The 144,179-nt window shown below is 43.3% G+C and overlaps 2 long non-coding RNA genes across 3 annotated transcripts; both read right to left on the bottom strand.

Moving 5' to 3' along the window:
- Nucleotides 1–23,379: 23,379 nt before the first annotated feature.
- On the bottom strand, nt 23,380–68,741 carry LOC136624567 (uncharacterized). 2 transcript variants are annotated; one of them, XR_010792351.1, is made up of 2 exons: nt 68,587–68,741; nt 23,380–23,518 (listed from the first exon to the last, which is right to left on the bottom strand). It is a non-coding gene; the product is annotated as an uncharacterized lncRNA (long non-coding RNA). The 2 variants fall into 2 exon arrangements; XR_010792352.1 differs by lacking the exon at nt 68,587–68,741 and adding an exon at nt 34,930–35,102.
- A 9,443-nt stretch (nt 68,742–78,184) lies between these two features.
- LOC136625139 (uncharacterized) lies at nt 78,185–85,063 on the bottom strand. Its single transcript, XR_010792510.1, has 2 exons — nt 81,299–85,063; nt 78,185–80,539 (listed from the first exon to the last, which is right to left on the bottom strand). It is a non-coding gene; the product is annotated as an uncharacterized lncRNA (long non-coding RNA).
- Nucleotides 85,064–144,179: the final 59,116 nt, after the last annotated feature.

Consider the following 144,179-nt stretch of genomic DNA (forward strand, 5'->3'; position numbering starts at 1 on the left):
AGTATATATATATTTTTTATTTTTATTTTTACACATTTCTGGATGAATTGCAGGGAAGGGCTTATATATTTAAGCCCTTCCCGACAATTCATCCTGCGATCGCCGGCAGCCCATTGCTTTCAATGGAGCCGGCTGTATTGCCGGCTCCATTGAATTCAATGGGCTAACATCGTTCTGCCGGGACAAGGTGAGTATATATATATACTGTATATATATATTTTTTTTTACACATTTCTGGATGAATTGCAGGGAAGGGCTTATATATTTAAGCCCTTCCCGACAATTCATCCCGCGATCGCCGGCAGCCCATTGCTTTCTATGGAGCCGGCTGTATTGCTGGCTCCATTGAATTCAATGGGCTAACACTGTTCTTCTCTGCCACAGCTGTTACAGCTGTGGCAGAGGAGAACGATCTTTACGCTGACAGTGCGGGGGGGGGGGGGGGGTGTCACTCTTGCCACTATTGTGGCTTAATAGTGGGACCTGGGAACTTGAGATGCAGCCCAACATGTAGCCCCTCGCTTGCCCTATCCGTTTCTGTGTCGTTCCCATCACTGTCTTAAATTTCCCAGGTTTTCACAAATAAAAACCTTAGCGAGCATCGGCGATATACAAAAATGCTCGAGTCGCCCATTGACTTCAATGGGGTTCGTTACTCGAAACGAACTCTCGAGCATCACTGAAAGTTCGACTCGAGTAACGAGCACTCGAGCATTTTGGTGCTCGCTCATTTCTAGTGATCATCTCTTCATACCTTATAGAAGCTAAGTAGCTACTATACTGTTATGCAGCCAGGGCGGGACACAGCCACTAATAGAACAATACAGCTGTTTTGCATAAGCAAACAGCTGTATTGTTCTGCACACTTACAGCCCATGCCCTGCTGTGAATTCACAGCATGACACTGGCACAGAGAATCTTATCAGCGCAACCAGCTGTGATAACAGCCAGCTGCGCTGATAATAGCTGATCTCTCAATTCAAGAAAACTTGAAGTGAGCGATCAACAACTCATGCACGAAAACTGCACGATGTCAGTGCATTTAGTGCAACGAGAATCGCTCAAAAGACGACTTTGAGCGATTCTCATTGTGTCTAAAGTCTTCCCATTTTACAGAGATCTAAGGGCCACAGTGTCTCCCTATTCGCTCAATTAAGGTCCAAGTAACTCCTCGGAATAATGCGTATGTGGAAGCACACAGCAAGTAGAAGTTGTTCATCCGGCATCTACATAAAAACACAAAAAAATCAAGCACTTGTTATACATTATACTTTCAGACAAGTAGAAAATAATGAATAGCTGGATATAATTCATTTTTCTCCTTCTTGCCGTCATACGAACAGACTTGTAAACATATCATAATAATTAATGAGTCGCAGACATGTCCAAAAATAGACAAACATGAATGATGCGTGGAAACAAGAGGGAAACGGGGAACTTTTTGATCAATATGCCTTCAGCGTGGGATTTGGTGCTGCCATTGACTGTGCTTTATGTATATGAATAATTTACCCAGACAGTAACATTTTATGGGCTGACGCCGTACGGTGCTCTTGGGGGCTTAGTTTTCAGTAATTGATGAAACGTTGACTGTGAACTTTCGATGAAGTTGAATTGAATTTGTAGCAACTTGGAGAAACTTTACAAGACAAAATGCAGGGAAAGGTGAAAGGAATTGAGTCAGTTGAATAGCGCTAGGAAGTGTGACAAGGTTGTCTGGAAGATTGTTGCAGAGTTTACGCCTTGTACTTAAGAACAATGTTCTGTTTGACAACTCCTAATTTACTTAATGCGGAAACTCTTGAAAACCTCTTGTTCTTCATTATTTGTCGAAGTTCTACCTTGAATACACAAGGCTGATTTATTAAAAACCTCACACTGTTAAATGTCAGGCAGGAGCGTTTCATTGCTCATTAGAATATAAAGTGAGAAATTATTAAAGTCTACCTGAGTTTTCCACAAGTTTTCTAAAATGCACCAGGTCCTCCTTACCATCATTTGCTGTTCTGTAAGTTCTGATTTTCAGGTGGTCTTTTATGCTGTCCTGCTGTTTGCAATCCACTTTTTGGGGTGTGTGTAGCAAGCCTAGCATTTTGCCAGTAGTTTACTGTCCTGACTTCCTTGCCCTTACTTCCCAGGCTGCGTTGCTCTGTCTCTAGTCCAATCAGCAGGAAGGAAGTATCTGAATTTTCCTAGGACGATCAGGCAGTTAGAGACATTCTGGCCATATGGTTAGTAAACACACTATAATGTGGGTAATGTGTGCATACATGCAGATGGGTCAGAAGCGGTGTCGTTTCTCCTTAAGGAGAGCACCCAAAATGTGTGTGGAGACAACTAGGGGGTGAGTGTGTTGGCGGATGGCATTGTCTCTTCCCAAGGATAGCACCCAGAAGGGAATACTGCCATCCAGTAGATGGCGCTGTAGAGGTATTTTTCCATCTTTCTTATTCACACACGCACAGACACACACCCACTCACTGTAACAGCAGGAGAGGCAGAGACTGTGGAGATCATTATCATAGTGTCTACAGATCTGTCAGCCTGCAGCCTGGGAGTGCAGTGGAGCTGCTTGTGAAGATACCCCCAGACCAAGAAGCGGTATCTGAGGGTGTGAACAAAAACGAAACTAGGAGACATAGCTGAAGTCAGGGCAGGCAACAAAGACTTCAGTACGGGAATAAGGTGACAGGTCAGGGCTGCAATACAATAAACAGGTAGCTGGCAGAGAGAGTGGTCCAATAAACATAGCCGAGGTCAAGGATAGAGAAGTCAGAATAGTCAGGAGCAAGGAAGAGTCAGAAATCTAGGAGAGTGCACAAAGTACTGATCAGGTGGAACAAAGTTGTTTAGGCATTCACTCTAGGAAGAGGATGGTTAATATACGTAGGACTGTCAGGGGGATAGGTTGGAGATGCACTAGACCTTTAAGTATAGGGTAGAGCATGCGCAAATCTGTATAGAGAGAGCAATGCCCGCTCTCCCGTCTAAATGAGCAGAACAGCCGCTATAACAAGTAGCTGGTCTGGCTACTGGGCACTTACCACTTGCCAATAACAATTTTCTGTAGTTGGCAGGATGGCACTAGCAGTGGCAAGTAGACTGCAAAAGCGAAATCCCTGTGAACTATATCCGTTTAATGCCAAGTTGCCAGAGGACTGGCCACATTAAAGCAAGTGGCTATATAGAGGGGCAGTGATGCTCCTCTCTCCGCTATTGCTGAGTGGCATACCCACTGTGACAAGCGGTTAGTCTGCCCACCAGGCACCTACTGCCCGCACGTAGAATGAGGGACTAAGAACTGGGAAGGATCCGTCACATGAACCAAATTGCTTGGGCATCCACCTTAAAGGAGATGTCTCGAGGAAGCAGTTAATTTTTTTTTTTGCCCAGTCCCCCCCATTAAACATACATTACAAAGCCCCCCTGTAAATGACATTTCTAGCTGGTTCGTACTTACCGTTCCAGCGTTTCAGCAACTTATAAAAGTTTCCTCAAGATGGCCGCCGGCTCTTTCCCCGTCGCTCGCTGCAGCCCGACGTGCGCGCTCCCGAGACGCCGCCAGCTGTGTCTCCATGGCAACCGGACGCATCGCAGCCGCCGACCAGACGCCCCGCAGCCGCCGACCAGACAGCAGGTAACCGGCGCTAGCCCCCGGCTCCCCAGCGCTAGACCCTCAGCCCAGGTGAAGGCCCCGGAGCCCAGCGCTAGGTTCCGGAGCCCAGCGCTAGTTCCCCCGGCCTAGCGGCAGCCCCCCCGGTGCAGCGACAGCCCCCCCGGCGCAGCGACAGCCCCCCCGGCGCAGCCCGGCGCAGCGGCAGCCCCCCCCCCCCCCGACCCATCACTTACCTGGGAGGCTTCTCGGGGCTGCTGGGCTGGGCTGGGCTTCTCCGCTGGGCAGCTCCAGTTTCTGCACCTTCCTCTAACAGAGGATGGTGCAGAATGGCCGCTTCAGCGCGCTCCCGAGCAGTGACAGCTCGTCTGCGCATGCGCAGAAGAGCTGTAGCGGGGAGCACACTGAAGCGGCTCGTGCTGAATGGAGAAGACCGGACTGCGCAAGCGCGTCTAAAAAAGCAAGCTGCCAGCGAATTTAGACGGAACCATGGAGACGAGGACGCCAGCAACGGAGCAGGTAAGTGAATAACTTCTGTATGGCTCATATTTAATGCACGATGTATATTACAAAGTGCATTAATATGGCCATACGGAAGTGTATAACCCCACTTGGTTTCGCGAGACAACCCCTTTAATGGGAGCATGTCTGATATAGCCAAGTCTGTGTGGAGATAGACTGGAGAAAAATTAGCATGGCACACATTGGCCTTTTACGCATGGGGGTGCATTCACGTGCCTTACTGGTTAGAGACTGGGTGCTGGAAAGGATGTGGTGTCTGCCGCATGAAGAAGTAATGTGAATGGCAACCAACTGTGGCAGCAGCGTGAGGAACAGGAGAGACAAGATGATGGCCACAACAGTGACCCATAACATAGTCATAAATGTGTTGCAAGGCATGCATGCCATATCACATAGCTGCTTCCTATCAGGTGCGTTTTTATTAAATTTTATACTTTGCTGTCTTCAAATTATTATATCATTTTTTTTAATCTGCTTTGATTCAAAATGTAAAAATTCCGCCACCTTTGATGAATATTCCTGGAAAATGTCTGACTTGAGGAATTAGACGTCTTTAATGGGGGCCGTAATTCCTCACACAATTCATGTGTGCTTTATGCCTTTTACATCCGACTGCAGACGAGAGAGCAAATGAAATGAGAGGTTTAAAATCAACTAAAATGAATTCCCCTTATTTACCGAGAAGCTCATAAAAATATCAGGGACTCGCATTGCAAATCTTGTCATTGCGGCTTGTACAGATGTAGGATCACAAAGTAGCATCGTAAGACTTTGACGGGGATATTTACAACCCATCTGCTGTAGACATAAACACAATGTAATAAACTTGGCCCGTTTAGCATTTGGTCATATTTTAGTCTTCAGAAACTGTTAAACTGAGATCAGATTCCGTCTTCTGAGTGGTTTCATATCATGAGTGCGGACTTAGAGCCAAGTCTTTAATACGTACATAACAGAGCTGGATGCTAACTGTTGGCATTACTTCTCAATGTGCAGTAGTTTATACACTGAATAGATATTTTATTAGTCTAGTAGCGCATTTGCTTTGGCCTTCAGAATTGTTGTGTCGTAGATTCCACTAGGTAATGATATTGCTCATAGAATCATAGACTGGTAGAGTTGGAAGGGACCTCCAGGGTCATCGGGTCCAACCCCCTGCTCAGTGCAGGATTCACAAAATCATCCCAGGTTCTGCAGGAATATCGGCCCTTGCGGACAGGAAGTTTCTTATAGTTGGAGGTGCTGATATGTTCTGACCAGCTGACAGGAAGGATTCATCATCTCATGCTGCTTGCACCAAATTCTGACCTCCCAGCAGCACGGTGCAACAGATATCTGGATCCATCTGACCAGGTGATGTTACTCCGCTGCTCAGGAATACAATTTTTGCACTCTTTCACTTGTTGGATTCTCGCCTTACTGTTTCTCACACAACGGTGGTGAAGCTCGTTGTCTGCTGTTATAGCCCATCTATTCTAATGGATGCTGAGTTGCGCATTTAAACACATTAGTTGGAACACCAGTAATTAGAGATGAGCGAACGTGCTCGTTTAGGACAATTACTCGATCGAGCACCGCTTTTTCCGAGTAACTGCCTACTCGGGCGAAAAGATTCGGGGGCGCCGGGGTGGAGCGGGGGGTAGCAGGGGGGAACAGGGGGGATTTCTCTCTCTTTCCCCCCCTCACTCCCCACCGCAACCCCCCCGCTCACCCCCGGAGCCCCCCGAATCTTTTCGCCTGATTAGGCAGTTACTCGAAAAAAATGATGCTCAATCGAGTAATTGCTCTAAACGAGCACGTTCGCTCATCTCTACCAGTAATGTACTTAACTGCTCTTGACAGTGCAGCACCTGTTGGTTAGAACTAGTGAAGGGCAAACTTTTTAAAAGTTTGGTTCGGTCGGCTCGCCGGACTTTGGGAAAGAGTACCATTTGACCCAAACCTAAAGTTCACCAATACCCCCTAAAACTGGTGGATAAGGGTCCTTTTGACAAAAATGCTTGCTCCTGTGAAACGTATTTGCGCAGTGAAGGAGTGTTTTGTGCGTGCGTGCCTGCGCTACTTCACATGGGTGGAGGAATCGCCCCCGCCCTGAATTAAACAGTTATTAAAGGAGATGTCCCGAGGCAGCAAGTGGGGTTATACACTTCTGTATGGCCATAATAATGCACTTTGTAATGTACATTGTGCATTAATTATGAGCCATACAGAAGTTATAAAAAGTTTTTTACTTACCTGCTCCGTTGCTAGCGTCCTGGTCTCCATGGTGCCGACTAATTTTTGGCCTCCGATGGCCAAATTAGCCGCGCTTGCGCAGTCCGGGTCTTCTGCTGTTCTCTATGGGGCTCCGTGTAGCTCCGTGTAGCTCCGCCCCGTCACGTGCCGATTCCAGCCAATCAGGAGGCTGGAATCGGCAGTGGACCGCACAGAAGAGCTGCGGTCCACGGAGGAAGAGGCCATCTTCAGCGGTGAGTAGAGAAGTCACCGGAGCGCCGGGATTCAGGTAAGCGCTGTGCGGGTGGTTTTTTTAACCCCTGCATCGGGGTTGTCTCGCGCCGAACGGGGGGGGGGTTTAAAAAAAAAAAAACCCGTTTCGGCGCGGGACATCTCCTTTAAGCCAAATGAGATTCCATTTTTTGCAGCTATGTGCAGTGTTTGGGACATCTGATGTGAATCCACACTGAAACTGATCCTTGGGAAACTTGTCATGGTTACTGCATAAATGCACCAGCGCTCCATTCACTTACACTATATTAACCAAGATAACCAAGCGTCATTCGCACAGGTATTTGCATTAGCCCCATTGAGATGAACGGAGTGCTGACTGTGCATGCTCAGCCTGTACTCAATTCAGAGTTACATCACTGCGCAGAGAGAAGCGACCCCTTTTGTTACGTCTAGTTCACACATAAACTGGCGAACTACAGCGGAACTCGGAAACAGAGTCTCACAGACAGACACAACACAGTGACTGACAAATCCCCAAAACACAGTGAAACATACCTGCACACATAGCCAGATGGAATAACTATAAAATGTACAAGGCACTAGTTGGTTTTTTGGCCAAGATTCTCAAGCCCGTGAGCCCACTTCAAGGGTCCTCATTGTCTTGTGGGTCCCTACTTTAAACCTGCCCACATGCGGGGAGCGACTGTCCTGATAGGGATGGCCCTGCATGGGATCTTAGGGACCAATCTTGCCCTAGATGGTAAACGATACACAGCAGGACAGGACGCTGTTCACACCTAAACACACTAAACATGCCAGTTCATACCACATGTCCGGCCATCTGCACAGACACGCAAAATATGACACTATTCACCTCTATACCCACTGACCAAACATGCGTGCAAGCAAAACCCTAGGGTGAGGGGACACCAGCAGCCTCTAACAGAGGAGCTGGTATATATGAGCAGCATATCAAGTGGATTGGCTCACTAGAGAACACAACCTAACAAGTGGGACAGGGGAGTAACTTTCTCGAGATCGGCCGGGGCTCAGTGGTGAAACTCCAACCGATCAGCAAGTTATCCTGTGGATATCCCACAATTAACTTGAAATTCTGGTATCACCACTTTTAGCCCTTTTAACTTTTTTTTAAGTCCTGGAAAACCCCTTTAAACAGCAGTTGTAAAATAAAAGCTGAGATCCGGTTGCTATGGACAACAAAGACAATTGTACTATTTGACAATTTTGATAAATCTGCTCCTTATTTTTTTCATCTCATCCCGTCGAGATATTTGACTATTTTGTTCAGTATGGCAAACTAAAATCCTCTATCAAGTATACGGCCATCTAAAAGTGGCAAGATGTGCGGCGTCTCACAAGAACTTGTTATTTCTTCTAGACACATTACACTTCCATTCTAAGAATCCTGCACTGTCCTCTTTGAATTAATGGTTATGGCTGGAGGGATCTGTACCAGCAAATTTTCTGCTCCAACAGCTGTTAAAAAGCTGCAAGCAACGTTCACGGCGGGGTCAGCGGGCCGTGTGTCATCGGCGGCACGTGTCATTTATGAGACACACTTCTAGGTTTTTTGCTTTCTGGTTATTTTCTTAGAAACCTGTTTGGCAAATGCTTTAATGAATGTCTTGAGGAAGCGGACACGACATGTGAACCCTGACACAGTGAAACTGTCTCTTTCAGCATATCCTCAGTCTTGGGTAGAAACGAAGCAAGGCTTCATCTCATATATTTTCCTATGGAAGGTTGCTGACTATGATGTTTTACCAAAGGAATGGACTAAACTAGGAGATAAAAAAAGACTTTCTATAGCTACTTAGTCACTGGTACAATTTTATTACGCCGATCCTGTAATCCTCAGCAGACATCAATCAGCATATAGCAAAAAAAAAAAAAGTACTATGTGGGCAGAATAAATGTACTGATTTATGCCAGTCTTCTGGCGGTAAATAAAGTTTGCAAAAATTGCAACTTTTTGGTGCTACATACAACAGCTATAAATGAGCCGGCCTTAGCAAAGAGGGAGTGGGTTCCCACAGCCATGGTGGGAATATACCCCAGCTCATAGCTCCGGGGCACTTTAGATTAAGGGCGGATTCACATGAACGTATTTGCAGAAAAAAAAAACGCAGCATGCTCTGTTTTTGCACGGATTCCGCACAGATGGCTTCCATTGAAGTCAATGGAAGCCTTCTGACCTGCGGCTCTTCTGCAATTGACCTTGCCGAAAGGTTGCGGTAATGCGGAAAAAGCAGGGATTAAAAAAAGAAAAAAAAGATCTGTACTGCGCATGTCCGACGGCGAGCCATGTAGACCATCTGCAGTACAGATTTTACAGGTATGCACAGACGCCGGCCGGGCACATGGTTGGATTATGCTGCAGGCTCCCACAGGCGGGATCCGACCCGTTCGGCCTAAAACATATTGTTATTGGACGAGCTGATATATAGAAGGTACAATCAGTATGTTTCCCTTGAGGAGGCTGTGTTAAATAGCAAAACATGTTTGGGGGGAGTTTGCAAGAACTATTCTGGGTGTGCAGTAGTGCTATGTAACCGGCTCCGGTCCACTGGCCATAGAGACATGGATGGGGAGGGAGCCCACAGCACCCAATTAGCTCTGATCCACTGGCCATAGAGACATGGATGGGGAGGGAGCCCACAGCACCCAATAAGCTCTGATCCACTGGCCATAGAGACATGGATGGGGAGGGAGCCCACAGCACCCAATAAGCCCCGCTCCCTTGCCAGAAAGCTCAGTGGTAGGGAGTGGGACAATGTAGAAAATGTAGAGAGACTATATGGCACCATTTTGCTGAAGCCTGTTGACTTCAAGAGCAGAGTTCTGCCCCTTTGATGGCACATCACCACCTGGAAGATCCAACCCCAGATAAGGAATAGCGAGGACTGAAGCTTGACCCTCCATTCCTAAGCCGAGGAAGCTTTGATGCCACAGGGCGCCCACTATAAATAAAAAGGAGCTGCGTCACAAGAGAGATCTGTGATCATCATGGCAGAGCGTAGAGACCGCAACGTGATGGGGGGCTTAGAGAAACAACCTGATGCAACGTGGCGGCGGCCATTGCAAAGGGGCTACGTGGTGAGTAGTATCCACATGCTGGAGAACCACCCAAAAGGAGAGAGATCGAAGGGCCCTGACATCCCAAGTGGCAGAAGAATGAAAGACCGATCAAACTCTTGCATGTGGGAGGAGAGGTAGTCTCCCTCTTCCTGCATTACCACCAGCCCATTACACATATATATATAAAGTAAATTAAACAGTTAAAAGTATTAGGATGGGCCTAAAGACAAAACCGCGCAGGATGGATTTCCATCTAAAGGAGCGTTACTGCTAATTGCTATGACATTGAGATGATCTAGAACTTCACGGAGCAATGCAGAGAACGGTTCCACAATTAACACGCGGGTAATATATTCAACACAGCAAAATCCTGGACAACTTTTCCCTCATTTAACGTGACCTCAACACCATGTAAAGTCCTTGAACGGATGTTAAAGGGCAGATTAATTAAGGACAAAGAAGGGGAAAAAAAGCTCTTTGGACGACACGCTGCAAAGTTTAGCTGAAGGGAGTTCATGTCAAAATGAATCTGTTATCTCCTGTGACAAGATAACTTATCTCTCACAGAATTGAAAGCCGTTGATGGAGCCCGTCTACTGTCTGGCGAATCCCAAGATGCCGCACAATAAATTATTGGCTTAAATTAAAAATGTATGGAAGGCGACCAATATTTTAAATGAGAATTTTCAACAAATGGCTATTTGTGCAAATGTTATAATGTAAATGGTCACATGCCACATGGATCCGTAAAAATCCTGGCATATGGCAAAGAGCGTATTAATAAAAGTTACAAATGACATCCAATTAGGCAGTTTGGCAAATCATGAAGGTGGCAGATACATTACACAGGAAGATTTAAACAGCCTACATACATTACGGAGAATAAATGGAAGAGAATTCAGCCGTGCCAAATGGAAGGTCGCGGCCTTGGGAGAGAATAACAAGAGTTTTAAATGCAAGTGAAGGAATCAACAATTAAAACAACAAGGGGATAAAATGTGATGGGAGAAAAGTCTACTGCACATAGGATATTAAAGGGACAGGAAGCAGAATATAGGACGGAGCGTTATAATGTAGAAACATCTGTCACTTATCAGAATCATGACTAGGGGTGACTGATATGACCGGTGAAAGTTGTGTCTCACTATTTTGTTGCCTATTTGTGCTTTGAGAATTACATTTTCAAGGAATGAAAAAAGCTTAAAAAAATGACCCAACTGCCCATTGGGATCACGGGCAGGAAAAATGAGGAAACAGGGTGTTAGGCAGTAGGTGTGGACTCACTTTGCCATTGACAGATTTGGCTTTGGGCTACTACTGAGAGTAGAACTTTTTCTACTCATCAACCTCTTTCTAAGGGATCTTGTCTTAGCTGCAGGTTCCTCCCAGGCTGTTACCTCAAAATTACCCTTGGTGAAGTTGCAGGTGACACAGACTGGACAGAGGCACCATAGCATGGTAAAAAGGGACAAGCAGAAGCACAGTTGTTGTCAAAGGCTGAGGTCAGGATAGGCAGAGTTCTTGCATAAACCAAGAGATGGGCAGAGAGTCAGGACAGGTGGCAGATAAATTGGGGCTAAGGTACAAGTCAAGGTTGAGAAATCTGGGTGAATCAGACAAGGACAAAACCTGAAGTCAAGCAAGAAACAACAGTACCTTTTCAAAACTATGGAAGTGTCCAGATTGGTTAAGAATGGAATACCTGGGTGCAAGTGTTGGCCCTTTAAGAGGCAGATCAAAAGCTTAATATACTAATATGCCAACTTTATTAATAATCAACATGGTATCAACTATAACTTGAAAATGGTGGCAAGTATTGAAAAAAATATGGATGAAATTCTAATCTTAACCCATTAAGGAACAAGCACCGGGCTTTAATCCCAGCCGATAGTAAAAATACAGCTGGGGGAGATTAAAGCCCCTGCTTCTGCAATCAATCAGAAGCAGGACAGGTTGTCAGCTGTTAGTCACAGCTGAGAATCCAAAGGAGAAGGCAAGAGTGGTGTTTAACCTCTTCTCCTTCCTCTAGTACACAGCTTCTCAATGAGAGCTTTGAAAGTAAAAGTATAACTTCCACTACACGAGCCGGCAGTCACATGACCACCGGTATCCCCAGGCACAGCAGAGCTACAGGGTCCTAGCAGACCCTGATCAGCTCTGCCAGTGACTATTGTTACTACACAAGATATTTTCCCTGTAACTGGGGTTCCCATGGATCTCCCAGCTACAGTGGAAAGAGGGTCAAATAAAAATAAAAAAAACAACATGTGAGGTCTTATATGTCGTCATGGGGAACATAGATAGTAAAAAACATGATTACATAAATAAGTAAAACAAAATTACAGAATAAGATAAAAATAGATACATGAAAAAGAAAATAACTCAAAGCCGACGCCAACCAAAACCATCGCTGTGTAATGCGCCCTGTAATCCAAAGCCATACATATTATATATCAAAACGTCCGAAACAAAATGAGGAACCCATTCCCATATTTTATTTTAGAGTAAATATTAGAGATGAGCGAGCACCAAAATGCTCGGGTGCTCGTTACTCGAGTCAAACTTTCAGTGATGCTCGAGAGTTCGTTTCGAGTAACGAACCCCATTGAAGTCAATGGGTGACTCGAGCATTTTTGTATATCGCCGATGCTCGCTAAGGTTTTCATTTGTGAAAATCTGCAAAACACAAGAAAGTGATGGAAACGACACAGAAACGAATAGGGCAGGCGAGGAGCTACATTTTGGGCTGCATCTCAAGTTCCCAGGTCCCACTATTAAGCCACAATAGCGGCAAGAGTGAGACCCCCCCCCTGTCAGCGTAAAGATCGTTCTCCTCTGCCACAGCTGTAACAGCTGTGGCAGAGAAGAACGATGTTAGCCCATTGAATTCAATGGAGCCGGCAATGGCTCTATTGAAAGCAATGGGTTGCCGTCGTACGCGGGATGAATTGTCGGGAAGGGCTTAAATATATAAGCCCTTCCCTACAATTCATCCAGAAATGTGTAAAAATAAAAAATATATATATACTTACCTGGTCCCGGCAGAACGATGTTAGCCCATTGAATTCAATGGAGCCGGCAATACAGCAGGTTCCACTGAAAGCAATGGGCTGCCGGCGATCGCGGGATGAATTGTCGGGAAGGGGTTAAATATATAAGCCCTTCCCTGCAATTCATCCAGAAATGTGTAAAAATAAAAAATATATAATGAATTCATGAATGGGCGTGAGTGAGGGATGCCTCTGATTGGTCAGGCTGTGACCAATCAGAGGCATCTCATTCAGCAGGCGGGGATTTTAAATCCCCGGCTGCTGAATACTACTCACAGCTGTTTAGAGCAGTTCAGGAGAACTGCAGCCTGCCGCGCTGAACTCCGTCTGCCGGGACCAGGTAAGTATATATATATTTTTTATTTTTACACATTTCTGGATGAATTGCAGGGAAGGGCTTATATATTTAACCCCTTCCCGACAATTCATCCCGCGATCGCTGGCAGCCCATTGCTTTCAATGGAGTTGGCTGTATTGCCGGCTCCATTGAATTCAATGGGCTAACATCGTTCTGCCGGGACCAGGTGAGTATATATATATTTTTTATTTTTACACATTTCTAGATGAATTGCAGGGAAGGGCTTATATATTTAAGCCCTTCCCGACAATTCATCCCGCGATCGCCGGCAGCCCATTGCTTTCAATGGAGTCGGCTGTATTGCCGGCTCCATTGAATTCAATGGGCTAACATCGTTCTTCTCTGCCACAGCTGTTACAGCTGTAGCAGAGGAGAACGATCTTTACGCTGACAGTGGGGGGGGGGGGGGGTCTCACTCTTGCCGCTATTGTGGCTTAATAGTGGGACCTGGGAACTTGAGATGCAGCCCAAAATGTAGCTCCTCGCCTGCCCTATTCGTTTCTGTGTCGTTTCCATCACTTTCTTGTGTTTTGCAGATTTTCACAAATGAAAACCTTAGCGAGCATCGGCGATATACAAAAATGCTCGAGTCACCCATTGACTTCAATGGGGTTCGTTACTCGAAACGAACTCTCGAGCATCACTGAAAGTTCGACTCGAGTAACGAGCACTCGAGCATTTTGGTGCTCGCTCATCTCTAGTAAATATACTAATTTAAAAAAAAATATACATAAATATAAAAAAAATAATTTTTTAGCGTTTTACCCCCAATGAAACTAAAAAAGGGGAATAAAAATCTGTGAAAACAATATTAAAAAAAAAACAAAAAAACAATATGTCACAGAAAAAAGCGTAGTAAAAATAATTTTGGTAGCTGAAGGAAAAAAAATAGGGCAGTTAAACCACCACCTGGGTAAAATCCCTAAAAAGTGTCTGGTCCTTAAGGTACAAAACAGCCTGGTCCTTAAGGCCTTAGTCACACGGGCGTTTTTTCACGCGATTTGCGCATCGCATGACGGATGCGCATGCGCAAATCGCGTGACCGGCGCCGAACAATCGGCCCAAAAATCGCCCGAAAATCTGCTCCTAGCCGCGTTTCATTAGAAACGGGCCGGAGCTGTCCAGCGCATTCCATTCAATGGAGCCGGCAATACAGCCGGCTCCATTGAATGCAAGCGCTGCGGGCGTGTGGGATGAATTGTCGGGAAGGGGTTAAATATATAACCCCTTCCCTGCAATGCATCCTTAAATGTGAAAAAGTAAAAAAAATGTATGTACTCACCTGCTCCCGGCAGCTGGAGATCCCGGCGGCCGGCCTGCAGTGGGTGTGAAGGAGGTGTGACTCAGACTTGCCCCTGATTGGCTCAGCGCTGAGCCAATCAGAGGCAAGTCTCAGTCACACCCATTCAAGAATTCATGGATGGGTGTGACTGAGATCTGCCTCTGATTGGCTCAGGCTGAGCCAATCAGGGGCCAGTCTGAGTCACACCCCTTCACACCTACTGCAGGCTGGCCGCCGGGATCTCCAGCTGCCGGGAGCAGGTGAGTACATACATTTTTTTTATTTTTTCACATTTAAGGATGCATTGCAGGGAAGGGGTTATATATTTAACCCCTTCCCAACAATTCATCCCGCGCACGCCGGCAGCCCATTGCTTTCAATGGAGTCGGCTGTATTGCCGACTCCATTGAATTCAATGGGCAAACATCGTTCTTCTCTGCCACAGCTGTTCCAGCTGGGGCAGAGAAGAATGATTTGTCTTCTGTATGTTCTCAATGGGGTCGGCGCTGCTGCCGCCGGCCCCGTTGAGCGCATATAGAGAAGAGATCAGGAATCGCAGATCGCAGATAGGTGCGATCTGCGATTTCTGTTCCATAATTTATCGGACGAGCGCATAAAAAGCGCTCATGTGTCCGATACCATTGCAAAGCAATGGTTTTAAAAAATCGCCGGACACATGCGCATGCGCAAATCGCGGCAGTAAACGCCCGTGTGACTAAGGCCTAAGGCGTTAAATCATGCATGCCAGGCCCCTCTTTCCATTGACGTTTCTTGGATTGAAGATGGCTGATGAGCACTACCATAGTGCCAAAAGGTTTTTACCCACCAACAAAGTTTCCTACTTGCATCTATTTTCCTTCCAGGTGGACCTGATGTTTGATTTACCCTGTAGTACAGCAGAGACAGGTACAGATCTGGCAAAGTTTAACTTGACACTTAACGTGTTTAAAATAATGAGGCACATAACTTTTTCTTGCCTTTTCAACAGCTTTTCAATGACTTTTGCTGTGTGAAGATAAGATAACTTTTGCAGCAAGTAGTGTTAAATTAAATATTGCTACATCTGTAGTCCCCAGCATCAGATGGTTACAGACTATACAACTGTTGCAGGCGGCCAAAGGTTGATACACTGTGCAGTAAGTGAGTGACAGTATCATGAAATTGCAGAGTAGTCCATTTTGCTCTCTCTAATTGCCCGGCATTGTATAATTCTTACTTTAACCCCAGATCACGCTCCATTTACCGATTAGCCGGGTTTCATCATCCTTTTTTCTTCGAACTTTATCATTCTCATTCAAAAATAAAATTGTTTCCCATTATTGAAAAGTGCAGAATTATTCCATTCGGTGGGAGTTCATCATTTCCATTGCTTGTTCAGAGTCTAGCTCATTGGTGGAATCATAAAATTTGGAAGCTTGGGTGATATCTGTATAACAGTGAAGTAGAACCAAAGTAAGAAATAGCTATTATCAAGCTGTAGTTACTGAGAATGGCTCCCATAAAAATGCATAGAAAAGCAAAGAAACTGCAGAGCAGATATAAAAAGGAAGAGAATTGAGGTCGGGAAATTTCACAGTCATTGTTCTACAATAAAAACCTCTCATGAATGGAATTGCGACTGTTCAGCCTTTAGATTTAGCGCTGACTATTGTCCCCAAAAGTGAACGATTGTGCAAAAAATTATAACCGCCTCTGTAAGAAAGGAGCTAATTGGTGCAATCAGCACCTTGTAAATGTGCTTATCCCCTGTAGTTCTCCTCGCTGGATAAAAGGATTACGGCTGCGGACTGACTCCCAGGTTAATGTAGGAATTGTCTGGGTCAGCGACGATCTGCAGATCTTAGTATTGAGTAGGAAAGTTGCTAAGGAATCGGACATTGGTAATACAAGCAGAACGATCTCATTGTTACATAGCTGAACCGGATGGTAATGGCAGGGATGAACTTGGTAATGTGTTGGACTGGACTGGCCCTTCTCTAGCACTGGGGGTCAGTAGCATACAGATAGCACTCACGTTATTTAGACCCTGTGATATCCAAGAGGAAGACAGAACAAGAAATTGGACAGTGCTCAAAAAAACATGGGGTTTGTTGAAATGATAACCACATCAGAGGTATAAGAGGCCATCCACGCGGTCTTCTGAACTATCTATTTAATGTATGGTGTTTGGAAGTGTGTCTGGACCTGAACTCAGAGCATCATAAGCACGTATGCACAGATAGATAGATAGATAGATAGATAGATAGATAGATATGAGATGGATAGATAGATAGATAGATAGATAGATAGATATGAGATGGATAGATAGATAGATAGATAGATAGATAGATAGATAGATAGATAGATAGATATGAGATAGATAGATAGATAGATAGATAGATAGATAGATATGAGATAGATACGAAATAGATAGATAGATATGAGATAGATAGGTAGATAGATAGGTAGATAGATAGATAGATAGATAGATATGAGATAGATAGAAAGATAGATATGAGATGGATAGATAGATAGATAGATAGATAGATAGATATGAGATAGATAGATAGATATGAGATAGATAGATTGATATTAGATAGATAGATATGAGATAGACATATATGAGATAGATAGATAGATAGATAGATAGATAGATAGATAGATAGATAGTTAGATAGATAGATGGATATGATATAGAGAGAGACCTTGTCAAATGAATGTAATATCCATCAGCACAACTGGAAAGCTCAAAGAATGCTCTCTCGCTGTCTGGAACAGGACTTCAAGGGATCCACTGCCAATCCTAGAAATAGATGTGGTACAAGCAGGCCTCAGGAATCTTCTTGATATAAAATCACATCCTCAGATGTATCTTTATTGATTCCATATACAAAACAACATTTCGACCACCATGTGTGGTCTTTCTCAAGCTCAGTTACATACTGCATAAACAAGCAATATCCAATCAGTGTCAAACAGAACCCCCCCCCCCCCACCACCACCACCACCTCCACCCCCATACCATATACGTGATAGGTCATCCAGGAGGGATGTATAGATCATGTTGCCTTCAATGTTGATAACTAATTGTACCTGTATAAACATTGGAGACAACATGAGCTACACACCTGTGGTCCCTCCTGGATGACCTATCACGTATACGATATGGGGGGGTTGGGGGTTTTAACATTGATTGGATATCTGTTACTATTTATTGATCTGAGAATGTGATTTTATATCAAGAAGATTCCTGAGTCCTGCTTGTACCACATCTATTTCTAAAATAGATAGATAGATAGATAGGAGATAGATAGATATGAGATAGATGGATAGATAGATAGATAGATAGATAGATAGATATAGATAGATAGATAGATAGATATGAGATAGATATATAGATAGATAGATAGATATGAGATAGATATATAGATAGATAGATAGATATGAGATAGATAGATAGATATACGATAGATATGAGATAGATATACGATAGATAGATAGATAGATAGATAGATAGATAGATAGATAGATAGATAGATATGAGATAGATAGATAGATAGATAGATAGATAGGAGATAGATAGATATGAGATAGATAGATAGATAGATAGATATGAGATAGATATATAGATAGATAGATATGAGATAGATAGATAGATAGATAGATAGATAGATAGATAGATAGATATGAGATAGAGAGATAGATAGATATGAGACAGATAGATAGATATGAGATATGATAGATATGAGATAGATAGATATGAGATAGATAGATAGATAGATATGAGATAGATAGATAGATAGATAGATAGATATGAGATAGATAGATAGATAGATAGATAGATAGATAGATAGATAGATAGATAGATAGGAGATAGATATATAGATAGATAGATAGATAGATAGATAGATAGATAGATAGATAGATAGGAGATAGATAGATAGATAGATATGAGATAGATACATAGATAGATAGATATGAGATAGATAGATAGATAGATAGATACAGGATGGACAGATGTATATATATATATATATATATATATATATATATATATATATATATATATAGATATAGATATATAGATATGAGATAGATAGATAGATAGATAGATTTGAGATAATTTCTCTAGATAATTTTTCTTGTAGCTACATTTAATCCATTCAGAGTAAAGCTAACTTCCTTCTCAATCTGATGCTTGAAGGAAGGATTTTACTGGTCTATCAGCTAACCCTCCATTACTGACCAATTATTAGCTACACAAAGGATACATTTCTTACACCCTCAACAACATGAGAAACCGACTCACATTGTATGTGTTCACTGCCTGGCTATAAGAACATAATGACGGTGCTCCAGGTGTGAGCGCATTGTATGTTAATGCCATTTCATAGGGATGTCTTTCAGAAGTAATAGTGATTGACAAAGACGACTAATTGTATTTGTACTGCTGCCGCCAAGTTGACATAATACATTATCCATTATATTAAAAAATGAAAGCGCAGTTTAGGAGAACCGAGTCTACCTGCGCCGTGGACCTGCGCCATTCCGTCACAATACATGTTTGTTTGCATTGGTAATAATTGGCTTTTACCAATGTCACCTTCCTCTAGCGGAGAATTGGTATTTCAGGAAGACGTGAATTCATTAGCGGAGACAGAACACAACAACTGCAGCAAGTTTATCACGAGAGATATCCAAGTCAAATAATAAAATGTCAGACGACAACAATCAGAACCTTCCCATATGAATATTCATTGGCAACTGTTCAGGACAGATTTATGAATGTATTCACCTGTTGTGGGAGAGGAAAAGCAAAAAAACCCGCACCGAAACAATGCACAGCCAATACCACAAGATAAAGAAAATCTAATAGAACACAGATGGGGGATGAGCCTGGAGAATTAGGGAATGTGTCATGAGAAAACTCTGTTAGTCTGGAACAAAAATGAGAATATGCATCATCTATCTATCTATCTATCTATCTATCTATCTATCTATCTATCTGTCTACTTTATATTTATCTATCTATCTCAAAACTATCTCATATCTACAGTATCTATCTCATTATCTATGTATCTATTTCATATCTATCTATCTATCTCATATCTATCTATCTATCTATCTATCTATCTATCTATCTCTCTATCTCCTATCTATCTATCTCTCTATCTCCTATCTATCTATCTCTCTATCTCCTATCTATCTATCTATCTCATATCTACAGTATCTATCTATCTCATTATCTATGTATCTATTTCATATCTATCTATCTCATATCATATCTATCTATTTATGTATCTCATATCTATCTATCTATCTCATATCTATCTATCTATCTATCTCATATCTATCTATCTATCTATCTATCTCATATCTATCTATCTATCTATCTATCTATCTATCTATCTATCTATCTATCTATCTATCTATCTATCTATCTCCTATCTATCTCCTATCTATCTATCTATCTATCTATCTATCTCATATCTATCTATCTATCTATCTATCTATCTATCTATCTATCTATCTCATATCTATCTATCTATCTATCTATCTCATATCTATCTATCTATCTATCTATCTATCTCATATCTATCCATCTATCTATCTCATATCTATCTATCTATCTATCTTTCTATCTCATATCTATCTATCTATCTATCTATCTACCCTGTTTCCCTGAAAATAAGACGTAGCATGATTTTCCAGAATTTCTGAGAATGCAAAAGGATTTTTCAGGCTTTTTGAGGATGCTTGAAATATAAGCCCTACTCCAAAATTAAGCCCTGCTAACAGTTAATTAAAAAAGTCAATTTAAATAGTGTCCAGGCAGCTATACATGTAAAAAAGTTAAACCTTTTTGAACAAAAATTAATATAAGACACTGTCTTATTTTCAGGGAAACACTCTATCTATCTATCTATCTATCTATCTATCTATCTATCTATCTATCTATCTATCTATCTATCTCATATCTATCTATCTATCTATCTATCTCATATCTATCTATCTAATATTTATCCGTGTATCTGTCTATCTATCCATCCATCCATCCATCCCTCTAATATCTATTTATCCTGGCCTTATTCGTATTAATGACCTGGTAGAAGGCTTTTACAGTAAAACATCAATATTTGTAGATGATACAAAACTATGCTAATTAATTAACAAATTACTTTGTATCATTACTTTGTGTAGTAATTAACAAATCAGCAAGAGAGGACAGAATGTGGTTGCAAGATGATCTGGATAATTGGGGCAGAAAAGTGGCAAATGAGGTTTAACACTGATAAATGTAAGGTTCTGCACAAGGGCAGAGGAAATACATGTCACCATCACACACTAAATGGGAAACCACTGGGGTACACGGACATGGAGAAGGACTTGGGGATTTTAGTTAACTGTAAGCTTAACTGGAGCAAAAAGTGTCAGGCAGCTGCTGCCAACGTAGCAGGATCATGGGGGCATCAGAAGAGGTCTAGGGTCACATGACGAGAACATCGTTCTTCCTCTTTAGAAGTCACTAGTCAGACCACACATGGAATATTGTGGACAGTTTGGGGCGCCAGTACTCAAGAAGAATATATCAGAGCTTGAGGGGGGGCAAAGGTGGCAACTAAAGTAATAAATAGAATGTGTGGACTACAACACCCAGAGAGGCTATCAGAACTGGGGTTATTTAGTTTAGAAAAAAGGATGACTGAGTGGCGACCTAATAACTACGTATAGATATATCAAAGGGACAATACAGAGATCTCTCCCATGACCTATTTATACCCAGGACTGGGGCAGTAACAAGGGGGAGCCCTCTACATCTAAAGGAAAGAAGGATTCTACATGACACAGAAGGGGGTTCTTTACTGTAAGAGCAGTGAGACTGTGGAACTCTCTGCCTGAGGACGTGGTGATGGCAAATTCAATAAAAGAGTAGAAGAGGGACCTGGACGCCTTTCTTGAGCGTTACAATATTACATGTTATAATCATTAAACCTTCAGAAGGGTCGGTGATCCGGGGATTCTTATGATTGCCAGATTAGAGTCAGGAAGAAATTTGTTTCTCACTTCAGTGGGGAAAATTGGCTTCTACCTCACAGTTTTTTTTTTGGCCATTCTCTGGATCAACATTGGGGGTAATAGACTGAACTGGATGGACATATGTCTTTTTTCGGCCATTCTATCTACTTATCTATCTATCTATCTATCTATCTATCTATCTATCTATCTATCTATTTATCTATCTATCTATCTATTTATCTATCTCATATCTATCTATCTATCTATCTATCTCATATCTATCTATCTATCTATCTGTCTATCTCATATCTATCTATCTATCTATCTATCTATCTATCTAATATCTATCTTTCTATCCATCTAATATCTATCTTTCTATCCATCTATCTATCTATCTATCTATTTATCTATCTAATGGACTGTAAGTGATGAGGCTCCCTAATACTAGGCGCCCAACCTAGCTTCCAAATTTGCAACATTCATATGCCATATTAATAAATAAAGTAAAATATATACAATGCATATGCCCCATTATTTATAATTTAGATAGATATATTGATATATAGGTATGAGATAGATGATGTAGACACTAGAGACGAGCGAGCATACTCGTCGGAGCTTGATGCTCGTTCGAGTATTAGGGTGCTCTAGATGCTCGTTACTCGAGACGAGCACCACGCGGTACTCGTCTCGATTAAACGAGCACTGACCATTGAATTCAATGGAGCCGGCAATACAGCCGGCTCTATTGAAAGCAATGGGCTGCCGGCGTACACGGGATGAATTGTCGGGAAGAGCTTAAATATATAAGCCCTTCCCTGCAATTCATCTAGAAATGTGTAAAAATAAAAAATATATATATACTCACCTGGTCCCGCAGAATGATGTTAGCCCATTGAATTCAATGGAGCCCGCAATACAGCCGACTCCATTGAAAGCAATGGGCTGCCAGCGATCGCGGGATGAATTGTCGGGAAGGGGTTAAATATATAAGCCCTTGCCTGTAATTCATCCAGAAATGTGTAAAAATAAAAAATATATATATACTTACCTGGTCCCGGCAGACGGAGTTCAGCGCGGCAGGCTGCAGTTCTCCTGAACTGCTCTAAACAGCTGTGAGTAGTATTCAGCAGCCGGGGATTTAAAATCCCCGCCTGCTGAATGAGATGCCTCTGATTGGTCACAGCCTGACCAATCAGAGGCATCCCTCACTCACACCCATTCATGAATTCATGAATGGGTGAGTGAGGGCTGCCTCTGATTGGCTCAGCTCTCAGCTGTCCCTGCGCTGAGCCAATCAGAGGCAGCCCTCACTCACCCATTCATGAATTCATGAACGGGTGTGAGTGAGGGATGCCTCTGATTGGTCAGGCTGGAATAAGGAAATAGTGACTGGCAGCATTCAGCAATGTAGAAAAATACAAGATTTATTTCCCCATTACAAAAATTACGGCAACGTTTCGGTCGTAATAGACCTTCCTCAAGCCAATACATATCATACAAAGTGCACCATATATATAGGAAATGTGAACACCATTAACCAATGACATACAAACATGCACAGGAGTGTCTCATCACTGATTACCTCTCTCCACACGTCTCAGCTGTTATCTGGCGCATCGTTTATGATGTCATATGAGCCTCGTGTGGTGCAGAGTGTAAGCTCTCGCCTACGACCTGGAGGTTGCAAGTTCGATTCCCACATGAATCAGGCTCAAGGCCGACTCAGCCCTCCATCCTATCACAGGGAGAATATATCTATCCAATATAATATAGATGACCTTTTATCATTACTGTGATGTTCTATATCTAATAAAAAAGGGGTATATCAACAACCTACTGGTATTATCAAGTAATGTCCCCATATTCATCTAGAAAGTCATCCCTTCCAGGTCTATTCACGTTGACAAAGGCTATCTTATCTAATAATATACATTCTCACCCATAGAGTATGAATAGTCCAATGTTAACCCATTGTATAAACCAATAAAAAAGAGCAGAACACCAACTGTTAACTGCCTAGTCAAATTGTGATTTTATTGATACTATACATCACTATGCATGAATCAATATTTTTTCTTCAAGATGATGAAATAATGGACCGTCATATCTCAGACGTGTGGCGAGGGAACCAGCGAGAGACCAACAACCTGTGTAAACAAAACAAAAAGAATACAATTACACATATACCCATAAAAAATTCATTAATAAAACATATGTACAATTCATATACTGATGTGTGTAACAAGATTTACAAGAACGGCTGAAAAATGTACTCCTGATTAAGCCCTTTTGGGTGCATGGTGTCCAACTCGTATATCCATTTTAACTCACGCTTTTTTAATAAAAATTCTCTATCACCCCCCCGTGGAAGTACGGGGACATGATCAATGACCCTAAATTTGAACTGGCTGATGTTGTGTTTAGCCTCCAAAAAATGTCGCGATACAGGTAATTGTAGATTTTCCGTCCGAATTGTACTCTTGTGCTTCACCATACGTGATCTCACCTCCATAGTGGTTTCACCCACATACCCAAGACCACATGGGCAGGTGATGAGGTAGATCACGTATGGTGAAGCACAAGTATATCTCCCCTGTATCTTGTACCTATTGCCCCTGAGAGGATGCCGAAATTCGTCACCCCTCACCAAATTGTTACAACAACTACAGGCAAGGCATGGGAAGTTCCCCTTTCTAGGGGGTTTAAAGAAACTCTGGACGGCTGTTTTGTGTGGAGCAAAGTGTGAGTGGACCAGTTGGTTGCCTATGTTTCTACCTCTTCTATATGCATTTATAGGCTTATTTTTAAATTCAGGTATTACAGCCCCATCTAATGTCAGCAGTGGCCAATGTTTTTTGATAATGTTACCAACGGTTCCACTAAGACTATTAAAGGTACTGACAAACGGAATCCTGTCCATTGTCTGTTTCTTTAATTTAGGTGTCAAAAGATCTTGTTGTGGTATTGCCCTAGCTCGTATGGCAGCTTTTGTGATGATTGGTGCAGGGTATCCCCTATCTAGGAACCTCCTACACATCTCATCCAATCTTAAATCAATGGTTTGATCGTGTGCTATTCTTCGCACTCGTAAAAGTTGACTCCATGGTAGTGAGTCCTTCATGGCGACCGGATGGTTGCTACTATAGAGCAATAAACTGTTCCGATCTGTCTTTTTTGTGTAAAGATCCGTTACCAATCCCATTCCTTGTCTTTTAATCAAAACGTCAAGGAATTGGATTTCCACAATGGAGTAAGACATAGTGAACTGAAGTTCTGGGTAAATAGCGTTTAAAAAGGTATGGAATTCCTGTAATGTTTGGAGCGAACCCTTCCATAAAGCAAACACGTCGTCGATGTACCGACCCCAGTACACCAACGACGCCGCATATATGGAGGTATAAATATACTTCTCCTCAAATTGGCGCACAAAAATGTTGGCGTATGTTGGCGCCACATTAGAGCCCATAGCAGTGCCCTGTCGCTGTCTGTAGTACACCCCCCCAAACAAAAAATAATTGTTGTGGAGGATGTACTCCAGCAGCGACAGGGCAAACTCCAGATTGGCTGAAGGCACGTGTCTTCCTGGAGGCAGGGATTTAAAGCCTTTCATAGAGAAAGCTTGTCTGCCGTGGATTAGGAGGGAGTGACAGCCTGCAGGAGCGCCGCAGATCATCTAAAAACGTAAGTAATGATTTTTATTCTTTGCTCCACTGTATTACCGGCGTATAAGGTGACAGTTGGGGGGTCGTCTTATACGCCCCGTCGCCTTATACGCCGGTATATATTTTTATTGTAACACATTTCTGGATGAATTGCAGGGAAGGGCTTATATATTTAACCCCTTTCCGACCATTCATCCTGCGATCGCCGGCAGCCCATTGCATTCAGTGGAACATGCTGTATTGCCGCTCCATTGAATTCAATGGGCAAACATCGTTCTTCTCTGCTACAGCTGTTACAGCTGTGCCAGAGAAGAAGGATTTGTCTTCTATATGTTCTCAATGGGGTCAGCGCTGCTGCCGCTGGCCCCATTGAGCGCATATAGAATGCATCCATAGCGAGCAGCGGGAGGGGCAGATTTCAATACTCGGGTGACACCTTATCTCCCCAGCCACTCACAGCAGGGGGGTGGTATAGGGCTTAAACGTTGCAGGGGGAAGTTGTAATGCCTTCCCTGTCTTTATATTGGCCAAAAAAAAGCGCTAACGTCTCAGGGAAGAAAGTTTAATTTACCAGAACACCGCATGGTGTTCGTTACGAATAACGAACATCCCGAACACCCTAATATTCGCACGAATATCAAGCTCGGACGAACGCGTTCGCTCATCTCTAATATATATATTTTTTATTTTTACACATTTCTGGATGAATTGCAGGGAAGGGCTTATATATTTAACCCCTTCCCGACAATTCATCCCGCGATCGCCGGCAGCCCATTGCTTTCAATGGAGTCGGCTGTATTGCCGGCTCCATTGAATTCAATGGGCTAACATCGTTCTGCCGGGACCAGGTAAGTATATATATATTTTTTATTTTTACACGTTTCTGGATGAATTGTAGGGAAGGGCTTATATATTTAAGCCCTTCCCGACAATTCATCCCGCGTATGCCGGCAACCCATTGCTTTCAATAGAGCCGGCTGTATTGCCGGCTCCATTGAATTCAATGGGCTAACATCGTTCTTCTCTGCCACAGCTGTTACAGCTGTGGCAGAGGAGAACGATCTTTACGCTGACAGTGGGGGGGGGGGGGGGTCTCACTCTTGCCGCTATTGTGGCTTAATAGTGGGACCCGGGAACTTGAGATGCAGCCCAAAATGTAGCTCCTCGCCTGCCCTATTCGTTTCTGTGTCGTTTCCATCACTTTCTTGTGTTTTGCAGATTTTCACAAACGAAAACCTTAGCGAGCATCGGCGATATACAAAAATGCTCGAGTCACCCATTGACTTCAATGGGGTTCGTTACTCGAAACGAACTCTCGAGCATCACTGAAAGTTCGACTCAAGTAACGAGCACCCGAGCATTTTGGTGCTCGCTCATCTCTAGTAGACACCCACCATCACCTCTGTTAGCAGTGGTGTCGTGAGCAATGAAGCTAGATTGCTGTGGAGTGGAACCAGCTTGTCTTCAGCAACGAATCCAGGTTTAGCTGGGGTACTGACGACGGACATGTTCATGTCTCGAGACCTCGGGGTGAGCACCACAATCCTGCCTTTGCTATGGAGCGGCACACTGCCCCCTGCTGGTGTAATGGTCTGGGGGGCCATTGCATACAACAGTTGGTCAAAGTTGGTCATGAAGAGCCGAATGAATGACTAAATGCAACTCCAATTTGCCATACTGTTGGTTGAATTCTCATGAACCTGCTGCTCTCACTAACTGCTCCGACGTTCCACAGTCTATACGGCTTACAATCATAGATCATTAATTGTTCTGTTTATAGTGTTTAGACTTGCTATCATCAATATTTGGAACAGAGGGTTAAACCAAAGCTCTTAGGCTTCAATGATATAAGTCGGTCCCTAACTATGAGGTGTCTTTTATAGTATAGGTCCCTTTATATGGTGCATAGGGACCTTTTGGCCCCCTCAGGCTCTTCGCCCAGGCACACCTACAACCTCTGCACACCACAGCTATACCCCTGACTAGATCAATACTATCCATGAATGAGGAAGTATGTAAAGTGCCGCATTAAATAGAGACATTTGTATTCTCTATCAGACATTAATATAAAAACACGGTGGAAGGAAATTACATTTCCGGTTTACACCACATCATTCTGCATTATTATATTATTATGCTAATTTGAGCAGTGTTCAAGGTACGGCGTTCACCAATTATTCCATTATTCTACAAGGAGGCCGCAGATTAACAAATTGTCAACTTTCTGTCACTTTTTTGTGGCCAATTAATAAAATGTTTTTCAAAATATGCAAGAGTTTTGCTAATGAAATGTCAGTCCGAATAAAGCAGACAAATAATGGATTACATGTGACATGTCTGAAATAGAGAGCAGCAAGAAATAATTGTTCTTTTGGCTGATGCTGTTTGCATCACTCTTGGAAGTTACTGTATTTTATGTAGTCAATGGACAAAAAGAGAATTCAGGTAAGAAGGTTTCAAGGGCACTTGGGGAAAACATTCTTGAAAAGAGTATCAAGTGTAACTACTCTGACTGTAAACCGAGGGCTCATTTCCAAAGTTCATCTGCAAACTCCTCTTGCCTCATGGTGGGTAGTGGGTTTCAATTGACTACATTGTTGTAAAGAATCATACTGTCATGGGACCGGCTGATGAAACAGTTATAATTTAGAATGAATTATACATTGTAGACAGAGACAATGGCATTTTCTAAAACCTTTACATAAAACTTAACACTGGTGGCTCGGCCTGAGATTGACTTAACTGTGACTTTCTACAAGGCCTGGTCATTGATGCAAGGCTAGTCGGGGCCAGTTTTTCAAAAACTGTCAATCTTGTGGAGTTTTCTTGTGCCGTTTTGGGGAGAGTATAAAGAGAATGGTATGATTGAGAAAAACCATCAAGTGAAAAGAAACTCTATGGCTGTAGGCAACTTGTTGATAAAAAGGGGTCAGAGGAGGATGTCAGGAATCGTTTTGATGAGCTGTCAAGAAAATTACTACTGAATATAATGCTGCCACCCCCACCAATATGTCCGAGCACACAACATGCTGTTTCGTAACACAGATGAGCCATTACTGCAGATGTCAGTTCCAATGCATTGTACCGAGTCAGAAAGGCAAAACTCCAGGGGCAAGAGAGCAGGAAATTTGGATCACTGAGCAATGGAAAAAGATCCCCTGGTCAAATGAATCCAGCTTTCTGTTGCCCTGTGCTGGTTGGAGGCTAGAATTTGGCACAAGCAGCACGAATCGATGACCCCTTCCTGTCAGATTTGGAAGGCGGAGTAATGTGTAGGGAAAGTTTTCTGGCACATCCTGGGTCCTCTGGTATCTGTGGATGAACGCTATGATTAGTGATGAGCGAGCATACTCGCTAAGGGCAATTGCTCGAGCGAACATTGCCCTTAGCGTGTACCTGCCCGCTCGAGAGAAGCTGCCAGCAGCGGGCAGGGCGGGCAGGGAGCGGCGGAGGAGAGCGGGGAGGAACGGAGGGGAGATCTCTCCCCCCCCCCCCCCCCCGCTCCCTCCTGCTCACTGCCGCAACTCACCTGTCACCCGCGCCGGCACCTGAACCTTCTCTGCCGAGCGGGGAGATACTCGTTAAGGACAATGCTCGATCGAGTAATTGTCCTTAGCGAGTATGCTCGCTCATCTCTAGCTATGATGAATTGCTACTGTTCTGAAGGCCAAAAGAGGTCCAATGTGCTACCAGATTGGGGTCTCTAATAAAGTGACCATTGATTGTATATTTAGAGATCACATAGGACAAAAAAACTTCTTTAAAGTACCATATTAGGGCATCACGATGTAATCTTCTTAACTAAAAAGGTGACATTTTCCTTCGGGCATCGGGGTCCAAAAATCTCCACGTGGTGAAAAAGGTGAAAACTATAACAAAAGCTGCTCTCTGTGTACTGTCTCTTTAAGCAGCAAATAACTCTCCAAGTTTATTACATACAAATCTAAGAAAAAAGGGCTTATTTCTGTGGCAGCAGCAGCTCTGTCCCATGTGCTGTGGATTTGTACGGCTGCGGTGATCTTTCACATTCCCATTGGAGGGACTATAATTTTCCCTTCAATTGGGAACTACTTTAATTGGACTGAAATGGAATTGCCGCTCAGGAACCCAAATCGATTTTAATTCCTAAGCTGACTCATGAAAATAGGGGACTTCCAGGAGAATTTGCAATCCAATCTCCCAGACTGTAGAGCAGACAAACCAAAGGAACAATCTACCCAACACAATTACAGTGTAAAAGTTCAGAAATGTTTTCTGGTGACATTGAGAACGAAAATGCAGCCATAAAACCTCAATAAGAAACTCAGTCACCAAAAGCAATTTTACAAATGGTGTGTGAAGAATAGATCTTCAAAACATCCAATCTGATTGTATTTCACCCTCTAGGATATATTTGGTCATTCTATTATTTTACATCATGGAACCTGCTACTTTGTAATTTATGAACTTTGTTACCTTGAGAAGAGCATTTTGTACACCACATTTGTCTTCCCGTATCTGTTTGTGTTGGTGCTTTTGGCTTCAGACCCAGCATTAATTAGAAATGACTAATGGCTGGATTAACTCTTCTGCTGCCACATCACTATTTAGCTTTTCTATGCCAAAGGGAATTTTATATCAGTTTCTGTACTGGATAAATTAAAATATCTAATCTATCTATCTATCTATCTATCTATCTATCTATCTATCTATCTATCTATCTCATATCTATCTTCTATCTATCTCATATCTATCTATCTATCTATCTATCTATCTCATATCTATCTTCTATCTATCTCATATCTATCTATCTATCTATCTATCTATCTATCTATCTATCTATCTATCTATCTATCTATCTATCTATCTATCTATCTATCATGTTTCCCCCCAAAAATAAGACACTGTCTTATATTAAATTTTGCCACAAAAGAGGCACAGTGTCTTATTTTCAGGGAGGGGGGAATATACTCACCTAGTCCGCGGCGTCCGAGTCCTCGCGCTGGTCTCCGACGATGCGGCAGGTTGCCGTGTAAGCCTGACCGAGGATTCTCTTCTTTCTGGTAACTGAGTTTTGAGTAACCCCGCCTCCTGCAAGCGAGTGCTGTGATTGGATCAAGTGCCATCGAATCATAGCTGGCATTCGTTCAAACCAATCACAGCCATTCAGTAATGTCCTGCACACAGCGCAGAGAGAAGACGCCGGGAAGCCGGTGAGCCGCAGGCCTCTGCAGGGGCATGGATCTGCATCCTGTTGCGAGAATTCTCGCAGCGGGATCCAACCCGGCCGTCTGCAGGCGGCCATAAACAGATGATAAAATCGACTGTATCTGTCAATTACTCTGTCTTTTCATCTATAGTGACCTACTGTTTGTATATACACAGACATAGATAGCGTTGAAGAGATGGACAGATAGGTAGATATGAGATAGATAGATAGATAGATAGATAGATAGATGATAGATAGGAGATAGATAGATATGAGATAGATAGATAGATAGATAGATAGATAGATAGGAGATAGATAGATAGATAGATAGATAGATAGATAGATAGATAGATAGATAGATAGATAGATAGATAGATAGATAGATAGATAGATATGAGATAGATATGAGATAGATAGATAGATAGATAGATAGATAGATAGATAGATAGATAGATAGATAGATAGGAGATAGATAGATAGATAGATATGAGATTGATAGATATGAGACAGATAGATAGATAGATAGATAGATAGATAGATAGATAGATAGATAGATAGATAGATAGATAGATGGATAGATAGATAGACATTACTCACTGATATCTCCTATCTCCCCCATGGCCACTATCAGGGTTCAAGGTAGAACAATCTCATGGACATTAGGGCATCCATTTTCCGCAGTTTTAATTTTATTGAAAGGGTTAAAAGTAATAGTTCCATGGATTGCAGACAGCGCCGCTCCCACATTGTTATTTTGTGTTTTAAGCTCTTGGCTTTCCTTCTGTTGTATCTGATTTAAAATCTGAAAAGAATTGTCCAACTATAAAATTATCTGTGAGCGGCGGCGGCTTCTGATGGCCATAGGGAGTGTAAAACTACCAGAAGTAATGACAGGCTGCAGCCTAGCAGTCAACCACAACACTTATCGGAAATGAAGCCCACGCTTTATATCTGTATTGGCAAAATTGTTGCATCTGGGGATTTGTCATGAATGTCAAAAATGTAAATCAATATATCACGGGATAAGATTTTCTCCTTTCCAGCTGAAGTGAAGCCTTTTTGGCGCTAGTGATCCATGTAATGCATCTCAGTAATATCAGGACGGCTCTGTGTGTTCTTAAAAGTTTAGGAATTCAAGCGTTGAATAAACCTGAATATGACTCTAACTTTTGCTAGTGCCATCATTTTGCGGTTGACTGTGGAGGAACTCAAAATGGATTTTAGGGCAGGGGTAGCGATGGAGAATGGAGATTTATTTAGGGCTATACGGATATAGCAAAGTTTAATGTTAAGGAAAAGTCCTGTGCCACAGTTTATTTGTCCTTGTTGTAAACTGTTGAGGGGACAATACAAGGATCTCTTCCATGATCTGTTTATACCCAGGACTGCGACGGTAACAAGAGGGCATCCGCTACGTCTAGAAAAAAGCAGGTTCCATCACCAACACAGAAAGGGGTTCTTTACTGTTAGAGCAGTTAGACTGTGGAACTCTCTGCCTGAGGAGGTGGTGATGGCAAAATCCATAGAGGAGTTTAAAAGGGGACTTGATGTCTTTCTAGAGAGGAAGGATATTATAGGTTATAAACCTTGGTTAATTGTTAATCTGGGTATACAGGCAGGTAGGAACTATTAGGGGTTGATCCAGGGAACAGTCTGATTGCCATTAGGGAGCCGGGAAGGAATTTTTTCCCCCAAAAGGGCTAATTGGCTTTTGCTCTTGCTTTTTTTTTGCCTTCCTCTGGATCAACAAGACAGGAGGATAAACAGACTGAACTAGATGGACATTGACTTCATTTGGCCTTACAAACTATGTTACCATATGTCTGTCTGCAGAATAGGCCATCAAGAGTAGATCAGCAAGGATATATATTGCACAGGATCCCTGCTGATCAGCTGTTTGCCAGGCTGTTGTGGTTTGCATTGAGCTGATTTCTGCAAGAAGCAGAGAGCTCTGTTCCCACTGCAGTGGCCAGGCTGGTATTGCAGAATTGTATTGGTTCTTTGCTTGTAATACCAAGCCTGGCCACTGCAATGGGAATGGAGCTGTCTGCTTCCTGCATAAATTAGCTCAGTGCAAAAGCACATTGGCAGTGCAAAAGCACATTGGACTAGCAAACAGCTGATCAGTGGGGGTCCATCATCAGAGACCCCTGCTGATCTACAATTGATGGACTATCTTAAGATAAACAGAGCTATGTGCAGAGAATCATCTGCCTTTGAAGATGCAGCTGTGCAATTATCAAGAAAACAACCACTCCGGCAGGCTTCCGTGCAGACCTCAATACCGACAGAGCATCTCTTGTTGGTGACGGGGCTTGAATGCCCTGCCTCCAGCAAGTAATTTTTCTGATTGATTCAAGAATACTGCCTGTGCTCAATTAACCAATCACAGTCATTCATTGAATGATATCATTGAACCAATCACAAACCCCCCTCCCCCCTCCCCCCCCCCCCGAAAATTAGACTCCGAGCCTCTTTTGGTCCCAAAATTAATATAAAACAGGGTCTACAACGTATTTTCGGGGAAACACGGTATGCTTTACAGCAATATGGGCTATAGACACAAGGGACAAAAGCTGACCCATCAACTTCTATGGTAGAGTGTGTGGGCATGCTCTGTTACCTGTGCATGGAGGGGGAGGAGGTCAGTCATGACCATTATCTATTGACTTCTATGGAATAGTGCTTTGCGTGTACTCTGTGACCTGTTCAGGGAGGGAGAGGAGGTGAGCCGTGACATCACATATTGTCAAGGGTGGACCATGTGTTATCTATATATAGGTGTCTCCTCTCATTATAATCCCATCTGTGATCCAGATAATGGCTGAGAAGTTTTCTGTACAGAACAGGAAGCATTAGACTGTTATGAGGCTGCAGGATTTTAGGACTTTTTTAAACATAGATTGTGACAACAAAAATAAAAAAAAATCAACAAACATTCTTACAAAACGGGCTTAAAAAAAAAAAAAAATTTATACAGTAGATCAGTGGTCCCCAACCTTTTTGGCACCAGGAACCGGCTTCAAGCAAGACCATTTTTACAAGGCCCGGCAGGGTGGGGCGGGACATGGGCGGGGCCTTGGTTATATGGGGCGGGTTATTAAGGGGGTTGGAGTTTAGTGCATACTTATTTAATTATGACATTTAGAATGTCCTGGCAGCACACACATAGGGCAGTGGGCAGTATATAATCTATCCTCCCCCCCAGCACACAAATAGGGCAGCATATAATTTATCTCCCCCCTCCTCCCCGGCAGGATTAACTTGAAAACTGACCTAGGTCCTAACAGGTATACAGGCGTGGCGGCTACTGCTTGCACAGAGGCGGCTCTTCCTCCTACTCGCGGGACGCTCTCTTGTTTGGCGCCACAGTCCTCAGCGCTTCAAGAAGGCGCCTTGTGATTGGCTGCGGCGCGCTGCTTCCGCACCAGCAAGGACCATAGCTGGCATAGCAGGTTAGTGTGAGAGTGCAGAGTGCTGCTGAAGGGCCCATGGAATTGTTCCTTTTAGAACAAAAGTTCCCGGCAGTGCCGCGGACCGGCAGTAAACACCACGAACCGGTGGTTGGGGATCCCTGCAATAGATCATTTTCTGATGAGACGTTCCCTGTAAAGAGTAACTGCTCTTTTTACAAAACTTTTACATGTCAAAAGTTTTGATTAACTTAAAATGAAGAAAAATTCTCATCTATCCCAGCGACTCCCCATCCGATGCCCGCCGCCGATAGCACAGAAGTAGCGTCAGACGTTCACGTGCCGTTTATTGTGCTCAGCCACTCGCAGGCTTCAGCTGTGATTCTTCTATGGCCACTGAAGCCCATGAGTGGCTGAGTACAATGTACTGCAGCTGACTGCCCACCACTTCTTCCGGGTTACATGCAGCGGGCACCATGGGCAGGAAACTGCTGGCATAGGTGAGTATTTCATTTTTCTTCATTTTAAACGCATTTAACCCTTTCCAATACAATTTGTATCCTGGTTTTCCTAGGGGGCTTACTCTTCTTCTGCTGTAATACAATGGCGCTATCTGCTGGCTAAAGCCAGTACTGCACAAGGTGACACGTTGGATAGGCTCCGGCAGCAGAGAGGCTGGCAATATACAGTAAGAGAACCCAGATGGACGTCTTCCAACATCGGAGCTGTACAGCCTTAAATTGTAATGTCTTCAGACGTCAGACAGTGGATTGAAAAGGGTTAATTATTTTTTTTATGTCCCGGAAACCCCTTTAATAGGTGTCCCACTGCTGAGACCACAAATGATCGCTGAAATGAGAGGCTGCAGCACTCGACAGAGCGCCATGCCCCTTCAGATCTCTTCTGTAGACCTCTATGTGTTCGTCTTCAGCTGCTGAGAGGAGCCAGCAAACAACGAAGCCAGCTGAAGGGGCGCAGCGTTTGGCTCAGTGCTGCAGCTTCCCTCTTTCAGCGATCATTGGTGGTCTCGCAGCACGACCCCCAAACTCAAACTTTTGACATGTCAAAAGTTTGTACAAAAGTGCATCTACTCTTTAGGGTCCATTTCCTTCTTCACATGGCGATTTCATCGATGAGATGAGATTGGCCCCCGCTGAGTCCTAAATAGCCAGTGGTCCATAACTGCCCCTTGGACTATGAAATCTTTACATTCACACTGGATAGACGTAATAAAGGCGAGTCTGTGTGGGATTGGTGATTTCACTGTCATTGCTGTATGAGTATTATCCTCTTACAATGATGAAGCGTACTGCCGTATTCCTGCACTCGGTTTGAGTCTATTAACACTTTCCCATATGTGATGCGGAGTTTTACGATCTCTCGCGGAGTTGAGCGCAGCCTTAAACATTCGCCTTTTTGGCTGCTCCAGTATCAGCGACACCTCTTCAGCACAGACCACCACCCTGGAGTTTAGGACCTCATTTATGCCTATAATGTTAATGCGCTGGACACTTTTATGTTGTTTTACATGGAATTTACGGACTGTTCTTCCAAATAAAGATTATATGTTGAGTTTTCAGTGTCGTTTTCATGTGTTTCTGAAAGTAACAAAAAGGATAAATAAGAAACTTGTAAAACCCCAAATATTTATGATCTTTTTATGGACGAGCTGATGATGTACGATACTTTTCATTCTGGCTATAACCTTCCCTGTCTGACTTAAAATAGACTAGCAAGCAAGGCCATACATAAGACTTGTGGGGCCCCATCGCAAAACTCAGTATTTAACTCATGCAGACCCTTTTTTTCCATTTTCGTTTTTTCTTCCCCCCTTTAAAAAAATCGTAACTCCTTTATTTAAACATAGTTCAGTGAGGGCTCATTTTTTGCGGGATGTCCTGTAGTTTCCGATAGTACCAATTCGGAATACATGCGACTTTTTGCTAGCTTTTAATTGCGTTTTTTCTGGGAGACAGGGTGAGTGAAAAACTGCATTTCTGGCATTCTTTATTTTTTTTTTTCGCACGAAGTTCACCGTGCGGGGTAAATAATGTGCTGCTTTGATAGATCGGACTTTTATGGACGCGGCGATACCAAATATGTATTTTTATTTTATAATTTAGATTTTTTAATAATAGATATGGCAAAAGGGGGGTGATAGTAGTAAACAGCTGACGCCCACGGTGTATGCAGAGAGGCCGCAGGGCGACCTCTCTGCATATATACCCCAACGCTCCAGGATGTAAATGTACGTTAAATGCAGCGATGCCAAAACTATTTTTTTTTTGCCAAAGAAGGAGTTTTATTCTGCAAAGTAGAAAAACCTAAAAGAAAATGTATAACTTTATCATAACTTTACCAACCCGGAGAAAAAAGTTACTATGTCATTTATACCACATAGAGGACGCTGAAAAAAAGCCTTTCCCCCCAAAAAAGTATAATGAAATGTATTTTTTGTACCCCTACTCACCCTGCAACAAACAAATCATTTTATGGCTACAGTACAGTATATCGACGGAGAAATTAAAAAGTTTTGGCTTTTGAAAAGTGGAGATTAGAAAGCCCCCCCAAAATTGCCTCCGTAAAGGCATTGTTATTGTAAGTTAGCCCTTATCCATATGATAGGGATAACATTATGATCAGTCGGGGTCTCACAGCTGAGACACCCACCAATCCTGAAAACAGGAGTCTAATGACCCCTCTCCCATCACTATGGGATGCTTCTTCCACCAGCAGTGATGTCAGATTGAATGGAGCGCAGACTGAGCATGTGCAGACGGCACTCCATTCATTTCAGTGGTGCTGATGGAAAGATCCAAGCGCTTGCTGCTCGGTCGTCTCTGTCAGTTCCACTGAAAATAAATGGAGGGGCAATGCGCTTGTGCGGCTGCTGCTCCATTCAATTTCCTCCTTAGTAGGTCCGCAGTGAGGAGGACAAGGGGTACCGGACCTCCGTTCATTGGTGTGAGATCCCCACTAATTAGCAAATTATTCCCTATCCCATGGAAAAGGGGTAACTTGTAATCCTGGTACAACCCCTTTAAGTACCAAACGCGTCCTTAAGGGGTAACTAAACTTTTTAAAAACTTGTGACATGTCGGGAGTTTTGATCTGTGGGGCTCTTAGTTCTGAGATGCCCACCAAATGCTAAAATGAATAGGCAGGAACACTATGTGCCCATTTGGCAGTAGCGGCACCTGCTCAGAGCAGTGTACGAGCTCCATAGAAAGTCTACGTCAACGAATGACAGCCAAAAGGGCACATCTAAGTGCTTATGTCCATTTGTTTTAACAATCGGTGGGGTCTCAACATCCAGAGCTCCAATGATCAAAACTTCTGGCGTGTCACTATGACATATCAAAACTTTTTAAAAAGTTTAGTTATACTTTAAGGGGTTAAAAATGTGAAAATCTTTGTGATAGCTCTATAGGAGAAGAAATGGTCACCGTAATTTGTCGTAACCGAACTTATCCAGAAACAGACGTAACTAAGAAACAGCCGAGTCTTGTTTTCAGCAACCGAGGATCATAACTTAAAGGCTTATCACTTCTGATGATATTTTTATCTTTGTATTAATTTAACTTAAAGGGGTTGTCCCGCGCCGAAACGTTTTTGTTTTTTTTCAATAGCCCCCCCGTTCGGCGCGAGACAAACCCGATGCAGGGGTTTAAAAAAAAAAACGGATAGTACTTACCCGAATCCCTGCGCTCCGGTGACTTCTTACTTACCTTGCGAAGATGGCCGCTGGGATCTTCACCCACGGTGGACCGCAGGTCTTCTCCCATGGTGCACCGTGGGCTCTGTGCGTTCCATTGCCGATTCCAGCCTCCTGATTGGCTGGAATCGGCACACGTGACGGGGCGGAGCTACGAGGAGCAGCTCTCCAGCACGAGCGGCCCCATTCAGAAGGGAGAAGGCCGGACTGCGCAAGCGCGTCTAATCGGGAGATTAGACGCTGAAATTAGACGGCACCATGGAGACGAGGACGCCAGCAACGGAACAGGTAAGTGAATAACTTCTGTATGGCTCATAATTAATGCACGATGTACATTACAAAGTGCATTAATATGGCCATACAGAAGTGTATACCCCCACTTGCTTTCGCGGGACAACCCCTTTAAAACGAGAATTTTTTTCCAAAATAAAAAAATCAGTTGAACAAAAAATGTCCCTAACAGGAAGTAGAACTGAGTTTATGTGTATCATCTGATAGCCGATCAAACACTTCACATCGGCAATGAGCGGAGGGAGATGGAAGCTTGTGGAGATAATTGATCTCTATGGACAGACATTGCATACACTGATAGAACCTGCTCTTTTGCCCTATGATAGATTTCCAAACGGCTTTGCACTGCGCAGCATCTTTCCATAGAGATCAATAGTCTATATGTGAGTCGTGTCACATCGCTGTAGGAGGCAGGGATTTAGTCGTATGCTGGGATGTATTTAACTCGTGTGAATTTATGTGGTTTTTACATCCAGATGGAAATGTAATCGATGGGAGAAATATGCAGAATATCATTGATGAGGACAGAGATGTAACCAAGTTTCACTTGACACTCAACGTGTTAAATGCAAAGGAGCAGAAAACTTTCAATTGACAACACTAGAGATGAGCGAGCACCAAAATGCTCTGGTGCTCGTTACTCGAGTCGAAATTCCCGCGATGCTGGAGGGTTCGTTTTGAGTAACGAACCCCATTGAAGTCAATGGGCGACCCGAGCATTTTTGTATATCGCCGATGCTCGCTAAGGTTTTCATTTGTGAAAATCTGGGAAATTCAAGAAAGTGATGGGAACGACACAGCAACGGATAGGGCAGGTGAGGGGCTACATGTTGGGCTGCATCTCAAGTTCCCAGGTCCCACTATTAAGCCACAATAGCGGCAAGAGTGCCCCCCCCCCCTCCCAACAATTTTTACTTCTGAAAAGCCCTCATTAGCAATGCATACCTTAGCTAAGCACCACACTACCTCCAACAAAGCACAATCACTGCCTGCATGACACTCTGCTGCCACTTCTCCTGGGTTACATGCTGCCCAACCCCCCCGCACGGCCCAGTGTCCACAGCGCACACCAAAGTGTCCCTGCGCAGCCTTCAGATGCCCTCATGCCACACGCTGGCCTCATAGCCACACCACCCTCATGTCTATTTATAAGTGCATCTGCCATGAGGAGGAACCGGAGGCACACACTGCAGAGGGTTGGCAGGGCCAGGCAGCGACCCTCTTTAAAAGGGGCGGGGCAATAGGCCACAATGCCGTAGAGAAGCAATGAGAACTCCAATCCTGTACCACCTCCGTCAGGAGCTGCAAACGTGGGCATAGCAATGGGAAATCCATGTGCCACACAGTATTCTTTCTGTCAAGGTGTCGCATAGCTCAATCCACACTGCAAGGGGAAAGCCGTCAGCACTCTGCCCTCTACCCAAGTCAGTCAGTGCCTTTGTGCCAGACAGGTCAAACACCGCGATGGGAACTAAGTTTGCACCAACCGCATAGGTGGGTCCTAGGAAACCCAAGACATGAACAAAAAATTGATCTGAGCGGCCAAACATGGCAGACTTGCACCGCGCCCACGACATAGGCTTCGGCCCACAGATTCAGCAACCCTAGGCTGGAAGCGGACTTTCACTGCACCCAGGACATAGACCTCTGCACAAACCCTCAGCAATCGCGTGCCTACAGCAGACTCCAATGCTAGCGTAGCTGTGGTATTCCACTATAGCTCTACGCTGCTCATAGAGCCTGGCCAACATGTGGAGCGTAGCGTTCCACCGTGTGGGCACGTCGCACAGCAGTCGGTGCACTGGCAGCTTAAAGTGATGTTGCAGGGTCCGCAGGGTGGCAGCGTCCGTGTTGGACTTGCGGAAATGTGCGCTGAGCCGGCGCACCTTTCCGAGCAGGTCTGACAAGCGTGGGTAGCTTTTCAGAAACCGCTGAACCACCAAATTAAAGACGTGGGCCAGGCATGGCACGTGCGTGAGGCTGCCGAGCTGCAGAGCCGCCACCAGGTTACGGCCGTTGTCACACACGACCATGCCCGATTGGAGGCTCAGCGGCGAAAGCCAGCGGTCGGTCTGCTCTGTCAGACCCTGCAGCAGTTCGTGGGCCGTGTGCCTCTTCTCTCCTAAGCTGAGTAGTTTCAGCACGGCCTGCTGACGCTTGCCCACCGCTGTGCTGCCACGCCGCGTGACACCGACTGCTGGCGACGTGCTGCTGCTGACACATCTTGATTGCGAGACAGAGGTTGCGTAGGAGGAGGAGGAGGAGGAGGGTGGTGGTTTAGTGGAGGAAGCATACACTGCTGCAGATACCACCACCGAGTTGGGGCCCGCAATTCTGGGGGTGGGTAGGACGTGAGCGGTCCCAAGCTCTGACTCGGTCCCAGCCTCCACTAAATTCACCCAATGTGCCGTCAGGGAGATACAGTGGCCCTGCCCACCTGTGCTTGTCCACGTGTCCGTTGTTAAGTGGACCTTGGCAGTAACCACGTTGGTGAGGGCGCGTACAATGTTGCGGGAGACGTGGTCGTGCAGGGCTGGGACAGCACATCGGGAAAAGTAGTGGCGACTGGGAACCGAGTAGCGCGGGGCTGCCGCCATCATGCTTTTGAAAGCCTCCGTTTCCACAAGCCTATACGGCAGCATCTCCAGGCTGATCAATTTGGCTATGTGCACGTTTAACGCTTGAGCGTGCGGGTGCGTGGCGGCGTACTTGCGCTTACGCTCAAACAGTTGCGCTAGCGACGGCTGGACGCTGCGCTGAGAGACATTGCTGGATGGGGCCGAGGACAGCGGAGGTGAGGGTCTGGGTGCAGGCCAGGAGACGGTAGTGCCTGTGTCCTCAGAGGGGGGTTGGATCTCAGTGGCAGGTTGGGGCACAGGGGGAGAGGCAGTGGTGCAAACCGGAGGCGGTGAACGGCCTTCGTCCCACCTTGTGGGGTGCTTGGCCATCATATGCCTGCGCATGCTGGTGGTATTACGAGTAGAGCAGAAACAGAACGCTGTAATTAAATGTTCCACTTATTGGCCTGTGGTTGGAGGCTGACTTCGCTTACGGACACGCAGCAGAGCCAGGAAACAATTATGCACAAGCCTGTAGTCAGACCTAGGTGCGTATTACTGAGCTACTGGAATTCACAGGGCAGAACCAGTCAAGTGGCCAAAGGCCAGTGGTAGGCCTTACGTATTTTGCTTCAATTTTTTAAAATGGTGAGGTGAAAAACCAGACAGACACCGTATGCAGCGTATATATGTATACTCTTTCCCTCTGGCGGGATGACGGCGATCATGTAACGGACACAGCAGAGCCAGGAAACAATTATGCGCAGGGCTGGGTATTAATCAGCAACTACTACCCCCAGCACACATGCCGTAAACTAAAGACAGTCACAGGCAGGCCAAATATAGTATTTTTTTCCACTTTTTGGGAAAAAGCCCACTGCCTATATAGCCAGTATACCTCTTTCCCTGCCTCACCAGTACTGCCCCTATACTCTGTAAAATGATTGCAGACTGAGGACCCTATGGTCTGCACGCCCGATATACAAAAAAAAACCAAACAATTGTGCAACACTGCTAAAAGCAGCCTTAACAGTATTGCACACGGTCAGATGTGGCCCTAAGAAGGACCGTTGGGGCTCTTGAAGACTAAAATAACACCTAACGCTCTCCCTATAGCAGCTCCGGCACCAACAGCACTTTCCCTGATCTCTGTCAGAATGCATCTGTGGCGAGCCGCGGGAGGGGCAGATTTAAATACTCGGGTGACACCTGATCTCCCCAGCCACTCACTGCAGGGGGGTGGTATAGGGCTGGAATGTCACAGGAGGAAGTTGTAATGCCTTCCCTGTCTTTCTATTGGCCAGAAAAGCGCGCTAACGTCTCAGAGATGAAAGTGAAAGTAACTCGAACACCGCGTGGTACTCGTCTCGAGTAACGAGCATCTCGAACACCCTAATACTCGAACGAGTATCAAGCTCGGACGAGTACGCTCGCTCATCTCTAGACAACGCAAGAAAAGTCATTGAAGAAGTCAATTTAAACTTTTTTTCTTTTTTACACAGGTGTATATATTCAAGGATTGCAATACATGAAGGTGAGCGTTAGGTAGACCGTCATAGAAAGCTCATTTCATAATATAGGAAGATGAGAAACAGTAAATTCCCAAATCAAACTCTGAATTCAGCTCCTCCGTGGGATATTCGCAGTTATGTATGCACAAAAACCAATGGTGTTTCAAGGTAGAATAAAGTGTCATTTGAAAATTGAATAGTAATTGGGGAAGGTCTGGAAATGGTCCCTTCCTAAATCAATTTAGAACTGTCTTGGCAGATCTTGGAGTAAAAGTGAAATGAAATGTTCCCTCCATCGCAGTGGAATTGTGTATTTGGACTAGAGCAGATTTTTTCCGCATTTGTAAACCAAATACCTCCAAGATGTTTACACCAAGTACCCCCAAGATGTTTACACCAAGTACCCCCGAAGCTACACGTAAGCTGAGGATGAGATAGGCAAGGTGCCGGCTGTGCTCCTACATATGGCTGGAGCCGGCCTTTTTATTGCACATGTCTTAAAGGGTTTATCCCATAGAAGACATTTACTCCTATTCACAGGATAGCAGATAACAGTCTGATCGCTGGGTTGTAACCAATGGGTCCCCAAGCCCCAGACCAGCACACCTGAGACCGCACTCACGCAAACGGATTTGAATTGGGGATTCTGCGATCGCCGTCCTCGCGTAAGATCCATGGTAAAACACAGGCATTGAAAGGCATGTATTTTCGTTCACACTCGAATTGCATATTCCATGAGCGGGAAAAAAATGGGGCATGCTCTATTTTAGCGCAGATTCCGCACCGATGACCCCCATTCCAGCCAATGTATGCAAGTGTTCTGTCGCCAGTAGAAACGCACGCAACTTCATAGGAAAATAGATAGAAAAGCTGGATTGCTGGGAGAAAGATTTTCTTCCGTGTGGATGATATGCTGTGCATACGCGTACGTCCGCATGGAAAATTGGTCACATCCACGATCTTCCATGACCATTTGCAATCACTTTCCGCGAAAGATCTCAGGTCTTCCGCTGCGGAAATTCGCATGCGGAGTCCGACCAGTTTGTGTGAGCCCGGCCTTGATGCCGCGTATATTGTATTTCAGCCCCAGTTCAATACTATTCACCATTCTGGAATTCTGAAACAGACAACCCAAACAACCAATCAGGTTGCTGGAATTGTGAATCAGAACCAATCAGGTTGCTGGAATTGCTCACTGCTACTGAACTGGGGCTGAAATACAATATATGCCTTGATGCCCTATTTAAACATAGCACCAGTTTGCATGCGTGACCTTCTTTCCATTCACTTCTATAGGATGGTGAGAGACAACAGAGCAAAATGATTTCCACCTGTCCCATAGAAGTGAATGCAGTGGCAGTCGAATATGCGCACCACCACTCCATTCACATGGTGCAGGGCAGTAAACAGGGGTTAATGCCTATCTTCAACTTTTGGAAATTTGATAAAGGGACATATATATGTGAAAGGCTTTTTAAAACCTGCAGTCATGTATTGATCCGTTTATCCCCTTTTTAATAACGAAGGCCTCTTTCACATGGGTGTAACTTGCGCCGCACCCATATCTCTTGTGTGCACGCATGGTGTATGTACTTGCTGCATTGCTACAATACCAATACACTATCTTGGCGTGCATGGGCACATAATACGCACCAAGAAGGTGCTTGCCGCAATTTTTTTTGCGCGTGCACTTTTCGCGCTGTATGTGAGAAGCACAGCTAAAGTTTAGGGGAGAATTGTACTGCGTATTAGGGCTTATTCAGATGAGCGCATGCACAACTATGCTTGCTGGCCAGAGCGTAGTTGTGCCTGAACAAGGGGAATCCCTTCCCCTTTGCCGGATTTTCAAACTCTGCACCAGAGTGCAGGAGATTGAAAACTACCGCGGGAAGATAGGTGCTGCCGATCTTTCCCGCACGCAGTGAATACTACAAGCAGGTTCTATCTTTTCTCGCCCGTACAATTAATGAGCGAGAATCCTGATAGTGAATACATTTGTACATTGGGTAAATGAGCAAGAAGTACATTACAGATGAATGGGAGCCTGACTGTAGGATCAGACTACGCAGAGTTTGCTTGTGGTCTGTTACTGTGGAAACACATAAATTGGTATAGAAACTGTAAACAGTAAGATACTGTTAATAGACTACGATATTTGCGGTTACTTTTTGTTTTAGACAAATTAGAACAATGAAAAACCATTATGAAAGTTGGCAGGATAGGTCATCAATTGTTGATCTTTAGGGGTCTGCTGCCCAGGATGTCTGTCGATCACCAGTTCGCCGAGCAATGAGTGCACTGGTGTACAGAACCATGTTGGTGGAATAGAGTTTGCAACTCCAACCCAGGCGGCTGCAAAGTCATAGAATCATAGAATGGTGGAGTTGGAAGGGACCTCCAGAGCATATGGTCTAACCCCCTGCTCAGTGCAGGATCGCTAAATCATCCCAGACAGATATTTGTCCAGCCTTTGTTTGAACACTTCCATTGAAGAAGAACTAACCACCTCCCATAGTAACCTGTTCCACTCATTTATCACCCTCACTGTCAGAAAGTTTTTTCTAAAATCGAATCTGTCTACTCTTTTTCAGTTTCATCCCATTGCTTCTAGACTTGCCTTGTGCAGATGAGAATAGGGCTGATCCCTCTGCACTGTGACAGCCCATTAGATATTTGTAGACAGCTATTAAGTCTCCTCTCAGCCTTCTCTTCTGCAAGCTAAACATTCCCAGATCCTTTATCCGTTCCTCATAGGACATGATTTGCAGACCGCTCACCATCTTGGTAACTCTTCTCTGAACCTGCTCTAGTTTGTCAATGTCATTTTTAAAGTGGGGTGCCCAGAACTGGACACAGTATTCCAGATGAGGTCTGACTAAGGAAGAGTAGAGGGGGATAATGACCTCACGTGATCTAGACTCTATGCTTCCCTTAATACATCCCAGAATTGTGTTTGCCTTGTTGGCTGCTGCATCACACTGTTGACTCATGTTCAGTCTATGATCTATTAGTATACCCAAGTCTTTTTCACATGTGCTGCTGCTTAGCCAAATTCCTCCCATTCTGTATGTGCTTTTTTCATTTTTCCTGCCCAGATGTAGGACTTTGCATTTCTCCTTCTTAAATACCATTCTGTTGATCGCTGCCCACTGTTCGAGCTTTTCTAGATCTTTTTGAATACTCTCTCTTCCCTAGTGTTAGCTAAGTGTACGTGCTGCTCACGTGTCTGATTACCAATGCAGTGTGTGTGAAGTAGTGACAGGTGTGCGGCAGCCATGTTGGACATAAGAAGAGGGGTCCCCGAAATAGGCGGATCGTGGTGGAATCGGGAAGAGGATGGCACCACATAATATATTCCCCTTCCAGTTTCTGGATCACAGGGTTGCTTTAAATTATATAATGCCGTAGATACTCTGTACAAAAGTGGAGTCTACTTGTAATCACCATGATATAGACTTTGCATGACTTCCCTCGGGGAGATAAAATGCTTCTTCATGGAGCTGACAGCCGGGAGATTGTATGATGAAGTTTGTTTGACTTTTGTCTGCTTTTATCTCTAGTACAAGTTGACAAGTTTGTAGGCAGCTAAACAGCATTAAATGCATTAGTATAAATGAGTTGTGATAATAATGAAGAACACAAAAGCCTCACATAGGAATTTGGTCTTAAAGCAAAAGCAATCTATGGAAATGTTGCGGGCGGTGGGATGCTGCACAGAGTACAGAAGACTATGGAGATGACGAAGTTAAAAAATACGCCACTTTTATTTTAGACAAATAACTAAAAGGAAACATTGTCATGCAGTATAGGGACAGTTCAGGAAACAAGTAACTGTCACGGTAGCATACGTAATCCTGGCTACAAATAACAAAAGCCCCATTTACATGCAACGATTATCGCTCAAAATCTGTTCAAACGATGGTATATGAGCGATAATCATTGCGTGTAAATGCTGCAATCGTTTACTCTTCATCTTAAAATCCATCGATCAGCGGGAGAGAGATAACAGGGACCGCACACTGTGTTCTGCACAGGAGGCAGAGATTACATTGTATTTTGCCGACAGCCAATGCGAGTACAATGGAGCTGTGTGCAGAGCTCAGACTACCTGCTGTGCTCTGCAAACAACTCCCAGAGGCCCCTTTACATGCAAATAAAGCTGATGTGTTAATGGACATTAGTGTCTATTAACACTTTATGCAAAACGATCACTAAAACTGTGAGTGGAATCAGTGAAAGTATATGGATTTTCATTGATCCATTCAGACTTGCGTATATATATATATATATATATTTATATATATATATATATATATATATATATATATATATATATATATATATATATATATATATATATATATATATAGTGTATAATAGATGCATGAAAAAGAACGTAGCATGTTCTATTTTACCAGAGCCCTTTTCTTCTTTATGGGTTCTGTGTTTTCCCCTTGTCACTACTAATGCATGAGGTGCTACCTGCAGCCCAATCAGGTTGTGCAGGCAGTCCTGCTCCTCCAGGATGGCTTATCCACATGTGCTATTGCAAGAAGATTTGCTGTGTCTTCCAGCACAAGAGCATGGAGCAACTACCAGGACACGGGGTGTTACACGAGGAGAGATGGACAGGGCAGCAGAAGGGCATCAACCAAGCATCAGGACTGGAGGAAAAGGAGGAACGCTGATAGAGACCTCCAGTGGGCTACTGATCAAACTGTCACTTCATGAGGGTGGCATAAGGTCCCAATGTTCTGTAGTGGGACCTGTGCAGCTTGATTGGTATATGCCAAAGAACACTAGAGTTGGCATGCAGCGGCAGCAAATTGCAACCAAACATGGCGCTGTTACTATGGAAGATGCGTTATCATGGGAACCTCGTTACGGAGCAGGAAGTTTGCGATGGCCCGGTGCAGGCCTTTCTGGGGAGACAGTGAGGAATAAGCTGGTTATGTCACTAGTGGCTCTGCTGCTCCTCTACGAAGGTTGGGTGTGGCCTGGCTTGGCTATTTGCAGTGGTAATAATAATAACTCGTGACGCCAGTGCCCCGGGATAAGTGACGTATCACCTAGCCAGAATAAAGAGTAGTCCACTGTATGGCTTCTCTAACACATTCACCCTTGTGGCTGGTGTTAGGTAAATGCTTACTAGTCTCGCTGTAGTTGCGGTTCTGTGGGGCGGCCTGCGCGTCTTGCACTCTCTCACACCCAAGCTTGCTCTGTATCTTGCATTCCATTCTCAGAAGGGAACGGGACTCTTACAAGCGGAGGCTCCACCATGGCTGACCTCCGGCAGGAGCAGCCAATTTCTCCTCCATCTCCATCCTCTCCCCTCTCTTCCTCCTTCTTCTTCCAACTCCTCACTCCAACTACCAACTACTGTCTCACTAAACTCCTCCTCCTAACACCTGACTAATTACAATCACATGCACACCAAAGGTTATGACATATAATACACAAAACTAGACTAAACAGATAAATTTTCCAGACATTAACTCCAGACAATGCCCTGTTGTGTTAATACAGATAATACTGTTCCATTCAACACTACATACAGTGACATGAGACATACACAAAACATACAGTGCAGGAGGGACCCCAAACTCTGGGCCGCTACAGTTGTAATAGAAGCGCAGCGCTCCCATTAATTTCATTGAGAGTGACGCCAGTGCTTTTAATTCCTCCCCTGTCCACTGATGGTGATGTCCGCCCCCCGCGGCACTGACAGCAGACTAGACGATAGGCTTCCCAAGCGGCTGATCCCGGTCAATCAACTACTGATGACCTATCCAAAGAATGGACAATAAGTTGAAAAAAAAAAAAGGCAGGAATACCCCTTCAAACGTGTGTATAGAAACGTGAAGGGAAAAAAAAAAATGTCGCTCGTCTGACCGGGCCCTTTAATACGCTCATCTGACCTTAATCGTCTCTTAATCGCATCTCTCTATACAATGATAGATGTGACATCCGCAAAACCCCGCAGGAGATACAATATGGCAGACCAGCGTGTGTCACCTGCCTTTACATGATCTCTTCTATGGCATCGCTACACTTGGTAATATTATTCAGAGGAGGCAGCGAGCAATTAAACCCGAGTAACGAAGGCCGGCGCTAATATATTCTATGAGAAAAATGAAAAGGCCTTATAGGAAGGCGACGATGTTTTGGTTGCGCCATTAAAATCCACTCTGAGCGAAGGGAAAAATCATTCTTGTAGAAACTCCAGTCTATGAATTATGTATTCGCACAAGTGCGGCCGCGAAACATGGCCGCTTCCCGCTGAGGTACGATTTTAAATTTGCCTTAACATGGCTTTGTATTTTAATGAATATATTATTCCTTTATTATCGTGGAGGTTTAACCCTTCGTATGATCCGTGCCTCTGCTCTAGTTTCCTGCACACCAAGGGTACCATAGAAGTCTATGGGAGGTGCGCAAATGTGCGCTCAATAGCTGCGTAGTTCCATGGGAAAAAGAACGCATCCGGACCTCATTAATAATAATTCACTTTATTCGTATAGCGCTAACTTATTCCGCACGGCGGGGGTGGTGTTACGCAGTGAACTGCCCCTACATGCGCAAAAAAGTACATTACTATGATATATGCGCAAATCCACCTCAGCAAGCCTCATTCACAGCACAAATATGCTGTGCAGAAGCGTGTACAATCGCGCGTACGGTCATCTAAAACCACCCTTCCACCCTCTTTGGAGTGAGCCCACTTCACACGGGCTGCTACGATATTGCGCTTGCCAACATGTGCTTTCCCCACAGATGCGAGGCGCTTTCATACCAAAACCGCCTTGCATCACTTCAGGAGTAGCGATCCCCCGTCGCCGCTGGCAGCCGCTGCGGAGGGTTGCTGAGTTTCTCTCATTGATACCTTGCAGCGCACTGCGCGCAGCTAGCATGTGGTGTAATGCTGCCGCCAGCCACATTGCAAACAGTGGGTGACGCGAAGCAAGGGCACGCCCAAAGATGGGACGCGCGGCGATTTGTTCCCCGCATCGCATCATGTTGTGAGGGAAAAAAAAAATCGGAATTTGTGCATCTCGCTAGACTCAAATCTTGCACGATTTTCTTGGCCGCGTGAAAACAGTCCTAGGGTGGGTTCCAACCGGCCTTTAGGCTTTCAGTCATAGTTCCATCTCTCTGTTCCCCTTTTGGCGCGGAAAAACGTAATTAAATTGAAAAAAAAAAGTTTTTATATTTTCCCCCAATGGGTTCTCAAAAATAAAAGAAAACACAAACAGGGAAGCAGCGGGCAGCTTCAGTTCACTTCCGGTCTGTTAGGTTTCTGTTTTTTAACCGCTCTATTTGTTCCTGTAAGAAGAAAAAAAAACGAAAACCTAACAGAACGGAAGCGAAGCTTTCTATTTTTTTTTTTTTAAACCCATTTAGACATATGTGAAAAAAACGGAACGTTCATTTTTGTGTTAATTCCATTTTCATGCATTGAATTAATGGCTATTTAAGGCCTCGTGCACACTTGCACTTTTTTTTACGCGTTATCGCTGGCTTTTTTTCACGCGATTGTCAACGGGACTTGTTAAAAGCGCGCCAACTTGCAAAGTGTTTTTAACATTGGAAAGCCCCATTGACAATCGCGTGAAAAAAAGCAGCGATATTGCGTGAAAAAAGGCAGTTATAACCCGTGAAAAAAACGCAAGTGTGCAGGAGCCCTAGGCGTGAGGAGGTCCAGCTCTTTTCATCTCCTGTGTTTTGCGCAGCGGCACGCCTTCCTCTGACATATTCGCTCATTTCACAAAGCCTTCTATGGCAGTTTCACTATGCAAAATGCAGAAAAATAGAGCAGAGCTCTAAATCATCGGGTTCTGCTCTCCGTGTTTAGGGCGCACAGATTTTGCGTTCGCAAATACCTGCGCAAACATGGCCCGTGACACTGTCGTTAAGCTATCTTCAATACCCCTAGCAACCAATCAGAGTTCAGCTTTCACCTTCTGAAAGTGCTGCAGTGAAATAAAAGCAGCCCTGTGATTGGTTGTTAGGGGCAACAAACTGCTGAGGTAAAATAAAAGCAGCCCTGTGATTGGTTATTAGAGCTATCAAACTGCTGAGGTAAAATAGAAGCAGCCCTGTGATTGGTTATTAGAGCTATCAAACTGCTGAGGTAAAATGAAAGCTGCAATGTGATTGGTTGTTAGGGGCAACAAACTGCTGAGGTAAAATGGAAGCAGCCCTTTGATTGGTTGTTAGGGGCAACAAACTGCTGAGGTGAAATGAAAGCAGCTCTGTGTTTGGATGTTAGGGGCAACAAACTGCTGAGGTAATATAAAAGCAGCCCTGTGATTGGTTATTAGAGATATGAGACTGCTGAGGTAAAATGAAAGCTGCAATGTGATTGGTTGTTAGGGGCAACAAACTGCTGAGGTAAAATGAAAGCAGCCCTGTGATTGGTTGCTGGGGGCAACAAGGACAGACCTGCAATTTAGACAAGTGTCATATGAGGCCTACTGCGTTAAATGACAAAGCCCGTCTGCTGCAGCTGTGAAGGTCAGCTCTGCTACATCTGTATTATACCTGATATGTAAAGAAGAAATCCCCTCTTAACCCCAATCATGTAAAGAGGCCGAATGGTGGGCGGCAGAACGGCTCCAAGACACGGCTGACATCCTTAAACAGTTTACTAAGAGCCTTTGAACTGAGCGGCGGCTCCTTTGTTCTATTGTGTCCTCCTTGCCTGCAAGCGACTGTTTTCTGAAGTAATTTTCCATCTTCTTAATCTGGCCGAGTCCATCTTGAAGTGTAAGTACATTATTTAGGATCCCGGTAGCAAACTGCCCCTAACCATGTTGTGAGAGTCATTGCGAGGCGCGGAGCGGTCCTAATGACCTGTAGAGGGGCTGCAGACGCCGGTGGGACAGTTTATACATTAGCATACATTACTGCATCATTACCGCCGCGGCAGCATGGGGGCCACTTCAAACACGCTTTGTTCTTCTTTGTCTGATATGGCGCTTCAATGCGGGACTCACATTCGCCTTTTTTTACTTTCTGTGGATCGGGCACATTTTTGGGGTGATTATCATCATGTTGAGTCTGACTCGTTCAGATGCAGAGCTTCCGTGTACAATATGCGGTATTATACGGCTTGTTTTTGCGTACATATTCCGTAGCTGAGCGCAGTTTTTATAAATGTTCCGTAAGGCAACGCGTCATCTGCCGACTATAAGAGCATCGCAGGGGAATGTAAAGGGATATAGGTGCTCGGAAAATGACCTCTTGGGGGAGGCCACATTCACACGGGCGTATTTGCGCGCGTAATATTTGTGTGTGTAATACGCAGGGAATACAGCCCAATGATTTCAATGGGTTAGTTCACTTGCACATATTTTTCTTCTGCATTTTAGGGCTCTTTCACACGAGCGTACAACGGCCGACGTTTTCACGGCCGGCCGATATACGCTCTGATGAGTAAAAACTGGGCGCACAAACGTTAGTTTGTGCGCCTGTTCAGACAGCATGGGCCCGGAGCATATATGCCGAGGCCGCAATGCTGTTGCCCCTTCCCTCCCCTCGCTGGCTCACCTCCTCTCTCCTCCCCTCTGGCTGTTTACAATGGGATGGGGCGGAGCTAAGCTCCCACCCTTTCTCCGCAGCCAGCAATGGGAGAAGACGGGACAGGGCGGTGCTTAGCTCCGCCCCCGCCCCACCTCCTCCTATTGCAAACAGCCAGACGGGAGGAGAGAGAAGAGAAAGCGAGTTTAGCAGTCACGCTGCTAAACTCCCTCCCACCTCCCTTCTCCGGCCGCTGTCATAGGCTCCCATAGGAGCCCATGCAGCGGCTGATATATTCCAGGCCGAAAGATAGTTACAGGACTATCTTTTCGGCCCAACATAAAAGCGCCCGGCACTATATTTGCCGGCCTGGCGCTTTTACATCGCGGGAATTCGGCCATGTGATCTGATGCATTAGAATCCAATGCATCAGTTCGGAGCGTATATCAGCCGGCCGTATATATCACCTCCTTCCACTTCCTGCACACTGACTACTAAGCCTAATAATAGTCTGTAGAGAAAAGTTCTCAGCCATCATCTCATGATCATCACAGGCAGGATTACACTGAGAGGTGACACCTATGTATAGATAACACAGGATCCACTATTCACAGTAGGTGATGTCACAGCTCACCTCCTCCCCCTCCTTGCACAGGTCGCAGAACATGCTCACAACACGCTCTTAGAAAAGTCAATAGGTCCACTCCTACCCATTGTGTCTATGGCCCATGAGATTGCTTTAAAGCAAATCTCTAGATGCTGCTAACAGCAGCTCTGGCAAGATGGCCGCCCCTATAGTCATGTACAGACAGCAAAATAAAAAAAAAATTACAATCAGAAAATAAAGACAAATAGAAAAAAAGAATATTAGTATCCGGTTTTAATTAGCAAAAACAATCGATATGGTCCATTCCCTTTTATGTCTTACTTTAACACCTTAAGAGCCAAGCATGAATCAGAAGCTTGGGCCGGATATCCCAAATCTTGTATCTTTCTTTTATTTGTCTGTTACGGTACTAGTAGTGTGCACAGGTACGCACGGCATGGATATGTTACAATACTGGTAGTGTGCACAGGGACTCCCTGACTCTAACCCACACCAATGTCCCTTCCTGGAGGTAGCCCCAAAGGTGGACAGGTCCAGGCCGCCAACACTGAACCTAAACTGCCTAGTGGCAACACAGAAAGGAACTGCCGTACCTATGCAGGAAACAACCTACTGGAACTGACAGGCTAGGCTGAAAGGATGGACCAATATGACAGGAAAAACCCCTTAAACCCACAGCAGCAACAATCAGCAGTCGCAGAACACCTGGGGCCAACTTGGAACAGGTCAAGTACCAGAGCCAGAACTCAGCAGGTCTGAACAGCAGGACTGCTCAGGGATCACTGGAGAATAATCGGCAACTCCCAGGCAGCAAGAGCTGGATCTTATAGGGAGGTGGGGGAAGCTGGCTGGTTGCCAGACAAGTCAATCACCAGCCACACCTCTCAGACACTAGCAGGATAATTAACCTATACTAGAAGGCACAGGAGCTGTTAACCCTGGCAGGCCTGTATGCCCTTATACTACTGTGTAATAACCTTTTTGTAAATCCTCTGTATTAATATATATATATATATATATATATATATATATATATATATATATATATATATATATATATATATATTTGCACTGCTAGTCTTTTTTTAGAATAAATCTGCAATTTATTAGTCAAGCCTTGTCCGTTTTAAAACAAACCATAACTCCGAAGAGATTGTGCTAATAATTCATAAGACTGGGTTACAGCTTACTTTTAAAAGTTGGTGGTGGTGGAGTGTGTGGAGTGCGTTAGACTGGATCAGGGGGTGATTTGTGCTTCCGGGCTGCATGTGGCAGGACCCTGTGAAAGCTGGTTACAAATCCCCTGTAGTCTGGTGACTCCGCAATTGCAATCTTGCAAGTGCAGTCGGACTCTGCCGTGACAAATTGGACGTAACGGTTGGCGCGATCGTCTCTCCCCTCCCTATCCGTGACAATATCATACTTGATTATGAAACAGAGGATGTTACAGTAGCATCGCACTGTGTAACACAGTTTTTATAACAAATAAGCAGATAGGTGGCTTATAGTAACTTTAGTGCGCTGAAATCAAATATGAAGCCTTTTTTTTTCTGCCACGTAAGCTTTTCCAGTTTTGCCTGCCCATTCACTGCAATGGCTTATTGCCGTGTGTAATACGCCCCAACAAGGTTTTTCACGCAGTTGTACATTGTCTGAAAAAATCCGCTCATGTGAACGAACCTATTGAAATCAATGAGTTCTATTTAGAGACAAGCGAACATACTCGCTAAGGGCAATTACTCGAGCGAGTATTGTCCTTAGGGAGTACCTGCCCGCTCAGAAGAAAAAATTCGGGTGCCGGCGCGGGTGAGCGGTGAGTTGCGGTAGTGAGCAGGGGGAGTGGTGGGAGAGAGGGAGAGAGAGATCTCCCCTCCGTTCCCCCCCGCTCTCCCCCGCCGCTCCCCGCCCCCCGCCGTCACCCGAATCTTTTCTTCTGAGCGGGCAGGTACTGGCTAAGAACAATGCTCGCTCGAGTAATTGCCCTTGGTGAGTATACTCGCTCATCTCTAGTTCTATTAACTGTGTATAACACACAGAAGAGCACTTAGTCATTGAAGACCGCTACAAAGGGAAGTACAATCCGAATATGATGGGCGATTCTTCCTGCTTCTTACAGAGGAAAAGTAATGTTTCTTAAAGGTGGAAGTCAAGATCCAAGCGTCATTTCCCACCAAAAACAGTCGAATAGTAATATTATGGCACGTCCAAACTGTTATCATCTTAACCCCTTAGTGACCAAGTTTTTTCCGTTTTTCCATTTTCGTTCCCCCTTTTAAAAAATTCGAACTCCTTTATTTATCATTCGACATCGCTGTATGAGGGCTTGTTTTTTGCGGGACGAGTTGTATTTTTTTTAAATGGTGCTATTTAATGTACCATATAATGTATTGAAAAACTTTAAAAAATTCTAAGTGGAGAGAAATGGAAAGAAAATGAAATCCCGCCATCTTTTCTCGCATCTTGTTTCTACGGCGCACAAACTGCAACAAAAATGATGTAATACCTTTATTCTATGGGTCAGTGCGACTGCTACGATACCAAATATATAGTTTTTTTTTTTGCTGTACTACTTTAATAAGGTTGTAATACGGCAATTTGCTAAAATGCATAGGAAATAAAATGAGCATAAAAAAACATATATGGGGGCTTTTGGAGTTTACAGAAAATATGCAAAACCAAGTTATGTCCAATAACAGGACTTTATGAAGCGGTGGACGCCAAATGGCTGTACGTAAAATAGGAAATTAATAAAATAGGGGGAAAAAAGGATCACACATGGTAGACAGATGGCTGCAGTTAGTATTTTTCTTCGAACTCATTATCAATTTACAAACTCCCAATTCCTCATCTTTTAGCCGACCCGTATGCCACAACGCGACCGTGCCCTGCACCAGCACTCCATGTGCCATGTGGGTAGCTCCATAGACAGACTGTGCCCTGCACCAGCACTCCATGAGCCATGTGGGTAGCTCCATAGACAGACTGTGCCCTGCACCAGCACTCCATGAGCCATGTGGGTAGCTCCATAGACAGACCGTGCCCTGCACCAGCACTCCATGTGCCATGTGGGTAGCTCCATAGACAGACCGTGCCCTGCACCAGCACTCCATGTGCCATGTGGGTAGCTCCATAGACAGACTGTGCCCTGCACCAGCACTCCATGTGCCATGTGGGTAGCTCCATAGACAGACCGCGCTCCATACTAGACGGCGAAGTCAACACAACAAGGTCATTAATGTTTAATACCCATCAGACAGGATTTGCTTTAACATGTGAGCGGCGGCTGTGATACGATGCTGCGAGGAATGCTAATTATGTAAATAATTATACCCGCCACGTGTCAAATGTCAGCATAAACACGAGGGTTATCCCTCCAGGCTATGTATAACGATAGACGCAGAAGAACATCATATTAATAATTCACCACGGGACACTTTGGGATCATCCATGCTTTTTCTCATCTCTACATACATAATGACATATACCGGAGGACACGGATTCCTGCAACGCCTCTTCCACCATAACGCACGGTATCAGATTCATTATCATCCGTGCCGTATACAGCAGCGGAGAATTCATTACACTTTAGGTATCATTTACATAAATGTTCATTTGTCAGGATAATGGAAGGTTACTCTTGTGTATAAAGTGTAATCATCTGCTGCACGAGCAAATGAATGATGGCGGTAAATAGATTATATTCTAGTACTGCTAATAGTATAATTAGGAATAGAATCCCCATATGTGTCTGTGATATGTGCAGAAATATCACACTCTAATTGTATACAGATAAGCGGCACCAACAAGAAGGGGTCTTCAGTTCATGCTGCTTGCTCCAAATTCTGACCTCTAACAGAAATCTGGATCATCTGACCAGGTGATGTTTCTCTGCTGCTCAGTGATACAATTGTTGCGCTTTTTTGCCCCCTGAAGTCTCGCCTTTCTGTTCCTCTTAGGCAACAATGACGCCTAAACTGGGCATCTACACTTTTAGTCTATGACGGCATTCCCGTCACTTATAAAGTTGTGTTGTATTGTTTCCTATATTGGTAATGTCACCTTATCCCCTTCCTGCCCCATTACATATATGATCATGATGGGCGGGAAGGGGTTTCTATGGAATGATGTATATTTACATTATATGAAGCCAATTGTGACTGACAGCCAGTCTCCTGCCACAGCGGTGGGTATCGGCAAAAACAACGTTGATTGCGGCATGTATAGAGATGACAGAGGGAAGGAGCTTCCTATATAATGATTTTGGCCCTCTGCCATTAAATAACAGAGGGCCAATGGGCTGCCATGGCAACTGGAGGCCTAACAGTGGCCTCTGCATCTGCCATAGCAAGTACTGGCAGGGAAATCACATAATACACTGCAGTACATAAGTACTGCAGTGTAATATCTGAGCAGTCATATGATCAGAGGCTCAGGTCCCCCTAAAGAGATACTTAAAAAATTGAGTGAAAAAATTCTAAATAGAAAATCAGGTAAAAAAGAAAACTTTTTGTGATTTTTGCCTTTACTTATTTTTTTTTTTTTTTTTTTTAAGCCATATGTTTGGTATCACTTGAAAACACAAAATGCTTTTTTTTATTTTACCACCCAAAGAAAACCCAATAAAAGTTATCAAAAAATTCATATGCTACCCAAAATGGTGCCAATAAAAAAATGGCAGCTCAGTACGCAAAACACAAGCGCTCATACGGCTCCATTAATGGAAAAATAAAAATAAAAGAAGTTTTGGGTCTTTGATTGCATTTTAAAAGGAAGGTTTTTTTGTAAAGTTGTGGAAAAACCTGGAAAAAATAATATTATCTCGGTATTGTCGTAATTGTACCGACCTCAGAAACAAGTTACCATATCATGTCATTTTTTGCACAAAGCCCCCCCCCACTCTCAAAAATAAAAAACAATTGCAAAAATATGTTAGACAGTACATTATATGTAGCCCTAACAACAAAGAAGCCCTCGCATGGCTGGGATAATGAAAAAGTAAAAATAAATATGGCTTTTGAAAAGTAAAGATGAAAATCCCAAAGGGTTAAATTGGCAGCCAAGTTGTGTAATGGTGGTGATGCGTGCCTCACGGGAACACAACATTTGTAATTAATGCCAAAGAAGTGGCTTCAAATGTGCGTATGAGACTCTATGTAGGAGTGAAAGTGTATAATGTGAGGCAGCAAGTGAGAGAGGGAGGAACCTCACATCGAGACCCAGAGAGAGAAAGAAACTGCAAAGAGAGAAAGGGAGAGAGTTGTCAGAGTTGTTTGCCACAGCCTATTGTCAACATCTTAGAGTGACTTCACACGAGCGTGTGCTTGTGCGTACATATGTGCACACCCCTGTACGTGCAAAAAACAAGCGTGTATGCAGTTGCGGGCATTGCCTTCAATGGAGCTGCGGCTGTTGCTGGTGGCTCCATTGTGGGCAATGGTCTGCCACTACCTCTAAAGTGATTTTATTTAAGAATAAGCTCTTCCCTGAAAACATCCCTTTTAGTGTTTAAATATATATATATATACATACTTACCTGTCTGCTGCTGCCATGTCGCCCGCAGGGATGAAGAACACATCTGCCACATGAGGCAGATGCTTTCTTCATCCCCGCTGGGAATAAAGAATTCCCTAGCGCAGCTGTCACAGATGACAGCTGCGCTAGAGGATCCAGCTGCCGACATCCTGTAATTGTTTTTCAGGGAAGGAATTTAAATATAAGTTCTTCCCTGAAAAACAAGCCAAAGTAGTGTAATAAAAAAAAAAAAAAAACACATACTCACCTTTTTTCAGCTGCCGGGGCTTAGCCGGGTTCTATCTGCACTGTCCCCTGCTCTGCAATGAAGTTCTTTCAGTAGACAGGGAATTAAAATCCCCGGCTGCTGAAAGAGCTGCTTCTGATTGGCTAAGGCAGCTCTCGCTGAATAAAGGACAGGCGAGAATGACAGTGTGGATTCACACTGAAACTGATCCACGGAAAACTTGTCATGTGATTTTATGCTGCACCCCGGGGTTACGGGGAGAATTCCCATACAAAGAAGCGCCAATCGTGAGAAGGCTGGGGCTCTAATAAAGTGTCCATTCAGTGTATATTACAGCTGTGCAGTAGGAGAAGGGGGCACATACTTTTCTCACAGAACTGTAGATGCACAGCTATAAATATTCTGTCTACAGGGTGCAATATGAGTTACACTTTTTGCTTCTGAAAAGTTCCTCCAGTGATTTATGGCGTACGTATTTTTAGTGTCAATCACATATATGTTAATTGGACTTTCATCTGAATTCTCCCTGCAATATGTTATCACTTTTACATTACTCTATATTGACAAGGAACCATTAAACTCCATAATTATAGCCCCCCGTAGTACATTTTGATGAGCCAAAACCTGCCTGCACTTCTCAATGACATCATCAGCTTTACACTTTATAAATCACCATCTGGAAACCCTTCCCGCTAGATCCGTCTTTCATTATGCCCGGAGATATTGGTAGTTAATTTCAATCAGTGGCCGGAGTTTGTTGATGAATTTGTATGAGACGGAGGTCGTGTCATTCCACCTTCACTTACATCTCTGAAACCAACTTGGAGCAGAAAAAACATTTTGGCATTTTTATATGATTTTGTAATGATTTTATATTTTGCCTTATGTCTATCTATCTCATATCTATCTATCTATCTATCTATCTATCTATCTATCTATCTATCTATCTATCTATCTATCTATCTCATATCTATCTATCTATCCATCTATCTCCTGTCTATCTATCTATCTATCTATCTATCTATCTATCTATCTATCTATCTATCTATCCATCTATCTATCTCCTATCTATCTATCTATCTATCTATCTATCTATCTATCTATCTATCTATCTATCTATCTATCTATCTCATATCTATCTATCTATCTCATATCTATCTATCTCATATCTATCTATCCATCTATCTATCTATCTATCTATCTCCTATCTATCTATCTATCTATCTATCTCATTTCTATCTATCTCATATCTATCTATCTAATATATATCCATCTATCTATCTCCTATCTATCTATCTATCTATCTATTTCATGTCTAATAGATATGAAATATATGGATAGATAGATAGATAGATAGATAGATAGATAGATAGATAGATAGGAGATAGATAGATGGATAGATATGAGATAGATAGAAATGAGATAGATAGATAGATAGATAGATAGATAGGAGATAGATAGATACGAGATAGATAGATGGATAGATAGATGTGAGATAGATAGATATTATCTATCTATCTATCTATCTCACATCTATCTATCCATCTATCTATCTCATATCTATCTATCTCATATCTATCTATCTATCTCATATGTATCTATCTATCCCATATCTATCTATTTATCTATCTATCTATCTATCTCATATCTATCTATCTCATATGTATCTATCTATCCCATATCTATCTATCTATCTATCTATCTATCTATCTATCTATCTATCTATCGTATATCTATCTCATATCCATCTATCGATCGATCTCATATCTATCTATCTATCTCATATTTATCTATCGATCGATCTTATATCTATCTATCGATCGATCTCATATCTATCTATATCATATCCATCTATCTATCTCATATCTATCTATCCATCTATCTATCTCATATCTATCTATCTATCTATCTCATATCTATCTATCTATCTATCTATCGATCTCATATCTATCCATCTATCCCATACCTATCTATCTCCTATCTATCTATATTCTTTATCTATTCATCTCATATCTATCTATCTATCTATCTATCTATCTATCTATCTATCTATCTATCTATCTATCTATCATATTGCATTTTGAAGCAGCTCATTTATAGATAGAGTTGCCAAGTCTTCTTGCATATGAACTAAGGGTCAAGTAGAAGAAGGTGTTTCTCTCCCATATGACAGTAATGAGTAGGACAATCGATCACTTCAACATAATTGGAAATACCAATTATTCTAATGTAACAACTTTGCCTCGACTTCCATTAAAACCATCTCAGCTCCTCAGGGAGAGATGGCAGTCTTAAAAGGGAACCTGTCATCAAGTATAAGCACCATAAACTAAGTTATGTTTAGTTGACAAGGAGTCCAAGGAGCTTCTTTTTATACTCACTTGGTTCCCCATTCCTACCGTGTCCCCCGGCGAAGTCAGTGACTCTTTCCAGAAGGGAATGCATGTATTCCCATTGATCTCTATGGGTGTGTGTACACAACCCTGGAAAGAGCCAAGCTGCTGTGTGTGCACTGACTTTTGCCAAGGGACAACACAGGTACAGGTGACTCCACATCACCTGAACTATAAGCACTATTACTTAGTTTAAAGGGCCACTCCAGCATGAACTCAGGACAGGTATGTGCTGTACATTGCGGGTCCTCTGGGCTCAGCCCACCTTGATCACCTAGATTGATAGTTCTCTCCTGTTTCATGTCTAGAACGGGCTCTACAAGAGCAGCTGTGCTCTGTGAGACTTGAGTCATCCATTGCTCACTTACACAGCCTGTACAAGTTCAAGTGCTCATTAGTGCCATTGAACTTATGAATGACTTCATGACTGACCATCGCTCCATTCATCCTGGGCTCTTCTCTACCTCCACTCTCGTGATTGGTTTGGATCCCAGCTGATCACCAATGATCTGATACTTATCTCTTATCCTGTGCATAGGGAATAAGTCTGTTTTGTGAGACAACCTCTTTAATCCTTTAGTGACCACAAATACGCCTTTTTAAGGAGATCACTAAGGGACGTTCTTTTGATGCATTAGCCTTTTTATGGTACATCAGGATGAGGCCAGTATGGCTGCCCCATGCCGGATGGAGCGAGGGGGTACTCTTTTTGACAGCCGGGCTCCAGATCTAACAGCCAGGATCACAGTTAACTCTGATTTCGACCATTTAATCCCTTAAATGCCCGTGGTCAGTGCGACTGCGGCATCTAAAATCGGTCATCAACATCAGATCAGTAGGAAAGAGAGATGAGCGAGCATACTCGGTCAGGCGATTTACTCGAGAGAGCATCGCCTTTTTCAAGTAACTGCTGGCTCGTCCCTGAAGATTTGGGGGGGGCGTGGGGGTGAGCGGAGGGTTGTGGAGGGGATCGGGAGGGAGAGAGAGAGAGATCTCTCACTCTCCCCCCGCTGCCGCCCCACGCCCCCCCCCCCCAATCTTCAGGGACGAGCCAGCAGTTACTCAAAAAAGGTGATGCTCTCTCGAGTAAATCGCCTTACCAAGTATGCTCGCTCATCTCTATTAGGGAACCATTGCCCCCGACACCCACTGATCAGATCATTGAAGAGGCCGTCACGCTTGGGTAACAGCTGCTGTTATTTCACTTTATACCAGGCACAGCGCTGTACATTGTATAGTGGCTGTGTCTGGCATTGCAGTTTAGTCCCATTTACATGAATGAGACTGAGCAGCTCTCAGGCCACATTATTGATGAACGTGACTTCATACACCTGAGCGCCCACTAGAGCCCCACAGGCTGTTTAATCAGCTGATCGGTCAGGGTCACAGAGCGGCGGACCCCCACAGATCTGATATTCATGAACTGTCCTGAAGATAGCTCATCAATACTTTAGTCTGGATAAAAACCCTGTAAGCAATGTATCTGTGTTACAAAGTTACATCCTTACTCAGGTAGGTATCACAGGCTGAAATATCTATTTTAACTGCACTTTATGGTCTAAGAATAGGATAAATATGAAAAAAAAAATGTATAATTTCAGGAATTCCAGTGATATTAAAATAATGGAACCAACTTTGATTTCTGAAGCTGAACACAAACAGCAGCCGCTTTCTTAATGAGAACGTTCTGTGAATTAACTCTCCGATATCATCAGAAGACATCAAATCACTGGAGTCAGAGCTGCATATGTTATAATAACATTTGTAAAATTACATTTGGTTTAATGATAACATATAAACTGTATTATCATGATAACGAGCACAAGATACAAGCGTTCTGGACGTGATCTATTCTCATGGAGCAGAGGCATATTACATTAGAGAAGAATATACTGTAAATCTCCGACTGGCTCCCGCCGATCTGGGCGCCTTGGTTCTGGAGGATAGGCGCGATATATATAGAGGAGACAGTGAATGGTGTCCAATATGTAATATTAAATTACACTATTTCCATTATATAATGCATCATTACAGCTTATTATTTACGACCCCAATTCTACAAAAGTTGGGGGGAAAAAAGAATGCAATGATTTGGAAATCTCATATAAACATATTTTATTCACAGCAGAACATAGAACATATTAGAAGGGGAAAGAGAGACATTTTTCCATTTCACTTAAAAAAATTGAAATTGATGGCAGCAACACAACAAAAACTTGGGACAGGATTAACAAAAAGCTGGAAAAGGGGGAGGACTTATTATTTTGTATAGCGCCAACTTATTCCGTAGCGGTTTCAGGTAATTTATTTATTACCGCCCAGCAAGCTGGGTACTGGTTTTACCGACCTCGGAAGGATGGAAGGCTGAGTCAACCTTGATTCGGCTACCTGAACCATGCAGGAATTTAACCTGCAACCTTCAAGTCATGAGCGAGAGCTTAGGACTGCATTCTGCTGCCTTAACACTCTGTGCCACACAAGGGTACTCATGAAAAAAATAGCTGGAAGGCCAATTTTCTAAGTCCCACAAATGTATAAGAAGAGCATGTTCGAGAGGCAGAGTCTCTCAGAAACAAAGATGGTCAGATGTTCACCAATCTGTGAAAAAATGCATCAGAAAATTGTGGAACAATTTCAGAAAAATGTTCCGCAACGTAAAATTGTGAAGACTTTGAGTATCCCACCATCTACAGTACATAATATCATCAATGGATTCAGAGAATCTGGGAAAATTCATGTGAAAAAAATGCAGCGATATCGCATGAAAAAAACGCGCAAGAAAAACGCAAGTGTGCAGGAGCCCTTACTGTGCAAAAAAATTGCGACAATTAGAACCATTGGTTTCCTCTGAAGTGATCATATGCCCATTTTTTAAAGGCGGAAAATACTTGCACCTGCATAGGATAGGACATGCGTACCTATAATGCACGCAGGTAAGGTCCATGCTACGCGTAAAGACATTGTGTGCTGTTACAGAGGTGACAGGGAATGAGGGGACTCCCGGAGGGTTCTGTTGATCCCCGCGGGGAGTCCCTTCATCAATGTCACAGTGTTAAGTGATGAGGGGTCTGCAGCGGGGACAAAAGAATTCCCTGCAACAGTTATCACAGAGGACTGCGATGCCATCCCACTGTTTGCAATGCAATGGGATGCAGGCAGCCCCTGCAGCAATGATTTTCAGAGGGCATTAAATTCGAAATATAAACCCTACCCCGAAAATCATCCCTAGCTGTTGAAAAAAAGAAAGACTTAACTCACCTAGATGCGCTGTCTGGCACTTCCCCCCATCATTGAATGACAGCTGAGCGTTTGCTGCCTCTGATTGGTCACAGCGCTCAGCCAATCAGAGGCAGTGCTTTCTGGAGGTGGGGATTTTTTCAATCCCCGACCACCAGAATACAAATGAAGACAGATGGGGATGAGAGCCGGACAGCGCTTATAGGTGAGTTAATGTTTTTTTTTTCTTTTTTTTCCTACCATAACTCCCAGACAGCACACCTGCTGTCTTGGGGTCATATTTGATTCTGATCTCTCTTTTACCCCCTATATCCAATCTCTGTCCCGAACATGTCAGCTGCACCTTAAGAAAATCGCAAGAATCCGCCCTTTCCTCACTGTGGACACGCTAAAAACACTCACTGTTACCCTCATCCACTCTTGGCTTGATTATTGCAACTCGCTGCTGATCGGCCTCCCCTGCTCCACACTCTCCCCTCTCCAATCCATCCTGAATGCAACAGCCAGGCTCATCTTCCTGTCCAGCCGCTACGCGGACACCTCTGCCCTGCGCCAGTCACTGCACTGGCTGCCCGTTAAATACAGAATACAATTTAAACTCACTACCTTCATCCACAAAGCGCTCCACATCACCGCCCCGCCCTACATTGCCTCCCTCATCTCAATTCCCCACCCAGCCCGGGCCCTCTGCTCTGCTAACAAAAGTGCCTCTTTAATTGGAACCTCTCATTCACACCTCCAAGACTTCTCCAGAGCAGCACCAGTCCTCTGGAACGCGCTACCAAAAGCTATCTGGGCAATCACTGACACACTAAACTTCCAGCGTGCCCTAAAAACGCCCCTCTTCAGGGAGGCATACCATATCCCCTAAACCAAACCCTCAGTACTCCACCTGATAACATGCTCCCTGTCCCACAGACTGTAATCCCTGCTAGCCGTAATCAAACGGCATCTATGGTCATACCGACTCCGCCACTATACGGCCTGACCATTGTCTATGTGTGTATAGCATCCCACCCTCTCCCCCTCTCCCTACCGTGCACATCTCCAGCCCCTTTACCTTCTGGATCACCCGATTATTTGTAGTATGTAAGCTCATTGGAGCAGGACCCTCACCCCTACTGTCTCCAGCAATTGATTACTACATGTAACCGCGGTCTTGTTTTTATTCCCCGTCTTGTAAGCGCTGCGGAACATGTTGGAGCTATATAAATAAAGATTACTATTATAACTTGAATGGGTGATTTTTGGTCAGAAAATTGGGCAGAAATAGGACACGTTGCATTTTTTTCCCCAGACTGTCCATCCAAGTACAGAACGCCCCCGTGTGAATATCTCCCCCCCAATCCATGGGTTCTATTTCCATGTGAATTCGATCTGATTTATTTCAGTATGAAAATTGCACAGAAAAATCAGGGGAATTCTGTCCATTTTGCTTGTGATTTTTGGAAGCTTTTGTGATGTTTTTCTGCATGTTTTCCATCTGTTTTGCATGCATTTGTCATGCCTGTATAAAACTAAAAGCCCCCCAATTCTCTTTTTTCTTTATGGTCACCATGGCTGCATGTATTAACAATGGATAAGACTCGCATCATATAAATGCAGCCATAGAATCGAATGGGGGATTTTTGATGAAAGCCATAATAGGACTTGCTGCAATTTTTTTTTTACTCAAACCGTAAAAACAAGTCCACATTATTATACCCACTCTAATGAATTGGTTCTATTTCCATGTGATTTCAGATAGGTTTTTTTCTTTGGTATTCACGTGGAAAAATCGCCTGTGTGAATTTACCATAACCGAGGATAAAAGACCCATAATAACAGGAGGATATTATTGCATCATTATTTACTTTTACTCATCAGAAGCAACTTTGGGCTGGATTCAGACGAACGTATAACCGCTCGGTTTTCACGCCGAGCCGATATACGGTGTCCTCATCTGCAGGGGGGGAGGATGGAAGAGCCAGGAGCAGGAACTGAGCTCCGGCCCCCTCTCTGCCTCCTCTCCACCCCCTCTCCGCCCCTCTGCACTATTTGCAATGAAAGTAGGTGGGGCGGGGCTAAATTTCGAGAATTAGCCCCACCCCGCCCCGCCTCTCCTCATTGCAAATAGTGCAGAGGGGCGGAGAGGAGGCAGAGAGGGGGCGGGAGCTCAGAGCACTGCTCCTGGCTCTTCCAGCCTCCCCCCCTGCAGAGAGAGATGACGTATATCGGCTGGGCGTGAAAACCGAGCCGATATACGTTCGTCTGAATCCAGCCTTTAACCCCTTGAGTGGCACGCCCGGAAAAGTTCCGTGACGAGCTCCACTGCTCATAGTGACATAGCCTGGAAGATTTCCGGGCTATGTATCACTATGGGAGCTGCAGAGCACAATGCCACAAGCTGTGACAGTGTGCTCTGCCTGCACAGACCCACAGAGAACACAGCAAGGGCTTTGAAAAACCAGCAGAAGATATTGCCGACATGTCGGCAATGTCCTGCTTTGTTTACAGGTTGCCATAGAGACCATCGGCTTGTCAGAAGCAAACCGATGGTCTCTGTGGCAGGGAGAGCTGGTTGTTAGCTGTCAGAGGACAGCTAGGTACCTGCTCTTACAGCAGAGATCAGAGAAAACCTCCGATCTCTGCTGTGTTAACCCTTTACATGCTGCAGTCTATGTGACTGCAGCATGTAAAGGGCTGTCACTGCAGCATGTAAAGGGCTGTCACCATCGGACCCCTGGAATGTGATCAGGGGTCCTGATGGGTCCCTGTGGAAGTCCCCTAAAGAGACAAAAAAAAATAAAAAATTTTTAAAAAATTAAAAAAAAAAAAAGTAAAAAAATTATTAAAAAAATAAAAAAAACACTTGTCTCCCTTTACTTTGTAAAAAATAAAAAATACAATCACACATGTGGTATCCGTGTGCGTCGTAATGACCCAGAGAAGGAAGTTAATACATTATTTAACCCCTTAATGACATGGCCCCTTTTTTCTTTTTTCCCCATTTCTTTTTTTCCTCCCCCATTTAAAAAATCACAACTTGTCCCGCAAAAAACAAGCCCTCATATGGCCATGTCAATGGAAAAATGAAAAAGTTATGGCTCTTGAGACGCAACTGCAAAACTAGTTGAAATTCAATGATTAGACCATTTTAAAAAACCTGCCCTGGTGGGCACGACAGGGTGGTAGGAAACCTGCCACTCAAGGGGTTAAAGGGGTTTTCTGGGACATGAAAAAAAGCATTACTGACTTAAAATAAAGGAAAATTGAATACTCACTTATCCCGATGGCTCCCCGTCCAGCGCTGCAGTCCTGGTGGCGAGAAAAAGCGGTGGGCGGTCACATGCCGTACATTGTGCACCTGACCACTCAGCCACTCACAGGCTTTGGCTTTATTCAAACCAGCGTATATCGGCTGCGCTTTCAAGCCTGGCCGATATACGCTGCCCATCTGATGCATTGGTTTACAATGCATCAGTTTAGATGGGTGAATTCCTGTGGCGTAAAAGCGCCTGGCCGACCAAGATAGCGCATAGAAACGCATTTCAGCTTGGCGCTTTTACATCAGCCAGGAAAGATAATTCAGGAACTATCTTCCTGGCCGGAATATGGTGGCGGCTCCCATTGCTGCCCCTTGCTGGTTGTTTGCAATGGGAGGAGGCAGAATGGCGTGGGAACTAGTTGCTAAGCTCCTGCCCCATCCCACTTTTTCCCATTGCTGGCAGCCGACAAGGGGCGGAGAGGATGCGGAAGCTTAGCACACTAGTTCCATCCTGCCCCCTTCCCTTGCCGACAGTCGGTGAGGGGGCAATCCGGGATCGGCGTATATGTGCCTGATCCGGACCGTCTGAACTGGGGCAGAAATGGCAAATTTGTGCGCCTCTTCACACGATTTTGGACGCGCCATAGCCGTGACACAGCTGACCAAAAATCGCTATGCTTGTGTGAATGAGCCCTTCAGCTGTGATTCTTTCATGGCCACTGATGCCTGTGAATATCCAATTTTTCTTTATCTAAGCTCATATAACTTTTTCTTCATGTCCTGGAAACCCCTTTAATTTTATTTGGAGTAAACTTTTACATTGTTGCAAACTTTCTTCCCTTCCGTAGTGTTACTGTGCTCTTGTGCCCCCTGTTTACTCCTCTAGGGGTACTGGCTTACAACTTTATTCCCTTCCGTACTGTTATGCTCTTCTGCCTCCAGTTTACTCTTCTAGGGGTTCTGGCTTACAACTTTTTTCCCTTCCGTACTGTTAATGTGCTCTTGTGCCCCCTGTTTACTCTTCTAGGGGTACTGGCTTACAACTTTATTCCCTTCCGTACTGTTAATGTGCTCTTGTGCCCCCTGTTTACTCTTCTAGGGGTTCTGGCTTACAACTTTATTCCCTTCCGTACTGTTAATGTGCTCTTGTGCCCCCTGTTTACTCTTCTAGGGGTTCTGGCTTACAACTTTATTCCCTTCCGTACTATTAATGTGCTCTTCTGCCCCCTGTTTACTCTTCTAGGGGTACTGGCTTACAACTTACTTCCCTTCTGCAGTGTTCCTGTGCTCTTCTGCCCCCTCTTTACTCTTCTAGGGGTACTGGCTTACAACTTTCTTCCCTTCCATAGTGTTACTGTGCTCTTGTGCCCCCTGTTTACTCCTCTAGGGGTACTGGCTTAAAACTTTGTTCCCTTCCGTAGTGTTCCTGTGCTCTTCTGCCCCCTGTTTACTCTTGTAGGGGTACTGACTTATAACTTACTCCCCTTCCGCAATGTTACTGTGCTTTTGTGCCCCCTGTTAACTCTTCTAGGGGTACTGGCTTACAACTTTCTTTGGACTTCAGAATCCACCCAACCAAAAACTTGTTTCTCGGCTCCCGCAATGCAGTGCAATTGGAAATGCTCACATTTGATTTATAGCAGCCATTTCACCAGCTTCTGTAATAACAGTCAATTTGTCAAGATTCTTGTAGACAATTACTATGTCATCTATACTGTGTGTACGAACGGACTCCATACTGTGTACCGCTAACCCTTCCATAAATTAATGCACGCAGAATAAATGTGCTTTGGATCGTCATATCCCCCGGCATGATCTGCTTATTGCTCTTACACGGCAGCTGTGCTTTGTCCTATTCTAGAGCCAGGATCCAGAGGAAAGCCGCCTGCTAGAACCAGCCATAAACCGCGTCGTAGTCATCCATCATGTTATGTTATTGCATTACAGCAGCCAAATCAAAGTTATCATAGACTTGACCTGCATCAACACCTGTTCCACACAATCAGATTTGTGCTGATGAAAGGTCGCACAACATCATTTTGCTTGTGGACATTATAGATGGGATTTAGGTTTCAGAGACTGAAATAGCGACTCTAAATGGACTTATTTACTTACTGGTCGCACTTTACCCAAAAGTTCACAGGCAATACAAAAGTGGATGAAACTGGGATCAGGGTGCAGGTTAATAATAGTTGTGGCCCGCTGAGAACATCTGATATCGGCTTTCCAAGTACATCTTCTGTGCGCCTTTAGAAACCAGGTTAGAAGATGTAGTTTTGCGCTGTAAATAGAATTTTATATCCGCAGCTGTTAAATCTTACTATAAGAATAGGAACCATATTCTATTTCCTGTCAGTAAATGATTTATCTCTATATAACATGCCAGAAGAGCCCTGTACAGCTGCCATCAGAAGCATTCAATCCACACTGGAAATTAGGTTTATAGGTCAAATTTAAAGGGAACCTGTCATCACATATGGGGCTCAGACATAGTGGAATGGGAGTTCATACTATTCGGGTCCCCGTCCCAGCACTATGTCCCCGTGAAGTTGCTGTGTGCACACAACGTGACTCTTTTCAGCCGGCTCAGTGCGTATGCTCTCTCATTCATCTCTATGGCAGAGTACAGCCAGCGTGCATGCGCATGGCAACTTCATGGGGACACAGCGCTGGAGCGGAGGACCTGGTGAGTATCAAGCACAGCTCCCCGGACTCCCCATACCATCACTTTTGAGCCGTAGTTCATGAGGCTCAAGCATGATAACAGGTTCCCTTTAAGAGCTGTCAACTGGTTAGAAAAAAAGTATCAAGGAAGAACAATTCAAACAACTCAACATAACTAATATAACAAGTGGCTTCTCCAAATTCACCACAAAATGTCACTTTTAATGGTATTCTCAAAATTATTCAGCCTCCTGAATAGAATCCTTCATAAGGGTATATTCACACGGACGATTTTTCCGTCTGACTTTGAGTGTGTAAACGGATGGAAACAGAATTCAGTCATTTTAATATAAATATCACAGGTGAACAGTAAAAAAATACAGCGTCATCTATTCTCAAGCGTGTTAAAAAACTGGACTGCACTTGCCAGTGTGGTTTATTCAAACACATGTAACCGTAGGGGCCATAAAAAAACATTAAAAAAATGGAAACAAGAGAACCGGGAAATGCGGAGCCTGTACTTTTATGCATTTTTGTTTTACAGGCCTGAAAAACGCATGCAAATCATGTACAAAAATCACAAAATCACAAGAAAAGTTGAACTGATATTGTCAGGACTGAGAAAGATCTCTCATGTGTATACAGACATAGCGCCCTTTCACACAGGCGTCGGCGTTTTTACATGTACTGGCCGGCGCCATAAAAACGTGTGAACAGACGAACAAAGGCACCGTTCAGACGGCCCGCACCTGGCGCATATATGCCAAACCTGGATTGCAGTCAGGCAGGAGGAGACGGTTTATCTCTGCTAAACTATCCCCCCCGAAAATCCCGGCAAAAGAGCACTACAAAGTCGCGTGACTTTGTAGCAACACGATATTGCACAGGACACAGATGCAATATCGCTGCGATTTTGCATTCCCCTTGTGGAAGCGGCCTAACTCACAGGAGATATTCAGATATTCACTCTGTACACTAGGTCGTCAGACCCCTAGCAATCAGACATTTAATGGGAAAAGTTATTTAATAGAGATGAGCGAGTAGTGCCTTAGCCGAGTATCTCCCCGCTCGTCTGTAAAGGTTCGGCTGCCGGCACGGTTGACAGGTGAGTTGCGGCGGTGAGCAGGGGGGAGAGAAGGAGAGAGAGATCTCCCCTCCGTTCCTCCCCGCTCTCCCCCGCCACTCCCCGCCCGCCGCCGGCCCCCGAATCTTTAGAGACGAGCGGGAGGATACTCGGCTACGGCACTACTCGCTCGAGTAATGTGCCTTAGCGAGTATACTCGCTCATCTCTATTATTTAACTTATGCATATGGTAGGTAGTCACTGGATTAGGGTTTGGCTAGTCCATGTAAAGCAGGTCAGTGCATGCACTGATTCGTCTGCACTGCCATGTTGCTGAGCTCCTATCCTCCTTCACCTCTACCTGCTCATGTGATGCTTCCAATGCAGAGAGCAGGTGGAGAAAGTGCTGTGGAGGGCGCAGCATTTGAAAACCGCTTCAGAAGCAATCGGCTAAGCTGGCGCCCCCCGACCTTCGATTATGACCGCACCCAGGGCACATGCCCCACTTGCCCCACCCCCAGCTATGCTCCTGAGTGCATGTGTTCTGGTGGGTGATTTTTCCTGCAGTCTACTTCTCTGCTAATGATGCAACAACATACCAATATGTTATCTTCACCCTATATTACCGGGTACTTTGAGATTCATGTTTACATTAAGATAGGGAATTGCATTTTACTGAATGTGCGGACTACGCTTGATGTATACAGATCTGTTCAGTGCCACCATGACTAGTGCGGGGAGCTATGCTGTTATCTGCCACCATGACTAGTGCGGTGAGCTATGCTGTTATCTGCCACCATGACTAGTGCGGTGAGCTATGCTGTTATCTGCCACCATGACTAGTGGGGTGAGCTATGCTGTTATCTGCCACCCTGACTAGTGGGGTGAGCTATGCTGTTATCTGCCACCATGACTAGTGCGGTGAGCTATGCTGTTATCTGCCACCATGACTAGTGCGGTGAGCTATGCTGTTATCTGCCACCATGACTAGTGGGGTGAGCTATGCTGTTATCTGCCACCCTGACTAGTGGGGTGAGCTATGCTGTTATCTGCCACCATGACTAGTGCGGTGAGCTATGCTGTTATCTGCCACCATGACTAGTGCGGTGAGCTATGCTGTTATCGTCGTCTACCCACATTATTTGTGTAGCCAAGAGGTCAGTAGGGCTACACAAGGGGCTAAACAAACACTATGAGGCGCTGGTGTTGGCATTGTAAACGTTTGATTTAGAAAGTGTACAATCTATTCAGTACCAACAAGATTGGCGCGCTGTGCCGTTATTTTAACATGCCTTCGCTATTAGCACGCTTGCGAGTCAATAGATTGCGATAGGCAGATAGCATGAGGCGCCGAGCAAACGTTTGGCGCAACTAGCATAAATGTTGGGTGCGCCGAATGTTTGTTTGAGAGAGAATACATATACATGGAAACGTAAAGCTGTACGCTTCCATACTTTTAACGTATACGGTTTTGTTCATAAATGGCTACAAAAAAAAGTGTTCAAAACTCTATTTAAAAGCCTTTAGGGTGCATTCACATGAGCGAGTGTGATATCGGTCTGAGAAACTCACAATGATATTTCACTTGCAACCCCGCGATTCCAGCTGCGAGTGCGATGCGCTTTTCGAAAAAAAAATGCATTGCGTCTCTGCAACGTGGGATATTAACATCCATGAAAATCACAGATTGCAGTATAAAAATAGAACTGCAAACATACTAAATAGAGATGAGTAACCGTACTCGTTTAGGATGATTTAGCAATCGAGCACCGCTTTTCTCGAGTAACTGACTACTCGGGCGAAAAGATTCGGAGGGCGCTGGAGGGCGGCGTGGTGGAGCGGGGGGTAGCAGTGGGCAACAGGGGGGAACTCTCTCTCTCCCCCCCCACTCCCCTCTGCAACCCCCCACTCACCCCTGGCGCCCCCTGAATCTTTTCGCCCGAGTAGTCAGTTACTCGAAAAAAGCGGCGCTCGATTGCTAAATCATCCTAAACGAGTACGTTCGCTCATCTCTAATACTAAACTGATCAGTATATGGCTGGATTCACATGGGCGTATATCGACCGGGTTTTCACGCCCAGCTAATATATGCTGCCTCTCTGATGCATGGTTTACAATGCATCAGCGCACATGGGCGTATTTCCGCGGCGTAAAAGCGCCCGGACGGCCAAGTTAGTGCATTTCGGCCATGTGCTTTTATAGAGAAGGGAGGTGGGAGGGAGTTTAGCAGCGTAACTGCTAAACTCCCACCCCCTTTCCTGCTCCTCTCCACCCCTTGCCGGCTGTTTGCAATGGGAGGGGGCGGGGCTAGGCTCCATCCTTGTCCTGGATCCTCCCATTGCTGGTTGCGACAAGGGGCGGAGAGGGTGCGGGAGCTTAGCACACTAGCACCCGCCCCGTCCCACCTCCTCCCCTTGCCAAGAGTCGGCGAGGGGGAGGGAAGGGAGAGACAGTTAAGCTGAGCTAAACTGTCTCCCTCCACCCAACGGCATTGCGACCTTGGCGTATATGCACCGGGCCAGGGCCATCTTAATGGGTGCACAAACATTACACTTGTAAGTCGCTGGCGGGCAAACATAAAAATGCTGATACCTGTATGAATCCAGCCTAAGGGTGGTGGCACACAAGCGAATGAACAAAAACGCTCGCCGCAGCGCAGTATTTTTGTACATGTACGAGACTTAAAAAGGAACGTAATCAGGGTATTGTATATGTGCAATTACGCATGCAAGACCAGTTGGTACACGTGCGTGTCACACCCTTTCCATGGAATTAAATGGCAATTTCAGCCTAATAAGGTCCAGCTGTCTCTTTGCGCAGGGTCACACCCTTCATCTTGTATATTTTCACACCTGCCCTAGAGACCTATGGCACTTTTGCTGCACAAAACGCAGGAAAATAGAGCAAGACCTATTTTTTTGTGCATGCACAAAATCAATGGCTTCTATTCTCTGTGTTTAGCGTGTGCAAATACCAGCACAAACATGGCCGTGTGCGGCCACCCTACGGCTCTCGCACATTTTAGAGTATTTTAGGCCATGTGCTATCTGTACTAATCCATGGACAGCACTCAGCCCTAATATAGGCTATGAGGACATGCAGTAAGGCTTTTTCACATGGACTGATAGCCCGCATGATAACATTCATAGCATGTCTTATTCCTGTCCATTACTAATGACAAATAGGACATGACAATGGAAGTCAATGTACTTACTGCCTCCGCGTAAACCGAACAGCACATGAACTTGTGCCCCTGTGCTCTCCTATGCAAGCTACGCTAAAGCCTCTCGGGCTCAACTCCAACACACAGCTAGTGCGCACCTAGCCTAGTGGCAGACCGCTGGAATCAGTTTTCCAAAAGTACTCTAAACAATGTCAACATCTGCAAAAGTATTCATTTATAGGGGATAACTTGCTAATCAGTGAGACTCCCCCGATCTCAAGAACGGGGGTACCACGACCCCCATCCTCCTCACTGCGGGGTTACTGCACTCCCTGCAGTGAAGAGGGGACTGAATGAAGCGCACAGTAGACGGGGCATAAACGCTGGGGTGCATTTACTCAGACCATATGTTGGTCTAAACAAACTAGAAGGTGAGAGAGGAGACTTATAAGACCGTCCATGCTCCTCTGGGACATAAGCCAAGCCAGAAACCTGCTGCTCACTGATGAGGGGCAATCACTCCGAAACAGCTGTCTGTGTATGGTCTCTGGCTTTGGCTCACAATTCTCAGTCATTGTTACAACACTTGTCGAAGGAGTCTGACATGGACTTGCAGGAATGCTGTCTTCCAGTAGGTGGCGCTGCAGAGGCATTGTTCCATGTTGGTTTACTTAGCAGAATAATCTATAGTTTTTAACCGTACCATTTGGTGATTCATACAACTCTGTGATTGCATTTTATTATTGTGTCTTTTTGTGAGACTCCAAATTTCCAATTTTCTCCATTATTTTGTATATTTTGTTTCACGATTTTCCTCATGGGGGTTAAAGAAAATGAGAACTTTTTTATTCGGGTCTTTATGAATAGAGCAATTTTTTTTACTATATAACCCATAATAGACCCCATATAGTTCATCAAATAAACACGATTAGTCTCCGTATTTGTCTTTGCTGATTTTCTTGTCATTTTTTGCTACCGTTCCTGCGGTAGATCAGATAAGCCGCACAACCGCCTCACCACCACGGAATATTCAAGGAAGAAATCAATTAGGAGATAGATGCTCATTATTTCTAGAACACCTGCCTAAATATATTAACATTTCCTTTGATACGCGTTACAGTATATCCCCCCCCCCCCATTGTACCGCCAATAGCAGCACGTAAAAACCACCTCCGTAGACCGCGCACCGTCTTTCTATAGAAAACAGGGTTTTCTTAATAGTTAGGAGTGTTTGATAAATGGTTTTGCGGCGTCCATTAACATGGCTGCCATCTGTATTCAGCAGATGTTTGGGAGTGTGAGGGTTATCAGGCGAGATTTACGTAGTAACACTTTCCAGCACAAATCAGATTTCCAGCGAAGGAAAGTCCTTTCACTTTCCTCCCGTTCTTACCTTGAAGCCCAGCGGTACCCTTTATGTTTACTGACCTGAAAACCTTTCATAGATGTAGGTGATAACACTCATACAGTGAGAAAAGTAGAAGAATCCCAACCTGCCGCAGTGAGCGGCCGCGGAGGCGCAGTGACGGTACGGAGATGGGAAGTAAATGCAGCAAGCAGATATAGAACAGCTTACAGAGACACGAGTACACAATGTATCATTTATGGCTTTTTATACAATGTATTGTTCCAAATGACACATAATAATGTTCTGTAGCACTTTACACATCAGAGATCACACAGACAGACATTACATACAGTATTACACCAATTATAGGGGTGAGGGTCCTACTCACAAGAGCTTACAGTCTATGAGGAAATAGGGGGCACAAGAGCTTACAGTCTATGAGGGAATAGGGGGCACAAGAGCTTTCAGTCTATGGGGAAATAGGGGGACACAAGAGCTTACAGTCTATGAGGAAATAGGGGGACACAAGAGCTTACAGTCTATAAGGAAATAGGGGGACACAAGAGCTTACAGTCTATGAGGAGATAGGGGGACACAAGAGCTTTCAGTCTATAAGGAAATAGGGAGACACACGAGCTTACAGTCTATGAGGGAATAGGGGGACACAAGAGCTTACAGTCTATGAGGGAATAGGGGGACACAAGAGCTTACAGTCTATGAGGAAATAGGGGGACACAAGAGCTTACAGTCTATGAGGAGATAGGGGGACACAAGAGCTTTCAGTCTATGAGGAAATAGGGAGCACAATAGCTTACAGTCTATAAGGAAATAGGGGGACACAAGAGCTTACAGTCTATGAGGGAATAGGGGGACACAAGAGCTTACAGTCTATAAGGAAATAGGGGGACACAAGAGCTTACAGTCTATGAGGAGATAGGGGGACACAAGAGCTTTCAGTCTATGAGGAAATAGGGAGCACAAGAGCTTACAGTCTATAAGGAAATAGGGGGACACAAGAGCTTACAGTCTATGAGGGAATAGAGGGACACAAGAGCTTACAGTCTATGAGGAAATAGAGGGACACAAGAGCTTACAGTCTATGAGGAAATAGGGGGACACAAGAGCTTACAGTCTATGAGGGAATAGGGGGACACAAGAGCTTACAGTCTATGAGGAAATAGAGGGACACAAGAGCTTACAGTCTATGAGGGAATAGGGGGGACACAAGAGCTTACAGTCTATGAGGAAATAGGGTAACACAAGAGCTTACAGTCTATGAGGAAATAGAGGGACACAAGAGCTTACAGTCTATGAGAAAATAGGGTGACACAAGAGCTTACAGTCTATGAGGAAATAGAGGGACACAAGAGCTTACAGTCTATGAGGAAATAGGGTGACACAAGAGCTTACAGTCTATGAGGAAATAGGGGAGCACAAGAGCTTACAGACTATGAGGAAATAGGGGGACACAAGAGCTTACAGTCTATGAGGAAATAGGGGGACACAAGAGCTTACAGTCTATGAGGAAATAGGGGGACACAAGAGCTTACAGTCTATGAGGAAATAGAGGGACACAAGAGCTTACATTCTATGAGGAAATAGGGGGACACAAGAGCTTACAGTCTATAAGGAGATAGTGGGACACAAGAGCTTACAGTCTATGAGGAAATAGGGGGACATAAGAGCTTACAGTCTATGAGAAAATAGCAGGGACAAGAGCTTACAGTCTATGAGGGAATAGGGGGCACAAGAGCTTACAGTCTATGAGGAAATAGGGGGACACAAGAGCTTACAGTCTATAAGGAAATAGGGGGACACAAGAGCTTACAGTCTATGAGGGAATAGGGGGACACAAGAGCTTACAGTCTATAAGGAAATAGGGGGACACAAGAGCTTACAGTCTATGAGGGAATAGGGGGACACAAGAGCTTACAGTCTATGAAGAAATAGGGGGACACAAGAGCTTACAATCTATGAGGAAATAGGGTGACACAAGAGCTTACAGTCTATGAGGAAATAGGGGAGCACAAGAGCTTACAGACTATGAGGAAATAGGGGGACACAAGAGCTTACAGTCTATGAGGAAATAGGGGGACACAAGAGCTTACAGTCTATGAGGAAATAGGGGGACACAAGAGCTTACAGTCTATGAGGAAATAGAGGGACACAAGAGCTTACATTCTATGAGGAAATAGGGGGACACAAGAGCTTACAGTCTATAAGGAGATAGTGGGACACAAGAGCTTACAGTCTATGAGGAAATAGGGGGACATAAGAGCTTACAGTCTATGAGAAAATAGCAGGGACAAGAGCTTACAGTCTATGAGGAAATAGGGGGACACAAGAGCTTACAGTCTATAAGGAAATAGGGGGACACAAGAGCTTACAGTCTATGAGGGAATAGTGGGACACAAGAGCTTACAGTCTATAAGGAAATAGGGGGACACAAGAGCTTACAGTCTATGAGGGAATAGGGGGACACAAGAGCTTACAGTCTATGAAGAAATAGGGGGACACAAGAGCTTACAATCTATGAGGAAATAGGGTGACACAAGAGCTTACAGTCTATGAGGAAATAGGGGAGCACAAGAGCTTACAGTCTATGAGGAAATAGGGGGACACAAGAGCTTACAATCTATGAGGAAATAGGGTGACACAAGAGCTTACAGTCTATGAGGAAATAGGGGAGCACAAGAGCTTACAGTCTATGAGGAAATAGGGGGACACAAGAGCTTACAATCTATGAGGAAATAGGGGGCACAAGAGCTTACAGTCTATGAGGAAATAGGGGAGCACAAGAGCTTACAGTCTATGAGGAAATAGAGGGACACAAGAGCTTACAGTCTTTGAGGAAATAGGGGACACAAGAGCTTACAGTCTATGTGGAAATAGGGTGGCACAAGAGCTTACAGTCTGTGAGGAAATAGGGGAGCACAAGAGCTTACAGACTATGAGGGAATAGGGGGAACACAAGAGTTTACAGTCTATGAGGAAATAGGGGGGCACAAGAGCTTACAGTCTATGAGGAAATAGGGGAGCACAAGAGCTTACAGACTATGAGGGAATAGGGGGAACACAAGAGCTTACAGTCTATGAGGGAATAGGGGGGGACACAAGAGCTTACAATCTATGAGGAAATAGAGGGGCACAAGAGCTTACATTCTATGAGGAAATAGGGGGACACAAGAGCTTACAGTCTATAAGGAGATAGTGGGACACAAGAGCTTTCAGTCTATGAGGAAATAGGGGGACACAAGAGCTTACAGTTGTCGCGACAAAAATATATGGCCGTCTAGGGGAAGCGGAGTGTACCTTGTGAATGACGTCATATGACCCATGCTACGGCGGTAGCCTGATGAGGGACAGCAGAGTGTACCCTGCGACTGAAGTCCAGGTGACCCGTGCAGTAGGGCTGCTCACACCTAGAGTTCAGTACGTCATATGACGGAGGAATTAAATGACAGAGCCCACACAGTTATGGATTCATCAAAGAATTCCCAACAAATCGATGTCGGGCATCTTTATTTATAGCCCCCTTACAATGGGGTGTCGCAGCATCATTGGACAATTAACTATGCAGTTTATTGGTTAGTTTCCAATCCAACATTTGTCATAGGTCAACTTAACCCTTCATTTGCATACCTTCCAGAATCTTCCAAGTCAGCAGTGAATAACCTCTTGATGGAGTGCTGAGGGGCCCAAGTAGCTCGAAGTTCTTATCTTATCAACACCATATGTGTTCCTTGTACTTTAGCTAAGCATGTGGTCGGCCATTTTGTGTAGTCCTTTTCATGACTCTGTGGCGTAATATTAAATATTACTTATATACCCACATTTACATACATATAGGCACACATACATACATGTGCACCTTCATATATACATACACATACATATGCACATATATATATATATATATATACATATATCCATATATATACACATCCACATATTTCTAGTTTATGAACATTATTCTCTAGTCTTAGTGTGAGGCGTCAACCCCTCCCTTAGTATCTTGTTATTCCTAGGGCCCCTTCAGCTAACATGTGGAAGCTTCTTGATATTCTTATCTCATCTAGACATATGTCCCTAGTTTGTGAAGTAACTTCTCCTGGTATATTTCAATGGCGTCTCTAATTGCGCAGTTTTAATTCATATAACAATTATAATACCTTAATTTCCATTACATCTCCTCCTCTTATATGATTTGAAACTGGGCAATGCAATCTTCCTGCGGTGGCTTCTTAACGTCCTCCTCTTCACAGTTAGTAAAATATATATATTCACAGAACACATTATATTCTATGTTGCTATTATCTTATGCTTTTGTCAAGGATGACTCCTGTGATAACAGGTGTCTCATTACCAGTTCCTGGTCTCGTAGGTAGTTATAGTGCTTTAATCACTTTTTAACATACCAGAGAGCATTACCTGGACCTTGGTTACTTGCTCCTTAAGAGAACAGCGACATACATGATTTATTCTTACATCATGTATATACTCACCCAATATGCTACTTGATATGTCAACTCCTAAAGCTTCACACACTATACTCTAACTCCTAGAGTTTAAATTTCTAAGAAACACAACACTTTATTATCTTCCCGATCAGCCCTATTACTGCTACTCTTAATATTTCAATATATGTTAACTCAAAAACACATATACAATTTTATTATCATGACACAAATGTGTATTCTTCATTGTTTCCACTGTTTTGAGATCACCTCTGCTGTCCTACTATGTTATACCACGCAAATATCTCACTCTCCTTCCCGATCCCAAACTAAACTATCCTACAGGGGCAGGTTGCCTTACCTAACACTGGGAGAAGGGCATAAACGCCTTGGGCTCTCTTCAGGAGTCCACACCCTTTACCCATACAAGGTAACACCCCGTAGGGCATCCCCTCGCTGGAACCTATGGCAGCTATGCTATCCCTGGGTAGGAGAAGGAGCGTGCGTGTGTCTTCATGAGACAAGCAGAAGCGGAACACAATATTGTAAAGAGGTGTTTAGGAAACATATTTCAAAGTACAGTCCATCTTTGTTCAGCTGTCCATAACTCATGCAGAATGCAGTCTTTGTAAGCGAACAGTACTTGCTGCTTTGCTCTATGGCTCAATAGCTTCATAGATTAGGTCAACCAGTATGATAGACATCATGGAGATTTCTCCTTAGAGGTGATACTGGAGGGACAACAATTCCACAATGTTAGAACACATATAAATATTAGACTTTTTAAAGTTTATATTTGTCTGTTTCCCAGTCTCAATCTGTGAATTATAATTTGTGTTTTTCATCAATCTGATATTTCTTCAAAAATGCTCATTATTGGTCATTAAGTTAGACTGAGCATATTTATACATCTCTCAACCTACATTCTATACTTTAACACTCTAATTAGGCTGAGCAGCTAAGCTGGCATTTTAAAATTCTTAAGACATTTTATCACAATCCAAACATTAAACACTGAGGAGAATAAATGGATGGCATCCACTGGGCCGTAGGTTTACTTGCCTGAGCCTCATTTGCTCTGGCCTGAGATCATATCAGTAAAGTTCAGTACTCCCACTGCAATACCTATTGCTCCCAGTAGGGTGTCATACCATTACCCCTTCCCCATTATTATTATGAGGATAAGTATTACATTTATTTTACATAGGATACAATGATATATGATTACTCTCCTGCCATGGTCACTCTCTGGCAGCGACCAGCGTGAACCCAGTTTGTTTTCCCTTCAGGCTTCACTGAAGTGGCTGTTATCATCAGAACATGTTTCCAATATCCTGGCTCCAGAACATGTGTTGTATACACGGAGTCAGGATCTGGAAGGGAAGCAAACACTTATTTATGCATCAAATATAAATGTTTCTACAGGGCCTGGACATATCCAGAGAAAGTACCATACTGTATGAAAGCCGTTATTTCTATTGTCTCTGGAATCCCATACCCACAGAATTACCTCGTTCAACAATTTGGTTGCTACCTCTGTAGTGGCAAAACGATACCTGATTGGACAGGCCTTAACGTATACAGATAAGCTGTCAACACAGATATGGCATAATATACAAATTTGCAACCTTTAGAAGTGGGTAGAGCGGCCCAGGTGTGTGCCTCTGTACTGCCTTCACTACTCTCCCTATGTATGTAAAGCACAGGTCATATGCTCCTGGGTATACCTGGCAGCGACCGTGCTGAATCCAGGGACAATCCAATGTTGAGACACAAGGTTTCACATCAGTCTTTGACTGGTGTGTTTCTCTGTGTGCACAATGGGCCATCATCGAGTAGAGGGCATGAGAGAGACATAGTCAGTGGTCTCTTCACACAGACCGGCGTCCGTCTGGCTTGCCCCTGCATTCGTCCAACAGCTCAGTTATTAAGCTCACTGGAGGGGCCGGGGTTACAGGTTTGGACGTTGACCTAACCCTCTTACCCTAGGTCTTGCTACAGCTGCCTTGGCAGCAGTGCCCACACGTGCGTTTCCTTTTGCTTCTATTCAGTCCTCCTCTATTATCCCTAGCTATATGAGCAACATAAGAGCCTGCATGTTAGGCAGTAATCTGTGTATATGTCTGCCTTACCCTCTGCCGCTCTACATGCTTCTGTCAGGGCCTTCACTTCCGCCTCCTGTGCTGACAGATGAGGTGGAAATGGTTCTGCTTGTTACCTCATTCTGTGTGACTGCTACATACCGCTGTACCTGCCATGTTCCTGGTATCCTCAGCCATCTACAAAACAAGACTTAAAATCTGAGTTAGCCATCAGTTCATCATTTTACATATTCAAACCCCTCAGTTTCTTGTGACATGAAGGTAATGCGGTCAGGTGACAGGAGTGCATCCTATTACTCTAACTAAAAAAAGCTAAAATATTCTCAGTCTTTCTCCCCCCCTTCTAAATCCAGCGGAAGACCGAAGTGCGGTATAGCGCCCAACCCAGCCACATGGCTTCTGCCGGATTTAGAAGTACACCACAAAACAAAATATGGGGGTAGAAGGAACTGTACACATGTTATAAGTAAATACCACAATACTGCCCTGATACATATACTGGGCATGTCCTTGACATAAAAATGTGTTAATCCTATATTTTTAATTATCTCTCCGCCAATTAGGAATGCCAGACAAAACCAAGAGTCTGACTGTAATATACCTGTGAGGACTGTATAGCACTTGAAATAAGCAGAACTAATACATATATTCTCAATATATATCATACACAGCCTGAGCTGTACATTTTCTATGTATGTTATAATTATTTAGTACTCATGTTCACAATTTCTCTAGCACAGGTGAAATACTAATTTACCAAGGGCAGTTACAAGCATCAGCTAAAACTAAGTGTCTATATTGTAATGCTGACATTGTGTTCTTACCAAAACCGTCACTGTCCAGCAGTGGCCACCTACTGGTTGTGAGAGGCAGAAAACAAAATACATATAAACCATGTACAAATACTATAGAGATATGCAGTTATTAAATGTAAAGGGAAATTCTATCAACAGCTCAGATAACAACAAAACATATAATACTGCATTCTGAACACATTATGTGTGGGGGCAGCGGTTGGTGGTCTCCGTATGCAGATGTCTCACCAGTACAGCAGGGTAACAAATCAGTAATATTAACCTTTTATGCTGGACCCTAAGCTGTCTATACAGCGTCCCATACCTCCGCCCAATCTCTCTCAGCTGTGTTATAGTCTTTCTCTTTTCCTGGATGTCTAGTGTCTGAGCATAAAGTTGCTTGCGGAGATTGTCATTGTCAGTGTTACCTTGTATAAACTCTGTACACTGTCCCAGTCCAGTAACTGTGTGCGTATGCGAAGATGTTCCGTCATCTGTCACTACTGTGTCTGTATAGTCTAAGTTATGGACACTAATATAAGTCAATCTATTGCAATCAGCGCATCTGACAGGGGTGCTTATTGTCTCGTGGATTATCTGCCTAGTGGGCGTTTGAACACATACTTCCCCTTCCCCCTCATTTCCCAGTGAGCCTTCCATGATCCAACTGGTTATTACTAAGCCTCAGGTGTAACCTGCAAAACCATGTACAAATGTCATCACATAGGTGGATGCTCCCCCCCCCTTTGTCTATGCACAGCCGTCTGGGGCTGATACCACCCCAGTGCCGTCACGACGGGTCACTAGGCGAAAAAATCCACCTCCGTCTTGTACCCTATGGGGTTGATACCACCCCAAAGTGACCAAGATGGGTGATGATATAAAGCTTAATATAATGGCTCACTTCATCGTCCTACCCAGGTTGCGCATACCCAGGTCACGGTAGTGAATAAGCTGAATTTCACCTACCTCAGGACAAAAAGAACTTATCACTCAGAGAAACAACAACATTTTAGCCGGCCGGCATCTATACATTGGCATCCATGCCATACATGTATATAGTTATGGGAAATGGGGGCAACTCAACTGCTACTGCTGTTCATACATCAGTGACTTAAGGGCAATACAGTACATTGAGTCATTGTCCAATTCACCTCTCTGACAGTGAAATTGGATTACACATATACACTTATAATGCTGGGGAATTATCAGCTGCTGAAGACCTACAGGCACCTCACAGCAATCTATCAAACGTGTTGTTAACAAAAATCATAAAAACTCCACTAGGAATGCAATTAATTTAATTTAATTAATTAATTAATTAAGTAATAATGTAAAATATATATATACAATTCTCCCCAAGTTGCGGTGACAGCAATAAACTCTTATCTATACATATTCAGTCTCTAAGAAGTCAATTGGCAGTCTACCAAAATTAGTGTAATCTGCTACAGACGGGTTGCGGTAAGTTAACTCATTGCATCTGACAAGAACGCGCTCATCAACAGTAAGTTATTTGAATAACAGCGTCTTTAAACTAATTTAACTGCACTGTATCGTAAGTTCTGTCACATATAACGGTTAAGTCAGTCTTGTCATCTGGGTCATTATATAGCGTGCACGTGACATGTACATATATATCTGCAGGCTGTTCCCTTCTGTATTGTCAGTCTATGAAATGCTTAAAAGGTCTTATTCCCTCAGTCAAAGGGAGTCTCTGTACACACAAAACTTTGTCATCACATATAGAATAGTCATTAACACATTTAGACATACCATAAAAGTGTCAGTCTAAGACCTTGCAGCCAGCGACAGTCAATACAGGAAAAGTTACACAAAGAAATCTGACAGACTCAGGAGGAGCACAGAGGAGGGAACAGATAAGCACATTTAAAGCAGCAACATTCACTAGTACACTAAACAGCGCATCACGTCACACACCAAACCACAGAACAGGGAGCAGAGCTCAGGAGACAGGCAGTAACACAATGGGTTACTTACCGCGGTCTCTCTGTGTCCTGGTCTCCACCTCCGGAGCGTCCGTGGCTAGGGGTGCTGTTGTGAGGCCCGCTTCATTCTCCACCAAAAATGTCGCGACAAAAATATATGGCCGTCTAGGGGAAGCGGAGTGTACCTTGTGAATGACGTCATATGACCCATGCTACGGCGGTAGCCTGATGAGGGACAGCAGAGTGTACCCTGCGACTGAAGTCCAGGTGACCCGTGCAGTAGGGCTGCCACACCTAGAGTTCAGTACGTCATATGACGGAGGAATTAAATGACAGAGCCCACACAGTTATGGATTCATCAAAGAATTCCCAACAAATCGATGTCGGGCATCTTTATTTATAGCCCCCTTACAATGGGGTGTCGCAGCATCATTGGACAATTAACTATGCAGTTTATTGGTTAGTTTCCAATCCAACATTTGTCATAGGTCAACTTAACCCTTCATTTGCATACCTTCCAGAATCTTCCAAGTCAGCAGTGAATAACCTCTTGATGGAGTGCTGAGGGGCCCAAGTAGCTCGAAGTTCTTATCTTATCAACACCATATGTGTTCCTTGTACTTTAGCTAAGCATGTGGTCGGCCATTTTGTGTAGTCCTTTTCATGACTCTGTGGCGTAATATTAAATATTACTTATATACCCACATTTACATACATATAGGCACACATACATACATGTGCACCTTCATATATACATACACATACATATGCACATATATATATATATATATACATATATCCATATATATACACATCCACATATTTCTAGTTTATGAACATTATTCTCTAGTCTTAGTGTGAGGCGTCAACCCCTCCCTTAGTATCTTGTTATTCCTAGGGCCCCTTCAGCTAACATGTGGAAGCTTCTTGATATTCTTATCTCATCTAGACATATGTCCCTAGTTTGTGAAGTAACTTCTCCTGGTATATTTCAATGGCGTCTCTAATTGCGCAGTTTTAATTCATATAACAATTATAATACCTTAATTTCCATTACACAGTCTATGAGGAAATAGAGGGGCACAAGAGCTTACAGTCTATGAGGAAATAGAGGGGCACAAGAGCTTACAGTCTATGAGGAAATAGGGGGACACAAGAGCTTACAGTCTATGAGGAAATAGGGGGACACAAGAGCTTACAGTCTATGAGGAAATAGGGGGACATAAGAGCTTACAATCTATGAGGAAATAGGGGGCACAAGAGATTACAATCTATGAGGACATAGGGGGACACAAGAGCTTACAGTCTATGAGGAAATAGGGGGACACAAGAGCTTACAGTCTATGAGGAAATAGAGGGACACAAGAGCTTACAATCTATGAGGAAATAGAGGGACATAAGAGCTTACAGTCTATGAGGAAATAGGGAGACACAAGAGCTTACAATCTATGAGGAAATAGAGGGACACAAGAGCTTACAGTCTATGAGAGACTAGGGGTATTCTATAATGGTCGGGCAACAAGTGTCTATCAGGGACTGGTACAGGGTGGAGGCATCGATGTAGTGACTGGCAAAGGGAGGAGGCGATGGTGCAGTGATTAGTACAGGGTGGTGACATCGTTGTAGGACATAAGGATAATCCTGGATTAAAGATGGTTTGGAGAGGGAAGAGCTTAGTGAGGGGAAGCCCAATCAGTAGCGAGTTGCAGTAATCAAGATGAGAATGGACCACCAACTTAAAGACCTAAGAGTCTTTGCTGTATCCACAGTAAGAAAAGGGCGGGTTCTGGAGATGTTTTTGAGGTGCAGGTGACATGAGCGAACAAATGATTAAATATAGACATATATATAGTTAAAAGAAATGCTTAGTAGAAAGTCTATGAGTTCATATACCCTTCAAGAATCACAATCTAAGGGTCTGAGTGTATTTGTCCCTTCAATTTAGGGATTGCCCTAAAGCTTTGATTGGTGGGGATGAGCCCTTAGCATCTACATCCCCACCAATCAAAGCTTCTGACACGTCAAACGTTTATTGAAGCTTTTATTATGCTTTAACTGTGGGAATCCTGTTCTGTATTGTTCTTCCACATACATTCCTGCAGCTCATCACAAGAGCGGAGCTATAGGGGTGCAGGCGCAGCACTCAGACCTCATGCTACATATCAAGACATCCGTATCATAATTAGCACTTGGTCTGTGGGGGTTGGGAGGCTGTGACAAAGATTAATTAAAATCAGATGATGAAACATTTTCTAATCTGCTTTTAGTTTCTAATTGTAGATTTTTATTGTATTGTCTGTACATGACTATCGGGCGGCCATCTTTACTGAACTGCAGTTAACAGCAGTAGAGATATGCTTTACAGCAGCCTCATGTATCTTAGACACAATGAATAGCTGACACTCATTGACTTCTATGGGAGAGTGTTGTGGGCATGCACTGTGACCTGTGCTGGGAGGGGGAGGAGGTCAGCTGTGACTATTACCTATTGTGAATAGTGGATGCTGTCTTATCTATATATAGGTGTCACCTCTCAGAGTAATCCTATCAGTGATGATAATGAGATGACAGCTGAGAAGTTTTCTCTACAGAACATAAAGTGACAGACTATTACTAGCCTTAGTGGTCAGTGTGCAGGGAGGAGAGGAGGTGAGCTGTAACATTACCTATTGGGAATGATGGATCCTGTGTTCTCTCTTTATATATATGTATCACCTCTCATTGTAATCCTATCTGTGATGATAATGAGATGACTGCTACAAAGTTTTCTCTACAGAACAAGAAGTGTCAGACTATTATTACTCATAGCGGTCAGTGAGAGAACTGCAAGAATTTAGGATTTTTTAAAAATCTGGATCGTGTCATCAAAAATTAAAGAAAAACGCCAATCATTCTTTAAAAAATATTTAAAAGTGGGATTCGGTCACCAAGTTCATGAAGTTTGACCTTGAGCTGATGTCCGAGTCACAGAGGTGGGCTATGTCGGCTTCTCCCCACCAGCATCATGCAGACTGGCAGCTCTTCCCCCTTTTGTGTATAGGAAGAGAGCTGCCACTCTGCATGCTGCCAGGGGGGAGAGGCTGGCATGGCCCACCTCCGTGACTCGGAGCTCAGCTCAAGGTCAAACGTCATGAACTTGGTGACAGAATTACTTTAATACAAAAATCGCATGTATGAGAAGCCAATGCTTTCCTACGGGTTACTTCACACATGCGATATTTTGTAGCATGCAACAACCCGACACAAAAACCTCGCAGGTCCGGCTATATGCCCGCGACACGCGAGGTTTTGTAGCCCATGTTTCTCTATGGAGCCTTCCTCTTTGTTGCATCGCATCGCACGAAAACGTGATTTTCGTTTGGTGCGATGCAACTTTAACAGTAGGAAATCCTACTGTCATAGGAATAACTAAAGCCCTAACTGCTAATTGGCTCAATCACAGCCATTCATCGAGCGCTGGCTGTGATTGGCTAAGCGTTAGCCAATCACAGCCAGCGCTTCCAGGAGGCGGGGATCTTTGAATTCCCGGCCAGAGGAGAAGAAGATGATTAGTGTCGGGGACCCGGGGAGAAGATGGGGCCGGGCTGACAGCGTGGGAGAGGTGATGTATGTGTATTTTTTTTTTCTTCTTTAGCTACGGCTTATTTTCGGGGAAGGGCTTATATTTCAAGCCTCCCCCGAAAATCTTCGCATTAGTGCTACAAAATCGCGGTATTACCACGAGAAGATGCAGCAAAATCGCATTTTCTCGCAGCAATGCCATGTCGCCCATGTGAAGGAGGCCTTAAAAGTAAATACCTACAAATCCCATAAAGACTTGAGCTTCAATTACAACCTTTTGTTCATTCGACTTTGAGATTGTGCGGCAGTTTATTCCGTTCACTTACAAGGACAGTAATGTGCTACAAATTCCCAAACACTGAAGATGAGGAGAAAATGTACAAATAATGCAGCTGTGGTTGTCACCGCTCCTATAAAATGATGTCCCGAATGTTGCAGATGAAAACGCCGGAGCCTTTAATCATGGCAGAGTTAGCATTTTTAGAGGATCGTAAATTTGTCACTAAGCAGAAGGAAAACTAATCGACTGCTTCCAGGTCTATTCCCAAATGCTTAAGTCCGAAAGGGGCTGAACTTAAAGAATAAGAGCAGATGGATATGGAAATCAGATGATGAATATTTGCATATCCATCCCTCATAGTAACCACACAGGATATCAATATATATTTTAGGAAAATAGTGGAATGTATATATGAACATTCACTGAAGAATCATGAGGACGGCGATAGCTACAGATGCCGAGCAATATATAGAACTGCCTATTTCGAGCCTAGTTATTGGCAGACGGCTATCACACAAAATGTATAAAAAGCCATGGAATAATAAACCTATTGGGATGTATTGTATCGTCTTACGCCAGTCTCCTCCCGTGCTGCACCGACTATATGCAATTGTCCTGAAACGATGAAAAAAATAGAGTCAACTACAGTAGGTCTGACATCAAGTAACTCCATAAATTATAACTGCAGCTATTCCCTCCTTTCACTAGTAGTCACAGCAGAGCTTTCCCCTCTCCTCTCAGTAATCACAGCAGTGCTGCGACCTTCCCAATCACTACTTCTGTTTCTCCATTAGTTAGAGCAACGCCATCCTTCCTAGTTACAGCAGTCCCTGCTCCTTTCCCCAATTCTCCTATCACCTTAGCATCTTCTTACTTGGGTCCAGGGGCGTAACTATAGAGGGTGCAGGGGATGCGGTTGCACCCGGGCCCAGGAGCCTTAGGGGGCCCATAAGGCCTCTCTTCTCCATATAGGGAGCCCAGTACTATGAATAAAGCATTATAGTTGGGGCCCTGTTACAGGTTTTGCATTGGGGCCCAGAAGCCTCAAGTTATGTCTCTGTGCAGCATGGTTTAGGTATGGGTACGGGTACAGAGACAAATAGAAGGGGGGGGGGGGCAGCTCACATTTTGCATCAGGGCCCCTGAGCCTTTGTTACGCCCTGCTTGGGTCTTATCCTGTGATTCTCTAATCACATCCAATCATATGCAATTATTCTGGACCAATGGAAAAATATGATAAGGAAAGTCAACTACAGTAGTTCTTTCATCACCCTTTCCCATAAGTGATGATTCTAGCTGTTCCCTCCTTTCACTAGTAGTCACAGTAGTCTAGCTGTTCTCTTCTTTCACCATTAGGCCCCCTGTCCACAGTGCTTCTGTTTCTTCCCAGTGACAGCAGTCCGATCAATTTCCCACCTAATTCAAAAATGATCGTATCTTGTAACTCAGGCCTTCTCCCGTGCTGCAACAATTATATGCAGTTGCCCTGGGAGAATGTATTTTAGGGCAAAATCCCTTCATTGGTTCAGCTGGTTGAAATATACAGACAGTTGGAGATCTAAGGATGTTGAGGAACCAAATGTCAAAAGGAATCCCAGTACCCCTACTCTGCACAGGTTTGTCGGGATTCCCCTTGACATTTGGTAGCTGAACATCCTTAGGTCTCCAACTATCTGTATATTCCAACCAGCGGAACTGATGAAGGGGTTGTGCCCCGAAACGTGTTTTCTCATGCTGGCTGCACATGTTATTTAATAAAGAAGAAGTTTCACACGGTGTCTTCTTTAATATTTCTTTCATATTTAGAGTATTGCGCCAAATCACCGGTTCTTTTAGTCTTATCCTCCTTCCACCAGTAGTCACAGCAGTGCATTTCCCTCTCCCCATTACTAACCCTGCTGCCACCTTCCACATCAATGCTTCTATTTCACCATCATCACAGCAGTGCGATTCTCTGCAGTTACTGCAGTCTCTGCTCTCCCCCCCAGTACTCCTACCATCTTAGCATCTTCTTACTGGCTGGCAGGATAGTTCAGTGGCTGTCTCTATAGATAGTGCTTATCAAGCCTAATGGGAAGTGCAGCCCTGATAGAGAAGAAGCCCTTTCTCACTGCTAAGATTGCCATAGATGATATGTTCATTAATTTATGATCTGACCAAGAGGATTCATTCTATTCTTGTGTCTCATGCAATGGATTAGATGGCTGCACACACAGGCAAGCATTCTGTATGCATTCTCAGAAGCCCTTGTGAGGATGTTGTGTCACAAACTGGTGTTCACACAACTTCTGTCACATTCAGAGCACATTTTCTTTGCTACATTAGTCTGGGTCAAGCAGGATTTGTGCTCCATTTATCATTCCGGATGCCTCCTGGTCATTTTTTATGCTGTAAATCATGTTTTGTTTATAAGGAATGATGCTGCACATCACTGCCATTACTTTTCCTATACACTTTTAATTACTAGAGAAAACGGCATTATATTTGTTAGTTAACACTTTCAAGCCCTTCACACAAATGTTTATGCACCGTTAGGGCTCAGGCGTTTGTGCGTGCGTATGACTACTGCGTTTGCAATCTGCATCTATATAGACCCAATGTTTTGCAATGGGAGCGGTCACATGTACAAATTTTTCATGCGCACAAACGCATGCGTCGACAATGATAGGACACAACGATTCGGAGAACGCATGTAACTGCGCTCTGCGCCAAATCTGTGTTCTGTGTATGTGCGCTCAACGGGGCCGGCGGCAGCAGCACTGACCCCATTAAGAACATATACTGAAGATCGTGATCCTCTGCCACAGCTGTCACAGGGGAGCTTGATGTTCTCCCATTGAATTTAATAGAGACGGAAATACAGCCGGCTCCATTAAAAGCAATGGGCTGCCCGCCAGCGCTGTAGTAATTTTCGGGGAAGGGCTTCAAATATAAGCCCTTCCCTGAAAACCATCCTAAAAAAGTTAAAAAAAAAAAAAATCTATACTCACCTCTCTGCAGCTGCCGGGGCTCAGCCGCGTCCAGCCAGCTCTTCTCTTGCACTGCTCTCAGTAGTATGCAGCAGGCAGGGATTTAAAATCCCCACCTGCTGAATAGGCTGCCTCTGATTGGCTGAGCACTGTAACTAATCAGAGGCAGCTCTCAGCTGTTGAATAACAGCCGAAGGTTGCCTCTGATTGGTCCCTGCTCTCAGCCATGAATTCATGAATGGCGCGAGTTATGGAGCTGCTTTTCTGCTGCAGAAATCTCGCAGTATTCCTGTACAGTCATTCCACCAAATATCCGCGGATTTCGGTCTCATGTGACCGCGGCTTTAGAGTGTGTTCATGTTTTTGTTGTACTTTAGAACCACAATTAAGAAAAACACATAAAAAGACTGCGTACGTTATTAAGAAGCTGCAAACACAATTAATAACCGCATGTGTTTCGGATGCATTTTTTAATTGTGTGTAAAGAGTGAAATATATACAGTAAATCCAGGGAGATATATAACTTATACCAGAAAGAGATAGATAGGTAGATAGATATGAGGTAGATAGATATGAGATAGATAGAAATATAGATAGATATGAGATAGATAGATATGAGATAGATAGATACATGGATAGATAGATAGATAGATAGATAGATAGATAGATAGATAGATAGATAGATAGATAGATATGAGATAGATAGATAGATAGATAGATAGATAGATAGATAGATAGATAGATAGATAGATAGATATGAGATAGATAGATATGAGATATATACGAAATAGTAGATAGTAAAATAGATAGTGGGATAAATATAGATACAGGTAAATACGAGAGAGATATGAAATAGATAGATAGATAGATAGAAAGAAAGATAGATAGATAGGCAGGAGAGAGAGAGAGATATGAGAAATATATATATATATATATATATATATATACAGTATATATATACACACAGTATATACACACATAATATATACACACTATACATACACAGTATATACACACACTATATTCACAGTATATACACACACTATATACATAGTATGTACACACAGTATATACACACACTATATATACACACACACATTATATATACATAGTATATACACACACTATATACACAGTATATACACACACTATATACACATATGTAGATTCAAAATGCAGAAAAACTCACTTAATGCGCTCCATCCAACTATATCAACAAATGGAAATCTTACTTGGTGTGGGGTGCCTGGACTCCTGGCACCCCAATATCCAAAGAAGCAGGGAAATTCCAACGGTGCAGGGGTTTTCTTCATAAAACAATTTATTACACATACAAGGCAAATGAATAAATGTCACAACGCGTTTCGGCTTTTTGTAAGCCTTTTTCAAGCATTTGACATCATCAGTCCCTATTGGCCCATGTGACTGCCTCCCTCCTCCTCCTCCCTGCTCTTCCCTAGTTCTTTTCGGGCTGGCCGCACTGCCTGCCCCGTGATCGCTGTGGTGCTGCAGGTGGAGCGGGCAGCTAGTAATGCACTAAATGTGCATATGTGTATGGGGAAGGGCGGCCACAGGGCCCCCTGAGCGCAAGGGCCCGGTCGCCACCGCAACCCCAGCGGCCTCTAATGGTACGCCTATGCCTGCAGAGGTCTGGTTTAGGGAGGTACATGGAGGACTGAAACAGTTGACATATGTGTGAGACATGGACCTCATGGGTAAACTTGCTTGAGAGCGCCATTAGAATTTTTTTTATGGCTGGCCACATACTTGGCATGTGGGCGGGTTGCACCCAACAGGTTCAGACACAACTCACATCAGACACTACACGAACACCTATCCATGTACTTCCCTATCCATGGACTGCCCTATCCATGGACTTCCCTATCCATGGACTGCCCATGCATTGACTTGTCCTAATTCTGATCCATACTGCGGGTAAGAATAGGAAATACAATGAGTTCTTTCACATGGACCACCAGTCCGTGAGAAAAAACAGCAGTATGCATGGGCGCAGAGGCTGTAAAGGGTCCGTGTTCTGTCTATGAATGAACACGGACAGCAGACGCCCTCAAATACACCATTGGGCACCCAGCCTTAGGATGTATGGCACCATCTAAATATTAGTCCAGGATATGATCGCAGTGTATTATGTACTTTGGTTTGACGCTCATGTCATTTTCTGTAATATCTGACATTTTGGAACCCCTTGGGTGAAGCATAAGAATTTGTTGCGTGTTTATTCTTGACAATGAAGACATCTGTTCTCCATACTGATTAATAATAAGCTTCTTATTGATTTACTGACCATGTTTTTTGCACTAAGAAACAAAAAAAAATGTTCTCCCGCCTGCCAAGTGGTGCGAGCCACCTGAGAAATCAACGTCCCTAAACATAAAACCAATGTCAGATTTAATGGTGGTGATAAAGTGCGAGAAAACAATCATAAATCTAACCTGCTACTTTGCATTTATGTTGATGGACTCTATCCTTACTTGCCTTGTAGAAATAGGGATATATCGCACCTCACGTCCTCTTGTTCAAACAAACTGCAGACTCGGCAGAGCTCCTCATTGTGCATTCATTAAGGGGTTCTCCGCCACTTAAACCTCGAGAGTAGACCATTAGTGTTAAAGTCCGGATAAACCCCAGAGTTTGTGATCTGACTCAACCTAACATTAGGAAGGTGCTGCTCCCCCTTTATATGAACCCCAAACACATCTACGTTTATACATCAAATTTATTTTATTTCAGGTTTTTTCCTGACATTTCTGAGATCTGATGCAAAACTGTGTAAGGTAGACAGTATATGGTTCATAAATGGATCTGGTTAAGTTAGAGGCAGTCTACAACCACCAGCTCAGAGAGATACACATAGGAGAGCAGGATCTCTTTTCTATCTCTGAGCTGGTGGGTGTAGACTGTTGCTATGATGTCTCCATACACTGCACACATAGGAGAGCAGGATCTCTTCTCTATCTCTGAGCTGGTGGGTGTAGACTGCTGCTATGATGTCTCCGCACACTGTGCACATAGGAGAGCAGGATCTCTTCTCTATCTCTGAGCTGGTGGGTGTAGACTGCTGCTGTGATGTCTCCATATACTGCACACATAGGAGAGCAGGATCTCTTCTCTATCTCTGAGCTGGTGGGTGTAGACTGCTGCTATGATGTCTCCATACACTGCACACATAGGAGAGCAGGATCTCTTCTCTATCTCTGAGCTGGTGGGTGTAGACTGCTGCTATGATGTCTCCGCACACTGTGCACATAGGAGAGCAGGATCTCTTCTCTATCTCTGAGCTGGTGGGTGTAGACTGCTGCTATGATGTCTCCGCACACTGTGCACATACAAGAACAGCATCTATTCTTCTCTATCTTTAAGCTAGTGAGTGCAGAGTGTTGCTATGATTTCTCCATAAACTGTATTCACAGGAGAGCAGGATCTCATCCTCTTTATCTCTGAGCTGGTGGGTGTAGACTGCTGCTCTCATGTCTCCATACACTGTACACATAGGAGAGCAGGATCAACTCTCCATCTCTGAACTGGTGGGTGCAAACTAGCTGCTATGAAGTCTCCAATACATTGTACACATGTCTATCTCTCTGAGCTGCTGTGTCTAGACTGCTGCTATATTATGATGGCTCCATACATTGCACACATAGGCAAGCAGGGTCTCTTTTCTTTCTCTCCCAGCTGGTGGGTGTAGACTGCACATATAGAGAAGAAATCCTGATTTCCTATCTCTGAGCTTGTGGGTGTAGACTGTTGCTATGATGTCTCCATACAGTGCACACATAGGAGAGCAGGATCTCTTCTCTATCTCTGAGCTGGTGGGTGAAGACTGTTGCTATGATGTCTCCATACACTGCACACATAGGAGAGCAGGATCTCTTCTCTATCTCTGAGCTGGTGGGTGTAGACTGCTGCTATGATGTCTCCATACACTGCACATATAGGAGCAGGATCTCTTCTCTAACTCTCTGAGCAAGTAGGTGTAGACAAGATGCTATATGTTGTTTCCAAGCACTGCACACATAGAACATAATCTTTTCTCTATTTGTCTGAGCTGGTGGGTGTAGACTGTTGGTATGATGTCTCGATACACTGCATGCACAGGAGAGCAGGATCCTATCTTCTCTATCTCTGAGCTGGTGGGTGTAGACCGCTTCTATTATGTCTCCATACACTGCACACATAGGAGAGCACTACTTAGCAGTCTCTGGCAATGGGCTCTCCATCAGACTGTTCCAGCTTCATTTACATATAGAGTGTGATGGTATCAAAGGCTGATTTGGGGATTGTTGAGGTAGACTGAGCAGCGGAGAGGTAGATGTAGCTTGTTACTTATAGTACATCAGCGCCCCTGCTATACTACTGGTTTAGCAGATGCAAGTGTGTTAGTGGATGTAAGGAGTGAGTAGGGGAAATAAGCCAGCAAGTTACACTACACTTTACTATCTGACTTGAACTTTAAGAGGGGATGTTCAGGATTAGATTAACATGGCTGCTTTTTTCCCCCCAAAACAGCGCCACACTTGTCCATGGGTTGTGCATGGTATTGCAGCTTCATTGATGTGAATATAACTGAGCTGCAATACCACACACAACCAATGTACTGGTGTGGCGCTGTTTTAAAAAGAAAAGCAAAAATGTTTTTTTATACCTGGACAATCCCTTTGAAGAAACTTTATCTGTGTGCATTAGGCCATTGTGCTTTATGGACTCATAGCTATCTGTGTAAATACTGGGCTTTATAAACCAAGAGTTTGGGGGTAGCAAGAGGTTATACGGTGACCCACATACTCCTACGGCCAGCACTGTCTGAAAGCTGGTTTGGAACATGAAAAATACGTAATTTAATAAAATCAATAAATCAAATGCTGATTTTGCTTTATCCTGCATTCTGCAGGTCCAGGGTTTAATGTCCAGGACTGCATCGTACAGTTTTATGTATTTTAAGGAATTAATATGCGTACATTTCCCTCATTTCCAAGTCATGATCTGCAGTATAAAAGCACACTGTTGTCGGAATTCTTGCCCTTGAGTGTAATGACTTTGGTCGCTATCAGCACTTATGTCTATTTTTCTCTCTGCCTTTATCAAAATGCCATTTTCATATTGTAATGACTCTATTAAATGAAAAATATGTAAATTTTTTATAGGTGTGCATTAGTAATGCAACAGAGCCACACCATAAAACATTAGGATAATTGCATTGAGGTGACTATCTGATTGACTTTATCATTTATATCTTACTTGGAGAGCTTCAATTAAGATAGATGTGCTATAGTGATAGGGATTCGAAAAATTCATTTCGTGTGGATTGAAATTAGTGATTATTCTAAAATCCCATAATCCTTTGTGTGGTGCCATTTTATTAATATAGATAGACATACTTGAGATAGATAGATAGATAGATAGATAGATAGATAGATAGATAGATAGGAGATAAATAGATAGATATGAGATAGATAGATAGATAGATAGATAGATAAAAGATAGATAAAAGATAGATAGATAGATATGAGACAGATAGATAGATAGATAGATAGATATGTGATTGATTGATAGATAGATAGATAGATAGATAAAAGATAGATAGATAGATAGATAGATAGATAGATAGATAGATAGATATGAGATAGATAGATAGATAGATAGATAGATAGATAGATATGAGACAGATAGATAGATAGATAGATAGATAGATAGGATAGATAGATAGATAGATTTGATAGATATGAGATAGAGAGATAGATAGATATGAGATAGATAGATAGATAAAAGATAGATAGATATGAGATAGATAGATAGATAGATAGATAGATAGATAGGAGACAGATAGATAGATAGATAGATAGATAGATAGATAGATAGATTTGATAGATATGAGATAGAGAGATAGATAGATATGAGATAGATAGATAGATATGAGATAGATAGATATGAGATAGATAGATATGAGATAGAGAGATAGATAGATATGAGATAGATAGATAGATATGAGATAGAGAGATAGATAGATATGAGATAGATGGATAGATAGATATGAGATAGATAGATAGATATGAGATAGATAGATATGATATAGATGGATAGATAGATATGAGATAGATAGATATGGGATAGAGAGATAGATAAATAGATATGAGATAGATAGATAGATAGATAGATAGATAGATAGATAGATAGATAGATATGAGATAGATAGATATGAGATAGAGAGATAGATAGATATGAGATAGATAGATAGATATGAGATAGAGAGATAGATATGAGATAGATACATATGAGATAGAGAGATAGATAGATATGAGATAGAGAGATAGATAGATATGAGATAGATAGATAGATAGATAGATAGGAGATAGATAGATAAATAGATAGATATGAGATAGATAGATAGATATGAGATAGATAGATGGATAGATAGATAGATAGATATGAGATAGATAGATAGATAGATAGATATGAGATAGATAGATAGATATGAGATAGATAGATATTAGAGAGATAGATATGAGATCGATAGATATGAGATAGATAGATAGATAGATAGATAGATTGATATGAGATAGATGGATGGATAGATAGATATGAGATACAACCCCAATTCCAAAAACGTTGGGGACCCTGCATTTATTTGGGAATCTTATATAAACATATTTTATTCCCAATAGAACACGTATTAGAAGGGGAAAGGGAAATATTTTTCCATTCCATTAAAAAAATTTAGAAATTGATGGCAGCAACACATTTAAAAAAAATTGTGATAAGATTAAGAAAAGGCTGTAAAAGTAAGGTGTACTGATGAAAAACAGTTGTAGAGTCAATGTTCTACTAAGTTATATGACTGCGTATAAAAAAGCATGTTATACAGAGGCAGAGTCTCGGGGTCAACATCTTCTCTGGGCCAAAGCTCATTTAAAATGGTCTACAGCAAAATGGAAAACTGTCCTGTGCTCAGATGAATCAAAATTTGCAATTATTTTTGGAAACCACGGACGCCGTGTCCTGCGGACTCAAGAGGAGACGGACCATCCAGCTTGTTATCAGCACACAGTTCAAACGCCTCCATCTCTGATAGTATGGGGTTGCATTAGTGCCTTTGGCATGGGCAGCTTACAGATCTGGAAAGGCACTATCAATGCTGAGGAGTTTATAGAGGTGTTAGAACAACATATGCTCCATCCAAACAACATCTTATTCAGGGAAGGCCCTGCATATTTCAGTAAGACAATGCTAAACCACATACTGCATCCATCACTACAGCATGGCTTCCTAGAAGAAGAGTCCGGGTGCTGAACGGGCAGCGTGCAGTCCAGACCATTCACCAATAGAAAACATTGACACATTATGAAGCGAAAACTCCCTTCCCCTCTTTTCTCCTCTCTGCACCTTGACACTGTTTGCAATGGGATTGTTTGGGAGGGGGCGGAGCTTCCCTCTCATTGGAAACAGCGTTAAGGGGCAGAGAGAGTCGGAAGCTCAGCACACTAGCTCCCGCCCCGTCCTGCCTCCTCCCCTTGGAGAAAGCTGGTGAAGGGGAGGTAAGGGCTGTCTTGCCCCACCCAACGGCGTATACGCCGCCCCGTGCATCACACAGTAGCGTATCTTGGCCAGCCATTTTCACGGCCCGCCTATATATGCTCATGTGAATAAGCCCTTATACTGAGAATACTATATACAATGGTCACTAGTCAGCAGAGTACTGTTACATCGGACACTATTGTATACTGAGTGCGATATAGAATACATGCTATATTTTTCTATGATTGTGTTTATTTTACCTCCATTTTGTTTGGTTTTTTTCATTCAACATGTCCCACATCTCTGTGCAAACTAGTTAAAGGGGTTTTCCAGGGAGATCTATCATCAGGATAGGTCATTAATAGTTGATCAGCTGGGATCCGTCGCTCGGGACCCCGACCGATCAACTGTATGCTGTCAGCGCCGCAAATACACAGAGGTCAGAGCGGAGGCAGCAGAGGTCAGAGCGCCAATCTCTGTGTAGTGGCCAGCGCTTGTAACTGCGCTTGATAAAGACCTGTTTACATAGGTCCAAACATCACCAGCTATTTTATAATAGAGGAACGAGGAGTAACTTTTTAATACATGTATTTTTGCTGGATGTGCTGTGGGTCTTGATCCTGACCGGTTCCGGCTTTTGCATTTCCCTCCTCGCCTAAAGAAGGTTCTTAGAGCACCAGAGGACAATTTTTGCCTTCATTTGCTGCTGTGTATCTACTGTAACTGCAAGTACGGCTCGCGTTAATTTCAGTGAGAGCCATGCCTGTAGTTACAAGCGCCGGCCACTACACAGAGGTCGGCGCGGATACTTCCGCTGCTTCCGCTCTGACCTCTGTGTATTTTCGGCGCTGACAGCATGCGCCCGCTCAGCTGATCGGTCGGGGTCCCGAGTGACGTACCCTAGCCAATTAATTATTGATGACCTATCCTGAGGATAGGTCATCAGTAGTATTCTCCCTGGAAAACCCCTTTAAGGTGATGCTGTGATACTTAGAGATTTTGGATATTGGTCTTTATATCTTTATTGGTCATTTGGAGCATCATATTAGTAGTTTTGCTGGTTATTATTTGCTTTTACCTGTTTGCGCACTGATTTGATGTTTTAGAAGATCTACTTACATGGCAAATACGTAGGTGGAAGCCATCAATCAGTTGCTGCACCAGGTTTCTATGTGCATATACATACTGTATGCATATATTTCTGTCTAACGTGGTGCAGATACCTATTATCTATTTTAATCCAATAGATTGTGTTGAGTGAACCGAAATAGGCAAAACCTGTTTTAGCTCAGGCAGTTCATCTCAGCCCAACTAACTAAAATGGCGTTTGTCACATGGCAAAAAGGGGAAGAAGGAAGATCACAGGACCTGCAAACAGCTCTTCTTCTTCCTCCTCTGCTTCTCCCTCGTCGTGTTCTTCCTATTTTTCTTTCTATACGTCTTTCTCCTCTTCTTCTTCTTTTACTTTACCTTAAAAACAGCTCAGAAGTACGTAGATACACTCCCAGGTGACCTAAGAGTGTTTTGCACCAGTTTTAGGGGTATTGGTGAAGGTTCAGTTCAAAGTAGAAAAAGTATTTGGTACAAACAGACATGTCTGCTGAAATGTGGCAAACTGGCTGAAGCAAACTTTTCAAAAGATTGCATAATATAACAGTAGGAGGAACTGCAATTTTTTATTATGACCCTCATCTAGGGTCCCTCTGCAGCTGTATATCCGTTCATTGCTAGATGGATAAAAACATAGATATGAGATAGACAGATAGATAGATAGATAGATAGATAGATAGATAGATAGATAGATAGATAGAAAGATCCCTATAGCTCAATGACTCATGTGCACGAACAAAAAAATTGTGAATACCATATAAGGGCTCATTCAGATTAGCTTGTTTATGTACGTACATGCGTTTGCACAAAACCGTGAATCTATTAGAACCATTGGTTCCCTATGATGTGTTCACATGTTCATGTTTTACAGGCATGCAAATGCGCGCACCTGCAAAGCATAGGACATGCGTGCACCATAGGTCCGTGGTGCACATCAATATTCCCCGCGGGGAGTCCCCCCATCCCTGAACACAGTGACAGCACTGTCACAGTGTTCAGAGTAAAGAATCCCCTGCCACAGCTGTGATAGCTGTGACAGCTGTGGAAGAGGATAACAAAGCTCTCCAGCAATAGGATGCCGGCACCCACGCAGTGATTTTTGGGGGAAGGGCTTTAAATATAAGCCCTTCCCTGAAAATCGTTCCTAGGTGTAGTAAAAAATTTAAAAAATATATACTCACCTCTCCGCCGCTGCCAAGGCTCAGGCGTGTCTAGCCGTTTGTTCTTCCTGTACTATAATGCAGTTCTTTCAGCAGATGGTGATTGAAATCAATAAATGGCCGAGTGCTGCCTATGATTGGCTGAGCTCTGTGACCAATCACAGGCAGCGCTCAGCTGTCATTTAACGATTGGCTTAGCGCTGCCTGTGATTGGCTGAGCTCTCAGCCAATCAGACGCAGCCCTTTCAGCAGCCGGGGATTTTAAATTGCTGTCTGCTGAAAGAACTTCAATACAGTGCCAGAGACCAAGTGCCTAGGTGAGTTGAGTATATATATTTTTATTTTTTACTACAGCTAGGGATGATTTTCAGGGAAGGGCTTATATTTAAAGCCCTTCTTCCGAAAATCCCTGCAGGGGTTGCTGTCACCTCACTGCCTTCTGACCGGCAGTAGAGGTGGCCCCATTGAGAGCAATGCCTCATAGAGCTTCGTTCACGCGTGATTTGTGCGCATCTACGAACATGCAAATGTACGCTCGTGTGAAGAAGGCCTAATTATCTTTTTTCCTTAAGAAGCAAAAATTGGTTTGCATAGCTTATATAAAGAAATACAACATCTAGTATCTGTGGAAGGTGACACGACAGAGGTTCGAGTAACCCACTGACCCTAACCAGCGGCACAGATCAGAATCTGGCTTTATTTACTACATATACACTTATTCCAACAGCTGAGTCCCGGCTACATCGTGGCACATAACTTCACTAAGGCACTTAATTCTACTTTACATTTTATTATTACAGTAATTTCTTTCCATTCCACACTTCCAAATATAGTTGACAAATTTGATAATTATTACACAATCAATGCGTATAAATGCCACCATCTGTTCATAGACAGAAGTAGAATTATATTGCAAACATCTTATATAAGATGAGTTATTATTTTGTACTTATATTCCGGTTTTATATACACTATATGGCCATTTATTAGAGACCCCCATTAGCAGCACATTGAAGCTCCTTTGGCCTTCAGAACCGCAGTAATTTGTTGTGTAGATTCCACTTGGTGATGCAATCATTCTGCAGGAATATCGGCCCCTGCGGACAGGAAGTTTCTTGCAGTTGTCAGAAATTAGACGGAGGTGCTGACATGTTCTGAGCAGCTGACAGGAAGGGGTCATCGATTTATGCTGCTTGTGCCAAATTCTGACCTCCCGGCAACACGGTGATACAGAAATCTGGATTTACCTGACCAGGGGATGTTTCCCGACTGCTCAGTGATACAATTTGTGTGCTCTTTTGCCCCTTGGAGTCTCATATTTCTATAAGACACAACAGCGCTGGAACTGGTTGCCTGCTATTATAGCTCACCCATGCAAAGTAATAATGAGTTGTGTGGTTGGTTGGGGCGCCTGCCTTGTATTTGGCTACAATCTGCTTTACTGTGCAGCACCTGTTCTTCAGAATGATTCCTGATATCCGCCTCTGACCCCTTTTGATGCTGATTTGTTTCCTCTGCCACACTATTCTCAGTATACTCTTCACGCCGTTACATGAGACAACTCCACAAGCTTGTTGGTGAAATCCCAGCCCCAGGTAGTCTAGCACCAATGTCCCGGCCTCGTTGGAAGTCACTCAGATCGCTGAAACTGATTCACGGAAAACTTGTCACATGGTTTTATGCTGCACTCCAGGGTCACGGGGAGAATTACCATACAGGGAAGCTCCAATCATGAAAAGCTCAGATCTGTAAAAAAGTGGCACTACAGTGTACATCAGCTTCATTTCAATCGCAATTGACTCTTTAAATACCCCAATCAGTATTCAGGGGTCCTGAACGCCATTCCAGCGAAGAGATCATGTTGTTCTGTTGAGTTGCCTTCTGAAAGTCCCTAGGGTTTCCGTCAGATAGACTGCCTATCAGGATGCTGTATGATGCAAAACTATGGTACTATTCTACTCTATGAGCGATCAAACAATCGAAAGTTCAAACCCCCTATGTGACTTCAACTTTTAGTCCTCTATGGGGACTAAAAAAAGGTAAAAATTAGTTTTAAAAAAGTTTTATTAATTATTAGACAAAAAATAAAAGGTAATCAAACTTTAAAAAAATCTTTTGGCACATTTATAATAAAAAAATCAAAACAAAAATAACCAAAAACATATTTAGGATCGCTACGTTTATAAAAGTCTGATCTATCAGAGTAAGGCCGCATGTCCACGGACAGATCAGATTCCACATGCGGGAGCCCACAGCGGAATCCAACCATGCCCATGGCCAAGGACACTGCAGGACTTCTACTTTCCCAGCCGGGTCCTCTCTTTTCTTCACTGCGGATGTGTGCGGAAGTGCTGGCCAGCACGCCACTGCACATGCGCAGTGGAGTTTGTTTTTTTTTAAATTCCTTTCCCGTGGAATCTGTGGCCCATCCACAATTCAATGGCTGGCCGCGGATCGGACGGCTTTCATTGAGTTTGATATTAGTAATCCTATACAGACTATACAGCAAGGACAACATAACATGCCACCAATAAATTCCATATAGCAATGCCCTATGATTCTGTAAGTACCAGGAGAGAGCGTCCATGCCAACCCCATGCAGATGTTGCTCATTGCAAGGCAACAACGGTAACCACTGAGCAGCTGAATCATGCAGAAAACCATTTTATTAAGTAACATAACAGAATAATAAACTTCTAAATACAATATATCGCTCATAGGCTCCAGTCATTGGATTTCTAACAAGTTCCGACAATGGGAAATAATACAAATTGGATGTTTCCTGTAGAATGTGAGATACAGTACAGTGTTACAGGCAAATCCCTATTAATACCGCCAGGTCAGGGGTCATGTATTGCTCTCTGTGATTCGTATCATGGCATTTTACTATTTGATCCACCTTCAACCTCCAGCTACGCTTTTATTGCATATATATGGACAAGGGATTTCTGTTCCTTTGGTTTGTACTCATTTTCTTATTTCCCCGTTAAGGTCAAAGATCTGCCCTTTAATATTTCTCTTCTGCGCAGGGTAGAGGTCAGACAGTGTTAAGTCAGTTTTCATCAGAGAGGTCAAACTAATTTCAGATGCAATATGAACTTGTCTTGGGCTGTTGCAGTGTGTAATGTATGCTTTTGGAGACAAAAAAGTAAGGGTAAAAAGTGTAAATATACACCTCGCAGAATGTAGAACGAGATTGCATAAGAATTTTAAAAAGTTTTTTAAAAATTGGTCCCACCTACCATGTGTCACTTATAATACTGGTGACGTCATACAGTACATGGTAGAGGGGTCTTTGGGTCCAGATACAACTCCTATCTCTGCACCTGGAGTTACATCCCTGCATGTGAAAGGTGATTTACGACACTGCTGTTATAAGGGCCATTACAAAAAAATACTAAGCAAAAACTTAAAATTCTTTTGAGAATTGCGATGTTCTCCCATTGCTTTCAATGGGACTGGCACTTATGCAGTGCCATTGAAAGCAATGGGCTGCTGGCAAGCCCTGCAGGGATTTTCGGGGAAGGGCTTTATATATAAGCCCTTCCCTGAAAATCATCCCCAGAATGTGTTAAAAATAAAAAATATATATATACTCACCTCTCTTCAGCTGCCGGGGCTCAGACGCCTCTAGTCTGTCTTCTCCCTGCACTGCTCTGAAGCTCTTTTAGCAGGTGGGGATTTAAAATGAATGACAGCTGAGTGCTGGTTATGATTGATCATAGCAATCAGCCAATCACAGGCAGTGCTTGGCCATTCATTGAATTCTATGAATGGCGAGGTGAGTACTGTGACCAATCACAGGCAGCACTCAGCTGTCATTCAATGAATGACTGAGAGCTGCCTGTGATTGGCTGAGCACTCAGCCAATCAGATACAGCCCTTTCAGCAGGCGGAAAATGTTAAATCCCCACCTGCTGAAAGAGCTGCAGAGCAGTGCAGGGAGAAGAAAGGCTGGACGCACCTGAGCCCCGGCAGCTGCGGAGAGGTGAGTATAATTTTTCTCTATTTTTAACACATTCTAGGGATGATTTTCAGTGAAGGCCTTATATTTAAAGCCCTTACCCCGAAAATCCCTGCAGGGCTTGCCAGCAGCCCATTGCTTTCAATGGGATTGCAGAAGTGGCGGTCCCATTGAAAGCAATGGGAGAACATCACAATCCTCTGTCACAGCTATCACAGCTGTGACAGCTATGGCAAGGGATTCTTTACTCCCCGCGGGGAGTCCTCTTGGCATTAATCACTGTGACAGTGCTGCCATAGTGTTTAGTGACAAGGGGTCTCCCCGCTGGGGAATATTGACATGCACCTCGGACCTATGGTGCACGCATGTCCTATGTTTTGCAGGTACATGCGTTTGCACACCTGTAAAACACAGACGTGAACACAGCATGGGGAACCAATGTTTCTAATAGGAGCGTGTTTTTGTGTGCACAATTGTACGCACATAAATGCGCTCATGTGAAGCCACCCTTAGGGTTCTTTTACATGGACAGACAATCTGCCCATGCTAATGAGTACTAACAGACAATGACAATGTCCACCCTAGTTTGTTGCCCCCATGTAAACAAACAGATTATTGAAGGGAGTTGTCCAGTTGCAAATTATTAAATTCCTATCCTCACGATAGGTCCTCAATAGTAGATCATCATCCTATTAATCAGTTAAGGCCCATTTACGTGCAAAGATAATCTTTCAAATGATTGAAATATTGTAAGTTTTAGCAATCATTTTGAATTAAGTGTTAATAGACACTAATGTCTATTAACACTTTATTATCTTAATTTGCATGTAAAAGGACCCCTGGCGCTGTTTGCAGAGCCCAGCATGTGGATGGGGCGCTGCACAAAGCTGCATTGTTCTCACATGGGCAGAATGCAATGTAATCTCCCAGCACCTGCTGAGAACACAGCATGCAGTCTTTTTGAGAGATACTTTATCTCTCTGCGGCTGACTGATGGATTTTATGTTCACCTTAAAATCATCGTTCAGACAAAAAGTGCATGATGGTAGTGTTTACATACAATGATTATTGTATATTTGCGGTCATTTGAACGGATTTAGAGTGATAATCGCTGCGTGTAAATGGGCCTTAATTCTTTGGGCTAGAGCATGGATCTGATTTGTGCAGGAAGCAGGCAGTTCTATTCTTACTGCAGTGGCCGAGCTTCATAGTGCAGTCCAAGTTCCTATTCACTTTAATGAAAACTGCCTGTAATACCAAGTCTGGCCACTTGAGTAGGAACACATCTGTATGCTTTCTGCAGAAATCCACTCTGTACGCGAGCACACTGGCTCCAAGAACAGCTGATCAGCAAGGGTCCTGGGTGACATATTCCCTTCGATGTAATATTGATTACCGATTTTGAGTATAAGCAATCAATAGTTCACAGGTGAACAACCTCTTTATAAAAATAGTTTGTCCCTATAGAGCTATCATTGGTCAGTTGCACATCTTTCTAGTTACAAAGGCACATATGCAGCCATCTAGCGAGCATTATTATGCAACACAATCAGCTGACGAACAAGTTTGTTGGCTGTCAACCTTTTTCATGGCCCAATGATTGGGAAAATGAATATTCAGAAAAATGTTCTCGCCGAATTATAGGGCAGTTTAAAAGGTCCTTAAAGGGTTTGTGCCAAGATATAAAGCTATCCCAATTCACAAGTTAGATAACTTTATGATGGGAGGGAGTGCTGGAAATAAGTGAGTACAAGCGCTCAGTAATCTCCAGTTCCTTTTGTGTTCCAGCAGTCATAACTTTTTTTTCTGTCAATTTAGCACTATGAGACTTTGTATTTTGCAGGACTAGTTCTAGTTTTCACTGGAAGTAATTGTATGTGCATATAATATATTGAATAACTTTTACTTATTTATTGCTGTGGGACCAAGGGAAAAAGCAATTTCGACACTGTTTTTTGGAATTTATTTATATACTGTTTCCCATATGGTATGAATAATACTATGGGATTAAAGCATGTGGCCATACCAATTATGTGGAGTTTTATTTTTTTCCACATAATTAAAGCTTTGCATAAGGGGAAAAAAGCCAGCAATGACTGCAGCATCTGCAGGGTTAAATGGTGTGGAGGAGTGATTAGATAAGCAAGTTCTTTCACTGCTTTTCTGTGATAAACCCTATATGTGACAATAAGAGAGCCAAAATGCTCTCTGGTTGGCGGGGGTCATAACATGTACAAAAACTCATGTTGTTTCTCTCCTGGGACAGAGCATTGCTTTCTCTACGAAGGGCTTTAAATCCCCGCCTCCAGAAACACACGTGCCTTCAGCCAATCACAGCCAATGACAATGATGTCATTGAATGGCTGTGATTGGCTGAAGGCACGTGTGTTTCTGGAGGCGGGGATTTCAACCACTGCGTCCAGAAAGCAATGCTCTGCCGGGGACCAGGAGGGAGCGACAGCCTGCAGCAGCACCGCAGAACGCCAGGAGAAGTGAGCAATGATTTTTATTCTTTGCTCCGCTGTATTCCCGGCGTATAAGGTGACAGTTGGGGGGTCGTCTTATACGCCCCGTCGCCTTATACGCCGGTATATATTTTTATTGTAACACATTTCTGGATGAATTGCAGGGAAGGGCTTATATATTTAAGCCCTTCCCGACAATTCATCCTGCGATCGCCGGCAGGCCATTGCTTTCAGTGGAACCTGCTGTATTGCTGGCTCCATTGAATTCAATGGGCAAACATCGTTCTTCTCTGCCACAGCTGTTACAGCTATGGCAGAGGAGAACGATCTTTATGCTGACAGTGCGGGGGGGGCCCACTCTTGCCGCTATTGTGGCTTAATAGTGGGACCTGTGAACTTGAGATGCAGCCCAACATGTAGCCCCTCGCCTGCCCTATCCGTTGCTGTGTCGTTCCCATCACTTTCTTGAATTGCCCAGATTTTCACACATGAAAACCTTAGCGAGCATCGGCAATATACAAAAATGCTCGGGTCGCCCATTGACTTCAATGGGGTTCGTTACTCGAAACGAACCCTCGAGCATCGCGAAAAGTTCGTCCCGAGTAACGAGCACCCGAGCATTTTGGTGCTCGCTCATCTCTACAAATCAAACTTAACACAAAAACTGAATTTTTATTCAACCCCTTGAACGAAATTCACTATCTGGGCTATCTAACCTGCTCATTCTCCAGCTCGCCCTCCATCTTTATTTTGCAGACTCTGTTATTGTAAAGGCCGGTGATGGGGCAATGCCGGGAGGTACAGCCGGGCTGATCTCATGCCATCATTATTCACAGCCCAATGTTGTTCCGTAATTATAGATCTGATTCTTAGCGTGGTACAGGCCGGCGCCGGCACCTAAAATGTAATTAAGGAGAGGACGGGATGGAATGAGGTGGCAGGAGGTTCCGCTCTGCAGATTTGGTCCTCGTTTTTGAAGATTTCATTTCATCCGAAATTTTGCATAAAAAGAGAACTCACAGGAAACTTACCATTACGGAAGGAAATCGGGAAGATGAGTTTTTTGACGACTTTGTTGCAAGTGGAATAAGATATTTCTGAAATTCAGAAGTGACACTAAGGGCTACTTAATAAGAGTTGAAGACACCATCACGTCTTATGTTAACTCTTAGTATTATAAGTCTTATGAACAACACCTCTTCATTTCTATATTATTTTGTCTCATACATAGAGCACGTTGGCAACGCTGTTATGCAAATGTGAGCCAAAGGGGGCACAGACCTGTTTTCTTCCATCCCCATTTTTAATAAATGGAAAGAACCTGTAACATAGTAACATAGTATGTTAAGCCAAAAAAAGACATATCTCCATCCATTTCAGCCCATTACCCGCCCTTCCCCAATGTTGATCCAGAGGAAGGCAAAAAAAAACAATGAGGTAAAAGCCAACTATTCCGATTTAAGGTGAAAAAATTCCTTCCTGACTCCAATTGGGCAATCAGAATAATCTCTATATCACCGACCCTTCTAAAGTACTTAGTGACTATAACATATAATATTGTATCGCTTAATAAAGGTGCCCAGGCTCCTCATAAACTCTTTTTTTGAGTTCTCCATCACCACGTTCTCTGGCAGAGAGTTCCATAGTCTCAGTGCTGTTACAGTAAAGAACCCATTTCTATGTCTGTGTGGAAACCTTCTTTCCTCTAAATGTGTTTCCAAGTGGTTTCCCATTTAGTGTGTAATGGTGACATGTATTTCCTCTGCCCATGTGCAGAACCTTAGTTTTATCAGTGTTAAGCCTCCTTTGCCACTCTTCTGCCCAAGCCCCCATTTTATCCAAATCAACTTGTACCCACATTCTATTGTGTATTGTGTTAATTACTTTCCATAGTTTGCATCATCTGCAAATATTGATATTTTACTGTGCAATCCTTCTTCCAGGCCATTAATAAATATATTGTGAACTTACCTCCTTTTAGAAGTTGATCAGATTGGCTTGACCCCTCGTAAACCCATGCTGATACAGAGTTAAACAGCCATTTTCCTTGAGGTCCTCCAGGACAGCATCTCTTAGAAACTTTTCAAACATTTTACCAACAATAGAAGTAAGACCTACCGGCCTCTAATTTCCAGTTTCACTTTTTGACCTCTCTTTGAATATCGGCACCACATTGGCGATGCACCAATCCAATGCAACAGACCCCATCGCTATAGAGTCCTTAAATATAAAAAACAACAATCTGCCTATCACATTACTTAATTCTCTAAGAACCCGCTTCTATTATATTTGTTGGTCTATAGAAAACCCCTATGAGGACTCCTCCTATGCATGACCTCAGTCAAGGATGTAGCTAAAGACTCATGGGCCCTGGTGTAAAAGTTCAGCTTCCCTCTTCGCAACTACCCTTCATGACTGCCAGCTTTGTTCCACCAAGAACTTTACCCTGCATTATTGGGTCTCTTATGTGACCTATCAATGCAACACTGGATGCTGAGGGCATTGCCAAGATCTTAAAAGTCTCCATATAATAGTTATCAGTTCTACACGGTGATGATGATTATAGTGCAGTTATCTCCAATGACCACAGGGAATGTCCCTCAGATTGGAGTCATTGTCATTTGCTTTTTTTGTCTATCCAGGCCCAGACTGCCATGAAGTCATCTTTGAGCCACAATTCCTCTCTGCATACCCTCTCCATCCTACTGCTACCCGTAATGTCCCTTTTAGTGCCCATTTTATGCTCCACACAGTAATAATGTCCCCTTTTATGTTCTACAAAGTATTAATTCCCCAGTAGGGTTTACCAGAAGAAATGTCTCCGTTTATGCTCCCACACAGTAATGTGACTCCGTTATGCCCACACATAGTAATATTTTCTTTGTACTGTATGCCCCCCACAAGGAAATAATACACATCTGTGCTCTCACAAAGTAATAGTACCCCCTCTGTGACCCTCCACTGAGTTACTGCGGCCCTCTGTGACCTCCACCGGCATAATTGTGAACCCTCTGTAACCCTCCTACAAAGTAATTATGCTCCCATGCCACCCATCAGAACTGCGAACCAACAGTTATTGGGTCGCAAAATTTCATGCAGCAGGTAAGGGGTTCATTCTTCATCCTCATATTATCATTTTCACAGCATGGCAGCACTGCACACATATCTCTACTCCTTCGTCTTCTTTCTCTGGCCCCTTAAAGTATTAAAAAACAAGAAGACACAGGGTGGTGGGTTCTTTGCTGTTATTTTCCGCCCCTGTACCTGTATATGAGTTAGGTTTGTAGAGATGTAGTAAACATTAGCATAATTGGCTCAATGTAAAAACCCAATCTACTGCATTATACTACACTGTAGTTAGATAACTGTAACTAGTGATGATCAAACTTTTGAAAAGTTTGGTTCAGCTGGTTGTCCGAATTTTGGCAAAAAATATGGTTTGGATCAAATTAGTTTGAACCGTTACTTCCCCAATACCCCTAAAACTGGTATATTGAATTCAATGAATAGCTGAGCACTACCTCTGATTGCCTGAGTGCGGTGACCAATCGCAAGCAGCGCCCAGCTGTCATTCAAGAATGGCTGAGCGCTGCCTGTGATTGGCTGAGCGCTCAGCCAATCAGACACAGGCCTTTCAGGAGACGGGGATTTTTAAATCCCCAGCAGGAGAAGAGGCTTCAGAGCAGTGCCAGGGACCAAGCAACAAGACGCAACGGAGCTGCACAGCGGCGGAGAGGCGATGTTTTTGTTTTTTTTACAGCAGCTAGGGATGACTTTCAGGGAAGGGCTTCTATCTCAAGCCCTTCCCTGAAAATCACTGCGGGGGTTGCTTGTATCCCATTGCTTTCAATAGGGCCAGCAGCAGTAGCCCCTGCCCCATTGAAAGCAATGGTTATGGAGCTACAGTCAAGCGCATTTTGAACATGCATTGTGTGCTTTTTTTTTCTTGGGCACATAGGTGTGCAAAAAAAAAAAACATTCGTCTGACTGAGCTCTACATGAGAAAAATTGGCTTCTACCTCTTTGTTTTTCTTTGCTTTGCTCTGGATCAACATGGGGGAGGGGTAATAGGCTGAACTAGATGGACATATGTCTTTTTTGGTCTAAAATACTAAAATACAAATTTAAAGTATCAATAAATGTGAGTTATGAGTGATTCAAATGGGGAAGATCATTTATAATAACCTGTACTATACTCTGTAGGAATAACTCCATATTTGTAGGATACGACATGAACTGACATCAGTGTAAGACATGCAATACGTGGGTAATGTGGTTCCCAGACCACAGAAAAGGGAATATTTCTAGACATTAGTAAATAATACTTGCAGCATTAAGACCCCCAGTTATTCTTCTTTGTGCTTCAATATCCGGCTGCTAACACGACCGTTGCATGTTTTATTTATGGAGCCTATTCTATGTTTTCCGCTAATGAGTAAATCAGTCTAACCTGTCAAAACAAGGAATATAATGGCGTGTACATGTCATCTCTACGTACAGGCAGGCACTGCGTTCAGAAATAGAAAATCTTAAAATTCATCACATTCCTCGCTAATTTCAGACACTCACAGAATGGAAGTAAAGAGTGTAAATGATGCTACATTAGCGAGTTGGTTGAAAGAGTCTCCCATTAATATGGTAAGGAACAATTTAAAGGGCTAATGATCCCATTCATTTTATTTGATCATAATTGTTTCAGGCGCTTTTCGGCAGAAGAGAAGTCATTTATTATCGGCCTTTTACAACACCGAATCACATTCAGATTGAGTTAAATGTTTTACAGATTGAAGCGTAAAGAAGAAAGATATCAATAAAAGGGAATGTAGCCTCACCGCTTATCAAATACGCCATTATATATTTTATTGTAGAACATATCCTGGCATCAGAATGACACAGCCCAGGGATCACGTTTTTGACAGTATCCTCCAGACATTAGTGAATCACTGGAACTACCCCCAAAAATGGAAAATCATAAGAACGTTTAAAAGGGAAGTGTATATTAAAAGTAAATACAGTGTTTGACACCGTAGATTACTGGCTTCTCACTGTGCTGGTCTTCAGGATACTGCCCCTCCTGGTTCTCTTCCTACGTCTGTGCATCATTTGTCAACTCTGCTTCTCTACTTGCTGTTGGGGTTGCTCAGGGCTCGGTCTTCGGCCCTCTCCTCTTTTTCATCTATGCAGCACATATTGGACAAACTATCAACAGATATGGCTTCCAGTTGTCATGTCTGGTACGACTAGTTGGCACGTCTCAGTGTATATTGCCACCATATCTCTTAGCCAAAACGCCTGAGCATATTTGATTTTGATCTTTCCTTCACTTCCTATATTTCCTTTACCCAGTATAATCACCTGCACCTCCAAAAACATCTCTAGAATTTGCCCTTTTCTTACTGTGGAAACAGCAAAAACTCTTACTGTAGCCCTGATCCTTTCTCACCTTGACTACTGTAACTCATTTCTGATTGGTCTTCTCCTCACTAAACTCTTCCCTTTTTGTCCTACACCAATACTTCCACTTTGTGCCAGTCCGTATGCTGATACTTCCACCCTGTGCCAGTCACTGTACCAAAGCCTCCACCCTGTGCCAGTCACTGCACCAAAGCCTTCACCCTGTGCCAGTCACTGCACTGGTTGCCCATCCACTATAGAATGCAATTTATACCCATCACTCTCATCCATAAATCTCTCCACAGTGTTACACTGCCCTATATCTCCTCCTTCATCTCTTGTCTACCCCCCTACTCATGATCTCCATTCTGCTGTTTATCTTAGACTCACATCCTTCATAATCCGAACTTCCCACTCTGATCTCCAATACTTTTCCTGAGCTGCACCAGCTCTTTGGAATGCGCTACCTCAGACAATCTGGTCAATCACCAATATTCACAGTTTTAAGTGTGCCCTAAAAACACCTATCTTAAGGGAGGCCTATCACATCTGCTAATCTAACTCTTCCTCATCTACCCTTCTTCCTCAGAACCCAACCCAACCTTCATCCCACAGTATCCCCCACACCACATACATCCTAATACACCCTATGACCTTGGTCAGACAAGCAATTTTGTAGCGCATAAATAGGCGTGCATGCAAAACAATGGGAGATCTCGCAGAAAGATAGGACATGCTGCGATGTGTTTCCCGCATAGCATCACACTGCGGTGGATGCGAGTAAGCATCGCTAATGTATATAACCCCATTCAAAAGAATAGGTTTCATATTTGTGTGGCTCGCAACGCACAAATCTCGCGCAATTTCCTCTAAAGTGTGAAGCCGCCCTAATGGCCGCCCGCATTACCATCAGGTATATTTCACATCACTATAGGAATGCTAGCAACTGTTTGCTTAAATTGTGAAGTCTTTGCATGATTTCCTCCGACTTTTAAGGCTCTGGAGAATACCGCTCTCGTCTTGGCAGACATCTGTAGCAAATTATTAAGTGAATTTAACATTCAGGCTTAACTTTCGTCAAGAGGTTTAAATCTGACAAAGAAAACACAGGTGACTTTGACTATTCAGCGAACCGCGTGCCTTCACTATTTGTAAATGATTATCAGATTCCTTAGTAATTAAACACAAAAAAATAATTAAAGGATTCCTATACAAAATGTGTAGAAAGCTCCACTGGGCTTCATTTATGTAAAGCGCCTGAGGCCTGCTTATCCATAGTAACCAATCAGAGCTCAGCTTTCATCTCCAAATCTGAAAGCTGCACTGTGATTGGTTGATATGGGCAATGAGGCCTGCCTCTTTTTTTAAGCAGTTTTGATACATGAATGCCATTAATATTTGTTGTTTTCCATCTTTTTTGTGCAAAGACCGTTTCATGATACTATGTCCACCGGGTGGCGCTTCATTCTATTGTTGTTTAGTGGACTTCGGACTGTAGGTGTATCATAGTTCTGGTTTATTAGGGACCTTTAACACAGGATGGAATTAGTCCACACGGACATTTCTGCGACAATGTTATCCCTATGGGGCTTCGATTCCGCACCTGTTAAAATCTGTTCGTCTTTGCTGAAAACTGCTGCAGGTCTGCAACCAAGGCCGCGGTCAGACGAGCGTGTTTTTTTACGCGCCTATGCACGCGAACAAAACTGCGTATATTAAAACCATTGGTTTCCTATTAAGTGTTCACATGTCCATTTTTTAGAGGAGCAAAATATTTGCACCTGCCAAAGATAGGACATGTAAGGGCACCAGTACACAGCATTCTGCACATCCGTAGAGAGCATTTTTTTGCGCACATAGGCGTGCAAAAAACACATTCATCAGACAGCGGCCAAAGACTGTGACAAAATCTGCAGCAAATCAGCAACATGTGAACACATCCTTTACAGACGTCATACGGACAGCATAGACCCCATTGAGCCACACTGACCAGTCACATGATAAAAATGGCAGCTTGTCTTATTCCGGTTGGTAATAAAGGAATGAAATAGCCCGTTAAGGGCTCCTGCAGACGAGCGCAGGCGTAGATACACTCGCTAGCGTGATGTAATTGCACTCTGAAGGGAGCGCTATCACATGCGTATCGGAGCATTTTACCATACTTGTCTGCCAGTACCGTTCACACCGGCATGGGACACACCTGCGCCGTGATTTTTGCCTAATTAGTCCCCTGTGTTATTAATTTCCCCATGAAACTGCGCAGTTCAATTTGCTGCGCATCAAAAATGAGCAAGAACTTGGTTGTCTGTTGAAGCCCTAAGAGTGGGTTCTAATGGCCATGTACGCGATTGCGCACGCTTCCACGCAATATATTTGTACGCAAGTATCAGCGCATAGTACTGTACTTTTTGCGCACACAGCGCCAGTGCACATGTGCGCATGACACATGAAGCGCCCTAATTATGCAGGTTAAATATCTTGCAAGTAAGCAGACATGCATATATACGTTATGAAAAGAGGAGGGGAGCCCGGTTATAATATCAGCTATTGTTACACATGTGGCCCACGCCATGTCTAGTCCTACTCATTTACTCCGTTGGCCGCACTGTCTTATCAACGCCTTTCGTTGTCGGTCGCTGTCTCCCCAATCACTGCTGTGCAGGTTTGACCGTGTTACATAGGTTAATTTGTGACTGCAGTGCAAGAAAAAATGGCTGCCCCCTTGTGGTTGGCACAAAATAAGAGCAGCGTGGTGGATGTGGTGATGGCAAAATCAAAGAGGAGTTTAAGAGGGAGCTAGACGTCTTTTTAGAGTGCTATGATATTACAGGATATAGACATTAAATAATCCGAAGGGCTTTTGATCCGGTGATCTTCTGACTGCCGAACTTGGAGTTAGGTAGCAACTTTTCAAGTGTTGATCCAGGGATTATTCTGACTGCCATTATGGAGTCGGGAAGGAATTTCTTTCTCCCATTGGGGTAAATTGGCTTCTGTCTCATTGGGGGCTTTTTGCCTCTTCTGGATCAACAAGGGAAAGGGATGGGGGGGGGGGGGGGGGGCTGAACTGGATGGATATTTGTCTTTTTTTCAGCCAAGCATACTATGTTACTATGATTCAATTTATGTTGTCCGAGGGTTTTGTAGCGAAGAAGTGTCTATGAACGGAAAGAGAAGTCCACGGAACGGGTTCTGAAGGGCCAATATTGGAACATTATCAGGAAAAAGGTTCAACAATCAACAGTACTCCTTATAGAAAGATGAAGCCTAAAATTCAAACAAAACATAGAGGACTGCTATCCAAGGGTGTTGTGTTGTTCTGCACACAATTGCCCATACTGTCCTCACTTTCCAAAAACTTTGTTTTGAGGTGTTAAAGCAGTAATCCTGATCTTGCCCCATCGGACAATCACATATTTGGTCCCCTGAAAGAAGCCCTAAGAAGGCAAAGACTGCGGTGCATTCGTGGCTCACAGCTCAGCTTAAAACATTTATAATGAGGGAATAAGAAAGCTTCTTAACAGATGGACAAAGTATACTGAAAAGCAGGGAGATTATGTCGAAAATAATGTATTTGTCTTCTCTGAATGTTGATTTTTAATATACATTCTAGAGCCGGAGTCCGGATCATTTTTGACTCATCTATTAGAAAATCCTATGGTTCCAAATAAATGAAGTTAAACACAGAGCATCCCTTTAATTAAACCTAACTGAAGCTGAATGGTTTCTTTCGACCTACGAGCCGAGCGCTACATTTCTCCATAACAGAACATGAAAATTCATTCAACGGCAAAAAATCTCTCTGTATTTGAAAACCTGATGTCAACCAGGGTCGTAAACAAGAGCGTCTTTGCAAGTTTTCCTTCTAAAGCACAGCCCTAATGCGCCGGGGCTGCTTTTTCTCTTATTCCTCACCCTATTAATTTGTTTTACCATTTGCTTTTAGCTTTTGTTTCATAAGCCATTTTTTTTTTCCTTCTGCATGATCGGAGATTGGATATCACCATGGAAACACTTCCACTCTTACAAGAAGTCACCTATCTTGAATGGGTCGTAACATGGTTTGAGGAATTCTGTTATCATGGAAACAATTGGAAAAAGAACATGTACAAAAATATGTGCGCCCTTAAATAATGACCGGAGGCTATGATTTCTGTGGCTAAAATTAACTTTTTATCCCCCCCTCTCTTTTTTTCCATTAACCAACACCATAATACATGAGAATGAGGTCTTCCATCCTTAAAGTTCAATGGGGGAGCTTGTTTTTCTTGTCGCGTTTTAAAAGGTCTCATGGCACAACAGCTCTCCGCTCCTTATCCATCCGAAATCATCTTTTTACTATTGCTCTATTATGGCTGTTTACCAGCTGATTATATCCCCTGGCAAGACTCAAGAGTATGTCTACTTTCCTGCTGCAAACTAATCAGTTTTCGAAATTAGTTATTGATCTGAAGACCATTGCAGAGGACGAATTTAGTGGCCAGTTCATTGGGTATCAGGAGTGACGCCGGCCATGTGTACGCTCAAATACAAAAAAAGGAAAATACTAAGTAATTCTCATACATGTAGATAATATACAATTGTTTAAGCTTAAGAAGAAGAGAACGAGCAAATATTGAGGACAATGGAAGAGGCCCTCGAATAATGAGGTGGACCAGACCAGGCGATCTCTGGCTTCTACGGGAGGTTGCTTTACAAGAGGATTTGTGTCTGGTAGGCCCATTGACATATGTCAGTTCATTTTTCCTATAGCCATACTAAAAATCAATGAAGAGTAATTTACGTTTGTTTTCAGCTATCGGAGACAAGTGATGTTTTTATGATTGAGTCAGATAACAAATCAACTGCATGCATGGACACCTAATACGGATGTTTATAGGGCACCCGGGTGAAGAGGTTATTTTAGATTGCCCTTTTTTATAGTGTATTGACGTAGTATCTCCTCTGGTCATTTAGAAAGATAGAAGCCATGTTTGTAGTTCAGAAGGAACCAATGAATAATGACCATTATTATGTCTTTGAAGGATGGAGAATTTATGTCTTCTCATCAGATTGTCCTTGGTGTGTTCGGTTGATATGTGATAGTATGATAGTGTTGAAACACCATAGTCTACCACATAAATTATACCCGTCGTCATGTTCCTGAAATCACGGTATTATTATGACAGATTCTTTGTAACGCGGCCCTTGGTATTATTTAAGGTATCCATAGTAGACATGATGGACTTTCGCCCAGCCAGACTAAGCCTTGAGGCAGAACTCCCAAATGGGGGTAAAGACACCGTGTGAATGTAGCCTAGCCTCTACTTAGAGGTTTTATATTTGGTGCAAGGTCCCTCATGGACACTAGGAAAGAATTTCTGAAAGGGGCTGTGTGAGATTAGAAAAAGGATTTGCTTTGTCCCAAGAAGTGATAATGGTTGGTTTACGGATCAACTGCGAAAAAACACAGATAATGCAAGTTGGATACTCCATATCCACAAATGCTTCAACCATGGTCCAACAACAACAGCAGTTGCAAGAGGTTGACCATAAGGCAGCACAATCACCAATGACAGGGATGCCAAACATGATATCTAGTATCATACCAGCAAGACATGGGCAACTTTACAACATCTACACCCTATGCATTTTGATATACGGGCTACCGCATCACTCCCATTACCAACAAAGATACGGCTTCTGAACACTATTGTGATCCTGATGACACTACATGCATCTGAAACATGGTAAGCGACCAAACGTATCAGCTGGCCTCTTGATGTTTTCCAACAATGATGCCTTCATCGCCTGTTTAAGGTCACTTACCATGATTGGATTACGAATGAAGAAATTTACCACCACTCTGGTACACGACCACTACGAAGGCTGACTCCATTTTCCTGGACACATTCCATGCCTCCCTGATACAAGACTGGCAAGAATCGCTATCACTTTGAATCCAAAAAATAGGAAACATCAGCAGGGAAAGCAAAAGATTACCTGGCGACGTGAATTTATAGAAGACTTGACGATCTTTCATGGGCCACTGGCTTTGATCGCCAACTATGGCATTTTTGTGTCACCTGGTGCACCGAAAGGTGTGAGAGGACCTAAGTCTAAGTAAGTTTCGTTCCAGAAACAGCACTATTCTTGTCCATAGGCTGTGTCTCACATTGAAGCTCATCCTCATTTACTTAAAGAGGACCTGTCATATCCAAGCCAGCGAGGTTGATTGCATACCTTTGCAGCTGTGGCCCCTCTGAGTGTAGGTTATATTTTGTCTGCAGCTCTCCCCATTTCTCGTACCATCTCCAGCTTTGAATCTCCATCAATTACATCATATTCGCACCCACGACCCGCTTCACTGACTTGCTCTGACCAGCCTGACAGGAAAGGTTCATCTTTTCATGCTGCTTGTGACATATTCTGACCCTCTCATCAGCACGGTGCAACAGAAATCTGAATTCATCCATTGTCTTTCCACTGCTCAGTGATATAATTTTTGTGCTGTTTGTGCAATGGAGTCTCACCCTTCTGTTCCAGACACCTTAGTTGGCATTGTATTTAGCTGCAATTTGCTTGACTGTGCACTGCCTGTTCATTAGAACATCCTCCTCTGACCCCATTTGGGAATGGTTTGTTTGCATCTATAGGATCCCATTTTACTGGATGTTTTTCCTTGATCACGCCATTCTTGGTAGACTCTCCACACCACTGTACTAGACAACCCCAAATTTTGGGATTGAAATCTTAGCCCCGTCTAGTCTAGTCTAGCACCAATGACCGTGCCTTGTTGGAAGTCACTCAGATTGCTGGATTTTCCCATTTAATGTGGATTCATACTTACACTGACCCAGAGAAAAACGTTTGGGATATTATACTGCACCCCGGGGTTACAGGTCAAATATCTAGACAGGGAAGCTCCAATGATAAAAGGGCCAGGGCTCTAATAAAGTGACCATCAGTGTACATTTTAATATTCTGAGTAGAGCCATAATATATAAAAAATACCTGATACAGTATCACAAACTACCTAATAAATTCAGCTGCCCTACATCCAAACATTATCTATTTTTTTTTCTGCCGTAAGGAAGTGTACTGGGAAAAGCTACAACTTTTTGTACTGATTTGAACCTCTCCCACCGTCTATTAATTTACTATGTTAATTTGTGACCTGAGCAGCAAGAACAGGAGAGATCATTACATTTTCTGATTGCATTAGAACCAAAAAGTGGTTCCTTCCAGGCTTGAAAATCAGGAAATTGTTCTGTTTTCTTAGACATTTAATAAACTGGAGAGATATTTTCTATGACACTTAGAGAGCGCGGCAAAGTCTTAATCCATGACTCCACTTTGTAATCTTCTCGATGCTGGAAGGGAAAGACTATGCATAATTCATAAGTACCTATGATTTGCTCCTGGCAGTTACTAGTAAAATGTTTCTTATAATAGGTGAAGGCCCTGCGGTCTCGATGACAAGGAAACTCTACTGAACTGCATCTGGAAGTTTTATTATTGTGCTCTTGTCCTTTTCAAGCACATAACACTCCAGCACATATGATGCGGCTAATAGTGGAACCCTTAAACTCAGAACGGGGTAACTAAACTTTCTAAAAACTTTAAATGCTAGATGTTTTGATTGGGCTGTGCATTGAGACTTCCACCAATGGCTAAAATGCCAGGGCTGAATCTCTTTGCCCCTTCGGCTGTGATCAGAGAGTAGCTTACGGATTCATTCAATTTCTACTGACTCTGTGCCATCGTGAAACACTTTGGATATTTGTCTGTCCTGCCATTTTATCCATCCCTTCTACAGTCATTCTCTTCTGAATTCCATCTATGGACGTGTAGAGAATACCTGCAGGTTCTGATGCAGGGTCGCCCTTTTTAGGACAGGTGCTCTGCTTTATAAGCAGGTCTATCTACAGCAAGATTAGAGAGAGGTCCTTGTTCCATCCACGTCTGTTTTCTGGTCTCTTCTTCCTTCTGGCTCCTCCCTAACCTCTGTCTCCATTCCGTGCCCCATCAGGTCTTGTCAGACATGATAGACTCATGCCATATCCTATAGTTATTTGTAACACCCCTAAATATAAAGTTACAATGAAAGCCTAATGCTGCACTAGAGTGATTCTAGGGGTTGTGTTATAAAAGTGGTTGCTGGGTGTTCAGTAGATCACCCCACTTCCCGTTCCCGTCACCCAGGAGTTTGGCATGTTGCTGCAGGAGAAATATAATATTGCATAAGACCGTTCGAGTCCTACTGAACAGGAGCTGTTCATACAGAGTAGATCTACATAGTGGCTCATAAATGGGAGTTCCAAGTGGAGCACACCCCTTTATCATGTCAATATGCCCAAATAAAGCACATGGAATGGGGTCGTCTTAATGAGACCACTCATTTAGTAGACCAACAATTAGTATCTGTACTTTTTACAAATTGTTGACTTTGTAGGTCCTGCTGCTGAGACCATCACTGATCACTGAAACGAGGGGGCTGCAATGCTCACACGAGCACTGTGTCCGTTAGACAGCTGAAGATGGAACATAGAGGTCTATAGACATCGGCATGTATTCATCAGTGTTAAAATATTGCGGCTGTATGCCAGTTAAGGGATATATTTCCATATGATTCCTCAATAATATGGTTCCTTGTCAGCTATTAGGAAGTAGAAATTTGCCTTTTGTATGGTGCTACATGCTAAATAACAGACACTTCCGCTGAAGAGTGGTACAAGAATACACCTAACCAGCACGGGGTTTATGATTGAGCAGCTGGCTCATTTAAAGGTTGAAACTTGTCATGGGCAACAGTCAATCATACTTATGTTCAGGATATAATACCCACAGTAAGAAAGTTAAAGGAGTTTTTCCAGAAGTTCAAGTTACCCCCTATCTACAAATGTAGTTAATACACAAGCCAAGGTCAGGCCAGGAATTCATGTATATATGAGAGACAAGCAGGGGATCAGGGCAAGTGGCAATTAGGAAATCAGGTCAAGATTAAAGTCGAGGTCAGGCCAAGAGAAGTCAGGAAAGCTGGTGAGCAGGCATGAGTCAAAACCAGAAGTTAATCACGAAACAAAAGCAACTTTGCAGGATCTAACAGTACCTGTTTTTCAGGTGCCCTCCACTGGAGGAGGGTGCCTTAAATAATAAGTGAAGTGTGCAGATTGGTTGGGGATGGGAAAGCTGGACTGAGCGCGTGCACCCTATGGGCAGATCTGATAGCAAGATATATCTCATCATTAAATACCCAAGTTATGTCTTTTTACAAACCTCCTTCCAGAATCAGGCATTTGCTCTTATGGTGCTCACCTTTAGGCTTGGTTCAGACGGGATGGAATTGCCGCGGAATTTCCTTGCAGAATGTCTGTACAGTAATTCCGGGATTAGCCAGCAAATTGGACGGACATGCGGTGCAGAAATGACGCAGCATGTCAATTCTTTTTTATTTCTTCAGTGGCCTCTCTCCTCTCTATGGGGAGAGATGGCCGCAGCGGAAATGCAGGCGGCAAAGCCGCTTCAAAACCCGCGGGTTTTGAAGTTCCTCTTATCCCGCGGAAATCTTGTGGGTTTTCGGTGCGATCATTCTGCGGGATTTCCGTCCCATGTGACCCAGCCTTAGGTTAGTGCTTCAAACGGAATTTCATTTGAGCATTCCTTAAAGGGTCCTGCCAAGATTTCGAATTGTAACCAGGCTAACATCACCTTAGCGTAGACAATGATATAGAGAAGGCATCTTGGAGAATCATGAGTAAGTAATTTAAAAGAACCATTTTAACTAAGAACTTTCCAACAACTAAGACTTTAATCTCCATTCGAAAGAAATGTTGCATTCAAGATGTTACAAAAAGCAGCGGATTGTGACATCGAGGAGGCATCACTGGCACTCAACTCATCTGCACCAACTGACCCAGGCTGAACCAATTAAGTAGGTTTTATCGTTGCGTCTAATGAAGTGCCGGCCTGATGAATAAATATGTGAAACCAAGTACTAGAATTTTCACTTGTGTAATACGGAACGCAGCATGAAGTCGGCCTGTCAGATGACTCCAAGTGCTCTGTTTTCAAAGTCACTTGATCACGCCGACTTTGATTATTCAGTGATACAAGTAGTAATTTAAGGGTGAAAGGACATTTTTTCCATCAACTTTTGTAATTTAGTTTGTTAGATGAAAAGATGTCTTTTTGAGTTTAAAATACTGGGGATAATGAACAGACGTTGCCATAGTAACGGGAAAAAACCTTAAGAGATTTAGTGGAAGACATAAGCTTCTTTTGCGCTAAACATCAAGTGCTCTTTAAAGATGGATATTCTAGAAGATATTTTTCTAACATTTACTGTAAGGGTCCGATCCTTCCACATCTCACAGCTGACAGAATCTTGGAAAATGAAAGACTTCTCAAAAAGTTTTTCTAATGTTCGGGCAATTGTGAACAGTTACTGTAAGGCCACATTGATATATGGTGAATCTTTAGCAGGTTTTTCACTGCTACATTTTACCATAGAGGCCTATTGTATATAGAAGAGTGACAACTTCTTTTCACAGACTTATAAGTACTTTCCTTGGCAATTCATACAATACAAAGTGAATTTGCTCAGCTGAGTAGAGCAGAACCAAAGTTAGTGGATGGGATTTGGCAAAAAAAAATGTTGGGGTCCCTACACCTTAGGTCCACTTTAATCATAGAGCATCTTGGCCCTGGCAGCAGCACTACTATCACCTCTATTTGTGTTCTGAGGATGCGGGTACAGATGAAAAGTACTGTGGAGATTAAAGGGTTACACTTCAGTCATAAGCTTAGCTTAAGAGGCTGAAGACGCTAAAAGTAGATGATAGATGCCCTTTGGAAAGTTATATAAACCAAGATGTACTCACATATTGCATGCCCCTGGCATGCTGGCTCTGTGGTCCCTATCCACTTGTAGGAAGAGTGGTCTTGTATTTGTCTAAGCACATGTGTAATGAGGGGGTCTCTGCCTCACCCACTGAATGGGAAATTGAGTCACTGTTACTTTGAGGCCTCATGCACGAGCATAAGCGTCTTCATGCTGGCCAAAAATCGAATCAATGAAGAATAGCTGCGAACAAATCCTGAAGTTAATTAGCATTTCTTTAATAACTTAACTAGCATCAGCTGTCTTCTTTTTTTCGAGCACCGGACGCAGGTAAACTCCCTCCCCCTTCCTTTCTTTCAGCTTCGATAGGAGTGTAACCTTTTATTAGTTTTTTAGCCACAAGAAAGTTTGAGGATGGAAGTCAGCAGGGAGATGGCATGAAGGGGCCGGAGTAAGGCGGGACAAGGATGTGTGTGGGTGGGGCCCAGTTTAATATTCATGGACAAGGCTATTAAAACAGCCCTGCTGTATCCAGTTACAGTGTAGTAGAATACATGGTTAACTGAAGCCAGACATAAACATTACTTAATGTGAAGAGATCCTGCCACTATCAACAAGACCCAATGACAGCTTAATGTGCCATATACATATCACATTTTGAATCCAAGCTAGAGGTGGTACAACAGGGCACTAGAGCCTTCATGCCCACCCGTATCACATCTTGTATCCAAGCTAGAGGTGGCCCAACAGGGTACTAGAGCCTCCATGCCCGACCGTATCACATCTTGTATCCAAGCTAGAGGCGGTACAACAGGGTGCTAGATCCTCCATGCCCGCCCGTATCACATCTTGTATCCAAGCTAGAGGTGGTACAACAGGGTACTAGAGCCTTCATGCCCACCTGTATCACATCTTGTATCCAAGCTAGAGGCAGTATAACAGGGTACTAGAACCTTCATGCTCACCTGTATCACATCTTGTATCCAAGCTAGAGGTGGTACAACAGGGTACTAGAGCCGCTACACCCGCCTGTATCATATCTTGTATCCAAGCTAGAGGCGGTACAGCAGGGTACTAGGGCCTTCATGCCCACCTGTATCACATCTTGCATCCAAGCTTGAGGCGGTATAACAGGGTAAGGCTTCAGTTTGTTTCTGTTCTGTTAGGCGTCTGTTTTCGTACAGGAAAATAGCGCAGTCTGCAGCGTTGCGTTTCAGTCTAACAGAATGGAAACCTGACAAAATGGAAGCAAATGGAACTCTTTCCGTTTGCTTTCCGTTTTTTGGTTTATTTGTTTTTTAAACCCCTTTGAAATCAATGGGGGGGGGGGGGGACGGATCAATTTCTTTCCATTTTATTTAAGTTTATCTCTTCCAAAAACAGAGCAGAGAGATTGAAAGCCTAAACTGACCCAAACAACTGTGTGCAAGCAGCCTTATTAGAAAGGTGCAAACGTTACTGTTCCCATTTATACAGAATCTGTTTGTTTGTTATATGAACAAAAACCATTGCAAACATAATTATATCAATTCCATTCAATTTACCAATATCCATTTGTATAATGCTACATTCTTTACTGATGCCCCACTACCCACTCACTGCTGGCTGCTATTCTATATGTGACATTCATCAATGTGCCCAGAGCAGCCGTCGCTGGAAATTAAATCACTTTTTACATATTCGAATGCAATCTTAAAATATCACCAAAGAGTCTTTGAACAGTTTTCCTCTTGGAAATAACTCATTTGTTTAGATGTGAAGATAAGAAAGTACAATACATTCTATCTATCTCATATCTATCTATCTATATACTATCTATCTATCTATCTATCTATCTATCTATCTATCTATCTATCTATCTATCCCATATCTATCTATCTATCTATCTATCTATCTCATATCTATCTATCTATCTATCTATCTATCTCATATCTATCTATCTATCTCATATCTATCTATCTATCTATCTATCTATCTATCTATCTATCTATCTATCTATCTCATGTCTATCTCTCTATCTCTTTATCTATCTCATATCTATCTATATATCTATCTATCTCATATCCATCTATCCATCTCATATCTATCTATCTATCTATCTATCTATCTATCTATCTATCTATCTATCTATCTATCTCATATCTATGTTTCTATCTATCTATCTCATATCTATTTATCTATCTATCTGTCTATCTCATATCTATCTATCTATCTATCTATCTATCTATCTATCTGTCTATCTATCTATCTCATATCTATCTATCTATCTATCTATCTCATGTCTATCTCTCTATCTCTTTATCTATCTCATATCTATCTATATATATATATATATATATCTATCTCATATCCATCTATCCATCTCATATCTATCTATCTATCTATCTATCTATCTCATATCTATCTATCTATCTATCTCATATCTATCTATCCATCTCCTATCTATGTTTCTATCTATCTATCTCATATCTATTTATCTATCTATCTGTCTATCTCATATCTATCTATCTATCTATCTATCTATCTATCGATCTCATATCCATCTATCCATCTCATATCTATCTCATATCTATCTATCTATCTATCTATCTATCTATCTATCTATCTATCTATCTATCTATCTATCTATCTCATATCTATCTGTCTATCTATCTCATATCTATCTATCTATCTATCTATCTATCTCATATCTATCTATCTCATATCTATTTATCTCATAGCTATCTATCTATCTATCTATCTATCTATCTATCTATCTATCTCATATCTATCTGTCTATCTATCTCATATCTATCTATCTATCTATCTATCTCATATCTATCTATCTCATATCTATCTATCTATCTATCTATCTATCTATCTATCTATCTCATATCCATCTATCCATCTCATATCTATCTCATATCTATCTATCTATCTATCTATCTATCTATCTATCTATCTCATATCTATCTATCTATCTCATATCCATCTCATATCTATCTTTCTATCTATCTCATATGTATTTATCTATCTATCTCATATTTATCTATCTATCTCTCTCTCATATCTATCTATCTCATATCTATCTATCTATCTCATATCTATCTATCTCATATCTATCTATCTATCTATCTCATATCCATCTATCCATCTCATATCTATCTCATATCTATCTATCTCATATCTATCTATCTATCTATCTCATATCTATCTATCTATCTATCTATCTATCTCATATCTATCTATCTACCTCATATCTATCTATCCATCTCATATCCATCTCATATCTATCTTTCTATCTATCTATCTCAGATCTATTTATCTATCTATCTATCTATCTCATATCTATCTATCTATCTATCTCATATCTATCTATCTATCTATCTATCTATCTATCTATCTATCTATCTATCTATCTATCTATCTATCTATGTATATCTGTCTGTCTATCTGTCTATTATTAGTAAGATCTAGGATATTAGACCACACATAGTATACACAACCGGATGGACCCTCTCGCAGGTAACATTTATTGGCCCCTTGCTCTTCACCACTTTCGTGTAACATAAACCTTTAAAAGTACCTCCTAATATTTGAATCCCCGTTCGCTGTTAAGCGCAGGCCTCAAAGCCAACCAGGTATGAGCACAAAACCTACAGAGACTCCCAATGTGGGACACTTTAGCATAAGTCCACAAGTTTTACACTTTTTGAGGTCCGCTTGCAAGACTACCCTCCCTAAATTATGGACACTTTGAAGGCATGTCTTAAAGGAAACGTATTATTAGAGATTAGCTTTCTTTTGTAATTTGTTTTTAACTTTCCATGTCACTTTATGTTTAAAAGTAATCCTAAAATCCTGCAGTTCTCACACTGACCGCTAGGCTTAATAATAGTCTGACATTTCCTGTTCTATAGAGAAAACTTCTCAGCAGTCATTTCATTATTATCACAGGCAGGATTACACTGAGAGGAGACATATATATATATATATATATATATATATATATATATATATATATATAAAACATATGGTCCACCTTTCATAATAGCTGATGGTCACAACTCACCTCCTCCTCCTTCCTGCACTGGCTACAAAGAATGCTCAGAACACTCTGCCACAGAAGTCAGTGAGTATTGTGTCTATGACTCATGTAGCTCCTGTACATTTCAGGAAGTGTCAGGCTAAAATTTTGTAAGATATATATCTCTCTTTTTTAAAGGGGTATTCCCATCTCAAACATAATAACACTATTGTATACATGGTGGCTGGGTGGCCAGAAGTATAGAAACAACCGAGCACAACTGGGCAATCCGGTCTCCATAACTGCTGTACTATAGGAAACAGAGAAGCTCAGCATGCTCAGGTGCTTTGGTACTTCTTGGTACACCCATGGCCACTGCATACAGCCGGTCTGGTGGCAGGTGACCATAACTCAAGATAGCTCCCGGCCTCAGAGTTCCTGTGGACATGTCATCACTTTACATTTCTGCTTAGTATACAATACCAGTTGTGTGAGATCAGTTTGTTTCAACACTAGTTGACTTCTTGTCTGGTTGGATTTAAAGTCAAGTCACATTATTATGACCACCAGCTAATATCCAGACTAACCACCATGTGACGCACAGGCAGCAGCTAGATGGGCTGGGAGTGACTCAATAAGGTGCAGGTAGGTTGTCTCAGGTATCTGGAGCCATGCTGACTGCAGTACATCCCATAGTGGCTGGAGGGTGCATGGTGGATCCATAGAGCGAACACAACAATTGAGATGGTCCCACAAAGGCTTAATTGGGTTCAAGTCTGGGGAATTAGAGGGTCAGGGAAGTACTTGGGAACTTTGCTCATGCTCTTCCAACCATTGTCAGATATTTCTAGCCGTGTGACATGTTGCATTATCTTGCTGGAAGATCCCATCAGCGAAGATAATCAGCATATTTTGCTGTACAAGATCTGCAAAGATGGATTTATTACCAGATCGGTTCAGAGTGCCTTCCACATGGATGAGCTGTTAAGAGAATACCACGAAAAACCTCTCGTACCTGAACTGTATTTAATAGCATTTAGAGATATGCATCACAGCAGAAATTATGGGTAATATAATATACACATGGACTGGACGGGAACCATTCATTTATTTGGAAGTGTGTTGTGGGCATGCTCTGTGAACTGTGCAGAGATAGGGAGGAGGTGACCTGTGACCGTGACCTATTGTGAATGGTGGATCCCGTGTTTTATATATATATATATATATATATATATATATATATGTGTGTGTGTGTGTGTAACCTCGCAGTGTAATCCTTCCTGTAATTCTAATAAGAGGATAGCTGAGAGGTAGGAAGTATAACACTATTAGGTTTAGTGCAGGGAGGGGGAGGAGGTGAGCTGTGACATCACCTATTGTGAATGGTGAATCCCCTGTTATCTATATATAGATGTCACTTTTCACTGTAATCCTGCCTGTGATGATAATGAGATGACTGGGGAGAAGTTTTCTCTACGGAACAGGAAGTATCAGACTATTGTTGGGCTTAATGGTCAGTGTGCAGGGAGGGGGAGGAGGGGAGCTGTGACATCAACTATTGTGAATGGTGCATTCTCTGTTATCTATATATAGATGTCACCTTTCACTGTAATCCTGCCTGTGATGATAATGAGATGACTGCGGAGAAGTTTTCTCTACGGAACAGGAAGTATCAGACTATTGTTGGGCTTAGTGGTCAGTGGGGGAACTGCAGGATTTTAGGATTTTTAAAAAAATATTTACATCACGATATCAGAAATGAAAGAAAAAAAATCATCAAAAAGTCTTAAAAAATATGTTTAACATGAAAACCTGATTATTTTTTGATCCTCTAAGTCCCTCCCACTTAGAGCAAAAGAGGTCTGATAAGACTGTATTTTAACCCTTTGCAATCCAATTTTTGGATTTTCTGTTTCCTAGGGGGCTTTCTCTTTCTGCTATTTTACAAGGGCGCCATCTGCTGGCTAGAGCCAGTACTGCTGTATGGGACATGCTGGAGAGGCTCTCGACAACAGAGCAGCCAGTAATCTACAGTAAGAATACCCTGCCGGCCATCTACTGACATCGGAGCTGTACAGCCTTCAATCAGAATGTCTTCAGACGTCAGACAGTGGATTGGAAAGGGTTAAGAAACTATGAAAAATAAGGGGGAAATATGCAGAAAAGAGGATGATTCTAGATCTCTTCTTGATAAGCAGAGTTGTGGGATATCATATAACAGAGATGGTTCATGATGACTATCTTAGATGGTGATAATTTGTCCCAATTGGCTGAGACAAAGCGCCGTATAAATAAACTTCAGATGACTCTGTTAATTCCTGGCTTTAATAGACGCAGCTTGCTTAATGCACAAACAAGTTGGTAACTGCCTGCAGCCCACACAGATTCTGGGTCTTAAAATGCATTAATTAGGCATGAAGACAAACCTGCCAGTCTATCCCTGGATGAGGAAACAGGAAACAAATTAAAATCAAGGAAAAACATTGCTCCAAAGCATTCTGTCTAAAGCAAATCAGAAGAGACAATGTCACATTTGTTTAAATGATTTCTCTAATAAATTCCCAGCTGACTTAATGAGGCATTGTAATCATCAGAGCTCTTATGGGGGGGAGAAAAAAACTGGAAACAAGATGGCCGCTGCGCTGCCAAACGTCTGATGATACCATTTGTAGAAATGAGAAAATATAAACATTTATCTTAAACTGGCTCAATCGCCAATAAAAACAACAGGCGCGGCGACGCACATTGCGCTGTCATATTCCATTCGCACAGAACATAGGGCCGATGTGGGGGAAATAATCTGCTAATAGACCGCCGACGCCGTAATCCTGGGCTCTGATGATCCGATGTCTGCAAATACATTCCTTATCAACAAACGTCATCTAGAAGGAGTTGTCGGATGGAATGAAAGTTTCTCTATGTCATTGCAAGATTGTTCGAAGTAGGTGATTATAATATCAGAGCAAAAGGACCATTTATTGTGGAGAACTGACGCCTTGTAGGGAGGCTCTAGTGCCCTGTCGTACCGCCTCTAGATTGGATACAAGATGTGATATGGGGGGCATACAGGCTCTAGTACCTTGTTGTACCTCCTCTAGCTTGGATACAAGATGTGGTACGGGCAGGCATATAGGCTCTACCCCATTCCCCTGAAAATAAGACATACTCTGAAAATAAGACATAGCATGATTTTCCTGAATTTTTGAGGATGCAAAATGATTTTTCAGGCTTTTTGAGGATGCTTGAAATATAAGCCCTACTCCAAAATTAAGCCCTGCTAGCAGTTAATTAAAAAAGTCAATTTAAATAGTGTCCAGGCAGCTATACATGTAAAAAGTTAAACCTTTTTGAACAAAAATTAATATAAGACACTGTCTTATTTTCGGGGAAACGCGGTAGTGCCCTGTTGTACCGCCTCTAGCTTGAATACAAAAAGTGATACAGGCAGGCATGGAGGCTCTAGTACTCTGTTGTACCGCCTCTAGCTTAGATATAAGATGTGATACAGGTAGGCATGGAGGCTCTAGTACCCTGTTATACCATCTCTAGCTTGCATACAAGATGTGATACAGGTAGGCATGGGGGCTCTAGTACCCTGTTGTACCGCCTCTAGCTTGGATACAAGATGTCATACAGGCGGGCATGGAGGTTCTAGTACCCCGTTGTTTCACCTCTACCTTGGATACAAAATGTGATACGGGGGGCATGGAGGCTTTAGTACCCTGTTGTACCGCCTCTAGCTTGCACTGTTTTAGATGTGGAAATGCTGCTGAATTTGCAGCAGCATTTCCACTGCGGATATTTTGCAGTATTTCCACCCTGTGTATATATACTCTTAGGGTATTTTTCCAGTGACTCTATGCAGAGGACAGCTGTAATACTTTGTATATCTCAGTCCTTTGTTAGGTGTGGCTATGTGCTGCTCCCTCTGGCACTGACTACATTCTCTATTGGACTCTGACCTTGGGCTTGGCTTTCAGCTTTTTTGCCCCTTCCCTTTGGTACTGCATTTTTCTCTAGCTGTTTCTGCTTAGTCCTTCTGCATTCCCTCTTTCCCATTTTACCTTTAAGGACATTCAGGGAATCCAGTTAGGCTCTAGCTGTAGGGTTACCCTTTTCAGGGTGGGTGCTCCACTCCCCTGTCAAGTCCAGTTAGGGCAGATCCAGCGATGGTTTTAGACTCCTTTCCCATATTTATCTTAGTCTCTGGTACCACTAGTGCATCTAGTAAACTTTGACAGATTCACTTACTTTTTCTTGCAACTGTAGATAGATTTCTCACTGGATTTATACTCGCAGCCTTGTCTTGCATTAGACTTTGCTTTTTACAAAACATCCCACTGTTGGTTGACCATGGCGTTTTCTCTTTCGCAGAAGAATGGAGCTTTGAACATGCTTCTGTGTGTAACTTGATGGCAGCTTTCCTTTAATGAAGTACAATAATCTTGTAGTCTCTGGCTTCCATCAGATGTTTTCCTGCCACCAGTACATCCACAGATAAGCCACTCTATGTACACCAATAATATGGGCAATCCCGAGTCTCCACCAGACATGGGCACATCATGTTCCTGAGCGTGTAGGACACGTTTACAATCCGAGACTTCCTTTCAAAAGTGGAAACATTAATTAATTGTCATCAATATATAGTATGTCACCTCCAGCAACGAGGAGTCCACGGGGGAAAATTCGTTTATACGTCTCTACTTCCAGGAAAATGCATCGATGTGTAATTTCATGCTCCCATGAATCCCCTTTTATTTACTTCTAAAGCGCCGGACCCCTGAGATCTCCACCATTATTATACAATGTTTGTTGCTATTGTTTGTTTACTTTAATTAAGGGTCATAATGAACAACTCTTCTCCCAATGGATGCGGGTAACGCACCTCTACTGCTGTCCTCCATGGAGATGGAAAACCAATTCTAAATGTAACCTCTAATGTCTTATTTATCAGCAGGAAGGATGTAAACTGAATATCCTTAGGCGATGTTCAGATGAGACGGATTTGATACAGAATGTCCACAGTAGAAAATCCACATCATCACCATTTGGGATAGATATTGACATGGAAGGCATGTGAAGGCATTGAAAATCTGCAGCAAATCCGCCCTGTGTTGGCATAGCCTACAAGTCTTTAGAGGTTGCTTTTATATATATATATATATATATATATATATATATATATATATATATATATATATATATATATATATATATATATATATATATATATATATATATATATATATATATATATATATTCTCTTCTTTAATGCGACAGTCCGCTTCTTTCAGGAGAAAATTTTAGCCCAGGACCAAAGTGGGGTGAGGGGTACATTACCTGCACTTGTTCTTCTCTGCCATCTGTCCAACCTGTTGGTATCAGGTCCTGTTTTTGACCATTCAAGATGAATACATAATTCCCATAGTGTATTGGTAATGTTAGACTACCAATACACTATATTGCGTGATCAGAGCTGGCCAATCAGAGAGCAGTTCACAGTATGCAGTAGCCATCTTGAAAGCTGAACACTTGGATTGGAATCAGTGGATTGGACTGACAGCAGAGAAGAACTAGTAATGTACCCCCATTCTCCCTTTGAATAAGAGCTTTTTAAAAAGAGATGAGAAACTCTAAGCTGTTGCTCCCATTCTGGAAGAAAGACTGCAAAAAGGGCTAGTGAATGCCATATGGCAGGTAATCAGGGTTTATTTTAGCTATTTATACACTGCTATAATGTGAAAAATTTTGAAAATCTTGCCAAGTCTCTGGAATACCCCTTTAAACTTGAATATGGTGTCTTTCTGTGCATGTGCCAGCCATCCTAGTGAGGCCTAAGTCACACTGCGTTTTTTCCCGCGATTTGCGGATCGCATAACGGATGCACAAATCACGTGACCAGGGCCGACGATTCGCTGAAGAATTTGCACCTAGCAGCGTTTTCAGTGAAAGGGCCCCGATCAAAGGAGCACTGCCCCCTATCCTCTGCCACAGCTGTGGCAGAGGAGAACGATGTTCGCCCATTGAATTCAATGGAGCCAGCAATACAGCCGGCTCCATTAGAAGCAATGGGCTGCCGGCAAGCGCTGTATGAATTTTCGGGGAAGGGCTTAAAATATAAGCCCTTCCCTGAAAAGCATCCTGCAAATGTGTAAAAATAAAAAAAAGTATACTCATCTTTTTTCTGCAGCCGGAGTTCAGCCGCGTCCGGCCGGCAGTTCTCCTGAACTGCTCTCTGCAGTATTCAGCAGGCGGGGATTTAAAATCCCCGCCTGCTGAATGGGCTGCCTCTGATTGGTCACAGCCCTCACCAATCAGAGGCAGCTCTCACTCACCCATTCATGAATTCATGAATGGGTGAGTGAGTGCTGCCTCTGATTGGCTAAGCGCAGGGACCAATCAGAGGGCAGCTCTCAGCTGTCATTCAATAGCTATATACATATCAGCTGTTTTCTTAACAGCCATGGTGCACTATGCTTGTAATGCTGCTCACCTATTTATTTATGCAGAGTGCCATTCATAAACATAGTATTAGAACAGGTGTGCTATGTAAGGCTCTTCTTAATTTGTCTTCTGACACTGGGAATGTGTCAAGTGGGTCTCCAAGGCTTATTATCAATCAAATCTGACAGTGAGTTTTGGGGACCATCTATTTGACACAGGACGATAGAGTCTCAGTGGGCCTGCAGTGGCCATACAATGGTAGATACTAGCTCTACACAGGTGTTTTGCAGAACATATAAATGATTACCAAATCATTATATTCAGTGATCACAGGTAATGTCCTCAATGACTGGAGTTGTTCAGTTCTCCTTTTCTTCTGTATCTGGCCCAGACCGCCGTGATGATTTCTCACGGCTATAACTTGTTCCTGTAGAATTTAACACACAGAAATTTTGGGCTCCTTGATTTTCCATCACCCACTCTATGTTATATTTACACCTTTATACAATCCCCTCTTCTATAGTAAGTAAAAATGCAAGTAGAGACAGCTGCAGCAGGGGATTCCTTGGATGTGAAACCCCTGGGTGCTGTCACATCCAGGGTTTCACCTGTGGTCAGTGGGGCCGGCGTCAGCTGCGGCGGACCCACTGACATACAGAGAACATTGCGCTCCTCTGCTACAGCTGTGACAGAGGATTTCTTCAATGCCGCGGGGATCCCCTTGTCACTGAACACTGTGACAGCATTGTCACAGTGCCTAGTGAAAATAGGACTCTCCACAGAGATGAAGAAATCCTCTGCCACAGCAGTCACAGCTGTAGCAGAGGAGTGCGATGTTCTCTTATTGAATTCAATGGAGCCGGTAATACGGCCGGCTCCATTGAAAGCAATGGGCTGTCAGCAAGCAGTGCAGTGATTTTCTGGGATTTTCTCCTGAACTGCTATGAAGAGCTTTGGCCAATCAGAGGCAGCACTCACCCATTCATGAATTCACCCATTGAGTGCAAGGTGAAACCCCTGCATACGATAGCATCTAGGGGTTTCACATACAAAAAACAGCGGCTGTTGCAGTTACCTGCATTTTGCGAACTGGTGTCCTATAATGTTTGCCGCAAGCGGTTTTCTGCATGTAAAATTCGCACATGTGACCGCTGCCATTGAAAAGCATTGGCTCTAACTAGTGCAATCTTTTTTACGTGCCCGTCAAAACGCCCGTCAAAACGCCCGTGTGACTGAGGCCTAAGTGCTGCTTATAATCACACAGTAAACGTGCCCCCATTTAAGTAACAGTGCCTTCTTTATATCGCCACTCAGTATTAATACCCTCTTTTGCCTCCACTCAGTAATGCAGCCCCTTCTGTCCCATTCACCAATAGTGTCCCCCATTTGTGCACTTTCAGAAATAATGCTCCCGTTTGCCACTTTTTAGAAATAATGCTCCTGATTAAAAATAATGCCTCCTTTCAGAAATAATGTCCCTCTTTTCCCACTTTCAGAAATAATGTCACCATACCGCTTTCAGTAATAATGCTGATAATGCGCCAACGTCCACATGTATGTAATTTAAAAAAAAAAACAGTCCATACTTACATACTGTGTCGCTCCCCACCTTCTGCTCACCTCCTCTTCAAATTAAAATTGTGGGGCCCAACTGCTCTGCCTAACCCAGCCACCCGGGCCCCCCTGTGTTCCATCTCTGGTCACCAAGTAGAGTGGAACCCCCTGGCTCAGTGGGCTTTGGCATCTGCACAAGTTTGCTGGGTGCTGACGCCAGGTCTGACTTCACATATTCCAGGCACCAGGAGCTGAATCTAAGGAGAGTCCAGCAGGGTTTAGGGGAATGGGGGTTAGTATGAACAAAAGAAAGGCTGTCACAGAGTCAAGAGAACTGCGGCTGAAAAGCTATGCAGACGGCCCACTGGCTAGTCCTCTTTAAATAGCCAAGATTGTGGATTTCTACTATGCAATACAAAATCACAATTAAGTACGTCCAAATGCACAAATGGGTTAAACTGACCTAAAAAAAATAAAAAATAGAAAGCTGCACTATGATTGGCTGCAATGGGTGGGAAGGCAGTTTTTCCTGTTTTGATAAATCTGACCCTAAAATCATTTATGTGCACTTTGCAGCTAGTTTTCCTAAATGTTCCCACAAATAACATTTATCATCTATTCACATTCACAGTCTATAGGATAGATAGAGACAGCAGAGTACTGAACTTGACTGTTTCCACCCTCCCCATAGACCTTGAATGGAGTGACAGTGGCATTCCTTCAGCATACAGTCTACTCTATTGGAAAGTGGCACGGTGTGCCTGCATGTCAAACTACACACGTCACATGTGTGACGGGGACAGAACAGGCAGCATTCCCACTCGACCATTCAAAGCCCTCTTCGCTACAGCCGAGTGATGAAGAGGAACAGTAGACTTGAGACTTGTGTTCAAGTAATCTTGGGGTCACAGCAGTGGGGCTGCCAGCAATCATACACTTATCAGCTACCCAACGGTGATCCAGGCTGATTGTCGAAAAATCTCTTTGAAGTCATCTCTAGGAATGCTTTGCTTTATGTTTGTTAACCGTATAGTTAACATTTGAATCCCACCCGGTCTTGATAGTCACCAGTTCCAGTGAGTGAAGCATTTTATGATGAACATGGTGAGACAGGAACATCATCTCTTTGGTAAAAGCCTAACAGTTCCTGAAGTCTATGAGAACTTTTTTCTTTTGTCAGCTCTTCAACTTATGATAAATTGCATTCCCTGAATTCTTTGTTGCAGCGGCAGTCACCTGTGAAGTAACATAAAAGGGATAAAACTTTCCTATAGCCTAAAGCCAAATGAAATCTGCTAGGCAGAGCACAAGTCTACGTCTACCCCAATGGTTTTCGTCGTTTCGCAAAACTTTTTGAACAAACATTCATCTTTTGGAATAATTGTTCGGAAAAGGTATTTTAATTACAATCATACGTGACAGGGAGGGATGCGGATGATCTGATCAGCGTATCTGCGTAAAAAATGTATCAAGTATTCTGAATCTCTAGGAATTCTTCTAGTATTTCAAAAATGTATCCCGGAGAGTTGAGATGAGCGAACTTTTCAAAAGCTGGGTCTCCGAATTTGGTCAAAAAGTTTGGCTTGGTCCAAATTAGTTTGAACCAATCTGGAATTTCAGAGAAAATCCCTAAAACAAGTATTGAACACTGTTTAAGAGACCTGGAACAAGAGTGGTGGTGGTCCTTCTTCAATGGATATAGCTCAGTGGTTAGCAGAATAACATCTGTATGGAGTTTGTAAGTTCTCTTTGTGTTTCTCCTCCAGAGAAGGAAGAAGCGTGATGGCTCAGTGATTAGCACTGTTGCCTTCCAGTGCTGCAATCCTAGGTTCAAATCTGACCAAAGACATTATCTGCATGGAGTTTTCCAATTCTTTGCAAATAGTGTCCTTTGTCAGATTTGAACCTAGAGCCCGAGCACTGGAAATAACAGTGCTAACTACCGAGCTATACCTATTTATGAACTAGCACTACCAGGCTCTTAGACAGTGTTCAATATTTTAGGGGTTTTTAGTTCGACCTGAATTCAGGCTCTACCGCAGGGTTTAGATCAGGGGCTTAACTATAGAGGATGCAGGGGATGCAGTTGCACCCGGGCCCAGGAGCCTTAGGAGGCCCATAAGGCCTCAGTTCTCCATATATGGAGCCCAGTACTATGAATAAAGCATCAGGGCCCAGGAGCTTCAAGTTACGCCTGTGGTTTAGATTCATAACAAATTACCAATTTAATGTTTATTATATGACAATAAAAAGTGTTGCGAACAACAGTAATTGATCTGACCAACAGTCCAGTGGGAAGATGATGGCACATCTACTAAAACTTACCGTTTGGTATTAAAGGGGTTGTTAGAAGAAAGCATATCTGCACAGTGTGTGTCTCGGAAGGAGCTGAGGCCTCAGTCACACAGGCGCATCGGCACCCGTACACCGGCGCTGATGCACCCGTGTGACTGACAGTTAGAAGACGGCCGTACCGGAAGACGGCCGTCTCTCTCCAGCGCTGATCATAGAACACATGACCGGCTATGGAGCCGGTCACATGTTCTTCCTCCCGCCGCTGCAGAGAGACGGATGTCTTCAGGTACGTCTGTCTGCTAGTGTCAGTCACACGGGCGCATCAGCGCCGGTGTACGGGTGCCGATGCGCCCGTGTGACTGAGGCCTGAATCTGTATGCTCCCGCAAAGTGTGCTGAATAAAATAGTAGCAGTAGTGAAAGGACATGAAGCCATCATTGTGGGGTAGACCTTAAGATTGCTGATCATTATCCAAGTACTACTCAAGGCTACTGGAAGTGTTGGATGTTCGGGAGTAAAGGTTGCCGAGGGAGTGAATGGTGAGTGAACCAACCGGTGTAAGTGCCTAGCCAGTAAGCTAGTCAGCTGTTTCTGTTTCTGCTAAACAGGCCAGACAGTAACTACCTCTATATGTTTTGGGTAGATGGTGTTGTGACACAGGTTCCAGGATATGATGCAGTAGATAGAGTTACAAAAATATGACACTTCTATTTTGGAAGACTAGACATCCCCTAATGAGTACCTCACATGCTCGCCTCCAGGACTTTACCAGAACAGCGCCGACCCTATGGAACGCTCTACCCCAAGACATCCGAACAATCCCGGACGGACGGAATTTCAGACGTGCCCTTAAGATCCACCTCTTCAAAGACCCACCTAATTTAGTCTCTGCCCTCAAATGATCCCTTCCTATACACACCCTGCACCACATCTCTTGTACTAACCCACCCCGCCCTGATTGAGCTCCCACTTCAAAGCGCTCCGGAATAAGTTTGCGCTATTCAAATTAAGATTCTTCTTATTATTAACTGTAAACGAACAACAGTATGATGACAAGAAATGCAAATTAACTTATGGTTCCGTTTCTCAATACTAACTACAGCTAGCTAAATATTAGAAGATCACTTTGTGTGTAACTATAATTAGTAATGCTTTACACTTACAGTAGCTTGAGAATAATTATAATATTGGCAACCTACAGTGCCAATAATGAAACTCAAATATTAGCACAGAATGATAGAGTAGACAGTAGCAGTTCAGTTCACTCACTTTGTTGTTAAAAGAACAATCTTCTGCTGCTTTCAGATTCCAGAACGCATTTTGTGTAAACTCCACTAACACCGTCTATAAATATACAGGCTTAAGTCCGTCTAATGTCCCAATAATAGTCCATTTCTAATGGTTTGAGACCCAGTGAGTTCACTCCTATCCAAATGAATAGTGTTGGAATCCTCACAATCTTGACAGCAAGTCTGTAATAAGTCCTTATTGGTTTACACGCTGATTGGCTTTCAAGGAGGCTGGCCTCACTTACGTGCATCTTGTAAGCGTACTGGCTTCAACCGACTCCGGCTATTCTGAAGTCGGGAGCATTCCTAAACCTGCACTCATGTTGTTTGTCTAGATGTGCAGCAAACAGAAGGGGCAGAGCTAAACTGAGTGGATGTACTAACTTCAACGTGATCCCAGTGGTGGGTATTCCGACTAAAATGGCTACTCGTGCAGTAGGGGAATTGCAAGATACTACTATGCAGTGCAGGTAATGTTAGATCATGATGCCAGTACCTTTTAGGGTTGACTAGTATTTGTGGTGGTGAAATAATTAAGACCAGTCCACGTAGTTTTGGGTAAACTGAAAGTACACAGTTTACTTGGTACTTGGAAAAGATAATGAACAGTTCACACTTTGCAGCTCCTTAGGCAACAATAACTTTAGCAGATTATCAGGTGACAAGTAAAACAGTCAATGATTCCTTTACTCTCTTTCTCTTCTAGGGAAGGTGAATCCATCAGTCTAAGTTATCTGGGAAGGGGGGGGGGGCACTTGGATGGTTATTTGCAGAGATATGGAGGGATTAATGCAGGGTTGACTGTACTCCCATTGTCTCCTAATTACGTAAGGGCAAATTACACTCACGGTTTAGAAGTACCCTTTTTGTTCAGCTACCTTGGGGCCTGCCCTGATTCTGGTTCCTTTCCTCAGAGTTGAAAAAACGCTCCATTCTCCTCACTGTGCTTTGCCCCCAACACCTTTCTCCAACTCTCGACCTCCAGGATCTTTTTAGTTGCTGCAGCTCCTCACTCTGCTGCCACTCTCTACCTCCTTCAGCACCTAACCCCTCTCCACTTCCTGCCGTTTTCCCTCACTTCCTCCACCACCTAGTACTCCTCCCGGGCTTGGCTCAACTCCACCTACTTTACCAATCAGGGAATTTAATAGCAAACAGCCAATCAGGAGAGGGCTGTTGAGGGGCAGACTAGATTTAACCTGATATTCAGTCCCTTTAAGGGCTCATAGCGAGGATTCAGGACCTATTGACTCTGCTGACTACCCTGTAGGACCTTCCGGGTCACTACAAATGTACTCCTGGTTTTGAAGATGCCACCTATACTCTCTCATAGAATGTTTCAAATTAGGTGGCAGCTTCCTTGTCGGCTTTGGTATCTCTGTAGTGGGATAAAATTTGTAGCCACTGTTACGAATTTGGTGCGGATGGCTGTGATTGCTTCATCGAGCGCTGAAGTGGCTAGCTGAGCCACAGCGCTCAAGAACCAATCAGAGCCAGCACTTCCTGGAGGTGGGATTTTTGAACCTCTGACCAGGAAGCATTGGCTGAAAACTACAAGCAAGTATGCTGGAGCTGCGGAGAAGAAGTGCGCCAGATAGGTGATGTTTTTTTTTTTTTTTTTTTAAGGCAGATAGGGCTAATTTCTGGGTAGGGTTTATATTTCAACCCCCCCCCCCCCCCCACACACACACACACACGATCACAGCAAAATAGTGGTACAAAGTTGCGTGACTTTGTAGCAACAGAAAATCTCGATAGTGCCATGAGAAAACGCAGCGGTAACACTCAGCACAGAGCTGCGATTTTCTTGCGGCGATATCGCTGTCAAACATGTGAAAGTGACCTTATAACCTATTGGCCAAAATCCACAGCGTATCCGGTGCTACAATTGGCATGCTCCAGATTTAAAATCCGCTCCGCATTGCAATTTCCGCTCATGTTTTGTGCAGATTTTTCCTGCAGCTTGTGGATGAAATTTTGAAAATCTCATCCACTTTGCTGCTGCTGTAAATACCGCAGATTTTCCATGCATAGCGTCCAACGGAATATCCGTAGCAAATCTGCCCCATGTGGACATAGACTGAAACTACACTATCTCCAAGTGATTTACAGCAGCTCGATGTTGTGGCTGTGGCCGATTCAGAACCCCGTGTTCCATGCAGTGAGCCCGCCCTCCGGTATGTTTTTGTTTGTTGCTAGTTTCTCGCATCTATTACCAAAAAGCAAAATCCCTTTTGCAAATTGCTATTTTTCACAACTCGATGCTAAACCCGTAACCTAATTCTGTAAAACGTAGCCCGCCCCGGCGCGCAGAGATGTTGACGGACCGTAGAGATAAGGATTTAAATATTTATACAGCGGAGAAGGAGTTGTAGGAACTGAGTCAGCGATTGTCTGGTTCTATTTCAGTAACTTGCAAATAGACGGTAACATAATTCCTGAATCTCGTTTACTGCGGAGCTCTGTGAAAAGTCTCATGAGGAAGGGGATGTAAAGCTCCACAAAGGTCACATACTATATGTGTTATCAGCCCGAAACCTCAGCAATTACCGCACATTTATTCCTACTCACCACCTGCACTAACTACAATTACCCAATAGCAATGATTTATCCTGCCGTAATAGGCTGAAATCATTTCTATTAACTTGCGGGGTAATTAGTATAAAAGTAATCGCTGAGGATATTAGAAATGTGAGAAGGAACTCGTCACCTGGGTTATTCCTTGCAAACCATATGATAGCATTGCTCAGGTGTGACCCTCTGCCTAATGTGTCGATTAGCCTTCGTTAGCCCTGCTTACCTCCAGAAATCAAGGGTGTAATAATCCTGCACCGTATGCAATCAAAGGTTAACAGTCTGGTGGGTGAAGCCAAACTATGCCTGCCCCTTGCCCCCTGTGTGGGAAAAACTCAAGGAAAAAGGATTAGTGGATGGGCGCGACTCTCCGCAAAGGATGATGGGACATTAGGATTTAATATCCAACTTCTCTTTTATGAAGGCCCAATGCACATGGGTATATTTGCATTGCGGAGTCCGGAGCGGGCGTCCGCCTCTGGATTCCACAGCACATACTGCCCATAGACATGCTATGGAAAATCGCTTTTCGATGTCCACAAGCGGAAATCACAGCATGTCCTATTCCAGCACGGATTCCCCGTGGATAGCTTCTATTGAAATCAATGGAAGCCTTCTGATCTGCGGCATTGCCTAGCGACGGCGCAGCATTTCCTGTACCGCATGAGGAATACAACCCGGAATGCATTCGGCTTAAGTATATTAAAAAACAGCATAGGATACAAATTTCGGGTGAGCCACTGCTTCAGTTATGCTGGGTGGGAGATCTCTTCTGGGACTACAGGGATATGGATCCCAAAGGTGCTGGTGGTACCTGTGATGGCGCTGAGGACAGCAGGAAAAGTGGAAGATGCCATTCTACCATCCCACTATCTTTTCTGGAAAGTTGCGCCTATCCACCAGTCTTTCTTCCTTTAGTGTTTCAGACATCTGTCAGACCACCTTTGGTGGGTTCACCTGGTTGGTAGCACCTCCATAATTCATCCACAGCCCTTTCTTTTTTTTTTTTTGGTCCCTAGACATTCTTCTGGAACCAAAGTCTCCGTTACCATTGGGTTTGCTCCACCTCTTTCCTTTCCTTGCCTCCTATGGGATAGTGGATAACTTTGCCTTGCAAGGGAAGAAGAAGCCAATGTCTTGGAAGTAAAGCAGGACTGGTGCAGGTGCCGTTTGTTTTACCATATCGCAGGCAGACCCATAAGGTATTTTCTGCACATGCAGGGGTCCGACTCTTGTCCTTTGCGACATTGGCTTCTCCTCCTGCTTGCGAAGACTGCAGGCAGCAGGCACGGTGCAGCAACACCCACTGGACTCTTAAAGGGTTTGTCCGGGACTTTACTGTTGATGACCTATCCTTGGCAAAGGTCATTAATAGTTGATTACTAGGGAGTCTGCTGCTATGGATCCCTGCCAATCAGTGGATTGAGGGGGCCATAACACTCATATGAGCACTGCAGCCTCTTTTCAGGGGGCGGGACAGGGCAGGAGCTAGTGTGCTAAGCTCCCGCCCCCTCCCACTGCTGGCAGCCAACAAGGGGTGAAAAAGGGACGGGAGCTTAGCAACTAGCTCCCGCCCCTCCCATTGTAAACAGCTAGCAAGGGGCGGAGAGGAGGAGGGAAGGGGGTGGGAGTTTAGCAGACATGCTGCTAAACTCCCTCCCACCTGCCTTCTCCGGCAGCTACCATAGGCTCCCATAGGAGTTTATGGGAGCCGGCGGCGGCGTAAAAACGTCCATCTGAAATACGCCCCGTATGCGCTACCTTGGCCAGACGGGCACTTTTACACCACGGGAATACGCCCATCTGACCTGATGCATTGTAACCAACGCATCAGATGGGCAGTGCGAAAGCGCAGCCGGTATACGTTCGCATGAATGAAGCCTGAGGCTCTATTTACACAGGCAATTTTCCCATAAAGTTTTGTTTGTGCTTTCAGTGGGTTTATTTACACGTGCGATTCTCCTCTCTCAGTGATGATGCGCGATGAAAGCCGCGCCGTAGGATCGCAACTCTACTGGGCGAATGGGAAGTGTTTTTGAAAGGAAAATGCCTCGCATCCCCTTATGGAGAGCGCAATATCACCCGGGTTTCTCGGCCAGATATCACGCTCAGCTATGTGAAACTAGCCTTAGGGAAAACATGCTTTTTTCACGCATGTGTAAATCACGCGTTGAGCGACGCAATGCGATTTTCTCACAAATCGCATCTCACTCGCACTGAAAATCCCATTTTTACAAGTGATATATCGGTTGGAGTTTCTCGGACGGATATTGTGCATGTCTGTGTAAACGCAGCCTACAATGAAACGTAGTAAGCAAGGATATACATGACGAAGATATACAACTGTTCAAGTACGAATCCAAAAATGTGCAAGGAGGGGTGAACAACAAACATCCTGGAACCAAGACGGTGGAATGGAGAGCAGCCAAGACTTACATACCACTCCATCGCGGGACGGAACAACAGAGGGGGAATGCAGCCTATTGGCCACCTACACCCAGGGCCGTATTGGCCAGTAGGCAATGGAGGTCGTAGTGCTAGTGTTTCTACGTGTAAGATAGAGCAGCACCTATCTACCCGCTTTTTTTTTTCAAACTTGCGCAGAATAGTTAGAAGTTTGAATGGTAAGTTGTCAAAAAAAAACCCTGCGTTCATGCGCTAATGCGCTCCGTAGTGGCGAGTGTATTGTCGCAATATTGCAAATTTTTGTGCAGTGAAGGTTGCGCTATTGTGCATATCTGCACATTTTA

The sequence above is a fragment of the Eleutherodactylus coqui genome, chromosome 4, assembly GCF_035609145.1.
Source record: "Eleutherodactylus coqui strain aEleCoq1 chromosome 4, aEleCoq1.hap1, whole genome shotgun sequence".
In the NCBI taxonomy this organism is placed as follows: Eukaryota; Metazoa; Chordata; class Amphibia; order Anura; family Eleutherodactylidae; genus Eleutherodactylus; species Eleutherodactylus coqui.